Below are 138,976 nucleotides of genomic sequence, written 5' to 3'. Positions count from 1 at the left end.
TTGCCAAAGCAACACAATATACAAATAAATATATATATACATATATATATGCTCATATATGCTCTCACACTCTCATCCTCACCCCCTGCCAAATTCAAATTCACATGTGCTTCACACCCATGACTGAGGACAGACACAGAACTGCCAAAGCAGTCATTTGCATACAACACCAATCTACCACAGCAACAATATTAACTTTATAAGAAATTCTCATGGTACTCTCATTTACAGTAATTACAGTAAGGCCAAAACCCCTCATTTTTCCAAGCAAGGGTCCTTAAACATGGTGATTATCAGAGCACTCCCAAAAGGAAGATAAGCCCAGTAACATCCGCTCAGACCCCAACGAGCAAGAGCCATACTTCAAACTCTCACACACATCTCGAACATGCATGCACACACACACACACACACACCTCAAACACACCCAATTCTCACTCACACACACCTCAAACTCTCACACGCAGGTAGACAAAGAGCCAGGACAGCTATTATTATGATTCTAATACCTTAATGGTCTACTCCACCTCACACACACACGCCAGTACTCAACTGCTCCCCAAAGCACAGAGACTGCATCCACTGCACAGTTCACTGACAGGACCTGGACTGACAGGGTTGGACGGGGAGCTCCAATTGGCTGACCCTGGCAGGGGTCTGGTGATTGACAGGAGGAGGAGGCGGGGCTCTGGCCAGCAGAGGCTCAGGGCCTCTGCACACAGACCATAATGAGCAGTCCCACCCACTGCTGCTGCCATGGAAACCGTCTCCGAGTTACTCTCACACAAGGAAGGGCCAGGTGCATGAACAGCAGTGAGTATGCTAAATAAACATCTACACAGTTAAAGTCAAGACATTCTCACACACTCACAGACACACACACACCCAGACACAGACACACACACAGTCACTCACTCACTCACACACACACACACATCCAGACACCCAGACACAGACAATCACTCATTCATTCATTCACCCACACAGACACACACACACACACAGACACTCACTCTCACACACACACACACACACACACAGCGGCCTGAGCCTCCTGAAAGGGCCCATTACGCAGGTGGACGGGGCGGGGCGTGTCCCATCATGCCCTGCTCCCCCGTGGGGGGGGGGGGGGTTATAAGGCATTCCTCGGGCATTAGTGGCTGAATGAGGGGCGGATGGCGGCTGAATCATGGGGCTGCCTCAGAGCTAATCCCTCCTGTGAAGACCTGCCACTCAGACCAGCGCATCCTGAAAGGGGCGGGGCTGCCAGGAGGGGGCGGGGCCACAAACCTCTCTCAGCCGCAACGCAGCTCACAGCAAATCACTGCAGCTCGCTGAACTGCGTCACCACAGGTTAGCTGTGCAGTGGCATGTGCTACTGTTTACGATGCTAACAGTTGGACTGCTAGGCCAACTTTACGCTCACTGCTTATAAACAGCCCTTCTTGTGCCTTCTCTGTGATACGGCGCTGTCGTACGGCGAGAAAGAAAGTCTACGAGCTGAGAGGTTTTAGAAAGTTTTACTGTGAACCGGTGACCCCATTTATCAGGGCCCCCGGTCCACAGACACTGCTGTGCTTCGGCAGACAGGAGAACGCAGGGCGCGACCTCCACGGCAAAGACTCCACACTTCTGAGACGCACAAAGAGAAGAAATACGATCTGGAAGAGCACTGTACCACGGCACTGTCAGCTGAGCTATCAGAACACAAGAGCTCTCAGAGAGGTGTGTGTGTGTGTGTGTGTGTGTGTGTGTGTGCGTGTGAGTATGTGCACTGGCCTCTTTGCAAGTGGACTGCCTGGTGTTTTTGGCAAATAATCTGCAGGTCTGACATTGGCATAAAATGCTTAACCAGTTAAGTGAGTTTTACCCATTTCTTCTTCCACATGTTTTCAGGAGTTGTTTTTTGGAGGATAAAGTTTTAACAATGCTGATCCTAGGTCCCAGAGATCATGGTTATGTCCTCCAGGAACACCTTCCTGGTCAGTTTTAAAACAGCTGAAGCAGGGCAGCTCAGGAATGGGGAGCTTTCAAAAGAGAAACATCAGAAGGAAGAGAGGGAGGGGGCTGTCAGCGTCTGTGAAGTGACACCGCCCTGAGCAGCACCTTTACTACGGAGTTACCTGAGCCGCGGGGTAACCGGAGACCACAGAGGGGGGTGGAACCCAAGCCTGGGGGGGGGGGGGGGTGTATCGAGGCTTCAGGGTTGCCAGGGGCTTTGTGACAGAGCATACCTGCTCATGAGGAAGCAAAAATGGGAAACTAGACTTACATAATGAAGGGTGTGTGCCTGGTGTGTGTGTGTGTGTGTGTGTGTGTGTGTGTGCGCACGTGTGTGAGATCCTGTGCGATTTCAAGGCAGGACCATGTTGCAGTGCTGCTGTCAGTGTTGAGCTGTAGGGGGTAAGACCCGTACGGCAGCACTGACACACCTGTCCCGCAGCACGGACAGGCTGACACACACACACATGCACACACACTGTCTCACAGACAGCGCACACAGGGCATCGGGCGCAGTTCCTGAGACGGGCGACGAACTGAAACAGGAACACAACGGCACTCTGAAACCCGAAACGCCACGCTTTCACACCCCTGTCACATGATCAGGGACCTCTCCCCAGAAAACCTCACCCCCTGTCATCACAAACAGGGCGCAGTGATTCAGACAGGGCCTGTGCAGAGCGATCGGCGGGGTCACGATGAGCACATCCTCCTCCTCTGGGCTCGGCTAGCCCGGCTCCCAGCCCGATCAGAACCACACGAAAACGGGCCTTCGTTTGCATCTGCCTGCCTCACTTTACACACAACAGAGGACCGCGTTCCTCTGACAGCGATTTTACAAACACGAATTCAGCTGACTGCAGAGAGCAAGGCACAAACGCTTCTGCTCCCACACCAAACACATCCGTATCACAAGCAGTGTGCAGGGACTGTCTGTAGATTAGCAGTACACAGGGACTTCCTGGTTTCTCAGACATTACAAGCATTTAGCAGACACTCTTATCCAGAGCGACTTGCACAACTTTTACAGAGTATTTACATTGCATCCATTTATACAGCTGGATATATACTGAAGCAATGCAGGTTAAGTACCTTGCTCAAGGTGTACAACAGCAGTGTCCTACTCAGGAATTGAACCTGCGACCTTCAGGTTACAAAACCAACTCCTTGCCCATTATACTACACTGCCGCCCCTCAGCCCTGTATCAGTCTGAGTTCAGACAGACATATTGGAGGGACAGATGGGCTCCCCGAACCCAAACCTCGGTGGCCAGATCTAGCAGCCGGACCACCAATCAGGCAGGAGGATCTGACTGTAATCTAACGAGGCAACCGTGAAATAGCAGGCAAGCGAGCCAAGGATCCATCGTACCCAGCATGCCGTTCTCACAAATCTCCCTTTGTTATTCGCACACGTCAACGCTCAATGCCAATCAATGTCAGAATGCAAAAAGAAAATTTAACATTGATAATAGGAGATAATGTGTGGGGGGAGAGGGGATGTAAATGGAACCCAGCCAAGCCTAGTTAGATTACAGGGGCTTATTACTGCATGTGATGGAGTGTAATGGACCAATCAGACGTGGAGGAAGCGGAATTCCCTGGACACCGCAGCCTATAGGATGCGGAGCTGCGGTAATGGGGATAATGGACTCTGAGAGTCCGCAGAGACCTACTGAGGAAGAGGAGGAGGCTGAAGATGCATTACTGTCCTAATGAGCCCGTCTGACGTGGACCCACATCCACAGAGAGGCAGGCTGATGCCCTTCAGACCAACCGACCTGGAGGATCGGGGCAATCTAACCCAGCTGGGGGCTGGAGGCCGCTCAGGGTCAGGCTCAGGCTCAGGCTCATTGGACCTGATGGAGGAAGAACTCAATCGACCGCATCACGGAAACATCCCAACGTTTTAACCCCCAATCATTAAACCTCAAGCAGATAATATGGCTCCCTAATGCCACACGAACAGAGCAGTATAGGGTTGCTAGTGTATCCTTGAGTGGAAATTTCCATATTGAGGGAGGGTGTGTCTTCCTGTGACAAGCAGTAGAGGGGTGGAGCTGCACTATGGGGCATCTGATTGGCCGCTGAGAAGGGGGCGGAGATTAGGGCATGGCTAGTGAAAGCGGATGGGAGGCAACAGATAGACCATAGAGTTGAATTAGAGCTCTGCAGGAGAAGAGCTGCCCCATGGGGCATGTGATTGGCCGATGAGAAGGTGGGCGGAGACTAGGGCAGGGGTAGTGAGAGTGGTTGGGAGGCAACAGATGGACCATAGAGTTTAATTATAGCTCTGCAGGAGGAGGGGCAGAGGGTGGAGCAGAATGCACCGTACCCTGCTAATCCATTTAAGCAGAGAATTCACCGCTCCACCCTGATTCTCATACAGAAAGCTTCCTTTTACTTCGATTTAAAACCTACAAAAAGAAAAGACTGCATGTCAAACACATAACATTTCTATTGAACGTATATGAAGGGTGTCACCCAGCTCTGTGATGTCACACAGGAAGAGGGTGAAGGTTCCGTGTCAGGCTGTCAGCTCTGTGATGTCACACAGGAAGAGGGTGAAGGTTCCGTGTCAGGCCAGCTCTGTGATGTCACACAGGAAGAGGGTGAAGGTTCCGTGTCAGGCTGTCAGCTCTGTGATGTCACACAGGAAGAGGGTGAAAGTTCCTTGTCAGGTTCTCAGCTCTGTGATGTCACACAGGAAGAGGGTGATGGTTCCATGCTCAGCTCCGTGATGTCACGCAGGAAGAGGGAGGGCATGCATATGGCAGGCCATGAGGCCATTCTGAGGAGAAGCAGCAGGGTCTGGGTGCGATACGGCGCGTGGAACGCAGTGACTGGAGCAGCCCCGCAAACGTCTGTCAGCGAAAAAGAGAAAACCCTCACGTCCCAGCAAACGCACTTCTGCATTACACAAAAACCAGGACAGGCCTTCCCACACCATCAGTGATCTCTCATTTCCCTGTGAATGTAATGTCAGTTTTTCTCAGCAACTTCAGAACTTCACCCCGACACAGTAAGCAGTCTGCAGGCCTCTCACTGCTCCCAGCCAAACATGCGTACACAAACACAAGTGAGTGCCAGGTGAAGCGTTTTAGTGTAACTGTGCTGTCAAGCTTTTACATGCCGAAGCTTTCTCTCTCTCACACACACACACACAGACACACACACACACAGGAAGTGGAGCACAGCCCACATGAGGAGGGCGGGGCCAGCTCAGAAGTCCCAAGAGAAGCGTGAGGTATGCGCTGGCTGATGGAACAGAGGGGAGGGGCCAAGACCCGTTTCACACGAAGCCCCAAACGGCCTGCACACAGGACTCTGGGGGTGGGGGGGGTTCTGGTCTGTCCCGGTCTCGGGTCCAGTGGACTCCTGGGTCCGGGGGGGTAGGGGGGTGGGTTGGGGTTTGGGGTCTGGCCCAGTCCCGGTGCAGCCTTGGGTTCGGGGGGGGGGGGGGGTTGGGGTTTGGGGTCTGGCCCGGTCCTGGGTCCGGTGCAGCCTTGGGTTCGGGGGGGGGGGGGTGGAACTGAGGAGCAGTCTCACACACTGACAGGCCTTTCTCTGACAGACAGGAAGTTCCACTGCAGCGGCCTCTCCTCTCTGGCGCGCGGGAGGAAGCCACAGCTGGACCCCATTAGCGTCAGATAACTAGCATGCGTGTGTGAGATAACACGCGTGTGGGAGATAACACGCGTGTGGGAGATAACACGCGTGTGGGGCACCGCTCGCGTCGCCACAGACGCTCTCTGCAGCTCGCATGTTCACTGTCAGCACCGGGACGACTCACACTTTCACCGCATTTATACAAAACCAGACACCGCCGCAGGGCACACCGGCGTGTCACCCCCCCCCCCCACACTCTGTCCTATTACCCGCATCCTCACCCACAACCACGCCAATACGATAAATACAGTATCAGCTCCAGGCAGAGTCACTTCTGCACATCAGTAATAGCCAGTGTGACTGAGTAAACCTGAAAACAGGATGCAAGTACAGCTTCACTGAAGAATAGCGCAGCTTTTGTGCAATTCTGTAAGAGCTACAAGTTCTGTTACAGGCAAAATGTGTAGACCACTGGTAACCTTAACTCTACCACCCTGCAGGTTTTTAATCCAACCCCAACAAAGCGCACCTCACTCAACAGCTACAGACCTCGTTGAGCAGCCAATAGAGTCAGGTGTGTCAAATTAGGGTTGAAATGAAAACCTGCAGGACGGCAGATCTCCAGGAACAAGGCTGGTTAGCACAGGTGTAGACTGAAGGCCATTATATTATTTTAGAAGAAGCTTCAAAATCCCCCCCCCCCCCAACTAAAAAAAAAGCTCTCATCAGAATTCGGACTAATATTTGGACTCACACCCACACACACATCCTTCTGTTAAACCTGTACAGAAAACCACAGCACTGCATCTCCTGTACTGCAGGTGTAAAAGGCTCCTCTTAACCTCCTGGCCTTGGAGTGAGTCAGATCAATATCACCGCCCTGCAGACAGACAGACAGACAGGTGAAACGTGATATGAGCTCCGCGCCTCAAGGTCATGGGTTCAAACCCCCGTAAACACCTCAAGCAGGCTCCTTACCCCACACACAGCAGCCACAGGCCGAGGAATAGAACAGGGGAATAACTGACAGGAGCTCCTCCAATCATGGAGCATGCTGCTGAGACAAACAGAACAGCAGTGTTGCTGATTGGTGGATGCCTCCTGGTCACTCCCACAGGGACTGCTTAAGAGTGGCCAGAAAGTTTCAGTTCATTAGACAGTGCTGTTCTGTGGGTCATTACCAACATATTCCATGACTGGTGGAGCTCCTCCACTACTGATGATGATGATGATGGTGATGCTGATGATGGTGATTATTATTATTATTGCAGTACTTTAAGAGACAGCTGTATCGAATGCTCACATCACTGCATGGAGGGACAGATCCTAATTCCACAGAAACATCCATCCTCCCACACCCCCCCCCCCCCCCCCCCCCCCCCCCCCCCCCTACCCCCTACCCGACCCCCGCTACACATGCTAATGCCAGCCTAGCTCAGTCTGCCCAAAATCCCCCCAAAGGCACTCCTGAGGAGGAGGAGTTGGGCCCTGGGGGGGGGGGGGGCACAGGATGTTTGGGGGACAGAGAGATGTACACAGCTGTGACCCAGCTGAGTGACACTGCCTGGGCAAACAAGACAAAGGCTCTTTAATGTCTGAGAGAGAGAGGCGCTGTTCCCCCTCCCCCCCTCCCCCGAACCAGGACCGTCAGCACCATGCAACCCTAAAATCAGCTGCTCTTCTGAGCTGAAGTGACCCTAAAATCAGCTGCTCTTCAGAGCTGAAATGACCCTAAACTCACCAGCTCTTCAGGGCTGAAATGACCCTAAAAATCAGCTGCTCTTCAGGACTGAAATGACCCAAAAATCAGCTGCTCTTCAGGGCTGAAATGACCCTAAAATCAGCTGCTCTTCAGGACTGAAATGAACCTAAAATCAGCTGCTCTTCAGGGCTGAAATGACCCTAAAATCAGCTGCTCTTCAGGGCTGAAATGACCCTAAAATCAGCTGCTAGGTGATATGTGAGATGAAAGGCCCTTCACTGAACCCCCAGAGAACAGCGTACAGCGTTAGCCTAACGACTTAACACACGGTCAGGCGTCCCCTTTAAAGCATCGAGCTGCACACTCGCCACGCCCCACGCCCCCCCCTCCCCCCCCTCGGGACCCAGGTGCCGGGGATGAATATTTTATGAAGCCCGGGGCTTCAGATCCCCGGAACACAAAGGCCGGCTTCAGAGCGAGCGAGCGAGCGGTCCGGTTTCCGTGACGCCCCGAACAGAGGCCCGTCAGTTCCCCGCAGTACCGCAAACCATCTCAGCCCGCGGCTAACATTACACCAGAGGGGTGGGGGGTTGGGGGGGGGGGCCAGCGAATACCAGAGAGAGAGAGAAATTAAAGCTGACACCGCATAACTTCAGCCTCAGATCACGCTAAACGAGGGGGGGGGATGGGGGGGGGGGGAATCGAACAATACGGACAGTGTCGGGAGAGTTTCCTGTGAGTGAACCGGAGGAGAAGCCTCATCACGAACAGCCAGAGCGCCAACCAAACCTCAACACTCAACAGGACCGTCAACGCTCAACTGGGCCTCAACGGCCTCAACGTTCAACTGGGCCTCAACGTGGACCGACCGCCTGAACACAAGCACAGCAAGAACAGAAAAACACTTAACACAGCAGATCTGTCACACAGAGAGACACAGAGGACAGCCTGGCTTCAGAAGCCCAGAGCAGTAATCAGCTTCAGTAAGACCCCGAGGGCCACGGCAACAGGAACCAGGCCAAACTATTTAACCCTTTCAACGCCAAACAAAAAAATGCACAGCAGATTACTGACCCTTTGGAAAAGGAGCATTTAGTGACCAAGACATTGTGTTTAAGACATTCCGGTTAGCCAAAGTGACTTAGTGGGAAAATGGTCAGGGTTCTCAGCTTGTGCTCCAGCAAATCGGCAAAAGTTTTAAAATATTTAAAATATGATCGTATGCCAGGCCAGAACAGCAGCTTCATCCCCCCCCCCCCCCGAACACTGAGCTGATACTGGCTATAAATAAAGCTGCTATCAGAGCCTTTCCAAGAAGCTCTGGGGGAGGGGGGGGGGGGCACTGGGGGGGTTAATGGGTTTGGAATGCAGGCCGCCACAGCATTCTCTTCAGGGCTTTTAGAGGATAGCTGGGCTGGGAAAGAAACCCCAAATCGATGCCACCGTGGCCTACCTTCCCGGCCCAGCGGATACAGTGAGCGTGCCCAGGAAAGAGAGGAGCCAAGTTTACGGGAATCTTTTTACACAAGGAGGTCGCGATCCAAGGACACACTGACGCACAAGGTGTGTGTGTGTGTGTGTGTGTGTGAGAGAGAGAGCAATGCCATATAGAACTACAGTCAACAAGACTGCACTACAGGAGGACAAAGCTTTGCCTTAAAAAATAAAAAAAAAACAAGTCAAAAGTAGGTATGCTAAATCTCAATGTACAAGTCGGCCTACAACTCCCAGCATGCACTGCAAAGCTGGCTACATTGCTTCTTTTCTGTTAAAAACGTCAACATATTTATGTTCCACATGAACAGAAATAACCCGTACGAGCTTAACACACAGATACCGGACGATACCATCAGTCAAAGAAAGCATTTGGAATTTCAGTCCATGATAGGTCAATAATGCTACCGTAACCCAGCAACAACAGGATGTGCAAATTTGAGTCAGTATAATTCAGAGGGAGAAGGCAAAGCATTCCGGTCTTTGCATGAAGGGTTAGATGGCCAGACGAAGATGAGGGAAAAACTATGCATGAATCTCACAGGCAGCATTCAAAGCTCGTGTTCTTTGTTACTTAAGAATTATGAGCTTTTAAATATGGATGTTAAACTGGAGCCGAAGGATCACTCTGGCACATAAATCAAGCGGCTCTGAGCGCAGAGAGAAGCGAAGCGAATGACAGCACTCAGCAGTCAGACCCGTGAGGCAGGACACACTGCGCAGTCAGACCCGTAAGGCAGACACACTGCGCAGTCAGACCCGTGAGGCAGGACACACTCAGCAGTCAGACCCGTAAGGCAGGACACACTCAGCAGTCAGACCCGTGAGGCAGGACACACTCAGCAGTCAGACCCGTAAGGCAGGACACACTCTGCAGTCAGACCCGTGAGGCAGGACACACTGCGCAGTGAGACCCGTAAGGCAGGACACACTGCGCAGTCGGACCCGTAAGGCAGGACACACTCAGCAGTCAGACCCGTGAGGCAGACACACTGCGCAGTCAGACCCGTGAGGCAGGACACACTGCGCAGTCAGACCCGTAAGGCAGGACACACTGCGCAGTCAGACCCGTAAGGCAGGACACACCGCGCAGTCAGACCCGTAAGGCAGGACACACTCTGCAGTCAGACCCGTAAGGCAGGACACACTCAGCAGTCAGACCCGTGAGGCAGGACACACTGCGCAGTCAGACCCGTGAGGCAGACACACTGCGCAGTCAGACCCGTAAGGCAGGACACACTCAGCAGTCAGACCCGTGAGGCAGGACACACTGGCTGTCAGACCCGTAAGGCAGGACACACTGCGCAGTCAGACCCGTAAGGCAGGACACACTCAGCAGTCAGACCCGTGAGGCAGGACACACTCTGCAGTCAGACCCGTGAGGCAGGACACACTGCGCAGTCAGACCCGTAAGGCAGGACACACTGCGCAGTCAGACCCGTAAGGCAGGACACACTCCGCAGTCAGACCCGTGAGGCAGGACACACTCAGCAGTCAGACCCGTGAGGCAGGACACACTCCGCGGAGCAGAGAGGACTCACCGGAATGTTCCAGGAGCACTGCAGGCCGCTCATCATACAGTCCAGCACTCCCAAGCGGGACGTTCCCAAACGGGGCACTCCCAAGCGGGACGGTCCCGGCATCGCGCCTCCACAGCCTCGGGGCAGCGCCCCACTAGTGCCCCGGCGACCCCGAAACCCCAGAGGGGGACATTCCTCCCCGTCTGTCCGCTACCTCAGGGGGGCGCTGGGGCGGGGTGGGGGCTCGAACGGCCCGCAGCATCCCCAGCCGAATTTCCGATGCCCGGCTCCTCCGGCGGAGACCGCGTACGGGCGTGTCCGCGGGGAGCGGCGTTTCTGCGGCGTTGCCGGCGGGTGAACCGCGGTCCCTGGCGGCCGCGGTCAGGGAGGCAGAGACAGAGGACCCGGGAGAACCCCTGGGTTCTGGAGGTCTGGGTTCTGCGGGGAGGTCTGGGGTTCTGCGGGGAGGTCTGGGTTCTGCGGGGAGGTCTGGGGTTCTGCGGGGAGGTCTGTGGTTCTGCGGGGAGGTCTGGGGTTCTGCTGGGACAGCCAGGAGTTTGGGCTCTGTTCAGCGATGCGCAGGCAGCAGCAGTGGGGCTGAGCTCTGTGTCTGTGTCAGCAGCACCAGCAGGACCGGGACGGGACAGATCGGATCGCCTCGTTACTGCCGAGCCCAAAGGCCTCTAGTGGAGAAACGCTGGTACTGCAGCAGCAGCAGCAGCAGCTCCTGCCCCCAGCGAGTGAGCCAAGAGGCCGCTGTGGGTTCTGTGCCACTTCCTCCCCCCAAAGTGAGTGACCTGATGTGTGTGTGTGTGTGTGCGCGTGTGTGTGTGTGTGTGTGTGTGTGTGTGTGTGCGCGCGTGTATGTGTGCATGTGTATGTGAAAACAGTCAGTGTGAGTGACCTGACGTGTGCACGTGTGTGTGTGTGTGTGTGTGTGTGTGTGTGTGTGTGTGTGTGACCTGACACATTGACTTTCCTTTTTAAGTTTCCTGGCTGTTTATCCAGGCACATCTATGAAGATGGATGGGAGAGTTGTGTAGAATACCAGCCGACACACAAACTCAATACCAGCCGACACACAAACAGCGAGCGAATCACAACAGCCGAAGACCTGAGGAGACAAAGCCCTGCTGGGACACTGCTTAATCACAAACGGGGGTTTACCCCTACCCCCCTACCCCTACCCACGCCCTTAAATGCATCCGACACCCCTCCCCCCAACTCAAAACTCAGGCTGTGCCAGACCTGGGCCAGTGGCGCCTCCGCCAACCCGATTACAACCGGATCAATCACCGCTATAGATCAATCCCCCCCCCCCCCCCCCCCCCCCCCCCCCCCCCCCCCCCAGGTCCCCGGAGGGAACCAATGGGCTTTCAGCGTTAGCCTTTCGCTCCAGAAAAAGCAAGGGCGGGGCCTCATCCGTCTGTCACTCACACACAGGCTGAGCCCTGAGTGGGCCCTCCCAAATCGCCATGACGACACACTGACTGATTGACAGACAGAGGGACCCCCCCCACATCTGGTGTAAATAAAATGGGGGGGGGGGAGCTTATCGATGTAACTGACGACCAAACCAGCAGCAGCAGCTGGAACTCAAAGCCACTCAAATCTAGGCCATCAATGGGGGAGGGGTCCTACTCTGACAGCAGTTCAATAATTAACCAATCAGACGTTGCGTCATGCAGCGGCGGACGGGAGGGGCAGAAGTCACGCTTCGACCCGGCTTCCCATCAGCCCACACTACTGGCGGGAATCGGACCGGAGGGGAGGGGCGGGGTTTTCAGAAAGAAAGCGAGAGAAGAGCCTCGACTGCAGGGGAAGTCACACCGCAGCCCGCTCGCCCTCGAACCCTGACCTCAGGACTGCATAAGCATGCGCTGGACTGACTGGTCCCGTCTTTTTCCTGGCTAAGTGAGAACGGCTGATTTTGGCCTCTCTGGTATTTGGATTTTCAGTTGAACACCCTTCCATCAGTCTGTGTGTCTGTGCCTGTAACACTCCCCAGTGTTCAGGCTAAAAACTCACTCATTTCTGAGGAATCACGAGTGTGATTGTAGTGTCTGGCGCTGAGCCAGACACTACAAACAACATGCACCGCTTTCCCAGAGAGAGAAAAGGGGGGGGAGAGGGAGGGAGGGAGGGAGGGAGAGCAAGGGTGAAACACAGGGCGACAGGGAGACAGATAGAGATAGAGACAGAGTGGGGGAGAGAGAGAGATGGAGAGGAGAGACAGATAGAGAGCGATAGACAGAGCGAGAGAGACAGAGTGGGGGGGGAGAGACAGGCAGAGAGGGAGAGAGATAAAGAGAAAAAGAGATGGAGAGAGAGATATAGAAATATATGGCAAGAAACAGACAGAGAGAGAGAGAATGAGAGAGAGAGAAAGTGAGTGTGAGGGAGAGAGTGAGAGTGTGAGAGAGAGAGAGTGAGTGAGAGAGAGTGAGAGTATGAGAGAGAGTGAGAGTGTGAGACAGAGAGAGAGAGTGAGTGAGAGAGTGTGAGAGAGTGTGAGGGAGGGAGAGAGAGCGAGAGAGCGAGAGAGAGAGAGAGAGTGAGAGAGAGAGAGAGAGAGAGAGAGAGAGAGAGAGAGAGAGAGAGAGAGGGGGAGAGAGAGAGAGAGAGAGAGAGAGGGAGAGGAGGGAGAGAGAGAGAGAGAGAGGAGGGGGAGAGAGAGAGAGAGAGGGAGAGAGAGAGAGAGAGAGGGAGAGGGAGACAGAGAGAGAGAGAGAGAGAGAGAGAGAGAGAAAGCTTTTCCCCAGTGAGCCAGCATCGCTGAGCGGCCAGCACAGGGATCAGATTTAAAAATAAGACACCAGCCGGAAAATTTCAGCTTCCTAGTGTGCATCTGAGCGATTTACGAGCCCATTTCATCCAGTCTGGGCGGGAAAAGGGCAGTTTGGGCACTAATGAGTCCGAAAAGCCCAACAGGACGCAAAGTGAGATGTTATCAGAGGCCGCTTATTATGGGCTGGAGAGATGGGATTTCCGCTCCTGAAACAGCACATTGGGCTGGACAGGGCATCGCCAGGCATCTACACAGGGATGCGTACTGTAAGCAGACATCATGGGCTAAGCACCCAGCACCTGCCTCTCAGTGTGTGTGTGTGAGTGTGAGTGTGCGCGCGTGTATGTATTTGCATGGGGCGCGTGTGTGTGTGCGGGGGTGTAATTATCTGTGGGGGTACAGCTGGCACATGTCTGTTGGGAGTAATGAGATCATCACATCATTTCTGCCCGAAATGACAGGCAGAGGACCTGGCGGGCAGCAGTGGCGGGGGGGGAGGTTGTTTGTGCGCTTCACAGCAGCCCCAAGGGGGTAATGTACACCACAGTCTCTCCTCGCATCACTGAGAGGATCCCCACCCCCCCCCCCCGGCAATCCCACATCCTGGCACTTCTCATCCGGGAAAGGGGGGGGGGGGGATGGTTCGTGCTGGACCGTGACCTTAACCCTCAGTATGCACCCCCCCCCCCCACCCCACCCTACCCCAGTTAACCCCCCGTGTTCCTGAGTGTTCTTCCTCTCTCTCCCAGCTGATGGCTTATCGGAACGCACTCCTTCCTACTGAAGAGGGAACATCCTCCCAGTCAGCCGGTATTCCACAAAGGAAGGGGGGGGGGGGGGGGGGCGGAACGCTGGGACGGGCCCGCATATTAGATTAGGGTCCCTGCAGTGCACCCAAAGAGGCCACAATAATCAGCCCATCCTAAAAATAGGTGACCTTCAATCCGACACGATCCACAGGAAGAACAGGCACTTTCCGTATTAACGGACTTTGCTCACATCACATGACTGCCGCCAAAAGATGACTGCGTGGGGATGGGGGGGGGGGGGGCACACAGGCATAATTGGGTAATCTGAAGACAGACAGAGGCAATTTCACAAAATTCCCAGAGGGAAAGCTGGCCAATCGGGATGGTCCCTGGGTTGTGTGGGGGTCGAAGGTCGACTCTCGGCACGTCCAGGAGCATTAATGAAGCTTCAGATGATGCACACGCACACACACACACGCACAGAGGCAGTTTAGACTTTTATCAAACACTCAAGATGCCAGAAAGCGATCGAGACATCTAATCATAAGGTCTGCCTGATTCACAGACAGAGACCTAGGGGGAGACTAAGCGTGCACAACCCCCCCGACAGCCAGACGTGCATCGAAAGAGTCCCCAGGGCCTGTGTGGGCCTCACAGTTGAGCTTTCAGACTCACGCGTTATAAGGCATTATAATGCATTATAACCAGCCTGAACTGCTAACGCTCTCCCATGCATCGTCCTCCTCTCCTTGTGGCACAGTGACCCAAACACACACACAGGACCCAGACACAAAGGCCTGGGCTGCACACCACCGTCAGCTATAACCCAACAGTGCTGTTCTGACCCCGCCCAACGCCGAACAGCCCGTCTCCCAATCCCACCCAACCCCACACAGCCCCCCTCCCCCCAATCCCATCCAACACCACACAGCCCCCTCCCCCCAATCCCACCCAACACCACACAGCCCCCTCCCCCCAATCCCACCCAACCCCACACAGCCCCCTCCCCCCAAACCCACCCAACCCCACACAGCCCCCTCCCCCCAATCCCATCCAACACCACACAGCCCCCTCCCCCCAATCCCACCCAACCCCACACAGCCCCCTCCCCCCAAACCCACCCAACCCCACACAGCCCCCTCCCCCCAATCCCACCCAAACCCACACAGCCCCCTCCCCCCAATCCCACCCAACCCCACACAGCCCCCTCCCCCCAAACCCACCCAACCCCACACAGCCCCCTCCCCCCAATCCCACCCAAACCCACACAGCCCCCTCCCCCCAATCCCACCCAACCCCACACAGCCCCCTCCCCCCAATCCCACCCAAACCCACATAGCCCCCTCCCCCCAATCCCTATCCAAAGCCACAGGCCACTCTGTCACACAATTCCGATCCAACTCAGAGGCCATTCTAGAATCCTGCCGCTCAAAAGAAGCAGAACCCTCCGCGATGTCATTATGACATCATAACAAGGGCGGGTCACAAAGGAGCAGCATTGACCAGACAAAGGGCCACAAAAACACTGGCAAATGCTGACCAGCTCTGCAGCCTCATGACATGCTGGGATTCAGTGGCATGGCACACACATCTGGGGGGTCTTTGGGGGGGGGGGGGGGGGGGGGGGCGGGTGTTTGGGCTCCAGTTCAGAGCTCAGTATGTGTCACGGGCCTGGTGATGATGTCATAGGAGACACAGCTGCACACAGGCTCCCTGCTCCTGGGGGAGGGCTCCTCAAAATGGGGAGCACCCGGGTCTAACTCAGCGGGGTGGGGGTGGGGGGGGGGGGGGGCTATATCAGAGTTAAATCAGCTGGGGCGACTGGTTGTGAGGTCTATATCAGCGTGGGGGCCAAACACTGATGACTCACAAGCAGCAGAACAACCCAGAATGTGGCTGCAATCCATGACAGATAGTGCATACATACACACACACTCGAATGGACACACACACACACACACACGATAACTGCTCATTTCTTATGTCCAGGGCATCACCAAATATTCACAACACATTCCCAGAGCAGCAATCTCCTAATCCACCCACTCCCCCCCCCCGCACCCAACTCTTCTGACTCAGGGTCCATAAGTTCAGCTCACATCCGACTCTGGAGACCCATAAAAAGCACTACATAAAACCTCACTCCACCCGCCCACCCATTCACCCATTCATTCATTCAGTCATTCACCCATTCATTCATTCACCCATTCACTAATTCATTCATTCATTCATTCACCCATTCACCATTCACTAACTCATTCATTCATTCAGGACGGGCGCTGAATCACCGGCTGGTGTGAAGCCTGGTCTTTGTTCTCAGCCGCTAACCGGCAGTCAAAGCCCTGGCAGAGGCTGAGCGAGGGGGGGGGGGCATGGGGGGGTTTGGGGGGAGGGGGGGATCACGCCCACCCCGTGGCCCGCACCCCCCCCCAAAATCAGCATCCGAGGACCAGGTGCCTCAGGGTGCCACTGGGAAATGGGGTGTTTTGCGTTTTCCACACGGAAAGGGCAGATGCGTAGCTCACCGTCTTTCAAAGACAGGGACAGGAGCTGTGCTTTCGCAAGATTAAAACCATTTAGAACCACCACTGTTCTGCTCCATCACCTTCTCTTTGCCAAGAAGCACAAAATGTCTGAAGATGGCAGCCAGCCTACCAGTAGGAAATTCTGAAAGTTCAACACACATTCTTGTAAAAGTATCTCCCACTAGGTTTCATTTAAAAAGACAGTATTACATTACATTATGTTCATTTGGCAGACACTTTTATCCGAAGCGACGTACAATAAATGCATACAGAAGGCCATTGGAACAACTACAAAACACAGGTCCGATAAGGTACAATAGTCATTATGTAACAGTTATTCATAGCCATGAACACATTAAGTCCCATTCACACAGTGAGCATATGCTAGGTCAGAAAGTTATGGCAAGTCAAACTAGGAGGCGTGATGACGAGCCACAACATCAAGATAATGATACAAGTGCAATATAAGCGCTGGATGGAGACACAAGTGTAACATGAAAGTGCTACAGGATCAAATTAGATGGATCCAGGTTGTAAGGGCGATCCTAGTGTACTGATAGCCAGGTAGAGTCTGAAGAGATGCGTCTTCAGACCACGACGGACGATGGGCACTTTCAACATGAGATCAGCTAGCGTGACCACGCGCTCAAACTGGTCAGAATCGCACAGTAGCCGGCCGCTGGAACATTATCTGCGACAGTTGCTTCGCATGCAACGGTAAGGCCCGCCCACCTCCGGCTGAGTGACAGCGTGCCTCCAGCGCTAAGGCCCGCCCACCTCCTGCTGAGTGACAGCGTGCCTCGAGCGCTAAGGCCCGCCCACCTCCGGCTGAGTGACAGCGTGCCTCGAGCGCTAAGGCCCGCCCACCTCCTGCTGAGTGACAGCGTGCCTCGAGCGCTAAGGCCCGCCCACCTCCTGCTGAGTGACAGCGTGCCTCGAGCGCTAAGGCCCGCCCACCTCCGGCTGAGTGACAGCGTGCCTCCAGCGCTAAGGCCCGCCCACCTCCGGCTGAGTGACAGCGTGCCTCGAGCGCTAAGGCCCGCCCACCTCCGGCCGAGTGACAGCGTGCCTCGAGCGCTAAGGCCCGCCCACCTCCTGCTGAGTGACAGCGTGCCTCGAGCACTAAGGCCCGCCCACCTCCGGCTGAGTGACAGCGTGCCTCGAGCGATAAGGCCCGCCCACCTCCAGCTGAGTGACAGCGTGCCTCGAGCTGGTCCACGCAGAGCCCCGAATGGCTACACGCTGAGGCACAGCCACTGATGGTAGTAGCACTAAAGGGCCAGCCTCCAGCCCCTTAAAGCCACTCCTCACTATAACATCACATTACAGGCATTCAGCAGACGCTCTTATCCAGAGCGACTTACACAACATTCTACACTGCATTTACACTGCATTCATTTATACAGCTGGATATATCCTGGAGCAATGCAGGGTAAGGTACCTTGCTCAAGGATACAAGGATGTCCAACCCGACTTGAACCTGCGACCTTCAGGCCAGCTCCTTACGCATTACACTGCACTGCCTCCCCCCATGTAAAATACGCTGGCAATTACAGGACTAGGAGAAAGCAACACATATCAGAGGAAGGTGTTCCTCCGCTCAACACATTAACGGCCAAAACAACAAACCCAGTTACCATTTTCCCTCCGCATGACCCGGCCAGCACACAATTAATCCACAAGCTAGAGCCCTCTTTTTTTGCAACCACAAGCGTATCTCTGCTGAAGTCATTGGATGCAAATCCATAACACCGCAATGCCACTGAGATTCAATTTAAATATTTGAATGCCAAATAACAAAATTCTCACTGACAAACATAAGGAAGTGATGAAATGCGACAGCCAAAATAAACACGGTTGTGAAAAAGTATTCACATGGCAGTGTAAAACTAAACACAGGGCATGAACAACATCATTTTTAATGTTGTGGAAGCTTCTTTTTCCTTTCAAACACAACTCCTACGGTCTTCTATAACTGGTCCAGATGGGTCACATGGGTTCCACCCAATCAGATGCAAGCCTGACATACAGCAAGAGGAAAACAGTGGACCCCTATCCTTGTTCCACCACAAAACAGATGGGCAGAACTTTCACAAATATTTGAGGAAACGGGCAGTTTTATGGGTGTGCTGGGGGGGGGGGGGTGTCTGAGTCACACCTGCGATAAGTGGTGGTTCAAGTGTAACTTTATTTGGAGGGAGGGGGGCAGCAGCGTCATCAGACAGGAACGCCGCCGGAGACACCAGCCCGCGCGCTGGGGCTGTTTTCACAACCTCACGTTTGTCTGGCCAGGCGCGTGAGAGCCTGCCAAGCGATCCCTGCAACGAGTTCAACGCTCTTCTGAGAACAAAGGAGGAGCACTTCCTGTTTCCATTAAACAGCGGAGTCACAGTCAACTAAGGACTCCCACACAAAAAAAAGCGCTAAACAAAAAGACAAAACAAATTCGGCGAGTTGGAAAAGTGTAGAAAACATGTATGGCTTCTGCAGTTCAGCTACCACAGGCGAGAATGAATTAGCCTGCCGCTTCTCTTGTTCAATCGTCTATTTGAATAACAGTGATTTTAAGAGAGTATTTGCATTTGGGATTTACTCTGCGTTTGGTTATCGCTCCGATTTCTGACTAGCGCGCAGATAAGCTTTCCGGCAACTTCAACTTTCACGGCACAGTACACAGTCGCGTGTTAACACATTCTACTGTACATTTTAAGCTAACAGGGGTCCAGCTGTGTGGATGCGCTGCCATTTAAACGGGGTCTAAGACGCCTCCACCCCAGCGCCTTTTAAGAGGATTTCACAGCACAAGCTACATATCAAAACTAATGCGGGCGAGTTAATCCTGCAAGCAACGTAACAGACCATTTCAGTAATTCGTTTAATGGATTACTGAAAATAATTAAAGCTTCAACCATTACGTAATGCCAAAACACTTAGGGTTAAGGGACTGAGAAAGTTCACCCAAAGAGAATCACAACGCGCGCGACTACGATTTTGTTCCATTTTAACCGTTAAATTCCTGCTTGCGCGTGCTCCCTGTTGCCAGCAGACTTCCAACTACCTGTTTAGACAAGAAAAAAACATTACGCCACAGCGCGAGCAAAAACCAGCCTTAACTGGGTCTTGGTGACACGAAAAGCAGCCGTTCCACGGCACTGAACCCTCTGGAGGGACAAACGAACCTTGCTTGCACTGTGAAGTAGACATAAACTTAAAATTGCAAGTCTCTCGGCGTTAGGTTTATCAGCGTTTTCCCAAGACCGGTACAGTAAGTTTGACTACACGCGGTCTTGAAACACAGCCAAATAACAACCATATATGGTAAATGGAACAAAGTGTAGGCCTAATTACAGTATTCTACGCACACCTGAGTGACTGACAGGACCAGCACACAGGTGGAAGAGTTCAACAACGTCATTCACTGACTGCACTGCTTTTAAGGTGTCAATGAGTAAAGACGGCGCTTTCATGCAGTAACCTATTTAAATAAAGTCCTATTAAAAGCTGGCACCCTCGCCTGACGATTCATTCGTGCCTCATACTGAAAGCACAACATCACGAAAGGAACTTCACAGACAAAAGAAACTTTGTAATATGGTGGTTGCATAACATAAAAACGACTATTTAAGTCCCGCAGGGGATTAAACTGAACAGACGGAAATCAACTAGGTTATACATCTTGTCTTTTTTTCCATCCCGTGTGAACTCGCTGGTCATACATTCCATTTAAAGCCCCCACCTCAGACCGCAGTTTGTTCTCAGATCCGGCTACAATCGCACATTAATCAAGGTAACCAACACGAATCTGTAGGTGCATGTGTTTTGACAGCTCACTTGGTTATTTCGCTTTCAGCGTTGGTGCATAGACTTGAACTAGACTGTATTTCAGCAGGGACTTGCTGAGTTGAAGCGGACGTTAGAAATAACCCATGCCATCGCCTCACCTCGCAAGCAGTAGAAGCCGCTGGACATCTTCTCCCGTCATCTTCATCATTTGGTGGATCTGCCCAAAGTGTGGCCATCGTCTCACGTCAAATCGCAAAGACAAAGACCCTCTGTAGACCACATTGAGCGACGAATAGGGAAAATCCGAAAGTACTTAAGAGTTGGTCCAATGGTTGTTAAAAAAAAATTCAAAAAGAATAACAATTAAATAAAAAATAGAAAGATAAATCCACTCCGTCTTCTTTCTTCATTTCCTCGTCTATATGACTCTAAAACAAACAAAAAAAATCAGTTAGAATTTAAATACACTTTTTTCCCAAATAAATGTATAGCTACCTATGCGTAAACTATTCGGAAAATTTCCCGCAAACAAAAGCCAGTCATTTTTGGCAACCGTCGCTTGGAAGGCGACCACTACCCTTTTAAAATGATGTAGCCTACAGGATCTTGGGGATATTAATCACTCATAACCAAAAAAAAAAAGGCAGGGTACTATCAAAAGTATGTGCCCTATTCACTCACTAAAATAGAATGCGGTCTAACTTGACACGAGAATTAAAGCTTCATTGTCAAGGATTATTTAGTATATCTACTTAAAACTTGGCTAGCAAGCGAACAGCACGTGGACTAGTAGTGTGATGCCATTTGGGCAAAGCTTAACTTTTTTTTTTTTTTTATAGATTTGACAATCACGTAGACTAAACGAACATATCAAAATCAACAATATCATCCGTAACCCGTGAACAGTTTAATATTCTTTGCAAATTCCTTCCTTGTAAATCTTCTGTGCTAAAAGACAGCTATCGCCTATTTAATACAACAATTATCATAACCAAGAAAGGAAAAGGAAACTATTCACTCAGCTATCAGGACTGAAATTATCTTACACCAGCTATTTGGGATGATATGACTAGGCTCTTAACAACCCAGCAAGTACCACATGATTGCCAACTAAACCTTTACAAGAGAAGGCAGAAACTATGTAGCAAGTCACGTTTTAGGTATTTCGCTAGCATACTTAAAAAACCTGTGAAACTAAGCGTGCAGTAAAAACTGGAAGGGATACAATGTGTGCCCGCGCAAGGACGTAGCCGCCCGTCCCCGGTGAACGTGAGCTAACCAGGCAGCTGCTCCAAAGCAACTACGTGCGAGATACAAGATAAAAGTGTCCAAAGAAACCGACTGAATTGTCACAAGTAGGCTAGCTAGATCAGTTTTTTTTGTCCTGGGAAAAAAAAAACAAAGACACGCATCTCTCTTCCTCTCCTACCTTGTTTAAGGTAAATTCGGGAAATTCATGATTGTGGCTAGATAAGGTGGGCACGCGCTCGGATAAAAGTGTCCTGTTATTCCAGGAGATGGCTATAGCCATCGGGATAATAGTGCAGTGACCCTCGAAACACACAAAAATGTGGCTAGCGAACCAGTCATTTCTTTCCCTAACCCTAAATTATGGTAACGTCAAGTTGTTCCATTTTATTTCACCCGGAGGCATTTCGTCCTGCGAACAAGTTATAATTTGGCATCTAGTTGAACCACACACGTTTCGGCCACACGGACAAAAGTAACCACATCGTTAGCTCTTGTATTGTTAGGCTCCTCGCTTGTAGCCATACACGCACGTAGACTACAGTTAGCGAGCTAACTGGATAACTGGATACAAAACTTACCCGGACGAGTTTGATAGCCATGAATCCACCGTCAAAACAATAGGATAAACACAAAAAGTCATCGTCCCAAATCCAGAACAATTCGTTGGAAGATTTTAAAAACTCTGTAATCCAAAGGCTTTTTTTTACCATCCAGCAGCTCACGTGAAAAGAGCTAGCGTCAGCTAGCCAGTCCACTTCGGCGAGCGAACAACCTGTTTGCAAAACCATAGGCTACGGCAGCGGCGTGGTGAACGCCCATTAAAACACAAAAATATTTCCTTTCTCCGTGTGAACAGAACGTCCATTGTTAGAAAACTGTGTGCGGTCCATATTTACCCGCCCAAGTACGTCTGTAATAGGGTATCGATTAAAAAATTATTTGGCATGCCCTGCTCGTTTCCCCCCCCCCGCCGTTGAGCGGTGGACTGTAGAATTGAGGGAACACGGATCTCCCAACTCCCTGGAAACACCGCCCTCCGGTCGCCCTTGGCGCACCCACCCAATCACAGTGAACTTTTAAATTCTGTTTCAAACTCGGCCAACTGAACGCCGCTCGCACGTAGCTGGAGAGGTAGAACCCTCCACAGAAAGGTGTGCGCTCACTAGGCTATGTTGCGTTTACGTTTTAAAGGGAACATTAAAAATTTCCACGTCTAATTTATAAACGTAGTCTTTGTGCGTCTATGCAGAAGAGGGCTCCAACAGTGCTGGGTGACCTTATGCCAGCAATTATTTTTTCCCCCCATTTTTATTTTTCATTGGACATCAAGACTGAAACGTTTTAATGTCCAATAAAAAATAAACTACTTTTCTTTGATTAACTATGCACATTATTTTATATTACTTTTCAGTATGGAATAAAACACGCATTGTGGCGTTTTATGTGAGCGTGAGCGTGGAAAAAGTAATGAAAAAAATGAAAACTAGTAAGAAACCATGAAATAACTAATATTAGGCTACTCTTTGTTTTAATTACAGCTGTTTATATTCGTCAAATACACAATGTAGGTCACTCATTAGTTCCATATTTGATGGCGTAGACAGGATTTTTAATGAGAAATTAAATTCTGTTTTGGTGGTTCGCTGGACCTTGCATATTATTGCGCTGTGCTGATTTAATAACAGTCATAGACCAAAGAGAAATGAGAGTAGTCTGCTTGTTCCATGATACAATACGACCAGATAATGTAGCTGACCTATGATCCATTCATTAAAAAAAACACTTTCACATAAGAGAACAGACCTATCACCCATTAAAATAATTGGATATTCTATCATTTGGAACAATATATGCTCTCTTACTTGAATATCTTGCCAAAAGACATTCATTGTAATGCATTATCAATACTTTATTTTTTAATGTAAAATATTCTTGTATACCTCGGAGTAATACGCTTAGTAGCTGAAGAAAAATCCCATTATTTTGCTGAAACCCTTTTCAGTCAGCAGTGATTATATCAGTAATGATTTCATTCAACAAAACCTGGCTATTTTGTTCACAATTGACTTATGTGGTTATGTTGCAATGTGGCACTAAGTGGACGTAATTGTCATTTAGTCCAAGAGAAATGTGCTTCTTTAGAACTTGTGGGTTACAATAAACAAACAAAAAAGACAGTTATATTCTCTTGCCTGTTTTGTAATAACATTTGCTTATTTTAACTAATGTGTATTTAGAGCTTAAACAAATGTGCATCTTGCATAAATATCACATATTTTAAGAAGTGATTTTAGCAACCTACACCGAAACTGGGGATGACATTATTCATGAATTTGGCCTTTTGCCATGATTACACGATGGACGTCCTCCACACTGGCCAGACCTGGCTGCAATTAGTGCATGCATAAATATTTCAAGACTTGGAGGATGTGCATTTGAATATTCTATATGTCCCAAGTTTGAAGGTTCAAGAAGTCAAATCCCAGTTCTTCCTCCTGAAGCATTCTGTGAGTTCCCTTATAAATGTAAGTTGTTTGACAAAAAAAAAATCAATATCTACAAACACCATGCAAACAGGAAAATACGTGAAATTATTTAAATTATCAATTGATCGAATCCATTATTTACCATGTACTAATTATGCTGATTTATTTGACCCTCATTCATGAAGATTTCATAATCAAGAACCATGTAATAACAATTCAAACTTCCAAAAACTGAGGTATTTAATGGGTACATATTTGAATAGTAAGTCCCCCCGCACCCAATAATAAGTTAAATCCCTGTAGAATGCATACTTTCCTATTTATTTATTGTTACAGATCCTCAACCCACTCTCTCTCTCTTTCTCTCTCACTCCATCTCGCTATCTATCTCTCTCCCTTGCTCTATCTCTCTCTCCCTCTTTCTCATCCTTTGTTCTTTATGAGGATCGAGAGTGCACTGATAAAATTATCGGGTGCTATTTTGGGGACAGTGAGTCGGTGACCCAAGGGACAGTGAGTGACCACCCAGCCCATATAAACGTCTGCATATTTACTGATTTACTTCTGTTGCCAGTGTTGCTGTTATTGTCATTATTGTTATATATTATTACATTTATCATTATTATTATTATTTTACATATTTATTTAGATGTATGCTTTGGTGATGGTGATAACGGACGTCTGGGCCTGTCAGGTCAATCTGCGTAACAGTTACAATTGTTCAGGTGATTAAAGCATTTATCGGACACTAGTGCCGTTACCATGGTTACACAGATCAACCCGAAAGGCACAGAAGTCCGTTATCACCATCACCGTCACCGTGCGGCATCAAATAGTTTTTTGTGGGACACCAGGGGGCGTTAAAAGGTGTTACCGTCTCCTGTAGCCTGTTAGTGATAATATCAGAGATGCTGAGTGATGTTTAAAAGGACAGCGGGAACAAATCTCCAGACAGGATGTTTCGTCAACATAGCAACTAAAAACGTGTAAGGACCGACTGAGTGCACGGCATTGGTACACAATGTTATTTATTAAATTCCGGATCGGTTCGTTTATGAAAAAGAGCATTGAGGCGACTCTGCAGCATCTCTGTAGGTCTTCAGCGTTTTGCCCCCCAGGGAAGAGAGGCGAGCTCGCAGAACGTCAACACCCCCCGAGTGACGTCAGCCCAGCTTCTGCACACACAAGCGCTCGAAACCCCCCAGACACCTGAACAGGTGCCACCTGAATCACCTGAATACGCTCCCTCTGTGACTCTTCCAAGAAACGGGCCTCTCCCTCTCTCTCTCTCCCTCAATCGGCGACATAGCTCAGGAAGTAAGAGCGCTTGTCTGGCAGTCGGAGGGTTGCCGGTTCGATCCCCGCCCTGGGCGTGTCGAAGTGTCCTTGCAGGGGTTAGGAGCAAGACACCTAACCCCTAACTGCTCTGGTGAACGAGAGGCATCAGTTGTAAAGCGCTTTGGATAAAAGCGCTATATAAATGCAGTTCATTTACCATTCAATCTCTCTCTCTGATTTTCAAGTGGTATAACCACCTTAAACACACACACAGTGTGTTCATTGTATTTGCAACCACAGTTCAATAGTAAATAAGAAAACCTGCGAAACAACTGAATGTGTTTTTTTCTGTGGTAAATGGTTGTTGTTGTCTAGTAACCCAGAACATCTCATAAAACCACACATTGCAGCTTATGCATCACAAACACATGGCATGACATTATGTCATTTCCCATGTCTTTGATTCTATTTAATGCATTTTACACACAGACAAACACACACTCACACACACACACATGCACACATACACACACACATACAGATACAAACATGCACACACTCACACACACACACAGATACACACATGCACACACACACACATACAGACAAACACATGCACACACACACACACACACACACACACTCACACACATGCACACACACACACTTACAGATACACACATGCACACACAGCACAACCAGCACAACTGAAATAGCTGTAAAGTCTGATTAAGTACAAGTGAAAAATATCTTAAAACTTAAAAATAAATTCAGACTTGCTGGGCCAAATACAGACTTGGCTTTTCCTGCGTCTAGTTTTACCTCAGCGGCTGCCAAAGAAAAGAGCCATAAACGTAAAAACAAAATGGCTTACGTAACTAAACAGGAAACTCGTATTTGCTGGGACAAGCCGTGCTTCCTCCACAGTTTAAACTGAAAAGTCGCACGCTTGGCGTGAGTATGTTTGTCGGCCCAAAGACCTCTGCCGCCATTTTTTTCCCCTCCTCAGTACATTTACACCAGCCTACCGATACCCTAGTTTTCCAAGTGTGTTCACGTGTCCTCTTAACGCAGGTGTGTAAGTGTTCACGTGTCCTCTTAACGCAGGTGTGTAAGCGTTCACGTGTCCTCTTAACGCAGGTGTGTAAGCGTTCATGTGTCCTCTTAACGCAGGTGTGTAAGTGTTGACGTGTCCTCTTAACGCAGGTGTGTAAGTGTTGACGTGTCCTCTTAACGCAGGTGTGTAAGTGTTGACGTGTCCTCTTAACGCAGGTGTGTAAGTGTTGACATGTCCTCTTAACGCAGGTGTGTAAGTGTTCACGTGTCCTCTTAACGCAGGTGTGTAAGTGTTCACGCGTCCTCTTAACGCAGGTGTGTAAGTGTTGACGTGTCCTCTTAACGCAGGTGTGTAAGTGTTCACGTGTCCTCTTAACGCAGGTGTGTAAGTGTTCACGTGTCCTCTTAACGCAGGTGTGTAAGTGTTCACGCGTCCTCTTAACGCAGGTGTGTAAGTGTTCACGTGTCCTCTCTTAACGCAGGTGTGTAAGTGTTCACGTGTCCTCTTAACGCAGGTGTGTAAGTGTTGACGTGTCCTCTTAACGCAGGTGTGTAAGTGTTGACGTGTCCTCTTAACGCAGGTGTGTAAGTGTTGACGTGTCCTCTTAACGCAGGTGTGTAAGTGTTGACGTGTCCTCTTAACGCAGGTGTGTAAGTGTTGACGTGTCCTCTTAACGCAGGTGTGTAAGTGTTCACGTGTCCTCTTAACGCAGGTGTGTAAGTGTTCACGTGTCCTCTTAACGCAGGTGTGTAAGTGTTCACGTGTCCTCTTAACGCAGGTGTGTAAGTGTTGACGTGTCCTCTTAACGCAGGTGTGTCAGCGTTCACGTGTCCTCTTAACGCAGGTGTGTAAGCGTTCACGTGTCCTCTTAACGCAGGTGTGTAAGTGTTCACGTGTCCTCTTAACGCAGGTGTGTAAGTGTTCACGTGTCCTCTTAACGCAGGTGTGTAAGTGTTCACGTGTCCTCTTAACGCAGGTGTGTGAGCACTCCTGTATTCTGTATCGCTCGTCTTGCTTTCCCTTTCGCTTTGTCCATTGTTGTCGGGACACGGATTCCCAGGAGAAGCTCGCGGCCCTTGAAAAGAGGTACAAAGCGACGTCTGTGGCCCAACAAGACCGCGATCATTAAAGGACAACGAGACATCCTGTATTGTTTCCGCCACCGCACCACACAGATATAATACCCACACCCCCCCCCCCCCGATACGCTCAGCGAGGCCTTGATCCCGACACACCTGTTAAGTAGAACACACAGTGGGGACCCGGTGGATAAGGCTACGCTTCAGACAACCACAAAGAGGTGTACATTACAAACAGGAAATCGGCCTGACTTCAATACAGCACTGAAAGCAGAATGAAGAGCCGTCTCAGAAGGTTTTCGTCGTTGCCTGGATCACACACCAAGGGGAATTATCATACGAGCATCGATATCGTTAACAATTTCTGCAAAACCCCTACCCTCTCTCAGAAACTGTACAACTGCGGAACGTTGGCACCTGGGAATTCGTGGGAAAATATGGGAATACCAAGGTGTCCGTACTGGAAAAGGGAAGCAAAAAGGGGAAAAAAAACACTCCACTTGAAGTAGAAGAAGAGGAAGAAAAACAATAAACACTACGTTTCCTTCCTCTCATTAGAATTAAAAACAGGCGCGGGGGCCAAAATTTCCATCCAGCGTATTTTTCAAATTCAGTTTAATACTCAGATATATGCTTCTGTGCAGGATGTACAAATGGTATGCCAAAAGAGAACAAAAAACAAAAACAAAAGCAGTCATACGGTGGAATATTGTACACCTTTATTGGTCTCCAAAGAACACATTTGCACACAAACACATTTTCACAGCATTGGGCTCAGATATACGCACGCATTCAAGAGAATTAGTTTTTTTTTACAGGATTGTAAACAGTGTCAGGTGGAATGTAGTGGTTCTGTCCTGCACTGCTGCCAAATGCAGAGCCACACAGGGAACTTGGACAAGCTGTGCAAACAGCAGCTCTTATACCTGAACAGGTAAAAGTACTAAATAAGCAGAGACTGATCAAACAGACAGGTGGAAGCGTGGCAGGAGGAAGATTTATGACTAGAGGACTCTTTAAAAATGTTTCTAAGGCACTTTGAGCACCTGCAAGCAACGCAGGAACGATGATTAATAAAGTTATAACTCCAGGGCCTCCGACGTCAATCAGATTCTAACAAAGAACTGAAGAGATCAGTGTAGAGGGGTGGAGTTGAGGAGGAGGGGAGTGGGGGGATGGGTGGAGAAGGGGGGGGTGGAGCAGGGGAGGGGTGGAGTGGGGCGGGGGGAAAGCAGAGGAGTGGGGGGTGGGGTGGACCAGAGGAGTGGTGGAGGGGAAGGGTGGAGCAAGGGAGGGGAGGAGAAGGAAAATGGAGGAGTAGAGAAAGTGGTGGAGGAGGGGGGAAAGTGGAGCAGGAGGGAGGGGTAGAGGAGGAGCTGGTGTGGTGGAGCAGGTGCAGAGCAGGGTTTCGGTACAGGCCGAGACCAAGCTGAATCCCCCCCCCGCCCCCTGGCCGGATACCTGCAGTGTTTTAACACTCGTTTTTTTGGCCGCTTGCTTGCTTAGAGATGTAGGAGATTTATTTTGCTGTGTGACCAGCTGAGCGTATGAGTAAAATGATAAAACTGTAAAAACTGGAGCTTTTCTGATGGCTCTAATGTGTCGCGATTACTGCCCTTTTTTCTGTACCTCCCGGGGAGGAATAAAACACAGAATTTGGCAGTAAATTAAAAATGAGAGGCTTAAAAAATTTTAATGCGAGGCTTGAGCTCAAGATCAAAACCTAGAGGAAGTTTCTCCAAGTAACACATTGTTACTGTTCTTCCCGTATTCCAACTACTGTTGCATCATTAACAGCGGAATGCCAGTCACTTCCTCAGCTGAGCTATGTGAACATAGTTGAGGGGGATATTTGTTGATTATGACATCATAATACAAATCACCACACTCCCCATTGGTTGGCTTTAGTGGGACATCAAGCATTCTTTGTGCGCAACCAATCGGAAAAGACCACCGTGAACAGTAAAAATATATCATAAAATATATGACGTACCTCCTCAAAGCCTTGCTTACTAGCTGCACATCAAATGCATAAAATGTAATGTAATGTAATGCATTCTTAGTATCGGATTATCAGTCAATAAAGTACATTTTAAATGAAAATATTTTCATAGACTGTTAAAATACAACACAATTAAAATGTTGATGTAATTACACTAAATCTATCCTCAAAATAATATTATATAGAAATAGTGCAAATCCATATCTGGGGAAAAAAAAAATACCCACAATGAAATTTCTAGAGCAATACTGAATAAATGTAAAAACCTGTGACGATTCTGTTATTCTTTAGATACGTTAACATTAGATCCACATATGTAGTCATTTACATATTTGTCACCAATTTTCTATGAATTAAACATCACTGTCTCCAATGCAGCAAACTGTGTGATATCTTCCATTTAACAGCTATTATTTTATCAAGCCACACAGATCAAAGCATCAGTAAGTTATGAGTACATATTTCACAATGCAAACATGTCGATGACACGGTGTTAGCTGATCAGCTCCGGGACGCTAGAGACTTCCCAGGATTCTCAGTCCATCAGGTGAGTAAACGGTTTTCAAAAACATTTTTGTATAAATCCCTCCACACAAAACAAACAGTGCCAGGCAAAAAGTGAGTTGGGGAACCCCCCCCCCCCTTTAAAACTCACTGATCTAGATAGCTTCAGTAAACCGGATTCAGAAATGCTGGCAGGTTTCACAGTTTTTGTTTTTTGTAGTTTTCAGGACCAAAGCAAGCTTGTGGTGCGGGCTTGCGGATGTGGTGTGTGATTAGCCCACCTGGCAATGACAGAATAACAGAGAGAGAGAGAGAGCGAGGGAGAGAGGGAGAGAGAGGGAGAGACAGAGAGGGAGAGATAGAGATAGAGAGAAACAGTGAGGGAGAGATAGAGATCGAGAGAGGCAAGGGGGGGGAGGAGCCTGCTGATTGACAGGTGCTGGCGACAGACCGGCGCCACATGCGTCCATGGCAACGGGTCCAAACCTCCCGGTGCGGGACAGCCGGACGGCGTCCCCGGGCCCCCGTCTCAGATCTTGTACTTCATCTTCCCGCTCTCGCTGATCACACATATGTGCTGCAAGGGACGAGGAGACGGGCGGGACGGCTCGATCGGTCAAACGTTCAAACTGCAGCCATCCATCCATCCATCCATCCATTATCTATACCCGCTTATCCTGAGCAGGGTCCATCCATTATCTATACCCGCTTATCCTGAGCAGAGTCCATCCATTATCTATACCCGCTTATCCTGAGCAGGGTCCATCCATTATCTATACCCGCTTATCCTGAGCAGGGACCATCCATTATCTATACCCGCTTATCCTGAGCAGGGACCATCCATTATCTATACCCGCTTATCCTGAGCAGGGACCATCCATTATCTATACCCGCTTATCCTGAGCAGGGACCATCCATTATCTATACCCGCTTATCCTGAGCAGGGTCCATCCATTGTCTATACCCGCTTATCCTGAGCAGGGTCCATCCATTATCTATACCCGCTTATCCTGAGCAGGGACCATCCATTATCTATACCCGCTTATCCTGAGCAGGGACCATCCATTATCTATACCCGCTTATCCTGAGCAGGGACCACCCATTATCTATACCCGCTTATCCTGAGCAGGGACCATCCACTATCTATACCGCCTTATCCTGGGCAGGGACCATCCATTATCTATACCCGCTTATCCTGAGCAGGGACCATCCATTATCTATACCCGCTTATCCTGAGCAGGGACCATCCATTATCTATACCCGCTTATCCTGAGCAGGGTCCATCCATTATCTATACCCGCTTATCCTGAGCAGGGTCCATCCATTATCTATACCCGCTTATCCTGAGCAGGGTCCATCCATTATCTATACCCGCTTATCCTGAGCAGGGTCCATCCATTATCTATACCCGCTTATCCTGAGCAGGGTCCATCCATTATCTATACCCGCTTATCCTGGGCAGGGTCCATCCATTATCTATACCCGCTTATCCTGGGCAGGGTCCATCCATTATCTATACCCGCTTATCCTGAGCAGGGTCGCGGTCAACTGCAGCCACTTAGCAGACCTCACCCGGACGTGGAGAAGACCAGCGTCAGCCACAGGAATGCAACACAAGCAAGAGGACACAGAAGGCCCATTGATAATTGGGAAGTGTCGTTTTTTTTTTCCTTCTGTTCATTAAACGGCATCTTTTGCCCTGAGCTCAGTATTCTCCAGTGTTCCTTATTTTGGGCTATTCCCCCGGGACCTTGTCCCGTTAAGGAGTCCCTCTCTATAGTCTGACTCTCCTGGCTGTTGGGCACCATTTTAGTCCTCTTTAATTTAGCTGGCTGGCTTGAAGAGCGTTGGGCATCTTCCCCTTTTGATATCGTGAGCGTAGCTATTTGAACAATCGAACAGTTAGTATTATGAACCAAAATGGCACTTCAGAGCTGTCCTTGCTTTATGCAGCAATACCCCTGACATCAGGACGTCAAAAGGAACTTCCATAAGAGAAGAACTGAGGTTTAGGGACACAGAAGGAGTCAAGGCGCAGTCTGAAGATCGAGGCCGGCAGCAAACAAACATCACTTCACCCCCCACCCCCCCCACCCCCCCCCCCAAACCACAGACAGACAGACTGACGGCTCCACAGCCCTGTGGACTCAAATGACACCGCTTCGATGCAGCGTTCGTGTCTCATAAAAATTAAAAATAAAAATCAGCCGCTTTGTTTACTGTGACCCGCTGCACTGAAAAACAAGCGCTTCCGTAAAAACACATCACCCGCTGTTATCTACTGGCTGCTCACGAGGCAGCCAATCAGCAGCAAGGCCTCGCCGCTTCCATGTGATTGACAAAAACACATCACATGATCACATTGTCACACTGTCTGATCTTGCTGCTGATTGGCTGATTTGGCATGTTTTTCTTCCCAGAAGCATTTCACGACTGGGAAGTTTACCATAGAGTCAGGTATAATTAATTATTAAGTACAATTTTAAAAAGAGAAAGGCAATACACCACACGGTGGCGCTGACCGGTATTGCATTTGATAATTATTGTTATGGGACTACCCACCCATAGGTCACATCATTGCATCAGAAGCAATAAACTGCATATTTCATCAAATCCTCATAATGCCTGACAAACACAGGCACTTGTATGTGGTTTTCTTTTTTTCTTTTTTTTAACTTTACTGGCTCCTAAAGCTGTTGCCAATCCAAGTGGCAAATGCAAATGCAAATGCAAATGCAAATGCAAGTGTAACTGCATTTGTCTGCTGACTTTATGCTAATGTCCCTGAGAAGGGAAGGTGTTTCTGGTTATTTGCGCTTGAAAACGCTGACGCTGTGAGGACCTGTGACTCATCGTCCGTGAGTCACCCAGCCCACGTTTCCTCGCGCCTGATTGGCCGATCCCAGACGTAGCCCCAACATACCCTAGAACACGCTCCCAGACGCGACGGGAAGCGCAGAAACTCACGTTCAGGTCGCGGAAATACTCGTTGTAGTCCAGGGCGTAGCCGACGACGAATCGGTTCGGAATTTCAAACCCTACGTCTGTTTCAAATAAAACAAGGGAGAAAAAAAGATTAAGGCAAGGCTCGATTAAAAAAAACCAAAATAAAAAACCACGACACCACAAATTAAAATTAAAAAAATTTAAATAAATGTGGTGATTCATCCATCGAGACTTCAAGGCTGTCATCATTTTATATCCAGAATAAACACTACTTTGAAAGTACGTAATCACAGTTTTTTTCTATATTCTCTATAATGCATAAGGATGTGCTTTTACACCTGTGAAATCACGTTTAATTGGAGTGTCAAATAAGGTAAGACGATATGCCAAACTCTTGGTGCTGTACAGGTGTGGGGCATGCCCCGCCAAGGTGTAACTTGGCTGGATGGCATACCTGCCATTCCAATTTTACAGGTGAAGAAACTCAAAACCTGCTGGAGAAGAAAAAAAAAACTGTTGATGCGGAAAAACAACGTACAGTCCGGGGACCTCCCCACTGCGTTCTCCACCCTCTTCACCAGCAGCCTGAAACAGGAAACAGGAAACAGGAAACACTTCACACACGGCTCATCCCACTCGCTGACTCTGACACTGGCACATACATCAAGGACCTCGTTTAAAATTCCTGCCACCTGGACACAGAGAGAGCAGACAGACGGAGTGTAATAAAGACTTGAGTATTTGAGCTGCAGTGGGCTCTACTGATGAGTAAGTGTACTACAACCTTCACTGAGTGTTTGACACCATAGTAGGCTCTATTGATGAGTAAGCGTACTACAACCTTCAGTGAGCATTTAACTTGGAGTGGGTCCATTGATGAGTAAGTATGCTACAGTCTTCAGTGAGTGTTTGACCTGCAGTGGGCTCTATTGATGAGTAAGTATGCTACAGTCTTCAGTGAGTGTTTGACCTGTAGTGGGCTCTATTGATGAGTAAGTATGCTACAGTCTTCAGTGAGTGTTTGACCTGTAGTGGGCTCTATTGATGAGTAAGTATGCTACAGTCTTCAGTGAGTGTTTGACTTGTAGTGGGCTCTATTGATGAGTAAGTATGCTACAGTCTTCAGTGAGTGTCTGACACCACAGTGGGCTCTATTGATGAGTAAGTATGCTACAGTCTTCAGTGAGTGTTTGACCTGTAGTGGGCTCTATTTATGAGTAAGTATGCTACAGTCTTCAGTGAGTGTTTACCTGTAGTGGGCTCTATTGATGAGTAAGTATGCTACAGTCTTCAGTGAGTGTTTGACCTGTAGTGGGCTCTATTGATGAGTAAGTATGCTACAGTCTTCAGTGAGTGTTTGACCTGTAGTGGGCTCCATTGATGAGTAAGTATGCTACAGTCTTCAGTGAGTGTCTGACACCACAGTGGGCTCTATTGATGAGTAAAAGTATGCTACAGGCTTCAGCAAGCATTTAACCTGCAGAATACTGTAGAGTACTTACTCATAAATATTCTACAGTCTTCAGTGAGTGTTTGACCTGTAGTGGGCTCTATTGATGAGTAAGTATGCTACAGTCTTCAGTGAGTGTTTGACCTGTAGTGGGCTCTATTGATGAGTAAGTATGCTACAGTCTTCAGTGAGTGTTTGACCTGTAGTGGGCTCTATTGATGAGTAAGTATGCTACAGTCTTCAGTGAGTGTTTGACCTGTAGTGGGCTCTATTGATGAGTAAGTATGCTACAGTCTTCAGTGAGTGTTTGACTTGTAGTGGGCTCTATTGATGAGTAAGTATGCTACAGTCTTCAGTGAGTGTCTGACACCACAGTGGGCTCTATTGATGAGTAAGTATGCTACAGTCTTCAGTGAGTGTTTGACCTGTAGTGGGCTCTATTGATGAGTAAGTGTACTACAGGCTTCAGTGAGTGTTTGACCTGCAGTGGGCTCTATTGATTTCATTTTGAGCAGCGTTGGATTACCCGGCGACCTTGACCATCTTGGGCTTGAAGGTCTCCACGTGCTTCAGAAGAGCCTTCATGGTCTTGCCAGTGTCGACTATGGCCTGCAGCGAGATGGACGTTAAAGGACACGTGTAGGTTCCTCCACAAACGCGTTCCGCTATACACAACATTCATAAAACACGTGAATGTTTTTACATTTCTGAAAATAACTGCCCCCCCTCCCCCCCACCCCATAATATTTACATGGTATACACTGTATATACGTGCATATACAATTCAAATGTACTGGAAATATTATCACAATATAGTATTAGAAAAGCCATGCATTAGAAACAGAGTCTATCCAGCATGAAGGTAAATGGTCACCCTAGATAAGCTAAATGATGCATTATTTCGCTCTTGTTTGTGTGTGTGTGTGTGTGCGTGTGTGTGTATGTGTGCGCGTGCACGTGTGTGTTTTGGGAGGGATCAGCATCGATGGAAGGCCCCCCAAAAAAAAAGCGGGGAGACCCAGATGCGGGGTAACGATGTCACGGAATCCCGTCTGACTCAGTGTGGGGCCCCCAGGAGCCAGCGGGGGGGGGGCGGGGGGGCCGTGGGGGGGGGCAGGACCGTCTCTTTACGCTCTTTTGTCCTCCCAGCGCATGGCTGTCTGCGCAGCCTGTCGTGCATCTTCACCTTTCAAACGCAGCATCACGTAATTATCCTGCCTCACTGTCTCTCAATGTGCGTTTGGGGGGGGGGGGGGGGGGAAGGGGGGGGGGTTACCGCGCGGTCCCCTGCGTGTGTGTGTACACAGTCAGGCGTGAGGGTGTCCCACCCCCGTTTCCAGACAGTTACCCCAAACAAAAGCACATCCCCCCCCCCTCCCCCAAAGCCTTCCTCATCATTAACAAGCAAACAGAGATCACTAAGCTGTCTCCTCCCCCAAACTCCCACCCACCCCCAGCCCCCATGTGGTTGTTTACTGAGTTCTTATGTTAATTCTTTCCAAATATTTCTGAAAAATACTGACGTGCTTGACTCGTACTGTCTGTTCTGCGAGGGTGAGGACTGGAGCCAGACAGAGAAACTTCAGTTCTAGGATGAGCTATCAGGGGGCAATCTCTGTCCTCACCAAAAACTATTTAAGTAAGTTTTAAAAAGAAACATTCACAGGTGATTTTCTGACCCAGTAAAAAAAAAACTAGGTCTAGAAATAGGTCAAGCTCCACAAACATGAAAACTCATACGCAAATGGGAAACATGAACTAAGGCCGATTATTTAAAGGTCAAACAAAAATATGTCACAATTATTTCTAAAGGCTTCTGCTTCCACAGTACTTCAGCTGAACTTTGCCTTAATTGGTACATTTTGTGTAAACCATGTTTTGACTGCACAGAAAACCAATAACTCTAACAACATCCTGCGCAGAAACAAATGGCTGAAAGACGTTCGCTACAGGAATTGGAATTGATTTGGAGATGTTTTCCCCAGAGAATCGGCGAAATAAAGCCCTCGTTATTTCTCGCTGTAAACAACAGCAGTTGTTATTTTATTTAGTTTCGTTCTGTTATTCTCTGTGACAGACCACTGAGTACCTACTCAGAATTACACATGTTGTACTCTAAATGAGATGTCATTGTCGTAGGGATGCGTTTTGAGTACATGCAGAACTTGGAATAGAAATGATCTGAAAGTCCAGCATTCATACGAAGGAGAGATCGTTAGGCAGTCCAGTAAATTTGAATGGCATGAATAATTGCACACATTGGTAGCGCTGTGAATGATTTCCAGCTGAGTCCTAGCCCTCATTAAACTGGAAAAATACTGAAATATAATGTAAATATGTGTTACTTTCTGGAAAATGTAAAAATAAATGTAGCGGACGACAGTATAAAAAATATAATTCAATATCTTCAAAAGCAGAAATAATTAATTTCTTCCCCAATATATTGTGAAGCTGTGGATGATATTTGAAAATATATTGAAATAAATACACCATCAATATACTGCATCACAGAAAGGCTTGTTTCGACATCTGGGTTCAGTCCTCTTGTAACCAATTGGAATTTGACATTGTCGACTTACCTCTACAATCAAGACGTTCTTCATCGCATGCCAAAAAGAAAACACAGAAAAAAAGAAGACAATAAAAAACAATTATTAGGATTGCTCAATATCGCACGTAAAGCTGACACTAAGCATAAAATTGCACAACCATTCAAACCACAAAGATTTACGATGATAAACGACACCGTTTCCGACAGCCTGTGGTTAAGAGGGAGGAAGCAGCAGGTAGACAGACAGCCTCCTTCAGACGGGACGGTCTCTTATTTCGTTAACTACCCATTTGCCCCCCTAGACCGCTCTTCAGCCCCCTCACACACTTCTCATAAAATCCACCGATAAACGGCTTCCCTTTTTCTCATCGCGAAACCATCGAAAAGGCCACTTCTGCAAACGCTGGGTATGTGAATTTGGCGGCAATGCCGATGGAAAATCCCTCTGAGACCGTGCACCAATCATAAATACGACACCGCGTGCTAATTCGCACAGCATCCTGGGTCAGCGTGGAGTCTCACTAAAGGCAGTGTGGTTGTTGGATACAGGCCTTCGTAAAATTTAACTAGGCCTGTAGCCTATCTCCATAGAGGGACAGTCAGTGTTGAACGCATTAAAGTATGACATACTGTATCAATTAAACTAAAAAAATACAAGTCAACTAGGGAAATGTTCAGACTAATTGCTTCAAAAAGCATTCAAGTAACACTCTGATCAACATTTCAAGAACAATTTACAGGACAAGTTCAGCAGAACATTACGTACATATCAGCAGTGCAACAAATGTATGAAAAGAAATGTATACAAATCACCCAATCGGCTAGCGACTAAATGGGAGCTGGTCAGTCACCAAAACATATAAACAAGTAAAAAATACCCCTTGATTACATCATCGTTAACATGGTCACTCGTACCGGCTGTAAACAGCTGTACAGAACTACATCACATGAGGTCACTACAGTCATCAAGGATTACAGCACACCTACATGTTCTCACAAACATGTCAGCAGTCCATATATACACAAACAACATTGATAGTTTATGTTTTAGAAGCAGGTCTAAAGCGGCTGGGGCGTGAGATTATTTTTGGAACTTTCTGGAAAGAGTCGTCATCCGTTAAGCAACGTCAGGGACGACGTTCGGAGGCGTTAATTTATCGGAAGTTAATGGGCCTTACGTGGCCGACTTAATAAATACTCGGCCTGGTCCAAGCACATCATAACCCCGGCCTTTCAAACGTCCTGAAAGAAGCATCTTTGGACCCACTGCATTGCTGAAGTAACGTCTAGCGCTGAGTCATCCTTCCCAGTGAGCACCAGAGACCGTTAAACTCCTCCCCCCCCCAACGGCCAAAATAAATCCCCAGGAGAAGACCTCTCACACGGCACGGCGGTGACTGATGGATCTTCTGCGCACTTTTGCGGAACTCAATTTTTGGGCGTATCATCGAGCGTAGCAACAAACATCAAGGCTAAAGACTCCCCCCCCCCCCTCCCCCCCATCGCTCTCTTAGCCACCTTCAGGGCAAGCACCAGCCAGAGATTCTACAGAATAACCAGAGGGTCAACTCCAGCTTGCATTCTGACCTTTCTGTTTCCTAGCAACAGGAGATTCCGGTCGGTAACGGAAGCGTCTGACAATATATTACAGAACAGAACTTCAAACTGCCACCATACAGCCCTTGGCCCTGGCAACCTTTGAGACGCATCAGATGGGAATGTTTCGGTTAAACGGCTTCAGACAGAACATTCGACAGCAAGAATACAGAACTGAGTTTCTAGTGGGTATAAAGTATCTGTGCTGCAACAGACCCGATCAGAGCTTAGTATCTAGTGGGTATAAAGTATCTCTGGTGCAGGAGAACCGGTCAGAACTGAGTATCTAGTGGGCATAAAGTATCTGTGGTGCAGCAGACCAAGTTGGTTCAGTGACCTCTGACCTCTGAAGGGGGGTCACCAGCAGTGTCCTCCTGGGGAACTGAACCTGCGACCTTTAGGTTACAAAACCAACTCCTTACCCATTACACAACACTGCCACCCAAGAGCTGATGAGAAATCAACTTGTGCTGTACGTACCTTCCCATTCAGAACAGAGAGGTCCTCCGCTCCCACGATGTGTAGATCCTCTGTGGACTTGTCATTCTGCAAGCGAAAATGAATAATATTTTTAAAAAGTTAAATTACAAAAAATATTTTGCAGTTCAACTGTCAATTCATGAAATAGAAACCACACTGTGACGATATCACGCAAGTTCTCAACACAACCCAAATCCTACACTACGCTGATTAAATCGGACATGCTTAATTTGGAGCACCAGGACTCCCTGGAATTCTGACAGCCCTCAGATCCCAGGAAAAGGCTGGGATTGTGAGCCACATGCAGCAGAATCACGAGGGCAGAATATAGCGCCTTTCAGTCTGGGCTTACTCCACTGGGAGCTAAATGTGGCAGTCACACAGCTAGGTAGAACTCCACGCTAACAGCATGCGTGTGAGTATGCATGAGTGTGTGCGTGTGTGTGTGTGTGTGTGTGTGTGTGTGTGTCTGTGTGTGCAAGTGTAAGTGATATTTGCATACATGCATGTTTAAGTGTAAGTGTGCAATCACGGATGTGTGTGCGCGTGTGTGAGAGTGTGTGCGCGGGTGTGTGTGTATGTGAGTGTGTGTGTGCATGCATGCATGTGTGAGTCTGTGCTTTTGTGTGTGACAAACAAGCAAGATAAAGAATCTTCAGATTTCACCTCAGGCTATGCCAGTTCTGACACAGGTTCAGCACTGATACAAAGTGTCTGCAACCCACAGATTTTTATTTGTTCCCACGGCGACATTCACTCCATGTGATTACACGGTGGTTGCAACTTCCCTACTCAGTGCACGGCAACTCCTAAGTAAACAATCCGACAGGACTATTGCTCAATGCTTCGACCTCAGAGAACACCTTGAGAGAGAAAGAAAGCAAGAGAGGGAGAGAGACACAGATAGAGAGAGAGATACAGAGAGACAGAGAAACAGAGAGAGAAAGAGACACAGACATAGAGAAAGAGGGACAGAGAGAGAGGCACAGACCCAGACAGAGAGATATACAGAGAGACAGAGAGATGGAGAGAGAGTGAAAGAGAGAGGGGGAGAGAGAGAGACACACAGACATGGACAGAGAGAAAGAGACACAGAGAGAGACAGAGAGAGAGAGAGAGAGAGAGGTACGTTTCTCTGCTCTTGATTGATCTTTGTTGTAAGTCTGCAGGACACATTCCATGGCTGCAGGTCCAGGAAACGAAGACCAGGGACCTTCGCTCTTCTGCCTCAATCAATCAATGAAACAAACATATCGGCCAACCATCCATCTGCGTGTCCAATTCGCTATCTATAGCTTCTGTTCTCTATCTGTAGCTTTGTGAATGTCCTTTCAAACTCGTCTCCACTAAAAAAGCAAAGGAGCGGGCTACTGAATCTTCTGCACTCAGCATAGGTCAGAGTTAACCTGCGGAACCACATAATTCTAATATTTCACATACAACCAGTGAAGAGAAGTGAATTGCAAACTATTTCTGACCTTTTTTCCCCCCCAATTAAACTCTACGTGTTTTTAAAAAATTATTTTTAGGGGGGGTGTATTTGTCTTCGTTTTCTGCTTATAAAGTTTGTAAATTGGCTCCTGCTGTTGTTCATTTTATGTTGAGAATGGAAAAAAATGTGGTTCTATGTTATGAACTTCAGCACTTGAAATAACTTTTGTGAATTGAACTTCAAATAAAAAGATTTATAAAAAATAATAATTATTATTATTTTTAAGATGGCATGCAAGACAATCATTTATTGTAATAAGACGAATCAGATTTTAGGTTATTAAACTGCCCTATAGTGCATGGTGATTTACTGAGATACATATAAAGAGCATGGTGGAGAACGTTACTGCCCAAACGACCCAAAACCCGAGGGGGGAATCACAGGGACACCCCCTTTCTGAGAGAGGGGGGAAGAGGTACAGACCCTCCTGATCAGAGAAAGGGCAGGACGATATTCACCCTGAGACTAAAGCACCACACCGGTCAACAGCCATTAAACCACAACGAAAGGGAGAAATGAGAAGTGTGAGCCGCGGTACCCTCTGTGATACTCAGCGCTGTCAAGCGACATCAACACCTGCAGGAGATCAGCGCACTGGAAGGGCCTCCAACAACAACACTCAGACCCAGCACTTCACCACAGATTGGAAGGAGGGGAAAAAATGTTACATAACAGCACCCCCTGCTGGCTGTAAGGCCATTCAGATATTGCAGATTATTTCTTCAGAAATTGGAAAATTAAGTTTAACCCTGTTTAAAGAGTTAGGGTCTTTTCGGAATGTTTTATCTGAATTCTAAGCCAGTGTTCTAGAACTCCACTGCTTGGAAAGCAGTACAGTGGAAGTGTCTGACATGTGAAAGAGCGAATGAGAGAGGATTTTGAGTTCTGTGAAGGAGAAAGGTGGAGGGACTGGCTTCTGAGATCACAGTGAATCGTTCTAGAGATCTTAGAGCACATGATTATATAGTTCTTAGAGAGCAGCGATCATCAACCCTGATCCAGGACAGACTAATATATGGAATATATGATATTTGTTTTGTTTTTTTTGGTTTGTTCATTTTTGAATACAGGTGAAAAAAGGGATGCGCAAATAAATTTATTGCCGTGCTTTATTTATTAATTTTTTTGTCTATGTGTCTGTGAGAGTGGTGAAAGGAAGATGCGTTTAGACTCAGCGGCGTCCCTGTGGGGTGTACAGGTGTGGGTTACGCGCGCGATGGAGAATACAGCACGTTGCCATGGCGCCGAACCATCGTCTGGCTGGAGCGTTCCGTAAGGAGAGAGCGCGGAATCCCCCGGGGGGGGGGGGGGCTGAGGGAGGCAGCGGGCGAGACTCCCGCCGCAGCGCTACTCCAGAAGAGTCCGCACGTCCCTTTTTTAAAATTCACATCTAAAATGTTGTCTCTCCCCACCCCCCCCCCCCCCCCCCATCACGCCGATGCTGGTCAGAACAGAGCAGCTGTTTGGGGGGGGGGGGGGGGGGGGGGAAATGGCGCCGCCGTCCACAGCCATAAAAATATAAACATTCTGTCATTTCGTTTCGCTCCATAAAATCTGTTTTGTTTGGTGGAATTTCCCAATTAGGGCTTCGTGCATGAGTTATTCACGCGGTGCTTTATCGACAGGTTGTTGTTTTTTGTGGTTAACACCTTCCCCCTCAAAACGCGCTGGAAAGAGAGAAAGCATTCAGAATTCAGACTTGCCCTGTAAATTATTCATATTTTTAAAAATTTCTTATTTTGTCTTTGTCAACTTCATTTTTCGTCGATCAGATATCTCTCCCTAGTACACATCATGCTGGTAAGGACGTTGTCTTTCAACCCTTTCAGGCGTGGGATCACACACATGTGATTAGAACGTTCTTAACTGAAGGACAGTTAAGAATGATCAGTTTAGAATGTTTGGTTGAGAACATTCTTATTATGTATTTGTGACCTCATACCTGAAAGGGTTGAAAGTTAAGAATTAGAATGATGATTTTTTTTCATGGCAAGTAGTCCCAGCCATGACAATCATTTTAACAAATGCATGTAAGGGAGACACAGCACACAAGCAGTACTGCCTGAGTACACAGAGCCAAGCTGCAGAACTCTGAATGGAAATATGTTAAGTGTCTTTGAGCAAGCGAGGGGGGGGGGAGGACAAAGTTTTCTTGAAGCCTGAATAGAAAACCCCATTAAAGGCTGGAGTTCATTAGGAAACTCTGGGATCACAGAACCACACAGCCACCCCATCAAGGTGAAGCTAGGCCCCACAGCTCTCAGTGTTGGGCCAGGATCAGAGTTTAGCCAGCCTCTCCGCAAAAACAGGCGAAGGCCCCTTTGAAAGACAAACAAAGCCCGTCCGTGTACGCAGTTAAATCAGAGGTCTTCACAAGTCTAAAGAGAAACGGCACCCGATCTGAATTAAAGCAGCGGATCCAAGATCTTTACAGCGCTGAAGACCTGGGTCACCTCTGCTGGGAGGGGAACGAGCCAGACAGTGTAGGCCAGGGGTGCGAAACTCCCATCCGGGAGGGCCACAGCATCTGCTGCCATCTCAGCACAAGTGAATCATTCAAGTTATCGACTGGCTAAAGAGTCCACACACCTTGTTGCCACGGCCTTAAATTGGCTGCATATTGAACAGAAACCACAAATACCTATAGACACCGTGGCCCTGGAGTTTTACACCCTGGGTGTAGAGCAGGGATCAGCAACTCACGGTCCTCGAGGGCCGAGACCTGCTGGTTTTCCACCCTCCCTTTGCCTGGGAGTCAGGGGTGAAGACAGTCCGGCCAATCAGTAGCACTAATCACCCCGGGAGAAAAGAAACCCAGGGCTGGATTTGGATTCGAGGGCCAGAGTTGATGATCCCTGGTGCAGAGCAGAGAGAGAGTGACATCATCCTAATTCTCTGCAATGGGAGGGGCCTTAAAAGTGCCTGTCGGCCTATCACAGCAGGTATACCTGCAAGGGGGTGTGGTCACATTCATTCCTTGTGTGTAGCATAACAGTGTGAACGGCTCCTGGCAGCACACAGTACCTCCCATTTATGGGTCTCCCTCTTAATATTTCATATTTTTTGTTGCTTCCTTCAGACGGGTAGATAGCTGAGAGGATAACAGACAGAGACGACACCACAGCACAGAAGGTGTCATGAGCTCTAACTATTAAGCTACACCACTGCACTAAGAACAGCATGCAGAGGCTGCGAGTTCGATTCCAAGGTGAGGCACAGCTAGGGCACTCCTGAGCAACGTAATTAACCTGAACTGACTTCTGTAAATCTCCCCCGCTATGTGAGTGATTGCCTAACAAAAATAAACATAAAACTGCAGCTGCTAAATGAGTGCTTGTACAGGCCCGCTCTGATCCAGTTCACTGCATGAAAAGATGCGTTTACGAGCCGGACACAAGTCCGTGAAACGGAACATTTCCTGCCGTATGCGGCACGTGTCAATGTTGGAAACGGGACGTAATTTTTGTGCACGGCGGTGTTCTCGCTCAGACGCTTGGCCTAAATGACCAGACATGGCCGCCCACGTCTCAGGACACGCTGTGAAATTTCAGTGCGGGCAGAGTCCACAAATTCATCGGGAATATCAGAGTCCAGAAACCCTCGATCACAGACCCGGGAGTGTGCAGAGGTTTCTGGAAATACGCGGGGAAACTACCGCTCACCAGGTAGCTCAAGTTGGATGAAGGTACTCACCAGGTAGCTCTCCAGCCAGATGAAGGTACTCACCAGGTAGCTCAAGTTGGATGAAGGTACTCACCAGGTAGCTCTCCAGCCAGATGAAGGTACTCACCAGTGTACCTCTCCAGCCAGATGAAGGTACTCACCAGTGTACCTCTCCAGCCAGATGAAGGTACTCACCAGGTAGCAGTTGAGCCGGATGGATGAAGGTACTCACCAGGTAGCTCAAGTTGGATGCAGGTACTCACCAGGTAGCTCTTGAGCCGGATGCAGGTACTCACCAGGTAGCTCTTGAGCCGGATGCAGGTACTCACCAGGTAGCTCGAGTTGGATAAAGGTACTCACCAGGTAGCTCGAGTTGGATGAAGGTACTCACCAGGTAGCTCGAGTTGGATGAAGGTACTCACCAGGTAGCTCTCCAGCCGGATGCAGGTACTCACCAGGTAGCTCTTGAGCCGGATGAAGGTACTCACCAGGTAGATCAAGTTGGATGCAGGTACTCACCAGGTAGCTCTTGAGCCGGATGCAGGTACTCACCAGGTAGCTCTTGAGCCGGATGAAGGTACTCACCAGGTAGATCAAGTTGGATGCAGGTACTCACCAGGTAGCTCTTGAGCCGGATGCAGGTACTCACCAGGTAGCTCTTGAGCCGGATGAAGGTACTCACCAGGTAGATCAAGTTGGATGAAGGTACTCACCAGGTAGCTCGAGTTGGATGAAGGTACTCACCAGGTAGATCAAGTTGGATGAAGGTACTCACCAGGTAGCTCTCCAGCCGGATGAAGGTACTCACCAGGTAGCTCTTGAGCCGGATGAAGGTACTCACCAGGTAGATCAAGTTGGATGCAGGTACTCACCAGGTAGCTCTTGAGCCGGATGCAGGTACTCACCAGGTAGCTCTTGAGCCGGATGAAGGTACTCACCAGGTAGATCAAGTTGGATGCAGGTACTCACCAGGTAGCTCTTGAGCCGGATGCAGGTACTCACCAGGTAGCTCTTGAGCCGGATGAAGGTACTCACCAGGTAGATCAAGTTGGATGAAGGTACTCACCAGGTAGCTCGAGTTGGATGAAGGTACTCACCAGGTAGATCAAGTTGGATGAAGGTACTCACCAGGTAGCTCTCCAGCCGGATGAAGGTACTCACCAGGTAGCTCGAGTTGGATGCAGGTACTCACCAGGTAGCTCTTGAGCCGGATGAAGGTACTCACCAGGTAGCCGGATGAAGGTACTCACCAGGTAGCTCTCCAGCCGGATGCAGGTACTCACTAGGTAGCTCTTGAGCCGGATGAAGTCCACCCTCATGAGCAGGGACTTGTTGGAGTTGCGGCTCAGGGCCTTGATGTACTCCACCAGGTCGGCGCAGAACTGGTAGCCGCCCTTCAGCACGCACAGCACCACGATGTCGTGGTCCCCGAGGTCGTCCATGATGTCCCGGGCCAGACGCTCCGTCCTGCAAGCCACGGTCGCGTTTAAAATTTCGGCGTGTCACCTGATGACCTCATCCAAACGTTACTTTCCCTTTTCCCTCCTCATCCAGAGCGACTTACAAACATTACCTCAACACCCCCCCCCCGCCCCCGCCCCATGCCCCTCGCCCCAACACAAGAAATGCATGTTCAAGGGCGCAATGGCAATGCCCCCAACCTCAGATTTAAACCCGCAGTCCCCTGACCATTTCATTACACTGCAAATCAGGTCAGAGACTCTGGCTTTCGATCTACGGAGAAGCTGTTCTCTGAGATTCACAGAGACAGTCAGCTGAGGTACAGAACCCACATGAGATAACTTAACTGGTCTCAGTCAGATATACGTTAGTAAAAATTTCCCATTTTACTGGAATAGCTAAGCGAACCCACACATGTACACACACACACACACACACACACGCACACACAAACACACATATACATACACACGCAAACATGAACGCACAATATATAAATCTGTACCATGTTGTGCGCCATTTAAAGACACGCACACAATTAAACAAATGTATACATACAAACGATAAGGCGACAAATTAACTTTGCAGTCATTTCAAACTGGAACCTGTTCATTGTAATTCTCCGTATCATGCCCAGACCAATCGATCGACAGACGTCACAAAGGCTTTGGGGAGAGAACCGGCCATTATCGAAACTGCGTCTGCACACAGTGCTGCAATGCGTCCGCCCGCACCAGGAAGAGGCCTGTCCAGGCCTGTTCTTTCCATGTTCTCAAATTCTTACATTCTATTCTTGGCCAGTGACACCACTTCCTCTGGTAAAATATTTATGATGTAGATGAATGTAGATAACAGAAGAAAAAAATAAATAAATAAATACTGTGTTTTTCGGTCATGAGGCCACAGTGGCTTTGACTACACTTATCTGCGTAGCATTGCTTTATGACAAAATAAATACATTTAAAAAGTCAGTCAGTCAGAGTTAATTGTTCTGGTTAGGCTGGCATGGTGACAGAGAACATGACAAACTGCAGATTTCACCTGCAGAATGACAAGCCCACTGACCGCATCAAATGAACGGAAACGTTCTCCAACATAGTGCTTGCACTGTGCCACATCAGAGGGGGTATGACACAGCCCAAAACAGTGACTGAGATCTACACCACGGTCAACTGTCACTCTAGCACAGTACTAACCAGCCAATGACCAGCATATTAACAGTCACTTTAGCAGAGTACTAACCAGCCAATGACCAGCATATTAACAGTCACTTTAGCAGAGTACTAACCAGCCAATGACCAGCAGTTAAGTCACTAGCAGAGTACTAACCAGCCAATGACCAGCAGTTAACAGTCACTTTAGCAGAGTACTAACCAGCCAATGACCAGCAGTTAACAGTCACTTTAGCAGAGTACTAACCAGCCAATGACCAGCAGTTAACAGTCACTAGCAGAGTACTAACCAGCCAATGACCAGCAGTTAACAGTCACTAGCAGAGTACTAACCAGCCAATGACCAGCGGTTAACAGTCACGTTAGCAGGGTACTAACCTGTCCATGATGATTCCATGAGGCAGGTAGACACACTCTAGATCCCCAGAGTAATGCTCAGGAAAGGTAAAGAGGTCTAAATGGTAGCCTGGCCATTCGTCTTTGATCTAAGAAAACCACAGTGACACACATACATACATGCAGAAAAATGAACAAATTAATGGAACTGAAAGCCAAATAATTTTTTACTGAACGTGACTTCAGTGAGGTAATAATAACAACAACAACAACAACAATAATAATAATAGATATTATTCATTTGTCATTCTGTTGTCATTCTTTACACTGTCATATTTGTGCCATTTTTAAACAAACACCTTTTGTACACTACGTTACCCTTCTGCATAAAAAAGCTTCTGCATAACAGTCATCAGTGTGCAGCGCAGCAGGAACGCCACATAAGACACAATAGTCCACAGAAAAACAGACAGCGAGTCGCACATCACGCGCAGCACGAGGAGACGTGCGCTGAGAATCAATTCACATGCAATTCGTTTTCGTTCCTATAGCCTGTCTTCCCCTTATGCCACAGAAAAACTGTCCCCAAACTCTTGGTCACGTTCATATTTATTTTGATGTACAACGCAATCGTTGTGAAAATATGCGCACAAGCAAACCGAAAAAAGAACTACAAACTTAACTAGCCTAATGTGCAAACTTAACTAAGTTTGTTTTGCTGCGTCAAAGTTTTTAAACACAGTTACTACTTATGCACACGTAGTGTAGTACTTTTGCGGTCAAACATAGACCACTACAACTGCAATGTTTGCGTACTATAGCCTACTTTGGCTAACAATTCATTGTGCACAAATCCAAGCATCCTTCCGCATATAAATATTTACACTATGAAACTACTTTTGCCTCACAGCCAACTTCTGCAGTTAAACGCGAGTGCCCAGTTAACCATGTGCACAATTAACAAACGAGGACTCTACTCTGGATTTCTAAGTTTTAAAAAAACCACACACACAGACAGACAGTCGGGCAGCGCGCATTTTTTACGTTATGACTATTATTGTTCCACACATCGATCAGCCAAATCATTCGTTTGTAAAGTAACACAGTTTTCACAAACCAGAGAGAGAGAGAAAGAGAGAAAAAAAACGATTTACCACGATGCCTCCGCATTTTCCTTCCGCTTTAATTACAGGGAAATCTGCCATTTTGGTTTTCTTCGACCTGTCAGCCAGCAACTCAGGCACCCGTCTTGTCCTTAGACTTAAGTCAGATAAGCTTGTGCTTTGAACACGAAAAACGTGGAGGAGGGACGCGATTGTGCAGAACCAGGGTTGCCAGATATTTAAGCATTTCTTATCCGAATAAATTCTCAAAATTTCTAAATGGGAAAAAGCTAAAGTATGCTAGTCTACTACAAAGTATAAGGCCAAAAACTGTGTTTTCCGAATTATCTAACTATTCTAATGACAATCAATACCTGGGACCTAATTTCGAAGAGGGAAACTTTTTGTGTAAAGTTCTCCGACTCACCACAACTGTCTGGAGGTCTGTCCCTGGCTATGGTTCCCTCATGCAACCTAACTGTGGACGTATGGAGGTCTGTTCTCTGGCTACGTTTTTTCCAGAACAACAGTAGGCTACATTACGTAGGAATCCTCCTCTTGCAGTTCATGTGTCCTCATAAAAACTCAGCCATAAGTTATCGGGTTAGCACACATTTTATAACATTGTAGTAAGGTTGTGGTTAAATAAGAACGTTACAGCAATCTTTCGCAACGTTTTTCGTTTTACAACGTTCTGGCTCCCCGCAAATTTTACAAAGTTTCTAAATTAGTTCTTTGTTTTCGAAAGTAATGCTCATTCGAAGTGTTATTATAAAAGACGAATAAATTGTGTACAGAATCAAGCAGAAACTTTCACAGCCTACGCCACTTCGTTGTGATGAATGATTAATCCCGTCGTGAAATTCTCATAAACAACGACGCTTGTTCTAGTTCATACTACACGAGCCACATACAGCGTGCTGGCAATCGGCTCCCGTACAATATCTCAGTGTCACCCATTTCAATTTGTTTTCGTCCTCTGTTTGGGTCACCACAAAATGGGCCGCGTTCCCGTAAATGCAAATGAAACCCAACATCGTTAAAACGGATTAAATCGATAAACAGTCTTAATTGTTGCAATATAATTCCATTTTGACCACAAGGTTATCAGAACACTTTCACTTGACTTCTCATTATTATTTAGTAGTTAATACATTCTTTTAATCACCATCTGACTTATAATTATTTTAACTCCCTGCCTCAAATTGAGGACATTAACAACCACTTTATTTTACAATTTTGCAGCCATGGTCCTCACTGTAAACTATGCGCTCCCTCCCTGTAGCTATAACCCAGCGGTAACCCAACCCTGTAGAAGATTTACCGTCTTGTAGTTTTTCCATTTAAACCCTCATTTTGAACCCCAGACTCTAGGCTACTAATTAACTCAACAAGATATCTAGTTATTGAATGAGCTGAGCTTTGTTAGGGTTGGAGTGGAAACCTACTGGACGGCAGATCTCCAGGAACAGGTTTGGGCAGCCCTGCTCTAGCTGTCGAATGAGTTGTGCTTTGTTATTAGTGGAGTGAAAACTGTCATTTCAGAGGAGAGTAAAGAAAAGGTTACCTTTTCATAAAACATAAAACTATTCTTGAACAGACTTATTTATATGTAGGAAACACATTTAAAACTCTCAAAAGTGTGACTTAAAATATATAGTTTAGAGTGATCTCTCTGTGTCTCTCACTCACTCTCTCTCTCTTTCTTGCTCTGTCTCTCTCGCTCTCTCACATTCCTCCTCTTGCCCCCCCCCCCCCCTTTTTTCAGTGGTGTCATTGCCAGCTCCTTCTTCCACTTGCATGAATACCTTCTTGGGGGTGGTTTCCGTGACAACAGACTGGCCCTCGCATTGGTTCTAACCCCCCCCCCCACACACACACACCTCCTGCTCTCCCTTGGCCTGCACAATCCCCCCCCCCCCACACACACCTCCTGCTCTCCCTTGGCCTGCACAGTCCCCCCCCCCACACACACCTCCTGCTCTCCCTTGGCCTGCACAATCCCCCCCCCCCCACACACACCTCCTGCTCTCCCTTGGCCTGCACAGTCCCCCCCCCCACACACACCTCCTGCTCTCCCTTGGCCTGCACAATCCCCCCCCCCCCACACACACCTCCTGCTCTCCCTTGGCCTGCACAATCCCCCCCCCCCCACACACACCTCCTGCTCTCCCTTGGCCTGCACAATCCCCCCCCCCCCCACACACACCTCCTGCTCTCCCTTGGCCTGCACAGTCCCCCCCCCCACACACACCTCCTGCTCTCCCTTGGCCTGCACAATCCCCCCCCCCCCACACACACCTCCTGCTCTCCCTTGGCCTGCACAGTCCCCCCCCCCCCCACACACACACCTCCTGCTCTCCCTTGGCCTGCACAGTCCCCCCCCCCCCACACACACACCTCCTGCTCTCCCTGGGCCTGCACAGTCCCCCCCCCCCCCACACACACACCTCCTGCTCTCCCTTGGCCTGCACAGTCCCCCCCCCCACACACACCTCCTGCTCTCCCTTGGCCTGCACAGTCCCCCCCCCCACACACACCTCCTGCTCTCCCTTGGCCTGCACAATCCCACCCCACCCCTGCTAAACCGTGAGTAAAGCACACAGAAATGACTGCACTTATTTCAACCAATCAGTGAGCAGCCGCACGGGTCAAAGCGACAGGGGGCTTTGGTTCATCTCCCATAAATAAATATTTTAATTTAATTCGACTGATGTGGACTCGTTTATTAATTATGAGCATTCATCATCACTCAAAAAAACTTGCATATCTTAGCCGCGACAGGCCATTCTGGAATATCGCCCAGCGACATCTATTTGGCATCTAAACGGGAAGCTACATGATTTTAAATTGCCCTTGGAAACAATCACCAGTAAACGAATAATCTTCTGGCTTCGTAAATAACACAGGACAGCACAACTGGCTACTGCCTAAAGCAGTGATCTCTAATAGTCAGATCCTGGAGGACCAGTATTTCCTGGTTTTCTATGGATTTCAGCACTTACGCACTTCAGCACTTTTAAGTCATTGGGTACTTGAGAGTCCACTCACCTTGTTTCCAAGGCCAGCACCAGCTGCCGACTGAAAGAGAACATTTAAAAAAAAAAAAACCTGCCTCTGCTGCAGTGGAATATGACTGGGTTGTGTGAAAACCCCTGGAATAAAGAAATAAAACACGCCTGAAGTGTTCTTTTGAAACCCTGTTGAGTTCCCGGTAGTTCATCTCTGCAGTGCGTGTACTTGGGCTTCTCAGTGCCCGGAATCGCTTCGTAGCTTTTGACTTTGTGAAGCTGAGCGTGTCGGGCAAAGCAGACGGTTAAATCTGAAACGCGGTTTGAAAGACGGCATCGCGGAGATCCACCCGGCGACGTCCCCGGGGTCGGTCATTTTGCAGCGCTTCAGAGTTTTTGCAGTCACTGTATCATTTCTGGACATGTACTCACAGGTAATCATCAGCAGACTGTCCGGTCCAGGTTTCTGCATCAAAATTATTCACGGTGCCATCTGTTGGACGTGAGTAAATTAAAAAAAACAATAAATGAACTAATAAATCATTTGCATATTTATTAACTGTGGAGGCACCATTTGTTGAAAATAAATTACAAATGCACATATATTGTCTTGACTCACAAAGTACACATTTAAAGGCATATTTGTCTGAACTCCACAATTTTAGGTTTGTAATAAAACATTTCACATGTGGTTAAAGTGCAGATTCTCAGCTTCTGTTCAGTGATATTTATATTCACTGTGTACAAATGGCAGAAGTGCTTTGATAAGTAAAGAACAAAAAGCCGGCCAACCCTACAACACTCCAGGACCCGGGATGCAGACCCATGACACAGACATCGTTATGTCAAATAATTTTGCTTTGCTGCAACATGAGTCAAGATCACATTACAGTATAATTGATAATACCTTCAACAGGCTCAGACAGAAATGGTCACCGACAAGTGCTAAAATGATTTAGCTTCACGAATGAGCCCTGTCACCACTGATGTACTTGATAGCAAAAGGGCAATAAATTGTTAATTTTTCTGTCTCTGTCCTTTTCACGCTTCACTAATGTGTCAAAGGCACTCATTTGCACAAGCACTTGATTACCCAGAGGCTGATTGGCGGTTCCCTCAAACTGAGATCCTGCAAGGAGTGATGGGAGAATGGGGCGGAGTTAATAATCACTGTATATGTGTGAGCCAATCAGAAGGCTTTGCGCTTCACGACGCAAGGCTGTGATTGGTCTGAATCAGCATGGGACCGGCAACATTCGGCAGTGCGGACTAATTTTCCCATCACCACCTGGGAGAAACGCTGTGTCATGCACTTAAGTGCCGGGCAAATCAAATCAATTTTGGTCGTGTAGTTCCTGTTACAGAAAGCTGCCTCAAAGATGCTTTGCAGAGCAAAAATCAGGCCTGAACTTCCCTAAACAGCAAGCACATGAGGTTAAAAAAATATATATTCCCCAGTGGGGAGAAAAACCCTCAAACAGAGGCGGGAAAAAACTCCGAAATCTCACGAGGAACCTGACTATAGAGGGATGGCCCATCCTCCACAGGCCAGCCCTGTGTAAAATAGCGGTAGAGTGGAATGTAACAGGATAAGGGAAAGATAATAAGGGATCCATCACAGAAAACAAGATGGGCTGAGACAGTAAACTAGCTGGAACAGCAGAAGTCCAAATGAAGGGAAGTGTATCGCAGTTTAGACGGGCAGGGTGACTCACCAGTAAGCCCACAGGCTCGCTCACACGGAACGAGCGACCTTTCGGCAGACACCTCTTTTATCCTGGGACGTCCCGACTGTCACCCTTTAAAAAGCTGTGATATGTTCCCTTAGGCCCGGTTGCCATTTTAAGGGGTGAGGGAATACATTTTCCAGTTTCCTCCCATAATGACTCAGACAGGTGCTGAAGTGACAGTGTGTTTGTGGACGGAGTGATATGAAAATAAACTCCGTGTCATATGATAAAGGTGGATTGGCTGAATAACCCTGCCTCAGGCACAATGCTGTGATGTACCAGTACAAATAGAAGGCCACAGGGTTTACTGGTTTCGGTTTGTCTCAAATCTCAAGTCCACAACCTTATTCTAAAAGGGACTTCGTTTAGGTCCGGTACAGCAGACAGCTTCCAGCATGCAGAACATATACCAAAATTTAAAAAAAAAAACACCAGAGGGAACAACTAAGAGAAACAAGTGACCTTACAAAATATATATTCCTGTGTCGTACTGAATCTCCAGTTTATTTAATTAAATTTCCTTTGAAGAAGAAGAAAAATTATATATATCTAGAAATTATCTACAAAAATATTCATTAGGCTCTGTTCCAGGTTTATGTTCTCCTTGTCCTTGCTTTAGTATTATGTCGATTAACCGTCACTGCGCTATTACTACATGGAAACTGAAATCATGGGCCATCTCGTCTCCCAGTGACTTCATATGACCTCGGTGCAAAGCCGGGATTTTCATATTCGTTTACGGCCTTGCAAAAGCGTGACAGCCACGAAAATCTTACCATCTCTCACAGAAACTAGATACCTCCGAGGCTAGACGTATTGTGTAACACATTCTTTTACCTGAGACCTTTAATGAATTCGGTCCATTTTAAAAGGAGATGGAAAACAGACTGAAAGTCAAAAACTGAGTGAGGCTTTTTAGCTTTTATGGGGGTGTGGGTGGGGGGGGGGGGAGAGAGAAATGGTGCCACCTTTTTGCAGGAATGATGGAGAGGCGTGCTATTAACATAATTAATTCATTGGCGGGAACAACTTGTTTCAGATTTGAAGGTCTGAAGTGAATGCCAGTGCAGCTATTAAAGATCTTCCATGTGACATTAAAGTCATGCCTAATTAGCCAGTCACAGTGCAGCCTCCTGCTCTGGCAATCAGTGCACAGAGCTGCAGAGTGTGCAGTGTGTGTGTGTGTGTAGAGTGTGTGTAGAGTGTGCAGTGTGTGTGTAGAGTGTGCAGTGTGTGTGTAGAGTGTGCAGTGTGTGTGTAGAGTGTGTAGTGTGTGTGTAGAGTGTGCAGTGTGTGTGAAGAGTGTACAGTGTGTGTGTAGAGTGTGCAGTGTGTGTGTAGAGTGTGTAGTGTGTGTGTAGAGTGTGCAGTGTGTGTGAAGAGTGTGCAGTGTGTGTGAAGAGTGTGCAGTATGTGTGTAGAGTGTGCAGTGTGTGTGTAGAGTGTGTAGTGTGTGTGTGTAGAGTGTGTAGTGTGTGTGCAGAGTGTGTAGTGTGTGTGTGTAGAGTGTGCAGTGTGTGTGTAGAGTGTGTAGTGTGTGTGTGTAGAGTGTGTAGTGTGTGTGTAGAGTGTGCAGTGTGTGTGTAGAGTGTGCAGTGTGTGTGTAGAGTGTGCAGTGTGTGTGTAGAGTGTGTAGTGTGTGTGCAGAGTGTGCAGTGTGCAGTGTGTGTGTAGAGTGTGTAGTGTGTGTGTGCAGAGTGTGTAGTCTTTGAGCACGGTGTTTGAGCAGAGTATGCAGTGTTATGCAGTGTGGAGTCTTTGAGCACGGTGTTTGAGCAGAGTATGCAGTGTTATGCAGTGTGGAGTCTTTGAGCACGGTGTTTGAGCAGAGTATGCAGTGTTCGGACTGTTATAGCCCTGTGAAATATGGTAACTGCTGAGGGAGCAGTCGTATACTGAGTGCTGCTCTTCCCTCTCTTTTTGCCTAGTGGTGCATGTTTACTAAAAGCTTCCCTGCATGCATTTGAAATCCTTTTCTCCCAAATCTGAAATGTCCAAACGCATCTTATCAGCTCTCACTGCCGCCGCCACAATCGATTAGCGAGAGAGCGCACACACAGGCACATGCGCAAGCTGTCCTGCTGAAGCACCCCCCATCACCCACCACTACCCACCACTACCCACCGTCACCCACCACTACCCACCACTACCCACTGTCACCCGCCACCACCCTCCATCCCTGCCACCACCCTCCATCACCCGCCACCACCCGCCACCACCCTCCATCCCCGCCACCACCCGCCATCACCCACCATCCCCCACCACTACCCACCATCACCCGCCTCCACCTGCCACCACCCTCCATCCCTGCCACCACCCACCATCACCCTCCATCGCCCTCCATCCCCCCATCTCCCCCGTCACCCCCCATCACCCCATCACCCTCCATCACCCGCCATCACCCCCATCACCCCGTCACCCTCCATCACCCACCATCACCCACCACTACTCACCATCACCCTCCATCACCCCCGTCACCCCCATCACCCCCATCACCCTCCATCACCCGCCATCACCCCCATCACCCCGTCACCCTCCATCACCCACCATCACCCACCACTACCCACCATCACCCGCCACCACCCGCCACCACCCTCCATCCCCGCCACCACCCACCATCACCCTCCATCACCCTCCATCCCCCCATCACCCCATCACTCTCCATCACCCATCGCCACCCACCGCCTGTTCTCACCAGCTTTACCGCCAAGTCACGCGTCACACCGCCACCATCGGGAGGCAGTCATGTGCTGCTGCAAGCGCTCCCCTGCTTGGCCAGCAGGGGGCGCTTGTGTGTGCTGAACCGCCATCGTCCCGGCTGGCGGAGAAACCTCCCATCCTTGTTGCCATGGCGCATCGCCCTGTCACTCACGCTTCAATCAAGTATATTTGAATGAGTTTCACACAAAGAGAATAAACTGCGATTCTCTGAGAACTGTAGCAATGGTGGATGCCATATTTACTTTGTGCTGTACATCATAAATGGTCCCTCAGTTAGCAGGGACAAGAAGTACTTCTTGGCATTACACAGTCAGATTCTGCCATAAAGTGTGCGTTCGCACATTTTCACTGAAAGTACGAGAACTCTCCCAAATCTGGAACCTGGGGTTTACTCAGCGCAGTTATCCAGCTAACTCAGTAATCCAGGGCCTTGTTTCACAAAGCAGCATTACTGAGTCAGCTGGACACCTGCACTGAGTAAAACCCGGAACCCTCCCAAATCTGGAACATGGATTGAAGTGAAAAGAGCTCTTCCGGCAAACTCAGTAATCCATTCTGTTATCTTTGCACATGGCATATTGCCAGTGAATAAGGAAGCTAAACATGTAATAAGCATGTTATAAGCATGTTAAAACACATCTGGACCAGCAAATACACCAATGTAAAGGCTCAAAGTATTAAAGCTCCTATGTGGCTCTTACTGAACATTGTCGATTATGGGGTTCCTTACATCTTTGCTAAATTTCCAGCCAGATTCTCTCAATCTGCTGTCCAGTCATTACAACGCTTTACTGCCTTAATAATTCATTCCTACTGACTTTGCTGATGTTTGGTGAATATAATGGTTCCCAAATAGCTCATATGAACCACCCAGGGTGGGCTCTCCCAATGGCAGTAAGTACCCCATCGGTAGTAACTGCCCCATTGGTAGTAACTACCCCATCGGTAGTAACTGCCCCATTGGTAGTAACTCCCCCAATGGTAGTAACGCCCTTGATTGGTGAGTTAATTCCCTTCAATGAAAAACACTTTGAGATCATGAACTTACATAACACTACAGTCCATTACTATATAAATGCAATCTATAATAACAATAGCAATATAATAATAATAATATTAATAATAATAATAATAATAATAATAATAATAACTGCATAGTGCTCCGCGCGTGCTCCCCTGATCCCATCACGCGCGTTAAACAGCAAATTGAAATGGAACCTCGAGCGCGTGACTCACTTCAGCGATTCCCCCACCGCGCATCTCGGATGTTGTCAGGGTGATGTTCACAATCGCGATTTCCCAGGCGCTACATCGGAGCTGCGATTCTCGCGCGCGCCTCTTCACACCCACAACGCGTGGCTGCAGTCCACACGCATTCCTGCTGCTGTTTTTCTCTAGTTTTTCCGCACACGTCCTGGGAGGTATAAGGACATAAACCGTTATCTCAAGGAGACAGATTGTTCGCAATCTGGACCTGCAACGGTAGACCTACTGTACGTTTTTAAAAACAGCCATAGCCTATGTGCAGTGGTTTTTTTCTTCTTCACACCTTGCTTTTAAATGTATGTTTTTACATCTATTAAACTCTAATTTATAGAACATTAACGTTGATTAATAGAATTTGAAATACAGGACTGTCAGTCCTGCAGCATAATTTAATGAACGCAATCAATGACCAGTTATATTTATCCACCCTGCATCCTCCTTCCCCTATCCACCCTCATACCACGTGTAAGCCTACTTAGTGAAATGCTCAACTCTTACCGAGTACATATGGTCCCTGTTGGATTCGTGTGCTTTCTTAGAGGTGATTTAGCAACTCTACCATTTTACTGTGTACGGTGAACGAATACCTATAGCGAGTGAAACTCATTCGCGCGCATAGATAGGCTTTCCGGTTGCCATCTACGCAAACGGAAACTTAAGGAGTAATTGCGGGGAGATTGTGATTCCGGCTGTTCCGCCCGCCGCAGCTCAGAGAGACGGATTGAGTCATTCTACGGCGGTCTGATAGAATCAGTGAGACCTTGCTGGGCGTTGGGATAGCTCCCTATAATGACGGTTTCCTCGGCGCAGCTCCCTTTCCTGTCTGTGTGATATTCAGCGAACGTTCTGTGACGCCTGCCCTAGTAACGACATTCCACGTCGGTCCCACGCGACCACTCTACGGCGGCCTTGAAACAAATCTATCTCCTTGGACATTCGATTAGGCGATTCAAGTCCACAGGCAGTTTCAAGACTAGTCCTAGGTAGAAAAAAACGTGTTTCATCGATTCACGCGATTACTCACTCACGACTCTTGAATGTACGCGAGACGCACACAGAGAACCTTTGAGTTCTGTGAACCCGAAAAGACGACCCGCAGTCACTTTGTTTCCTATTGACATTTTTATACGGCAAACATCGTCATCGCGGCTTTTAAACTCCGTTAATTAAATCATTACTGCTGGTCCACTAGTGAGAGGTGACATTTAACAATTTAGCTACGCGGCTGTAAAATTGATCGCGGCTGGGGGCTTCCCGCGCTTTCCGCGTTCAGATTGCAACTAATTAAAGTGTCAGGATTTCGCTTAATATGGACCCTGCGTCCCCGCCGCTACTAGGGAGTTATTTATAGCCATGTTTTTGAGCCGTGGCTGTACCTCGGCCATGGTGAAGAGGTTAGATTTCCCTCTTCATTATTCTGTTCGTATTGCCAGAATTTCCCCGGCACCTGTTTCTGTCTGGATAGCAACAGCGGGCCCGCCCTACAAACGCGAATGTCTGTGACTGAGTGACTGACTGACTGTGTGACTGAGTGATGAAGTTACACCATTGGTCGGCCAGATCACGTGTGTTAGGTCCAGCCATAAACTAGGTTTTAACATGGTCTTGTTAAATTAGGCCTGCATTATCTGTCTGTCTATCCATCCATCTATCCATCCATCCTTCCATCTATCCAGCAGTTTCTCTGACTCTAAAGTTCAGACTAGGGAACTTGAAGACCGGTTGTTTGATCTGTCAAATTCTGCTTAATCTTTTGTGAGGTCAGCCTGCTTTTTCACAGCTGGCAAAACTGCCCATGCAGAAATGAATACTCAGTATTCTGTGATTGATATTTTAAAATGTGGGCTATTACCCTTTTTTTTTTTTTTTACCCTGCAGGGCAAGCGAGTGTTCAGTTAGTTAATTCAGTGGTAACCAAGCCCTGTTCCTGGCGATTTACCGTCTCATAGGTTTTCATTTCAACCCTAATTTGGCTCAACCGGACTCTACTGATTTAGCAGCTCAACGAGGAGGTCTCTAGCTGTGGCTTTGTTAGGGCTGGAGTGAACACCTACAGGACGGTAGATCTCCAGGAACAGGGTTGGTTACCACTCTGTTAGTTCGTGACAATCAGAAAGGATGTAAACTGATTTGCCGCGGGTGTGTGTGCTTGTTTTTGCGCGCATTTGTTTGTGTGTGTGTGTGTGTGTGTGTTTGTGCGTTTTCTCTGCACACACATCACACACACGCTCGCTCGTGCCTTTACGTGCATGGAGGTCGGTTGAGGACGCCGTGCTCGGGATGCGAGTGCCGGTGCGAGATTGGTGCCGTCCGGCGTGCCCCCCCCCCCCCCCCCGCATACAGATTTCCGCTCCCCGCGATTGTGTGGAGACGGTCGATTGACTCGCGGGTCGGTGGGGGACCCATTCCAGCCTCGCCGACCGAAGCGGCCCTGGAAAATGAGAAATGTCACCTCCGCGGAAACGAGCTGTCCGTCTGTGCGTGCGCTCCCCGCTGCGCATGCAAACGAGCTCAGCCCCCGCTGCCGCCGGAGCCCCGCCCCCCCCCCCTTCCAAACTCGAGTAAACAGAGTCGACTTTGATACGGCGCTGGATGGATACCGTCTGGTTTGTAAATAACCCGAGCGCTAGGCATGCTTCAGACGGGGGGAAATGGCGACGCGTCGTTGGGGCTGAACGACCTGTTCTCATCGTTTTGTTATTGTTATATTATATGTTATATGTTATGTTACTGTATGCTATGCTGTGTGTTATGTTATATGTTACTTCATGTTATACGTTATGTTATAAGTAAATACTCTCATGGGGGAGTAACAGAAACAGGGGTGTGGCACAAAATTCTGGGCCTTGTGTAAATGCTGTCTCTGTGGGGCCCCCTTCCCAAAAGAAAGTGTTTAGTCCAGGCCTTTTGTCCTTATTATGCTTTCCAGAAACTGGTGAGAACTGCTTGCTCTAATGTGTTGTCAGCTTCCTGCGCCACCCCCCCCCCCCCCCCCACCCCTCACTCTGTCTTATCAATTAAACAGTGTGTTATCTTCCTAATTAAACAGGGAGACTTTGACAGTCAGGAGTGTCACAGCGAGGCCAGAAGCCTCGAGTCCGGATGAGTCATCAGAGCCTTGAGGGGAGACTTTTACTGAGGGGGGGGGGGCACAGGGGGTGGGGGAGTGGGAAGGGGCACGGGTGGTGGGGGAGGGGTGAGGGGGAGGGGGCCCTCGCCCTGTAAAAGATTTCCCCTGAGGGCTCCAGTTGTGTAGATCGCAAAAAGGTGGGCCATGATATATCACATCAGGTGGCCCCGGCCCTGGCCCTGGACAGTGTGCCAGGCTACATTGCTGACCATTGCATTGCAGGCATTTAGCAGACACTCTTGTCCTGAGCGATCGACACAACTTTTTACACATCATTTACATTGCCTCCATTTATACAGCTGGATACGTACTGAAGCATTGCAGGCTTACCTTGCTCAAGGGTACGACGGCAGCGTCCAACCTGGGACTCAAACCCGTGACCTTCAGGTTACCTGACCAGCTCCTAACCCATTACGCTACACTGCCACCCAGGTCTTCAGTGTTACCGAGCACGCAACGGACTAATTAGCCGCTGATTACCCCCCCTGACTCCCCTCCCTGTGTTTCCCGTGTTCTACACGGTGGGACAGATTTACCTGTGTAATCAGAGGCTTTAATTTGCTCTCCTAAGTGCTGAGTAACGATGAACGCCACCGGACCATGTGACCAAACTGCTCTGCCGCTGCCTTGGGTGAGAGTCAGCTTCCCTTTCTTTCAAATCCTCGCGGAAAAAGTGGAGAAAAACTTCCAGGTACACTTGGAGTTGAACGGAACAAGGCCTACAGGATGCTGGACTATATAGCCAAAAGTATTGAGTATAAATCCAAGGAAGGTATACCTATCTTATACAATATATTCATTAGACCACACTTGGAGTATTGTGTGCAGTTCTGGGGACTGTACTATAAGAAAGATGTAGAGGCCCTGGAAAAGGTTCAAATACTTTTTTTATGCAGGGAGTAATCAATGTGTGGAATAGCCTGCCAGGTCATGTAGTAGAGGCAGAAACTCTGAAGATTTTCAAGGCTAGGCTTGATACAGTGTTAGATACTATCTAGCCTGTAGGTAATCAGAGCACCAGGTACAATTTAGTCAGGAAAACGGCGAGCATTGTTGGACTGAAGGGCCTGTTCTTGCCATCATGTAATGTTAAGAAAGTGTTCATTTAGTGGTAAAGCCGGCACGTTTTGGGCATGCAGATGAAACCTGATCATGGCCATATGCCAAAACGCATTGACGTTTACGATAAATGATTACTTTCATCCATTCAACTCCAAGCATACCTGGAATGAGTTTTCTCATATTGTCATGTAACCTCTTTTTTAACCACTGTTGGTGTTGCCTGTTCCATGAAAACTTTGTAATCTAACAAAGTGATGCCTGCCAGAGTGCTATGTTTTCTCAAATGCCAACGCCTACACAGTGTCACGTTTCAGAGTTAAGTAAACTCTGTTTAGTTAACTCTGAAAGAGTTTAGATAGAATCCGAATGAGACAGAATGAAAATCTCACCGGTGTTGATTTCAGACCAAATATTTTTCTGAACTTTCACCCATTTTTTTGCTCCTGGAAATGTAGAAGCGCTGCATGACGCTTGCTAGTGTGCAAACGATTCACAACGTGTTAGACGGCAGTGCTGCATCAAATATAAAAAGACCATGTAAACACTAACATAGTGACAATGGGCCTCAATCACATTTGATCGTAAACTGTGGAGGAACATTTTTAAGAACAAAAGTAAGTAAAAAGTTTTGTGATTCAGGCCCAATGTTCGTGTGAATCAGTATCCTTGTGTGAAACAAATCACTCTTGAAACCATGGCATTTTTAACTATTGTGTGTGTGTGTGTGTGCGTGTGTGTGTGAGTGTGTGAGTGTGTTTGTGTGCATTTTTGGACTCTGTTAAATGGTTGAATGTTTTAACGTTTTTCTGGGCATTAAGAAGTGTTTTGCGGTGTTAAAGAATGTTCTGTGCCTGGCCTTTATCTGTGCCTGAGCGACACACGGGCTCAGAGAGAGAGAGAGAGAGAGAGAGAGAGAGAGAGAGAGAGAGAGAGAGGGAGAGAGAGAGAGAGAGAGAGAGAGAGAGAGAGAGAGAGAGAGAGAGAGAGAGAGAGAGAGAGAGAGAGAGAGAGAGAGAGAGAGAGAGAGAGAGAGAGAGAGAGGGGGGGAGAGAGAGAGAGAGAGAGAGAGAGAGAGAGAGAGAGAGAGAGAGAGAGAGAGAGAGAGAGGGGGGGAGAGAGAGAGAGAGAGAGAGAGAGAGAGAGAGAGAGAGAGAGAGGGAGAGAGAGAGAGAGAGAGAGAGAGAGAGAGAGAGAGAGAGAGAGAGAGAGAGAGAGAGAGAGAGAGAGAGAGAGAGAGAGAGAGAGAGGGAGAGAGAGAGAGAGAGAGAGAGAGAGAGAGAGAGAGAGAGAGAGAGAGCAAGGCCTGGCCAAACGCCAGCCGAGTGATGGGGACAGATGTTCAGATGAAGGGATGCCAGATGTTTACGGCAAAAAAAAATCTCAGCCGCCCCCGCCCCCCCACTCCCCCCCACCGCGGCTTTAAAACTAGCCGGAATGGAGATAAGGGTGTGAATATTTATGACGGTGATGGGAAGGCGAACGGGACGGGTTAGACTGAGGCGGGGTGGGGGCGGCAGGGGTGGGGGGGGGGGCAAGGGTGTCGGAATCCAGTCCCAGAGTGCTGGCGAGCGAGCTGGTTTGTTGTTCAAACCGATTTATTCAGGCTTAATTATTTAAAGGGCCGCACTCACCAAAGCTGGTTCACTCCCACATGTTGGTTCAGCACAGTAAGCATGTTTCTTTTTTTGCCAGGGATACCAAGGATAAATGTGCAGCCTGCAGTTGTAGCCCCCACAGAAACAGTTTGCCGAGTTCATTTTGGTCGTTACCATACTCGCTAAACTGTACGTTTCGTGTCTTTGGAACGAACAACAACCACTTGCATTTATGTAACTGATACAGACCAACCAAAGACTTTGGCAGGGATTTGATCAACATTTGTTAACTTTGAAAATTAAACGAAAGCATTATTTTATTTTCCTCACAAAGAGTTCAGCAGTCAGTAGCATTAACACGCCAAACTGTGTGAGGACAAAAAACACAACACGATTTTTACACCATACTTTTCTGCACGATAAAAAGTATTGATCGTGCGAATCAAAGCTGAGGCCGCAGGAAGCAGGCTGTGCTCGCACTGGTGCGGACGCGAACATCACTGGACCGCACAGTCGCATGTCCCACCTGTCTTCGCTCTGGTTTCCCTGGAGACGGGACGCCTGGCACCGAGTCCTCACCCCCTGGGTGCTCCGGAAGAGGCCCGTCCATCACTCCGCCAAACGGCCCGATCTGCACACGTCCCTCCGCCAGGCCGTCGCCAAACACAGAGTTCCCCGGCTCCACGGTCACATGCCTGCTGGCTTTACTCTCGCCCAAGCGGAAATTAAATTCAGTAAGACGCTTTCCAGTCTCAAACCACGGGGCAGTGCATCTAGTCACCAAAGCGTTTCAGTTTCACAATCATAGTGCATACCCATATTAGTGCAATTTCACAAATACAGAGCATACTCATATTTACAATTACATACATTCCCATATTTAGTGCTGTTTCACAATCAGAGTGCATACCCATAGTAGTGCAATTTCACTAATACAGAGTATACTCATATTTACAATTACATACATTCCCATATTTAGTGCTGTTTCACAATCAGAGTGCATACCCATAGTAGTGCAATTTCACGAATACAGTGCATACCCATATTAGTGCAATTTCACGAATACAGAGCATACTCATATTTACAATTACATACATACCCATATTTAGTGCTGTTTCACAATCCCAGTACATACCCATATTAGAGCAGTATGTTTTCAGAATCCTGGCACATTAAGTCAGGGGTAAAGACCAGCCAATGGGAATCCTTCATCTGCTTGAGTCAGGGATTGTATTAAAGCCAGCCAATGAGAATTCTCCACAGCCTTTTATTTTTTTTGCTGCAGAAGCAGCTGCAGAGCCTTGGTTCCACAGAGTGTTGGTGAAGTGCCAGATGCTGTTTAAATATTCATGAGCCCGTGAAAGGTTGAGGGGGTTAAAATATAACCGCAGAGTGCAGGCTACAGTGGCCGAGGAGATAAAGATTGGGGGGGGGGGGTGTCTTCGGCTAAAGCAGGTTAAGAGAGAGCCAGGTTGGGAGTTTAGCCAGGACACCAAGGAGCCCCCTACTCTTCGCAGATGAGTGTCATGGGGTCTTTAATGACCACAGTGAATCAGGACCCTGGTTTAACATCTCATCCAAGTGATGGCATCGCCTACTGCACAGTGTCCCCCATCAGTGCACTGGGGTTTATTCGACCAGAGGGAAGATCGCCCCCTACAGGCCCACCCATGTTAAAACACAGTTTCCCCAGGTAGCCTCCCATTTAAGTACTAACCAAGCCCACACCTGTTTAGCTTGAGTGTCCAGCAGTGTCAAACTCAGGTATTGAACCTGTGACCTTCAGGTTACAAAACTAGCCCCTTACCCATTACACTACATGGCCGCTCCCATTTAGCAAGAGCAAGGTGCATGGGGAGTGGCTGCTGATGTTAACAGAGAGCATTGCCAGTCTATTAACTTGTATTTCGCAATTTATATGGCAACTGAGTTTAAAAAAAAAATCTTGTTCAGTGTTAGCTCTGATAACACAAAGAAATTGAGCATGATCGACAGAGACAGCACCCATAAATTAAATTTTCAAAATAGATACTTGCAGAAATCAGCATTACCTTTTATAGAAAAAAATGAAATACACGCACATTTGAAAGGGTACCAGGTGCAAGGTAGAATGGAAAAAAAAAGAAACTAAAACAATGCTACAATGCTACCCGCACACTGAAGTCGCTCTCAAATATCAGCAAATATTTATTCTGCAGAACAACAAACAGGAAACGCTTCTGTTCCCTCTGCCAAACTGCGCTGAAATGTCAGATGCAGACCAAAATTTAATTAAAAGACAAATTTGGGACGGGGGCGAGGTGGGGGGTGGGGAGCAATCAATCCTAAACCAATAGTTACAGAAGCCAGCAGCTAGTGCAGGGGTCTCCAGGTTCCGGATTGGGAAATATATATTACATGTGTTCTAATCCAGGCGTGTCCAATCCTATCCGAAAAGGGATACTGGTGTCGGTGCAGGTGCATATTTCAGCCCAACATTATGACACCTGATTAAACTAATTAACTGATCATGGTCTTCAATCAAGACCTTGAGGAGTAGAATCAGGTGTCTTAGTGCTCGGCAAGAACAGAAAACCTGCACCCAGACCAGCCCTTTTTGGATAAGATTGGAAGCCCCCCCCCCCCCCCCCCCCCCCCCCCCCACCCACCGTTCTAATCTAATCCAGGCTTATATAACAAATCAGTGATCAATTCGACTGCTGACCAGGGATCAGCATTCCCCTGTCCGTGTACGATACGATACGATACAATACAATACAGTACAATACAATATATTACAGTACAGTACAATACAGTACAGTACAATACAATATAGTACAGTACAGTACAATACAATACAGTACAATACAATATAGTACAGTACAGTACAATACAATACATTACAATACAATATAGTACAGTACAGTACAATACAATACAGTACAATACAATATAGTACAGTACAGTACAATACAATACAGTACAATACAATATAGTACCGCACAATACAATACAATACAATACAATACAATATACTTTATTGTCCCCGTGGGGAAATCTGTCTTGGACTCAAATGCTGCACACATATAGCTGCCTCCATAGAAGTAATAATAAAAAAACAACATAAGCAAATCACAACCACAAATTGCACGTTACACATATTGCACGTTACACAACCAGTGATAAGAACACCATGAAGCTAGTACACAACCCCTGCAGCCTCAAGCAACCTTAATTAAAAATGTAATAGCCTTCTCCATTATGAGCGAAAAGATAAAAACTGATCCTAGATCAGTACTCTGGCTCAGAGATGCCTTATGAATACTGGTCCTGATATTTATGAATAAACAGAAGAAAAGCAAAATTGGGAGCATTCTCTCTCTGTCGGTTCGGTTTCACATAAATGTTTGAAAACAAAGTGCATCAGGCACAAGGAGGAAAATGTCTCATTTTATAACTAACATTTACTCATTCACATTAACATTTAGAATTGTTATAAACCAGCTGTCTGTCACCAAGAAGAAGCGGAATATTCACACAAAAATGAATGATTCAATGACACTTTCGACAGAGTTTACCCAGGGGGGTGTAATAAAATTTAATTCATGCTGGTAACACATGCAGCAATCATAACAAATCAACAGGATATCATCAGTGTATGAAATAGGATGTTTTGATAAAGTGGGTTGCTGGTTGGCAAATTGGGAACAAGAAACTATTCTTGCAATACAAGGCTGTGTATTCACGCAAAATGTTGTATTAATAAATAGGCCTATATGCTGGTGGCACATTAATACCTAATAAAAAAATTCCAAAAGACCTTTTGTATTTATGTTGTAAAAACATTTTTTCATCTTGTTTGCGACTTGTTTATCATGCTTTGTTGAGTACACATAGGTGAGGTCAAAGAAAATGTCGACGGACAGACATTCTTGTCATCTTGCTCGCGCGCGGCCTGCACACTTCGCGTCGTGTAGACCAGCCAGCGGGGGATCGCAACAGCCAAAGCAAACGCAGCGGGAAGACATAAACCGGAAATAATATTTACACAGATAACCGCAAAATGCTGAGTAAACACCATGGGTAAGAGAAGATTATACGGAGGCCATCAGTTGCAAGTGTAGAGTACACAGAGCAGTCTTGAAACGAACTAGGCCTATTTAAGTGGCACGTGCTTAGTCAATTAAAAGGCCTACATAATCCACCAAGCGGCCGCGACTTTTCTTCACGCGTCCCACGACGTGGACATGCGGGCATCTTTGATTAAATATTAGAAAAATTGTTTAAATAATTGATCAGTTTACCATAAATATCCCCCCCCCCCCCCTCCACACAAACCGCCAGGGGAAAACGTTTTACCGAAAAAAACAACAACAAAAAACGCTGTTCCTTCTTTAACCGCCAGTCCTTTCCCTCGCGCTTCTCTTTCAGCACTGGACAGCTCCGTCGCTCCTTCCAATCCACCCCCGTCAGCCTCAAAGACATGATTGGCAGAATAAATGCCCATACGCGAGTCAAGGACACTTTAGGAACCCTATAAGATAATGAAGGAGACGGGATTTAAGAGCAGTTGGTTCCAGCTGTCCCCCTGGTGTTGTTAGTGCTTGTTATGGACAGAGGAGGGCGGAGTGTGCGCTACACAGGAGCGCGTGAGGAGCGGCTCCGTGTGTCTAAGCTACAGTAGGGCTCTCTTCTCACTTTCGGCTCGAGCCTGTTTGTACACATGCGTGTCACTGTAAAGGGAGAGGCGAGAAAACAACAAGGCTTTTGCTGTTCACGAAACGACCAAATGTTTTCATGAAACCTCAAGATACGCCGATACAGACACGAGCAAGCTATTCATAGCATCTCACTTGAGCCAGGAGGATGTGAGACTCGCCCGCCTTCGCCAGTTCAGCATCTTAGCTCGAGACAGTAGCCTAACGAACTTTTCTACAGGTGAATACAAATAGATTTCTCTGTTGAAGATCGTATTGACGTCCGTGCGGGCGGTTTTTCGCACTTGATTGCTTGGAATAATAACGAACACTGGGCGCTCTCGGGCAACAGCGAAATGGCTGTTTTTCTGATTTCCTTACTCTTGCAACTGGGATTTGCAGCGGGATCAAATTACGGGTATGTGGAGTGGTCGGAGCAAGACAAAGACCTGGACGTCAAAGGACAACACACAGTTCCTAACACACACGTCAACAAGGAATCACAGCACAACCCGACGTATTTCACAAAACCCTGGACCGAGCGTAACGTGGTAGCGCACAGAATCGAAGAGGACTTGCCGAGGGTCGTAACGGCTTTTCTTCATACGGGAGATTCAGCCACGTTAAAACATGTCAACTGCTCGCGGAGGTATGAGCTGAGCAGCCTTCGGGGGAGATCCTACATCGCCCCTCATTATCCTCTGCACAGCGTGCTTGAAACGGTGGCGCACGCGACCAACTTCTTAAACACGATCTTGCAAGCCAACAGTTCGAGGGAGCACACCCTCCGGCGAGACGTTATGTGGTACCACGCGTTAGTTCGCAGCATTCTAGAGGGAGACCCCAAAATCCACCGGGCTGTGCTCACGTTCAACACCGAGTCGCCAACTCCTGGTCCTCACATCTTCCTCCAGGCAACCAGGACGGACAGCGACATAGTTCTCCAAGATCTCTCGGACACGGCCCACCGTCGCCTGAAAAACAAGACGCCGGAAACGGAGTGGTTCAACGAGTTCAGGGACAAAAAACAAACCCACGTGCGAAGGAGAGTGCCGAGCCAGGACGTTAAAGCAACCGACGCCTCGGTTAGACGGGGAGACCGTTACGTTCTCGATAAAACTCAGATTAAGTGGTCCGCGCCCTACCTCGAGTGTGAAAATGGAAATTTCATCCCGCATTGGCTTCTCACTTTATCAGCTGGATTCTACAGTTTGAAGCCAAATTTGGTCCCAGAGCTCAGGTACGTAGCCTACGCTTCTAATTGCAGGGTAACTCAACGAATCTTTGCTTTAACATTAATAAAAACTACGGTCATCCTGCGCGTAACGAAATCATGGCAATATAACATTATAGGGACGTTTCAAACATTTATACAGCTGGCAACTAAACATGAACGGAAAGCTTGCTTTTCATTATTAATTTACGACGGACGGAACACCGTATATGGAACACTGCACTTCGCCTGCTCGCGCGAATGGATTGCTTTGCACCCAAAATAAAACCCCCGTATGCACTTAGATGAATTCTGCGAACGACAGCGTGGAAAAAGAGTGGGCCACACAAATGACAATTTATAGCGACACTCATCGGGTTAATAATGAGAGCCACGCTCGTGGTTTCCTTCGCGCGCTTTCCCCAGAAAGGAAGCACGCGCTTCCTTCCCATGCCCCCGTGCTCCCGTAGAGTCGACTGATGTGCACGTTTTGCAGCTGCGCTGACAGCTTACTTGCCGCGCTTGACTGGAAGTGTGGAGGATGATGCTAAATTTAGCCGCCGACGTTCTCTCCTCAATCCTCGAACCGGCTAATTAGTTTCCTTTTTTTGCCCGCATCCCACCTCCACAGGAACCCGATGACATTTTTCCCCTGGTAGCAGTTGGTTACCTGACTGAAAACCGGCATATTTTAATGGACGCACTCGACAGCAAGCCGGTCGAATTAAATTGTCAACGTGGCACTGAGGTGCATGCATCACTGAGACGAATGTGTCGTACAGGAGAAGTTACCGGCACTGATGTGTTGTTTACGTGTGCTCAGAGTGCATTATTAATACAGGTATTCTCTGGCGTACACATCCTTTTAGCTAGACCTAAATAGACAAGAGTGTCGGCTTGGCTAACATTAATTATTGGGGCATTTTCGATTCCAAACAAATTAACAGCGTTCAAATAGTTATTTAGAACACTGGGCGCGCATACCGTTCTGTAAACGGGGAGAGACAAGCTGGGTTTTATTTTCCTACATACAGTATATCTAGATTCCGCTTGAATCAGACAGCTGTGTTCATTGTAAAATTACTGTTTAATCAATACACCACCCGGGCCTCGGGCCAGGGGAAGCCTAGAACATGATCTTAGATCAAACTATTAGTGTCGTTTCTTTTGGAAAGAATCCACTTTTTTTTAGCGATCTGGCAATGGCCGTGCGGTTTAACAAAATTTCTGATGTATTGTACCCCGAGTTACAGTATTTTTCTATTGCTTATAAGCAATTTTGAAAGAGTAGTCACTTTCCCAGAACGGTTAACACAACCTTCTGAACAGAATCGCTCTTTGCGACATGAAACATTTCACTTGCAGAATTCTCTAATGCTCTCAAAATATCAAACCCATACGCACAAAACCAAATAAGTGCATCAAAGCAGAATCAAGTGTCACCACAGCAGTTCATCATACAGAAATACTGAAGGAATTCTGCTGTAAATAAATAATAAAGTCTTTATAAATAAAACAATATACAAAATGTGTAAACTCAATGTTATATAAAAATGTATAAACTCAAAGTGACTGCTCATTGTAGGAAATCAGTTCTGTTCTCAAATCAGTTGTCATCAATTCTGCCCCCTCTGTCAGGCCAGATGTTGTCATCGACATCACATATATTAACATTTCCTCTTGCAATGCAGCATGGGAAAAAAATGTTCTTGTGTGTCAGAGAGTCATCCTTGGCAAGTCTTTGCTGCTGTGATTGGCTGACAGCCTGCATTCATTGTACCAATGAGGCACACTTGCTCATGGGGGGTGGAGATCATGGACTGGACTATCCACCTCCATGCTGGGAAGAGGTCTTCTTTTGGGTTTAGAGATGGAGAGTAGGGTGGGCGTAGCCCGTGTTTACAATGGGAGTGGCGTGGTGGTGCTGTGGCTCTAGCGCTGCCGCCACACAGCAAGCAGGTCCTGGGTTCGAATCTAGCCTGCAAGTTCTGCCCGTGTTCGCGTGGGTTTCCTCCCACAGTTCAAAGGCATGCAGGTAGGGTGAACTGGAGGCTCTTAATTGCCCATGAAGTGTGTGAGTGGATAGTGGGCGTGCCCTTCGATAGATTACCGGCCTAAAAAAAAAGGATTACAAACCATTTTATGTAATACAGTAATACAGTCAAGAACATGGTCACTTACTGTACGTATTATTATTTCTGTATATTCTAGTTATTGATGCAGCTGTTTATCAGCTCAAATTGGACTGCTCCCTCTGGCCAGCTTCTCTCATTGTAAGACCATGATTTATTACATCGGGTACAACTGTGGCTCTAATTTAACGTAAATACGTCCACTCTTCGCGTTCCTCTGGCTGCTGTACCACCATGCATATGGACCTTCGCCCTTCCTCTCTGTGGTCCAGGCTGTGCTGCTCCTCTTCCCCTCTGTGGTCTTCCTCTTCTGTCTGCCTCCATTTCCCAACAGCACAACTCACTGCTGCTCTCTTTCATAGCTGATTAGGGGCTGAGTGCTGATTGGTCAATTGTGCACTTTAGCATTTGCACACGTGCAGTGGAGTTTTACTATTCCGTCGTTGTCATTGCCTGCTGTGAAGTTCAGGTGGGTGGGATTTAACCGATCTTTGTATCGTGTGTTGAGACTTGTGTTTACCTTTGAGCGAAAACGTGTTCGTCATTTGTATTTCGTTCGACGGCAACCATAAATAACTAACTTGTGTTGCAAAAATAGAAAATAAATAATGTTTTGTCGGTGTAAGTTTGTGTCTGCCTTTCGCCCAATGCATGCTGGGATCGGCTCCAGCCCACCCCCCCCCCCTTACACCCTACCCCCCATGACCCTGCCCTGGAGAAGCGGGTATAGATAATGGACGGATGGTTTAAGTTCGTGTGTTGACATTGTGGACTGCAGTTTCATTCGCATGTGAGCGGTAGAATAACGCTGTAAGATGTGTTCTGTTCGATGTGTCGGTATTCGCTGCAGACCCCAACCAAAGCTACCTTTGAACGCAGCCGCGCCTTGCCAATCACAGACGCTACAGTTGAAAATCTTAATTAATCTCGGGGGAATCGAAGCTCTCACTTTATTATAGGGCTCAACTGGAAGTACCGGTGCAGCACAATCATTTTAATTAATGTTGACGTGTACGCGGTGCCACGCTTAGTTTCACTACGGAAATCAGACGTGTTTTTTTCCCTGCAGTTTTACGTTTGCAGACGGTGACTAGCTTGTGCGATGTCCTCAGTGATGCGGTCAGTCTGCAATGCTGAGTAACTTGCAGTCCCTGTTGGACAGAAGCTTCAGTTTGGGCGTATTTGGCTTTTCCTGTGAAACAGGTGGATGCGTTGCGGTTTATACTGCGCACATTTGCATATTTTAGTTGGGCTTTTATTTTGGAAAATTGCCCACTTCCTGACTCAGGTGCCTTCTTTCTGGCTCCGGCTTGCGTTCCTGTTTGCTGTCTCAGCTTTGTCCCCCCCCGGGTTTCTCGGCTCTTTTGAACAACCTTTGACCTTCTGACCTTTGACATCTTGACCTGTCATCATGCTTCCTCCAATGGAAAGACGCGAAGCAAATTTACAGCGTCAATATCACCGTCTGTTAGGCATCCTGCCAGTTAAATGACCCAGTCAATAATGCTATGAGTAATTAATTAAATATGCATTAAACAAGCAGAATTTAAGTTAATTTTACATTGTATATGTACTTCAATAGCTTTTGTGGACAACTATATGGATTAAGATGTATGGGTACATTCATATTTAACAACAACCACATAATAGTTTGTATAATGCATTCATGTAAAATCATCTGGCACTGCAAAACTATACAGTGAAAGTTAGTATGAAGCTAATTTGAGCTAACCGTCATCACATGAATTTTTGTTTTTGATGGAATTTTTTTTTCTTCAGGAGCTCGCAGTGCAGCTGAATGTTTGCCTGATCAGTCCAAATGAATTCCTGTGCCCGGGGATGGCACAGGTATTTGAGTTGTCATTCAAACCTCAATCCATTGATGTGGGACAGCCCATTGGCCATTTTCCACCCGGGGGGGGGGGGGGGGGTGTTCAGTAACGGTGTGTCATTGTGCGAACGAGACCGGCTTTGTCTTTAGGTCACGTGCACAGAGAGAGGCCTCCTCTGACTGAATTGGACAGTTTACAATGGAACAATCTAGTCAAGTTATACAGAATCAGAATAAGATTGTTACAGGGTGGTGGTGTACTATAAAGTGTAAGAAGCTGGTCTAGCAGCCCGGAGGTCACAGGTTTGAGTCCTTGGTAGGGTATGGTAAAAAGTTGTGTGCGATAACAGGCCTCAATGCCTGCAATGTAATTAAAATGCTTATGACTTCTAAATTTTATGCAGTTATGTAACTACTGTTGTAATATATGCTGAGCATATATTGACTTTTGGATTTTGGACTTCATAACCTTCATCAGCTCCATGTAGAGCTTATACAAAAACAAGATGCAGGAAGTGCTGTGGTCTGGCCCGCGTCAGCCCAGGAGAATATCCCTTTCAACTGCGGTGACGTCGCTGTCGGGCGGGTGACAGACCCGCCGAATTTCAACCTTTTTCGTCGCTACGGAGACGAACCGTCTGCCGCCCCGCCGCCGCCGCCGCCGCCGCTGAAGGACAGGCATCCGGCCGGCGCGCCCGCGTCCGCTTCGACATTTTTTATTATTATTATTGTTCTCCTGACTTTTAAAGTTCACGTTTCGTTCGGAGCTGGGGGAGTCAGTGCGTCAGCGCTAACGGGCTCGCCGCTAAGGCCATCAAAGCCGTAATGACCTTTAATTACCACACTTTCATTTAGTCGGTTGACAGCTGGCTGGTGGGGGTGGGGGTGGGGGGGGGGGCGGTGGAAATAGGTGCCCATTATCACGTTTTGGCAGGTGACCTGGAGTTACGGAGCTCGTCAGTACCTGATGGTGTTGAGACTGAAGGGGCATAAGGCCCTGTAGAGATGTCCTGGGAGAGGCCCAGGGTAATTGGTTGGGCCAACGGTCCTTAGGAAAATCTTCAGAGCGCAAAAATGTAGACTTAGATCATTTTAATTGGCTGCCTCGGTTCTGTGAGCGCTGATGATTGGCTGCCTGTGTTCTGTGAGCGCTGATGATTGGCTGCCTCTGTTCTGTGAGCGCTGATGATTGGCTGCCTCTGTTCTGTGAGCTCTGCTGATTGGCTGCTCTTTTCTGTGAGTGCTGATGATTGGCTGCCTCTGTTCTGTGAGCGCTGATGATTGGCTGCCTCTGTTCTGTGAGCGCTTATGATTGGCTGCCTCTGTTCTGTGAGCGCTGATGATTGGCTGCCTCTGTTCTGTGAGCGCTGATGATTGGCTGCCTCTGTTCTGTGAGCGTTGATGATTGGCTGCCTCTGTTCTGTGAGCTCTGCTGATTGGCTGCTCTTTTCTGTGAGTGCTGATGATTGGCTGCCTCTGTTCTGTGAGCGCTGATGATTGGCTGCCTCTGTTCTGTGAGCGCTTATGATTGGCTGCCTCTGTTCTGTGAGCGCTGATGATTGGCTGTCTCTGTTCTGTGAGCACTCACGATTGGCTGCCTCTGTTCTGTAACGCTGACATATAGAGCTGGTCTGTTAGTATGTGGTGCTGTTGTGCAGTGAGTGTATTTCAGTTGTGTTCTCACTCACTGATTAATGTCTTGCAAGGCTGAAGTGAACTCCTTTTGACATGCCAGTCAAACACATAATCTTCATGCATATCTTTCTCTCCACTGCAAAGCCTAAACTGGCCCTCTTCTACAGAGCAGCAGTTGGGCATTATGTATGAGGGGTATTTTGTGCGATGAAGCATGAGATGGTATAATTATCAACGTTTCCTTTTCTACAGTGCAGGTCAGGCATCATTAATTTCAAGAGTCAAGAAGTTTTTCGAGATATTTTTGTCCAAGTAAGATTAACCAGATGGACAAATTGAATTAAAAGAACAGATGGCATTTCGATTATATTATTTTATTATTTGAATATTATCCAAATCAACAAAATCACCCCAACTTGTAACTTCATTGTCTTTTATCTAATAGACTGCTACTAACTTCAGCCTGAGCAAATGAAAATAACATCTGAAGTGTGTGAGTGTGTGTGCTTGCGTGTGCATGCGTGTGTGTGTATGAGTGCGTGTGTGTGTGTGTGTGTGTGTGTGTGTGTGTGAATGTGTGTGTGTGTGAATGTGCATGTGTGAGTGTGTGTGTGTTTTATAGAATACCTGCTGTGATGTGACACGTTGCCTGTGACATGCACCATTACACTCTTCTAATGAGGGCTTCCCTTTGCTGGTGGTTTCTCTTGGTTTGAATGTTACTTTGTGAGGACCGGACTGCAGTGTGATGAGGACTCTGCAGCAGCAGTGGCGTTGGCTTTGTGTGCGTGGGGGATGGACTGCGTCATCCGCTGCATGCGGCTTAGCCGTGATCAAGAGGCTTCCAGTCCGAACTTTAGTCTCCTATTGCATTCAGCCAGGGGAGGCACGTAAACAAGAATGGGGAATGCGAGCCTCCCTGATCTGAGCTGTGCTCTTCTCTCTCGCGCCCTGCTGTGGGTCCCCTGCTGCGTTCCTGGATAAAGATGGCGGCCGCCTCGCATCTCCAGTCTGATTCGTACCGGCAACGCCAGACCCGTTGTGTCACGTTGCATTGCATTTATTTGGTGGGCACTTTTATCCAGAGGTGTACAACAAGTGCATACCAAAGGTCGTTGGAGCAAGTGCAGGACGCAGGCCCGCTGAAGTACAATTCTCATACGGTATCAGTTATCCATAGTCATCAAGTCATAACATCAAGTCTAGTTCACGCTGTAAGCAAAGCCTCAATAAAGTCGATAAAGTTTTGGCAAGTCAAACTATAAGTGAGGCATGATTACTTGAGATGTGATAAAAAGCGCTACAGCGTCAAGATGATAAGGACCCGTGTCCTCATCTCACCACGGGAGCCGGGAGAGTTCCCTCTAACCGATTCTTCTCCGGGTAACGGGCCGTGTCCGCGAAGTCTGGCCGAATCACCTGTGACTCGTCTGCCTGTGGCCTCCGACTTGCCCGAGACTCGGATGTTGAGCGGACATCTTGTTTCTCACCCTCGTTAACATCGACGTGCAGGCGTTCATCAGCAGGGTGACAAAAACGTAGTTTTACACCGTGTCCGTTTATACAGCCGATATACTACACGGCCAAAAGTCTGTGGACACCTCAGATCCAACATCTCATCCAAAATTATGGGCATTAACATTTGTTATAGTTGGTCCGCTCTTTGCTGTTGTAACAACCTCCACTCTTTTGGGAAGGCTTTATACTAGATAGCTGGAGCATTGCTGGAGCCAGAAGAGCATTAGTGAGGTCGGGCGCTGATTGGGCGATTAGGCCTGGCTCGTAGTTAGCTTTACCAATTGATCCCAAAGGTGATGGATGGGGTTGAGGTCAGGGCTCTGTGCAGGCCGGTCAAGTTTTTCAAAACCTTTTCTGTATGGACCTCGCTGTGTGGCCAGGGGACATTCTCATGCTGCAACAAGAAAGGGCCTTCCCCAAACTGTTGGGGAAGCACAGAATCATCTAGAATGTAATTGTATGCTGCAGCATTAAGATTTGCTGTGTAGTTGCTGCGGGTAAGTTTCCCCCCCCCCCTTTTCCCCACAGTAGAACTTCTTAGTTGTCATAGCAAAGGACGTTTTTAAATGCCTACATGGTTAAAGATTTATATCCTCAAAGGGACCAGAAACAGCATTCTAAAACAAAGCAACTTATGTAAGATGGTTGTATAATAGCAAGTAATGATTCTACCAGGATCCATACATTTATATTGAACCCTTTCATCTTTTATTCCTTAGTCTTTAGATTTATCACCCGTTCTGTTTTCCCTGACAAAAGGAAAGATACACGAGCACCTCCTCAGTACCATGCAAACCAGCAGACCTGACATCTTCTCTATATTTCAGTCGTATTAAATCTCAAGTTTTAATTATGATTTTAATTTTTGACATCAATTTTGATGGCAATTTTAAACTGAGCCAATATGTTCAGGCGAGGCCAGGAGGCTGGCTGAGTTTAGCTGGCAGGCACGGCTGGTTCTTGGTTCATAAATAACAGTGAGATTTTGGAGATGCCATCTTCTTTAAAAAAATTAAAAAAAGATTGATTTGGCACCCACCATGGGGCTGAACTTCTCCAGTTCCCTCCCAAATTTTGGAATGGCTAATCGTCTGCAACCGCAGCTGTCAAGTCAAGTCAAGTCAAGTCATCATTTATTTAAAGTGCATTTCACAGATGTCTCTCTGTGAACACTCTGTACACTTAAAAACCTAAAAGATGGTAAAAGTTAATACGTACATAGTGACTGGGCAACAGTATAACGACAATAACAAAACAACAACAACATCACCAAAAACAGCAAAACAACAAAACATCAAGTCAAGGGGGGGTCATACTGTGAACCCGACTGCTGATTCGGGAGAGTGTACCTTCGACATCCACGGTTTGTCTCTGAAACACGTGATGTCACCGGCTGCTTCATTTCACCCCTAGGACTACCGCTAAGCCAGTGGTCTCCAACCCTGGTCCTGGAGAGCTACAGGGTCTGCTGGTTTTTGTTTTCACCTTAAAATCAGCATCCAATTGAGACCCAAGACACCAGGTGAGTTGAGTTAACTGTGTAATCAGCTGCTCTAATTGATTCATGAAGTGCAGGGTGACTATGAAAACCTGCAGGCCCTGTAGCTCTCCAGGACCAGGGTTGGAGACCATTGCACTAAGCTAAGCTATTGGATGCTATGTTGTCTTTGCTACTTGCAGTAGGAGCAGTGGGCAGCCTCAGTGCACTGCCCCGGGACCAACGTCAGTTTAGAGGCCAGTGGTTTGGCTAGTGTTCCTAGTAAATGGTAAAATGGCAAATGGACTGCATTTATGTAGCGCTTTTATCCAAATCGCTTTACAATGGATGCCTCTCATTCATCCATTCACACACACACTCACAGTGAAAGGCTGCCATGCAAGTTACCAGTCAACTCGTTGGGAGCAATTAGGGGTCAGGTGTCTTGCTCCAACCGGCAACCCACCGACTGCCAGACAAACGCTCTTACCTCCTGAGCTATGTCGCTCCCAGATATTCCATGCGTGTCTTTCAGTGTGGGAGGAAACCGGAAATACCCGGAAAAACATCCCTGGCCGGGACTCGAATCTCCTTCTTGCGAGGCGGCAGTGCCAACCGCTGCGCCATGCCACCGCGCTACTGGAGAGGCGTTTCATTTTAAGGTGTGCGTTAGTACGTTTGTGTTCACGAGGGGGGGGGGGGCAAGATTGTTGTGAATTTAGGCGGACCTTGTTTTGACATTTGATCATCCTCCTCGTATCGCTGTTAAGTGAGTAAGCGCCGTGCTCTGATGACACTAAACACGACGGAGAGCAAAATGTCAGCCGCGGATGCCATCTGTAAACATGTCTAAATGTGGAACTAACTGCCTACGCGAGAACCCACACCACCTCGCTCCTGTCATCACTCAGAGAAAAAAGATCATAACCATAATGAACCTTCACAATAAATAATACGGTTTTTTCATTTAAAAATATCCAGTATTTTTTGTTGTTGTCATCTTTACTACTTGCTGGTTAGATATGAGGACTAACAATATTTCGATATATTAATTTAGTAGTTGAGCTGAGGGGTTTGGTCAATTGTGTATATTGGTGGTGTGATGCCAGAAAGGGGAATAGGGGTGCTGACCACCAGGGGGCAGCACCGGCCCTGTAGACAGGTATGGCTGCAGCTGTGGTTCATTGCAATCACATCAGCTGTGGACCATTACCTAATTATGGGATCTATAAGAGGCCTAGCTTCCAGGCCTAGGGGAGGGTGCTTTTAGATTGTGTTTAGTTGCTGGGCTATAGACAGTATGATGGTTAGGTTCTTGTTTTTGGATAGTTCCTGTTATTCCTTTTTCTTTGAAGGGCTTGGTTGCCAGATTGGCCTTTTTGTGTATTCCTAAGGGTCTTTATAACTTTGGTGTTTTGGACCAATAAAAGGCGGTAAGCCAAACTTTCTGTTTTGTTCCTGTCTGTCTGCCTTGTGAGCAGTGGCTGCATCACAATAGTTATTCTGTTTTTTTAGTGTCTGCCTGAATTATTGTCTGCCTCTGTTTTAAAAAGGTTTCTTTCGAATATCTTTTCTGATTTGAATTATAGTTATAACCAACTGTCAAGGTTAAGCTTTGGCACTATAGCTCTTATAAAGTTAAAATGAGTATCTTTATTCAAAATCCCCTCCTGCTCTAAGTTTTTTTTTTTTTTTTTTTTTTTTTTTTTTTTTTTTTTTTTTTTTTTGTTGCTGATATGAATGAGGTCTTTAAAAGAGAACATCAACACAAAAAAAATGTGTATTGATAGGCAAGGAGGAGAAATCTCTCATTTTACTTCTACAAATGTATTCCTGCTTTGTCACGGGTGAGTGGCGTTGCCAGCTTCGATCCAGTTCATCACTGATAAACAGGCTCTTCAGCTGAAACTTTCTGAAAGTTTTGGTTTTTTTTCTTTCCTCATTACGAGTCTTCAAAGGATGCCCTGGGGGCTCGGCTGAAACCTTTAAAGCCTTTTTATTCTTTCATTGAAATCTTGATTTTTTTTTTTTCTCTCCTCATTTAAAAAAAAATTGAAAACCGAGAACCGACTGAAGTGCCTCTCATTGTATTCCGGCCTCCCTGATTACCCCAGAACACAGACGGCAGGTTTGAACCACGATGCGGCCCGCTAGCTCTGGGGTAATGGACTATACACAATTCCACGCATTGAAATACACGTTGAAACCTATGGAGAAGACTCTGGGCGCTTCACGTTGTTCTAATATAACATAATATAACGACAACAACAGACAATTCAGCCCAATGATGCTCGCTATCTTCCTGACTAAATTAGTGCTCTGATTACCTACAGACTAGATAGATACTATAAAGCCGCGTTTCCACCGCAGGAACTATACCCCGGAACTAGGAACCTTTTGAGGAACTCAGTGCGTTTCCACCGCAGGAACTAGGGTCTAAATTTAGTTCTGGGGGCTTTGTTTTACCCCCCAAAACGTTCCTGCTCGGGGGGTAGTACTTTCCGAAAGTACAGGAACCTTTTGGGTGGAGCTTGCAGCGCTGAACATTTCTGATTGGTCGAGTACTCGTAGCATTTGTGTTGTATTTATTTTCCGCCATTACCCGCCATGTTTGAAAATATGCAGCGGCAAACCAATTTATTTTCATAATAACTTCAAATCAAACTTGTATGTTATGCGGCGCAGTAGCCTACTTTTGGTTATAGCCTGTCAACGTCTTGGAATTATAACGTGTGCTCTTCTGTTCTTTTCTTGCTTTAGTATTCGTTTTATAAAATGCTAAGCATTCTTGCTGGGACAGCATATTACGTAAGCTACCAAAACATTCAAACGGATTAATTCGGTTGCTGAATATTTTCTTCCGGATTTTCTTTGTTAGCCCGTTGTAATTGACTCAAAACGTTTGATACAGTTATGTGAGGTATGCGGTAGTTCTGCATAATTAACATTGGTGATACAGTACAAGCAAACTGGAAATCACCTTCCGCACTTTTTATCCGGGTAAAATAACAGGTTAATTCTAGTAATCTTCCCTTTAGCTTTTTCAGACTGCCGTAATTTTACTCAATTTACTGCCATTTTTCAATTCCACGAAAAGACCAGGAAGACTATGGACTAATTTATGGTGCATGGTTCGCATCTGGACGGCACACTTCGCTGCTCGGCTAGCAGTAACTTCGAAGGAAAGCAAACGGTGGCTGTACCACTACTAATTTACATTTTCACGCAAGTCCGAGTTTTCGTTCTATTCTTGTCATTTTGCGATTAGCCTATATGGAATTGACGACGAGAAAGTAATAAAACAGCAAATTGTTTACAACGTGTGCATGTTTTCTGCTGTTAATGAATGTGTTTGAGAGGATATATGAAAATCAATAAATACAAAAGTAACCATATATAGTCATTGTTGGTAACCCGTTGTATATAAGTGGAATAAACCCCTCCGGGCTGTCCCGGTTATTAGAAAATAATGTAGGCTACTTCGGTGGTAGTATGGGGTTACAGAAGAAATCATATGACAGATGGACCGACGACAACGTCAGTGGGCTAATTTGCCTAATCTTCGCGGTACTTTAGACCCCGGTGGAAACGCAGACAACCATTGGCTGAAGGAACCTTTTAGTTCCTGGTAAAGTCGTTCCTGGGACTGAAAGTTCCGGGTAATTTTGGTGGAAACGCGGCTTAAGAGTGTTTTTGTTAAACCATGAAATGCACTTTTTTGTACGTCGCTTTGGATAAAAGCGTCTGCCAAATGAACGTAATGTAATGTTAATATGAAAATATTGGGCACTTTCACAGTGAGATTGGTTTATTCAAATGTGCACTAATGGTGAACAGCAAGCAGACAGCGCGTGATTAAAACCTCATGAAACCAAAACGCATGGTCTGCATATGGCCGCAAGGGCACTGTCCACACAACTGTAAATTAGTTTACTCATGGATAATTCAAGTTATTTATTTATTCTCTTGCATCAGGTGCGAAGAATACCATCATAAATGGACCCTAAATCTTGGTCGAGCACGTGATCTGGATTAGTTTCAAAGAACAGCCCGGTGATTAGCGAATGGGCTTCGCCTATTTTTCACAGGAGAATAGAAAGAGAGAGGGAGGAGGGGAGAAAACATCCTGAGGAAGGTCATGGAAACGAGGCAAAGTCACGGTTAATGATATTCATCGTTAAAACAAACAGATATTAAAAGATGAGAGAACTGCAGGATGAAACGGAAGGAACGGCGTATTTATCGGGAAAGTGTGTGGTGAAGATCAGCCGTGAAGTATATGAGGCGGTTCTGATAGTTTTTTATTTATGCGATACTGCGTTCAAACTAATGTCATTTTACAGCCTGTCCCCTTACAAAAAGAAGGTTGTGGGTTCAAATCTCGACTTTTCTGCGTGGAGTTTGCATGTTCTCCCCGTGTCCGTGTGGGTTTCCTCCGGGTACTCCGGTTTCTTCCCGCAGTCCAAAGACGTGCAGGTTAGGCTAATTGGAGACTCTAAATTGCCCACAGGTATGAGTGTGTGAGTGAATGGTGTGTGTGTGTCCTGCGATAGATTGAACAGAACAGACGGGCCTGTCCAATCTATCGCTGGGATAGGGTCCAGCACCCCCCGTGTCCCTGCCCAGGATAAGCGGGTATAGATGATGGATGGATGGATGATAATGGTGATATTTTTGATCCCTCTGTCTCTCTCCAGGGGTGTGGTTCGGGTGGACGTGAACCTGCAGGACCTGGACATTGACCAGTGCTCTGCCAACGGCTGGTTTGCAGGGACACACAGGTGCAATTTAACCACTATGGAGGTGAGCCTGTCCTCTCAATGCTGGTGTTTTGAGGTAAACTGTTCTACTTTGTTTCTGAATATTTTACAATGATTGGAGTTCTGAGCTGTCTCATATTTGTTTGACCTCTAGATCTTCTCTTTGAAAATAGCTGCAGATGGCCAATCAATTTTCTTTGAGCGACTGCCTATCAAAAAATACTCCCTGACACACATGCAATTACTTTATGTTTAGGCAATATGAAATTGTGTGTGTGTGTGTGTGTGTGTGTGTGTGTGTGTGAGAGAGAGAGAGTGCATGTGTTGGTGTCAGATGTTGGGGTGTAAAAACTCAGGAGCCCTAAGCTCAGATGTTGGGGTGTAAGAACTTGGGGGAGCCCTAAGCTCAGATGTTGGGGTGTAAGAACTTGGGGGAGCCCTAAGCTCAGATGTTGGGGTGTAAGAACGCGGGGGAGCCCTAAGCTCAGATGTTGGGGTGTAAGAGCTCGGGAGCCCTAAGCTGAGATGTTGGGGTGTAAGAACTCGGGAGCCCTAAGCTCAGATGTTTGGGTGTAAGAACTTGGGGGCCCTAAGGTCAGATGTTGGGGTGTAAAAACTTGGGGGCCCTAAGCTCAGATGTTTGGGTGTAAGAACTTGGGGGCCCTAAGCTCAGATGTTGGGGTGTAAGAACTTGGGGGAGCCCTAAGCTCAGATGTTGGGGTGTAAGAACTTGGGGGCCCTAAGCTCAGATGTTGGGGTGTAAGAACTTGGGGGAGCCCTAAGCTCAGATGTTGGGGTGTAAGAACTTGGGGGCCCTAAGGTCAGATGTTGGGGTGTAAGAACTTGGGGGCCCTAAGCTCAGATGTTTGGGTGTAAGAACTTGGGGGCCCTAAGCTCAGATGTTTGGGTGTAAGAACTTGGGGGAGCCCTAAGCTCAGATGTTGGGGTGTAAGAACTTGGGGGAGCCCTAAGCTCAGATGTTGGGGTGTAAGAACTTGGGGGAGCCCTAAGCTCAGATGTTGGGGTGTAAGAACTCAGGAGCCCTAAGGTCAGATGTTGGGGTGTAAGAACTCAGGAGCCCTAAGGTCAGATGTTGGGGTGTAAGAGCTCGGGGGGGCCCTAAGGTCAGATGTTGGGGTGTAAGAGCTCTCTGCTCCGAGCGTTCCCGTTTCAGGCTGCGTCTCTGGCGTGTTTTTCCCGACGCTCCCGGTAACAGGAAGTGTGGAGGCTGCGGCGGGATCTTACGCGCTTTCATCGTCAGCGCCCCAGCGCATCGAACACGCTTCTATTTCTGGGTTTCTTTCGCGGGAGAACACGCGTTCCGCGCGCGGCACACCCCCGTTTAAGACGATCCCGCAGGACCACAGGCCAGAAGTGACAGATCTCCACCGCTGGAGCGATCTCCGCCTGTTTGCCGAACAGGATTTGAATACTTACCTCGAGGGTTTAGCGTCCCCGTGCTAAAAAGAAAAAAACTACAGATCCCAGGTTCGAGCGCTGGTCCAGCAGGCCGTAGATTCTGCAAGCTCATCCATGCGAAATGTGAGCGCTTGTGCTGCAGCGGGTTTTCCCCTGAACTCTGTGCTCCAGTTGGCCTACTTTACGTTTTGCGCTCACTGTACACTTTCCTGTTTTTTCGTCTGTACGTGTCTCTATTAATAGTCAGAGCTTGGTTAGCACACGGGAGTTTGTGTTTCCTCATCAACTGACTTGTAGACCATTCTAGAAGTTATGTCTCCCATTCACAAAGATCTGCCAAGTGTGATCTTCACACTTATGCACATGAGCACGCACACACGCGGACACACAGACATACACGCATGCACACGCACGCACACACACACACACACACACACACACGCACACACACACACACTGACACACACACAGACATACACGCATGCACACGCACGCACACACACATACACACACACACACACACGCACATACGCACACACAGCAGTGGAGTGTGGTGATGCCACCCCAGTGCTACTCTAGTGTGGGGAAGGGAGGGATTTTAGTCAGGAGGAACCTTCCTGTGTCCTTCCACACCAGTGACTCATCATTAGGGCTTCCACAGTGTGCCAGTGTGGGCTACACCCTGTAGGCTGAGGCCATGTCCAGCGCTGTGAGCCTGGCTGCTCTACAGTGCAGTGAAAAAGAGCAGCGGCTTGATATCGCACTGGTCTGTGATTACAGGAGAGCTCGGGCTGGTCTGTGATTACAGGAGAGCTTACACTGGTCTGTGATTATGGGAGAGATCGCACTGGTCTGTGATTACAGGAGAGATCGCACTGGTCTGTGATTACGGGAGAGCTCGGGCTGGTCTGTGATTATGGGGGAGAGATCGCACTGGTCTGTGATTACAGGAGAGAGCTCGGGCTGGTCTGTGATTATGAGGAGAGCTCGGGCTGGTCTGTGATTACAGGAGAGCTCAGGCTGGTCTGTGATTACAGGAGAGCTCGGGCTGGTCTGTGATTATGGGGAGAGCTCGGGCTGGTCTGTGATTACAGGAGAGCTTGGGCTGGTCTGTGATTACACGAAGAGCTTGGGCTGGTCTGTGATTACAGGGGAGAGCTCAGGCTGGTCTGTGATTACAGGGTCTGTGATTACGGGGGAGAGCCTGTGCTGGTCTGTGATTAAAAGGGGAGAGCTCGGGCTGGTCTGTGATTATGGGAAGAGCTAGCGCTGGTCTGTGATTATGGGGAGAGCTAGCGCTGGTCTGTTATTAAAAGGGAGCTCATGCTGGTCTGTGATTACAGGGGAGAGCCTGTGCTGGTCTGTGATTGGTTGGTTGCAGCCATTCTAAATATAGAAATAAACCATGAAACGGCATAAAAAATGCACAAGCGTCTCAATCTAAAATACATTCTGTATGTTATATAATATTGTGTATTTATATTATAAAGTATATCGATTGTGTTACCAGGTCTAGTCCATCTTCCAGAAACAATTCAATATATGTTCAGGGTTTATGGTTTGAATAAAATGTCTTTGGGTTATGATTTCATAAGAATTTTCTTATAGCTGGCGTGGAGTGGACCTGGCTGTAATCTATAATAAATGTCATGTAATGGATTGTAGCTAGAGTTTTAAATAATTAAGCGCTCTTTCTCTTTCTGTCTCTGCATTCCCCCCCCCCCCCCCCCCCCCCACCTCCCCTGCTGGGGGACGGGAGGCTGCAGGGCTCCGCCCATTTTTACGGGTTTGGTTTATTTTCTGTGTTTACTGTTTAATTTTCTTTTGTGATGTGATCTGTGTGTATAAGTGTGTAAGTGTGTGTGTGTATGTGTGTGTGTGTACGTGTGTGCATGTGTGAGTGTGTGTATGTGTGTGTATGCGTGCAGGTGTGTGTGTGTGTGTCTGTTAGTGTGTATGTGTATGTGTGCATCCGGGTGTGCATGTGTGTGTGTGTATGCGTGCAGGGGTGTGCGTTGCGTGCCTGTGTGTGTGTGTGTGTGTGTTTGTGTGTTCATGCCTGTGTGCGTGCAGATGTGTGAGTGTGTGTATGTGTGTGTATGCGTGCAGGGGCGTGCGTGCCTGTGTGTGTGTGTGTGTGTGTGTGTGTGTGTTCATGCCTGTGTGCGTGCAGGTATGTGTGTGTTGTCGTGTGCTGGGTCTGCAGACAGCAGTGTGACAGCAGGGGGTTCGTTTTTCAAAAATATCCCAGGATCCTTTGCGCTTTACCTTCTTTTTGTTATTGGAGTGAAAAACCCAGAATGCCTTTGGCCTGGATTCAGTCACGGATTCGCACTCTCCCTCTCCGATTCTCTAACTGGAGGAGGTGTTTCTGGTAGTTTGGGACATAGAGGTGGGGAGTGGAGGGGGGGGGGGGTAGGAGTTAGGGAGGGGGGCGGGGGGGTTCGCCCACTGAGTGCTTCCTATAAATAGAACCCAGTCCTGCGCAATTTCATCCCTGAAATTGAACAGAGCAGCAAGGCGGGGAGGTAAAAGAAAGAGAAAAAAAAACAACACAAAAAAAAGCATGTCACATTAAATCCCCTTTTTTCTGCGGGTAAAACTCTGTCATCCTGTTTCAGGACACAGACACACGCTGCAGGGGCAGCGGCTCCTGCCTTCTCTTCAAAGGCTCGGCTTCGACGGGACTCACGTCACACCTCCCGGCTAATTAATTTAATTTTACATCGAATTTACCACCACCACCAACGGGCCCGATTTCACTTTGGCCTGACTCCCACCGTCCCCCCCCCCCCCCTTCCCCACCCACCACCCGCCCCCCCCGGCTCCGCAGTCTCGCCGGCAGTTGGCAACGTTCGGGGGGGTGGGGGGTGGGGGCGGTAAGGCGCGTAATCAAATCTTGCGCAGGTGCCAGCCGCTTCGTTTGGTCCGTGACGTGAATCTTAATGGGCCGGCCCCCCGGAGAGAGTCTGAGCGGACTGAGCAGCACGTGGGAGGGAGGCGGGGGGGGGGGGGGGGGAGGGTTCAATTAGCGCGGAGACCCGCCAGGAGCACTCACAGAATAATAACGCACGGCGACGGCGCGGCGGCGACAGGAAGTGCCGAGCGGTTGCTAAGCGTGGCGGCGGCGTTCGGAAACCAGCGGGCGGATTACGGCAACGGGCTCCAGCGGGTTCAGCTCTCCCAGTGCATTATGGGACGCACCGTGTGGGGGGGGAAATCAATGAGTCATCGCACATGTTCATTGTGCTATTTTATACAGTTCCCCCCCCCCCCCCCTTGGATTCATTCAGTTTTTTATCTCCCTGCAGGGTTTCAATGGAAAAGCTCTGCAGTGTTTGTGTCCTTAATTACTCTGTTTGAGTTGGTTTAACTGGATGGGAACTGAGAGATGCCATTGGTCTGGTCTGGTGTCCTATCCAGAATGCCCAGCATGCTCCACAGGATAGTGGGATGTTCTCTGGTCATGTGATCACCGCTTTTGTGACGCATTGCTAATGCGGCTGCCTCTTAAGCCAGGCCGGGTCTTCTGTGATGAAGAGATTTCGGTCTCAGTGGGACTCGCCTGGATAAATAAGGGATGAATATTAAAATTAAATATGTTATCGTTGACTGAAATTCCCCCAACAAAATCTTGAAAATTATAAGATACCTTTCTTGGGGGCTGTGGCAGGGGAAGATGGCTGTGCCTGAAAAAAGAGAAGAAGGAAAACTTAAGTGTATTAAGACCTGGTGTGCAGACAATTTAGATCCATGCTTTAATTTAGTGTGTCCCAGGACTGACCCATGGGGTACGCCACACGCGGCAGGTTTCATTCTGGCCCGGCTCTCAGATAATTGGCTGTTAGAATGCCGGTGTTCATTTGACATAATTTATTAAGTGAAGCAGTGAAGCAGCGGCTACGGCTGTGCTAATGCTAATAACAAAGATACAGCAATGTTGTTTTATTGAAGCATTTTAAAATTATATTTGCTTGCCCCGTAGACACGTTTGGGAAGTGATCTCAATTAAGTCTAATTAGTCATTCGGTTATTTACTTCTGGCATCAGTGAACAGTGGGACTACTGATAGCAGTGAAGTTGAATCTCTCTGTAGTACTAATTATCTGGTCTCATTCCAAACTCCTTACGTGTTTACGTTTGGTCAGAAGCTTTTGGGCTCACTACACAACGCAGGAGGAGTCCTTTGGCATCACTTCCAGATGCCCTCGGTATCTCATAGATTTCAATGGAAACCCTCAGCATCTTTATGCTGTAAACATTTCATATTGACATGAGGGGTAAACAGGTACAGTGCATCTTACCAGATCTTTACATAACCAAAAATTACAATCTAATATACATGCTATGATTTCATAATATTAAACATCGCTCTTTTTTGCATTTCACAATTCAGGAAATAAAAAGATATCGCTTTCCACCATCTTGTTTACCCTTGGCGTCACCATAAAGAGGCTGGGGGGGGGGGGGGGGGCGCCGAAAGGGATGCCAGGGATTCAGTGTATGACGAGTTGGGAATGAGAACACGTTGGCAGAAAAGCACCTGAGGCGGCCTGTGGGAAATTAGGGAATTAAAACTGACTGTAATGGAATGTGACTGTATTTTTTAAGCTCAGCTAAAAAAACCAATGATGAGGGTGAGGTGTGGGCCCCTGGGGAGGTGTGGGCCCCAGAGTGAGGTGTGGGCCCCTGGAGGAGGTGTGAGCCCCAGAGTGAGGTGTGGACCCCTGGAGGAGGTATGGGCCCCAGAGTGAGGTGTGGGCCCCTGGGGGTGGTGTGGGCCCCTGGGGTGAGGTGTGGGCCCCTGGGGTGAGGTGTGGGTCCCTGGGGGAGGTGTGACCCCAGAGTGAGGTGTGGGGCCCTGAGGAGAGGTGTGACCCCAGAGTGAGGTGTGGGGCCCTGAGGAGAGGTGTGGGTCCCTGGGGGAGGTGTGACCCCAGAGTGAGGTGTGGGGCCCTGAGGAGAGGTGTGGGTCCCTGGGGGAGGTGTGACCCCAGAGTGAGGTGTGGGGCCCTGAGGAGAGGTGTGGGTCCCTGGGGGAGGTGTGACCCCAGAGTGAGGTGTGGTCCCCTGGGGGAGGTGTGACCCCAGAGTGAGGTGTGGGGCCCTGGGGGAGGTGTGACCCCAGAGTGAGGTGTGGGCCCCTGGGGTGAGGTGTGGGGCCCTGGGGGAGGTGTGACCCCAGAGTGAGGTGTGGGCCCCTGAGGAGAGGTGTGGGTCCCTGGGGGAGGTGTGACCCCAGAGTGAGGTGTGGTCCCCTGGGGGAGGTGTGACCCCAGAGTGAGGTGTGGGGCCCTGGGGGAGGTGTGACCCCAGAGTGAGGTGTGGGCCCCTGAGGAGAGGTGTGGGTCCCTGGGGGAGGTGTGACCCCAGAGTGAGGTGTGGGGCCCTGGGGAGAGGTGTGGCCCCAGGGTGAGGTGTGGGCCCCAGAGTGAGGTGTGGGGCCCTGAGGAGAGGTGTGGCCTGCATGTTCTTGGCCTCAGGATCAGTGACCAGTGAGATGCTCGCTTGAGGTCTTTGTGAAATCGTTAAAATGAAAGCTAAAAAAATAATGCAGGCGGCGTGTGAGGTTTATCCGTCTTAATTTCTTTTTGAAGATGAACGATTTATCGTCTGACTGGGTTCAGGGTGCAGGCACTGATGTGTTAATGGGAGCTGCTGATTGGCTCCCTAAATGTTTTACTCGCACCATTAACTTTTACGACTCGATCGAAAGAGACAGCGGCGCCGCATTTCTGCTGATATCGTTCTGAAGCCAAAGAAAATAATTATTTTTCGATTAAATAAAATAAAGCATTTCTCTTGCTCTACAGGTGGCCTTTTGTCTCTCTTCAAGATGCACGGTGCGTCGGTTTAGCTCTCTGTTCACCTCTCCGAAATCAAATGCCGTGAATTACTCGGGTATAGAAAGCAGTCTCATCTGTGCAGGACCTGAACCTATATATGCATATATTTTGTGAAAATGTAAAAAAAAAATATATAATAATAATAAAATAATAGAAGGTAATCCTTCAGCCAGATAATTGCCTCTATTCAAAGCAGCAGCCCACCGTTAGTTTCCAATACCCAGACAAACGCGAGTGACTTGCTCTAATGGCTCTGTGCCGGGGCCAGGTGGCGTATAATTAGGTCTGTAGTGCCTTGCACCCGTGTTTGTCTTTGCCCCCCCCCCCCAGTTTCGATCTGCTGTCGACAGGATTGTGATCCTGGTGGGGGGGGGGCAGTGTTGCGGGAGCGTAAGGAGTTAAGGGGTTAAAAGCTAATGTCGATTGGTGGGTTGACACTGGCCTGGTCGCCCAATCACAATATCCCGTTTCCTTTATCTGTAAAAGTGTTGTGGGCTAGATTGTCGTCGTACAGAAATCGACTCATCTTTGTGATATTCCATCAATATTAATCTAGTGTCAGATCATAATCCTTTGGAAAAGAATATTTGAAATGAAGGTTGTTTTCAGCCACAAACTTGTGCACACCTGGTGCTACTTTTTTTTCCCCGAAGAACCCTTTGTGGAAATTGCTATTCATCTTTTTATGCCAAAGTACTTCTTTCTTTTTTTTTTTTTTTTTTTGTGAAGTTCAGAAAATGTCTGTGGACTAACCTGCATGGCTATCCTGTACCACATTGCTGCAGAATAAATGTGGATCAGGATCAGTAGAATGATATATGCCGGTAATCACGTTTTATTAATTGAATTCTGTCATAATGAAAGTGATGTTTAACAGGGATTATTATCTCAAATGCCAGTCTGGGTTGTGATGACTTTTAATAATGTTGGTGAAATAATTACAGGACACCCCGGTGTTTAGCCTTTGCCTCTGGCTACATTCGTAAAGGGCATTACCGATTTCTCTCTTATTGATGGTCGCTGTACCTGAAATGCTTAATTAAAGCGCCTGATTTAAGTGCCTGTGGGCATGCTTTCGGATTCCAGCTCATACATTTATGATGCGTGTAGCCATTAAGTGCACGGAGTTTAGTGGGTTATGCCTGGACTGGTAACTTGACTTGACAGTTGGAGCTCAGGTCATACATGTTAAAGTGCAGTTCCCACACTGGAGCAGGGCCAGAATGATACACTAACTTCAGTGGAGGATACCTCTCTAACGTTCCCAGATTTAATATACTCTTCAGTGAGGTGCGTGTGTAAAGTGCATAGAGAAGTTTTTACCTGGATGCTTGCTTAGCTCTCAGTCATAAACGTACAGATCAAACCAAAAACAACAACAACAACAACAAAAAACCATTCTTGAGAAAATAAAATTGTGGACTGATGTGGACTGATGCTTCCACTCACATTTGAAATACTGACGTTTCAGGAATGATAATAATCAAACGACTTAAGTTATTGATTGAGGGGGTGTCTCGTGGCGTAGCCTGTAGAGCACTGTCCACATGCTCATTACGAGCCGCGACGTCGGCGGTTCGAGTCCCGACCGTGCGACCCTTTGTCACACGTCTCTCCTTCTCTCTTCCCCTGCTCTTCCTGTCTCTCTACTCTGTTCTGTCCAATAAAGCTGAAAAAAGCCCCCAAAAAAATGCAGAGGAATATGGGACACAAAGACAATATTGGAAAATACTGTGCGTGTTTTCGCTACGTGACTGCAGTGACTGACTATTCATTTTGTCATTGTTTGGGCTACGAACGGCCTTCACCTGAGGGTCTGATGCCTCAAACTGGAGATTAAAATGACTGTGCAAAGGAAGGACATGATGCAGCGGATTGAAAATGCCCCTCCGCTCCTCGTCCGCTCGCTAATTGCTCGGTGCGATAAAAGGACGTTGCTAAAAAAAATTTTAAAAACGGGCACAGTATTATCACTGTGAATCTAACGCCCGTCCCAGTCTGATGACAAACTGTCCGTGTGCTCTGCAGCGAGAGAACGTCTGGCTCTCTGGCACGTCCAAATATGGCACGTCTTTTACCAGGACAGACTGCACAGTACCTCTTGCATCATCTGCCCCCCCCAAAAAAAACAAAAAACAAACAAAAAAAACGTTTTGGGCCTACTCAAGACATTGCTAGTCGAGCACAGAGCATCAACTTTTCAAGGTCACAGGAGCCCAGAGCGTGGCTGGACACTACCATCGCTGTTGCCTAATTTTATGGTCCACAGTGCAATTTGCACACTCAATTTGATTGGGTGGACTACTGAGATCACATTCCCATGGCACGAGTCACTGTTGCCGGGGGCAACACCGAGCATGTATTATTTTTTTTTTTTGGATTGGTCGTTATTGATGATCCTCTGGTGAAGTTCTGGGGGTTCAAGGAATTAACTTTAAGATAAGATTTTTTTCGAGCTGTGAGATGCCAGCCCAGTACTGTGTTCAATTTTCAGTATCTTCATCTCATACTATAGACTAATGCTCTGCTGCAGTTGTTTACTGCTATCATACAGATATCTAACAAATGGAGTTTATAGTACCTTTGCTGTAACAAACACCATTTCCCGTGTGCGTGAGTTACGGGGGCCATGTTGAAATGCGAGGGAACAGGCGCAGAGACGACGGTTGAAAAAACGAAAGCGGACGAGGACTCAGAGTCGCTGTGGTTACGCGTTCCGTGGTGACCTGTACGATCACCGGAACTGGCCATCCATCTTATCTTTCATTAATAATGAATATTGATCTCTCCCCCCACCACCCCCCCACCACACCATTCTCCAGGGTCTGCTATGGTGAGCGAGCGTGGGGGGGGGGGGTTCTTCACTGTGCCCACCCCCCTCAAGTTTCAGTGTCCGCAAAATATAATTTAACGCGTCTCTCCGGTGATACCTCGGCCTAGCCCGGTTAAAAGCCCTGCTCTAATAGGCCACATAAATCCACCAATAAGAAGGTGGATATACTGTAAACGCGCCAGGAAGTTTTATTTAGACACAACGGAGGCCAGTTCATATTTTTTTAAAAGCAACTGACTTTTTGTCATCTTTAACCTAATGAAGGTTTAATAACTGAACTTTTGCTGCCCCCCAACATATTTCAATGGTTAATTCAGTTTAAATTCTGTCACCGACCCTTCCCCCACAACACTCCCCCCCCCCCCACACACACACACACACACACGCCCTACCCCCTAACAAACACACACCCTACCAATGGCAAAACTAAGAAACGTGCGATCTGTGAGTCTGAGAAACACAGACAGGAGAGCTAGCGGGCTAGAGGTATCAGTATCTCAGATGATTTATTTGAAAGCCAGACTCAATAGCTGGACTCAGTACTCAAGTTTCTCGCAGGAAATGAAATCAATCTCTCAAAGGAAATGACATTCTGACATTACGACATCCCACAAATCAGCCCCCCGTGCCAAGAGCTGGAATTAGACGCAAGGTTATTGACCTTACGCGTTGCTATGCGTTGCTATGCGTTGCTATGCAGAGGAGCGCTGGTGGGGCAGTACGCTAGCCTCTCGTTAAGTCATAATTTTAAGGATGCACCGTTGCTTTTTGCTGCTCTGCATTCCGATGTTGAGGTCGGGTGGTTTTTTTTTTAAGAGGGTGCTCTCCGGGCGTCGACGGCGACGCACTAAAAAAGATGTACGTTCCCCTCGTACGAGGGGCACAGACGGCGTCTGACAGGTTTCGTGTGACGGGAATATCAAGCGCCCCCCCATTCCGACCCCCCCCTCCCCCCCTCACATTCGGGGAGCCGAGGCCTGGCTCTGATCCCGCCTCCTTTTTTTTATTTCGATGATCTGACTCACGCCCCGCCAGATGGAAGGCACTCCGTTAAAAAAATAAAAAATTTAAAAAACGCATCCGCATCGGGACGTGCGTGGTCAAAGAGTGCCCTTCTGCCGGTGCGCTTTTAAAACCTTCCCCCTCCCCGAGCAGCCCTGGCCTTACTCATAGGTACCCTTCTGCCGGTGCGCTTTTAAAACCTTCCCCCTCCCCGAGCAGCCCTGGCCTTACTCATAGGTACCCTTCTGCCGGTGCGCTTTTAAAACCTTCCCCCTCCCCGAGCAGCCCTGGCCTTACTCATAGGTACCCTTCTGCCGGTGCGCTTTTAAAACCTTCCCCCTCTCTGAGCAGCCCTGGCCTTACTCATAGGTACCCTTCTGCCGGTGCGCTTTTAAAACCTTCCCCCTCTCCGAGCAGCCCTGGCCTTACTCATAGGTACCCTTCTGCCGGCGCGCTTTTAAACCCTTCCCCTCTCCGAGCAACCCTGGCCTTACTCATAGGTACCCTTCTGCCGGTGCGCTTTTAAAACCTTCCCCCTCTCCGAGCAGCCCTGGCCTTACTCATAGGTACCCTTCTGCCGGTGCGCATTTAAAACCTTCCCCCTCTCCGAGCAGCCCTGGCCTTACTCATAGGTACCCTTCTGCCGGTGCGCTTTTAAAACCTTCCCCCTCTCCGAGCAGCCCTGGCCTTACTCATAGGTACCCTTCTGCCGGTGCGCTTTTAAAACCTTCCCCCTCTCCGAGCAGCCCTGGCCTTACTCATAGGTACCCTTCTGCCGGCGCGCTTTTAAACCCTTCCCCTCTCCGAGCAGCCCTGGCCTTACTCATAGGTACCCTTCTGCCGGTGCGCTTTTAAAACCTTCCCCCTCTCCGAGCAGCCCTGGCCTTACTCATAGGTGCCCTTCTGCCGGTGCGCATTTAAAACCTTCCCCCTCTCCGAGCAGCCCTGGCCTTACTCATAGGTACCCTTCTGCCGGTGCGCTTTTAAAACCTTCCCCCTCTCCGAGCAGCCCTGGCCTTACTCATAGGTGCCCTTCTGCCGGTGCGCTTTTAAAACCTTCCCCCTCTCCGAGCAGCCCTGGCCTTACTCATAGGTACCCTTCTGCCGGTGCGCTTTTAAAACCTTCCCCCTCTCCGAGCAGCCCTGGCCTTACTCATAGGTGCCCTTCTGCCGGTGCGCTTTTAAACCCTTCCCCCTCTCCGAGCAGCCCTGGCCTTACTCATAGGTACCCTTCTGCCGGTGCGCTTTTAAAACCTTCCCCCTCTCCGAGCAGCCCTGTACTTACTCATAGGTACCCTTCTGCCGGTGCGCATTTAAACCCTTCCCCCTCTCCGAGCAGCCCTGGCCTTACTCATAGGTACCCTTCTGCCGGTGCGCTTTTAAAACCTTCCCCTCTCCGAGCAGCCCTGTGCTTACTCATAGGTACCCTTCTGCCGGTGCGCTTTTAAAACCTTCCCCCTCTCCGAGCAGCCCTGTGCTTACTCATAGGTACCCTTCAGAAGGAGGTTTTTTAAAGAGGAGGGCAATAAGCAGATAAGCACCTTTTAATAGCTCTTTCATGCTACACCTGTACCTCCTGTGCCACGTTCATGTCATGTACCTCCATCCAGCACTTATTGTACTGTGTATCATTATCTTGATGTTGTAGCTCATCATCATGCCTCCTAGTTTGACTTGGCATAGGTTAGGTCAGAGAGTAATGTTCACTGTGTGAACTGGACTTAATGTGTTCATGGCTATGAATAACTGTTACATAATGAGTATTGCACCTTATCGTCTCTGTGTTTTGCAGTTGTTCCAGTGACCTTCGGTATGCACTTATTGTACGTCGCTTTGGCTAAAAGCGTCTGCCAAGTAAATGTAATGGAATGTAATGAGTTACGGCTGGTGACCTCAGTCTTATCCAGAAAGGGCCGGTGTGGGTGCAGGCTTCTGTTCCAAACGAGCAGTTACACACCTGATTCCGCTCATCAAGGTTGCTTAGCAAAGGCTGTAGTGATTGGTTGGTGGAATCAGGTGTGTAACCGCTTGGTTGCAACAGAAGCCACACCAGCCCTCTCTGGATTAAGATGGAGGACCCCTGGTTTATAGGGACAGGACAGGACAGGACAGTTTTGTGATGGATTTGCGTGAACGGGAGGGAAACTGAACTGTGTTTCACGCTGAGGATGGAGGCGCTTTGGAGTGTTTATCGCATTCCCGTGGTGAAAAAAAAGAAGTTTTTTGTTTTTTTTGTTTTTGTAATAAACCAATTAAATTGAAAAAATATCCTCATTTGTATTCGCGCTTTCCCTCCGACTTGTATTTATGTCCCCTGTGTCTGTCGGTGATTTAAATGAGCTATTAAATAGTCTTTTTTTTTGTTTTTGTTTTCCAAAGAATTAACCACAGGATACAGCGTTGTTACTGGAGGCTGGATGATTTATTTCTGTTCGATGAGTCGGGCCCTAGTGGTGCACACACACCAGTTTGCTTTCTTATATTTCCACAGTTCCTTGCTTCAGATTTTTTATACATCTGCCATTTCTACTGTTCCAGGGCGACGACATGCCGATCAACGTTCTCTTATGACGTCATCGCTACTCTGATTGTGACATGATCATAATAACATTGGTGATGTTAAATATGAGATCATCGCCACATTAAAATCATATTCTTACCACTGATAAACTTAATTCTGACATTTTAAATTTATTTTCTCAAAAGGCCTCTAATGTCTGTTTTTGACAAAACCCCAATTTTAACCAGATTCCAATCATCAGTGAAATTATAGCCATTTCCTACAGTCAGTCTCGTTAAATTTCTAATCACCATTTCAGACAAATGGCATCTCATTCAAACCACAAAACGATTGTTCCTATTCGTTGTTGATGCTTTGGTTCCTAATAAAAAGCAACACATCTGGAACAGTGATTGTAATCGTTTTTTTTTTTTTTTTGTTTCGTTTTTTTAAAATCCCTAAATAGCTTCGGATCGCCAGTTTTTAATCTGCGCTTGCAGCTGTTTCCATTTCATCTCGTGTCCAAGTACTGCCTCCCACCAAGACGGAAAAATGTTGTTGTGGAGGCAGGAGAACCTCTTCGTAATTTATTTTTTCCTTTACATCTTTTTTTTCTCATTTATTTATTTTACATTTTTCCTCCCGTTGACTTTATTTCGCGCGCTGAGTCATGGTTAAGTAACGTCTCCCGTTTGACAGTTCGGAAATCACAACACATTTCCCGGCTGTAACATCCGATGCCTATACCAGATGGGGGAAATTGTCAAATGCAAAATGTGCTGTCAAACCAATAGGCCTACGCGTAATTTGTTATGCCTTATCAACTACGAGCAAACTGTAATATAATCTTATTTACAGTGCTTAGCGCGTGGCCTTTTGGCTATTCTGTTTCCTGACAGACTTAAGTTTTTTTTAAGCAGAACAAATTTCATTGCGTTGGTGATGGAGCAGTACTCTACGGTTCTCTAAATCCAACCTTCTGATGTCTTCATCCAACATTTTTGGGAGTTGTGTGTGTGTTCCCTCTACTGTGGAACACAAACCCAAATGGCAATGGCCCCTAAAATCACACTGAAGCACCATTAAGAATGGCCTATTACGAAAATACTTGACCCAATCTTAACATTGTATCTCGACTCCCATACTTAGTGATGTACTTCCCATTGCAAACAAAATGGAAGGGTAGATTAAGAAATTGGATAAACTCAGCCCCATGTTGGGTGACACATTTTTTAATAATGTTCAGTGTTATATCACCTCTTACCCTATTTGACTCATTTGTAATCTGTTAGAGTCGACATAACAGTGGGCATTTTGTTGTGTATAAGCATAGAAGGGAGGAGTATAAATATGCAGGTCTATTTGAAATTAATGGGGTTTTTTCAACCCAACAGCAGCAATTTTTTTTTATTGGAGCACGTCCACCATTTCCATCCCCGCTTGTGAATCCTGTCACTCTGCGTCGCAGACAAATCGGGACTTCCTCATCCCCGCTCCCGAAATTCGATTTATCTCAACGGCTGTTGCCTGGCGCTTTTCATCCCCGTCTTCCGAACCGTCAGCGTTTTCATTATTTCACAGCACGGGAGCAGCCTGTAGTGTGCGTACCGCGCCACGGCGCCGAGCAGCGCGCGGTGCTGCACTCGCGCTTTCAGCACGAGGTACAAACGGAAAGCCGCGCCACAGGCAACTTCACACGAGAAGCCGAATAGAGCGGGGCAAAGGGAATGACGAAACTGTTACTGTTTTTTTGTGACGTTACCCGTCCGTGACTCCGTTATGTTTCTCAAATATATTTGGAGTGTTTCGAGTCCAAAACGACATTATTCCAAAAGACCCCTTTTGAAAGCCAAAATAGAAATGGCATAATTTAGAATGACACGGCTAAATTTGGAAATAAAATCGGCAGAAACCACACCCCTCTGCTTCATCCCACTTTCCTGGGAAAGTAAGATTAGCATCCCTAAAATAATCCTGCTTCCGGGATATCCTTTAAACATTGTTTTTAATGTTAAAACGTCTTGCCATGCAGTTGCATTCCTAAAGGGATTGAACATTTTTTAAGGGAGAGTTCTCTTTCTCACGTTTTTATATTATTTCAGTTTTGGTTTATGTTTTTAATTGGCCCAGAGAGTTTTTATGTGCAGTCAACGATATTTTAGATTTTTACAGAGCTTTCTTATGACATGCTGGCTTTACAATGGCTGGTATTGGGACAATGGCGGGTTTGTGATTTAAGCCAAAAAATAAATAAATAAATAATACACAGACTTCCAGAGGCGATGTATGAGAGCGGGTTGAATTTATAGTGTTTATTTACAATTACAAACATAAAAATAAGTTTTTTTTATAGCGTGCTGGTACTTCTTTCCTTCTCACTTCCAAAAGCAGGGCCAGCTCGTCATTCTCAGGCCCGGAGAACCCTGGTTAGATTGGGCCAGCCTGTCCAACGGGCAGCCTAGTACACTTCCGGTGCTGTTGCGTTTATTAGCATCAGCCTAGCCGCTTTCAAACTGTTGATGTTGATGTTCCAGTAATATCCGGCTACGTACCAGAAGTGAGTTCCATCCACATAAACAGCTTAAAGTTCTTTATTCGAGCCCCTAAATATACGGACAAGGAGTTGAAACAGAGAGAGGTTGGAAAGGGACGGTAAATTGGGTGGGCTGACATCTTGTTTCTGCAGACATCTTGTTTGGCCACATTTTCAGTAGACCTGGGTTGTAGTTGGTTGAAAGTGACACGATGGCTAATTTGTCACTTTTTTCCCCTCGCAAAGTGGAATTGAACGAGCGACAAGCCATTTTCCTGTCTTCTGCGTTTGTTCTTGCTGCGATGTCTCGCAGTAATTTACTGCTCTCTCCACGTGTGGTGCTGCTGATGTAGGAAGCTGTGGCATTTCTTTTAGCTGGTCACAGCTCTCTCGGTTTGCTTGCATCATAGTTCCACATCATCCAAAAATAAGATTAAATGTCTTTTTTTTTTTTAAAGAATCGGGTAATATACACACACATAATGCCTGGAGTGATATCTTCGCAGCACTAGTGATGTGAGGTGGTTTCTCCTGATTCCAGATATTTGTGAAGCTCATCATTAAATATCCTTTACCACACACAAAACTGCCTGGGCCAATTGAAGACATACACCAAAAACTGAAATAAATATATATTTTTAAAACCATTAAAGCAACCCATTTAAAACATCTTACTGATATGCATCCTCCATGATGTTGTTCTTTTCATGACTTAGTGATATGCCACCTGCAAGGTTACAGAAAGTTTTTATGAAACATGCCTGGAACGTTTTTTTTTTTTTTTGTAATGATGTTGACAGAGCCCAATTGGAACAATAAAATTCATCCTGAGACCTGGGGGGACATAACGGATTATCTCACGGCCAAATTCGAGTCGCAGCGGAATGTTCATCATCATCAACATTCTAGAACCGTCCTGCGTTAGCCTTGCCTGAGCCTCGCTAAGGGGGATTTCGTGGAGCGTGTTTCCGATATTTACTCTTCATTCGCGACGTGGATGATTGGAAAACCGAACCGCATTACCCTTGAAATGGAATTAGCGCGCCCCCTTTCATTTGTACAAATAGATGGCGTTTAATTTGTGTACGAATTGGATCTGATATAACCGCCCGCTTACCGCCGGACACCCTGGTGGAGGGTTAATTAACGGGGTCTGTGCGTCGCCTCAAATGAAATGCAGACAGATAATTGAATTTTGTGGATACAGCATATCAAATCAAATCTCGGTGAATAACAAGAGGAGAATTGCGAGCAGAGATTGCTTTTTTATCCCTTAAGACGCACGACACTTCTTTGCTCTGCATTCTGGTCTTTGATGGGATGTGCGCATCGTTACTATTGATACCCGTGATTTATAATGTCTACTTGACCGTATCAAGAGCTGACTGATTATGTTCGTATATATATATATATATATATATATATGTGTGTGTGTGTGTGTGTGTGTGTGTGTATGGAACTCGGAATGAAGTCTGGAGTACATTTTCTCTTAATACAAAAGTCAGTCATTTGAGAGAAATAACTCCAAGGTCATGAATGGGTACAAGAAATGTAAATTTGGAGGGAAGTATAAGTATTCGGGATGCAGTAGTAGCTTTTTCGTGAAGTATAAGTAGTCCAGATGCACTAGTAGCTTTTTTGTACATGCATATTGGTGCTCGCTGCATGGAAAGATTCAGGGAGTGAATTCCTGTATAGTTTCTGTTAGTCTTACCCAGCTCCTGTCTCATACACAGAAGTGATGAAAATTGAACAGATTGTTTTCTGAACCCAACCCAGATCTGTCAGTGTGATGCCTTCAGTTTTGTCTCATTCAGTGTTTCTTTAGGAACAACAATAAAAAAAAGTTGTGTAAGTCGTAAGTATAATGGTCAAGGAACTGGTCTTGTAACCTAAAAGCCACAGGTTCGATTCCTGGGTAGGACACTGCCGTTGTAATCTTAATACAGGTACTTAACCTGCATTGCTTCAATATATATCCAGCTGTATAAATGGATGCAATGTAAATCCTATTGTAAGAGTTGTGTAAGTTGCTCTGGGTAAGAGCGTCTGCTAAATGCCTGTAATGTAATGCTAAGGATGTTTCTCAGCTGTTGTCTGAATGCTGTTCACCTGCTTGTGTTCTGTCTTTGCCAGTGCCAGCCTGTTCTGGGCCACGGGTTCGTGTTGGACAAATACAAGTGTCAATGCAAGCAAGGATTCTACCATCCCAGCAGGGTGGCTGTCAACGGCTTCAAAAGTAAGTTTCACCAAAAACCTTTCCCCCCCCCCTCACACGACTGACCCGTCGCTATGGCTTATAGGGCTGGACCTGTCGCTGTGGGCAGGGTTTATAGGGCTGGACCTGTCGCTGTGGGCGGGGCTTATAGGGCTGGACCTGTCGATGTGGGCGGGGCATATATGGCTTTACCTGTCACTATGGGCGGGGCTTATACGGCTGGACTCGTTGCTATGGGCGGGGCTTATAGGGTAGGAAGGGACCCGCCTACTAAGAATTCTGTTCCTCCCCAGAAATATATCTGATCATTTTCATATAAAACTTAATTATTGTATTTTTCTGATATGAAATAAAAATGTACTAACTTTATACATCGGGGGATATTATTTCCGAGACCAATTATTACATTACATTACATTACAGGCATTTGGCAGATGCTCTTATCCAGAGCGACGTACAATAAAGTGTATAACCATAACCAGGAACAAGCGTGTTGAAAACCCTAGAGGGAAGTACAGTTCCAAGTGCAGGGAACGACTGCATAGTTTAACTTGGACCCTGTAGGTAAATCTGATTTAGCACAACAAAAACAGCACAAAACAATTTGGTTAGTATCCGACCGCATCAGTGCTGCAGCATGAATACAGTATCGGATTTTGCAGAATATACAAATAGCTTCCGTGACCACCCGTGACAGTGCATTTGTCTCCTCCAAGCCTGAGCCCGGGCGACCGGTCTGCTCAAACCCCCGAGCTATTTTTCAAACGCTGCGTCAAATAAGAATGTGTCGGCTTCGTCGATAAAACTTTAAACGTTGGGAACACGGAGAGCTGAGTTATCTTAACGAGAGTCCGTAGAATCTGCGGGGCGGCGCTTTATCTTTCGTTGCTCAATTAACGCGGCACGTAAAAAGGAAATGCCATGGCAACGGAGAAGAGGTATCCCGTTTAGCGGCCGCTGAGGAGTCTGGGGCGTCTCGGTCCGGCGGGTTTAAAGCGGGTAATTAACTATAACGGGGGCCCCGTCTCTCTCCCGTCTCTCCACCAATCGCACATCTGCGCTAACGAGGTTAACGAAGTTAACGAACGCGAAGGCTGAAGAGCCGTCTCCACGGAGACACAGACCGAGCTAATTATCCTTTTTCGGCCGGACGGGGAGCCGCGTGTCGCACCCCCCGCCCCGCCCCGTGTCGTTACCGACGCATGATTTTTTTTGTGATTTATTCCTCCTGATTGTCCCGTTAGTTTTAGTCGGGCGTTTGGGAGTGATGCAGCGATGTCACTCGGAGTTCTCCGCGCGTTCCGCCTGGGTTTGCCAGTCCGGTCAAAAGCGGTCTTTTGCGATGGCGGTACTTGGCACATTCGCTAGGACTCTCTGGGGTCATTTAAGGAGGTAAAACTGATAAACTTGTACATTTTTACAAGTGAATAACTTGGTGCCCTTTGATGCCATCTTTCATTTGCTTTGAAATAATGTTTGTAATAATGAAAATAATTCCACCCGCTACCCAGAATTAGGATGAACTCCTGTCCAGTATTTAGACTTGTGAACATTTGTAGACATGGGTTTGGATTTGTAGCAGCGTGTGTAGGCTTTTTAGCAGTGTATTTGCATTTGTACCATGCATTTGGGTTTGTAGCCATCTGTTTAGATTTGTAGGATACATTTGTACCAGTGAATTAAAATGTGTAGTGGCATGTTTAGATTTGTGTGGCAGTGCATTTAAACGTTTTAACGGTGCATTTTGATTTTTAGAAGTGCATTTAGAGTTTGAGAAGTTCTGTCCCCTCTTGGCTGGGTTTTTTTTTGTTCCTTGGGAGGCTAGCCCCCTCACCCGACCCCTCCCCTGCCTGCCCCCACCCCCACCCCCACCCCTACCCTGGCCTACGAAAAGCAGGTGACACCTTTGTGCACACTGAAGAGAACACGCTCTCTTACACGGTGAGGAGAGTGATGTGATTACAGACAGGAGAGAGAGAGAGAGGGAGAGAGAGGGAGAGAGAGAGAGAGAGATAGAAGGAGAGATAGAGATGGAGAGAGACGGAGACAGAGAGGGAGACGGAGAGAGAGGGAGAGAGAGAGAAAGAGAGAGATTCAGAAATATTCTGTTTCTGCTCTCCGGTGGGGAACCGCAGACCACTGAATCCCGGAGGGTGTTGCTTCAGTGCATCCTCACGGGAAACGGGACATTTTAGGAGTTTTTCTGCTTTTTTTCTGTCATTTTTTATTTTTGAATCTCCTGTATGGAACTGAGAGGAAGGCTGCCTGGCCTGTAAGTCGAAGCATTGAGACATCTGGAGCGAATGTGTAATCATAATCATTGCACATAATCATTTTATTAATTTCATGACATCATATTTCTATTTATAGCAGTATATAAAATATATCATTTTTCTATATGGCCATATCATTAATCCGCACACACGCCACCCTAATGGACAGATTACCCTCAATACATTATGAATATGCAGGCTTATTCAAAAATATAATTCTTTATACGTTTCACAGCAGTGTGTAACTGTTCACAATATATGGAGTAGAATATATTGTAATATATTTCCAGTGCCTTTGTAATATGTTTTATGTGAATATGTGTTTATTATGTTCAGTGCCTGTAAGGACAGGCTGTTCCCTGTGTCTTTTGGATGTCTGGTCCAGTTATCTCCGGGCGTCTGTGACTCTGGAGAGGTTCTGGGGAGCCACAGGGTGCTGCTGGGTTTTTGTTTCCGCCTTGAAAACAACAACAGATCCAAAAAAAAAAACAATCCAAACATATGTGAGGTGATGCGAGTTAACTTGTGTAATAAACTGCTTTAATTGGTCAATTAAATGCTAGGTTACAGCAGGACACCGGCGGACCCTGTAAGCCTCCAGAAGCAGGTTTGCCAGACCCCTTGAGTTTATCTCGTGTTTGCAGAAGCGTTTCCACTCCGGGCATTGTGGGTAACGGAGTGTGCTAACTGGAGCGGACACAACGCTTGTTTTTTTTTATCCAATCCAGCGCTGGCTGAGCGGAGCGGCGACTGGGGAGAGCTTTCCTCCGGCCATTTCTCACACTTTAATGCCGTTTATTTAGCACGTTGGCTAAATCGGCTGTTTATAATACCATTTTTTTTTTTTTTTTTGGCTGGTATTGCAGGACAGTCCCGGCTAATTGGACACGATGGCTTTCTGCTTCCTGTCCCGAAGCAGCGTTGCTCCTGGATCAGCGCCGGCCACTTCCTTCTGTGGTCAGCTTTCAGTATCGGGAGAGTCTAGGCTGATCCCAGATCAGTGGTTTGGGACACAGATTATTTACCAGAGCCCATCGTTGCACTAAATCCCCTCTAATTCCTCCTCCTCTGCCACAAAAACTTTTTCAGATTTTTTTTTTTGAACACTACCCCCTCCCATGTATTCTACCCTGGTTTGGAATCTCCGTGCTGCCTCCAGGGTGACACCGCTCCCTTTCCGAAATGTAACGACCTGCAAGTCGTAGCCCGAGGAAGAGCGGCTTGCCGAGCTGTTTTCTCCTAAATTCCCAAGTCTTTCACAGATTACGGTTCTTCCCTCAAACGAGACTGTGCTGTTTAGGGGCGGAACTGTGTGATTGGTCCCGTGACGTTGACGTGGATAACCTGACGCGTGGAACATCACATTTCGGTTCTCCCCAGAGCTTGTCAGGAGCGGTGTTATTTTTAACCCCTCCCCCCCACCACCCACCACCACCACCCCTCCACCCCACCACCACCGCCCCTTCGTTTAACTTGAGATGTGATTGAGACTGGAGTCATCAGACCCCAAAAAAAAAAAAAAACTCACCTTTCACAGAGAAATGGTCTTTATTATTATTTTTCTCTGAGCAGTCCCAGGGGCCTTAACGCACTGTGCCAGGGGCTTTAACGCACTGTGCCAGGGGCTTTAACGCACTGTGCCAGGGGCTTTAACGCACTGTGCCGTGTTGTACATGCTTTGTCCTTCTGGCCCGCAGTCTCGCCCGTATCCACATTAAAGACGGAGAGAGAATGCCCTCCTCGCCCGTATCCACATTAAAGACGGAGAGAGAATGCCCTCCTCGCCCGTATCCACATTAAAGACGGAGAGAGAATGCCCTCCTCGCCCGTATCCACATTAAAGACGGAGAGAGAATGCCCTCCTGGAATAGGCTGCGAGTCGCACGTTTGCTCCTCTCTGTTTCTTAATGAAGCAGTTGTTGGGGAGACGCGCGATTTGCATAAAAGCGCTATTAGAATTCGCATTAAAATGTGCGCATCAATCCTCGCCCTCTCGCCTCTGCTAATAGGGTGCGGGAGGCATTATTCGCTCGCTCGGCGCGATGCATCATTTCTGCATTATAAGTGCACGTTTAAGCACAAAAAAGTTCAGAGATTAACGCCGAGCCAAAACAGCCTCCGCCCCGTTTCTGATTCCGTCTCTGTGCCCGCAGCGAGGCAGGGATTGCAAACAAACTTTGTTCTCCCTGCTGGCAATTTAAAAAAAAAAAAAAAAAAAAAAAAAGTTTTAAATCCCGACTAGAAGTAGTTCTCTTTGGCAAGATTGAAAAGGAGAGTTTTGCAATTAAAGCTTGATCTCTCGCAGTGAATCTTGCGTGCTTATTGCTGGCTGCTGGTTGTACGTCAATCAAAATGAGTGACAAGAGTTGCTCTGTGATGTCATAATGTAAAACACTGAGAGTTCTGAGATTAGTCATTTGAGAGCTTTGGGCAGGTTTGGGCGATATTCTCTCATTCAGCACAATGGGACAAGCAGCAGATTTGTCATAATTTGATCTCACTTTTTCCACTTTCCATTTTAGTGTAGAATATTTAACGTAAGATAATAGCGGAGCATCAATTTCCCAAATCGTTGTTCCGGATTGAGTCCTAAACCGTGTAGGATTGAGCCTGTGCACTGTGGTAAATGTAGTCAATTGTTCTCAGAATCACATGACATTGCTTTTAAAAGTTGCCTGCAGAGAGTTAGTAAGCGTGTAATAAGTGGATAATATGTTATGAAATAAGCATGTAATAAATTGATAATATGCTCTGAAATAAGCTTGTAATAAGTGGATAATGTGCTATGCAATAAGCTTGTGATAAATGGATAATATGCTATGAAACAAAGTGTTGATGCCTTTTATGGGGAAGTGTGGCCAAACGTACTTAATTTCCCTCTGTTTCAGTGTTATGTGAAATGTAGGCCATGTTTCTCTGGTTCTGTTTTTTTTGCAGGCGTCTGTTGTTACAGACCCCCCTGTACAGAACACAACGATCACTGACTGTCCTTTCACAATGGGGATGGATGGGTCTGGTTCTTAAGAATGCCTAATATCATTAAATAACGAAGTTACTGTAATAGCTGTAAATTTAATTACGTATTGAAGATTGTTCACTACATCAGCCATAAGGGGGAAAAATTTATCTCGAGCTCCAGCTTTCATTTCAATAAAGAAAAAAAAAAACCATAATTTAATCAGCTGTGAAATGCCAGGGAAATCAGCGGAGATCGCTGCGCGTTGTGGAATTATTCAGTACGAGAACGCGTGCAGTTGTCAAGGAAAGCAGACAGAGGCCTAACCTGACCAGAGTAAAAGAACCAGGCACCGTCAGGGTGACCGCATTGCAAGGAAGCGCTGTACAAATGCCCCAAATAAAATAAAAGCAGACACCAAGCACAGCTGATAACAGCCCGGTGGCTCCTGAAAACTGTGCACTGGGACCCATTAGCGAGCGGAGGGAGAGTCTGAGGTGATTTACGACATCACTTCCTGTCTGTTTCACGCACCCCGTTGCCGTACGGCGGCAGACTCCAGGAAGATTGCGCAGGCTGAGCCGGTCCGTTTAAGGAGGGGCGGCCCACAAACGGGCCCGCTCGTTAAGTGGGTCCTGGGCCGGCAGCAGAATTTGGGGAAGTGCTGCAGTAGACAAGAAAACTTTCTGTCCCCCCGCCCATAGCCCTCCCCTCCCCTCCCCTCCCCCCCCCGCAGCTGTGGAGCTTAGCACAGGAAAAGCTGAACCCAAAGTCCCGTAGCCCAGAGCTCCCATTTAAAACTCTGAGTTCCTGTCTGTGTTTTGCCCCCCTCCCCCCCCCCCCCGTCCACAGGGACGGAGAAGAACGGGGCTCGCCATCGCGGGGGGGTGACGGAGGGGCCGGCCAAGTGCCTGCCCTGCCGGGAGGGGTGCGCCTACTGCCGCGACGACACGCCCTGCCACGCCCAGCCCGACGACTCGCTGCGATTGGCCGTCATCTCCTTCCAGGCCCTGTGCATGCTGGGAGACCTGGTCAGCATGCTGGTGGCCTACCACTTCCGCAGAAACAAGGTGAGCGGTCCTGTAGTTTCCTTCTTTATTTCTTTTTGGCTGGACCGCAACAGCGGGGCCAGCCCTACAAACGCGAATGTCTGTGACTGAGTGACTGAGTGATGAAGTTACACCATTGGTCGGCCGAGTTATGAAGTTACACCATTGGTCGGCCGAGTTATGAAGTCACACCATTGGTCGCCCGAGTTATGAAGTTACACCATTGGTCGGCCGAGTTATGAAGTTACATCATTGGTCGCCCGGATCACATGCGTTAAGTCCAGCCCATATACTAGGTTTTGACCTGGTTTCTTTTTCAAGAGCAGTCGTCCATTTATAGGCCGGGGAAACAGGGTTTTTGCGGAAGCTTTAACCCGACCGAAGGACTTAAATGGAGAACTTAAGTGCTGAGATACACAGGAAACCAGCAGAGGCTTGTGGGCCCTTCAGGGTTGCAGTTTGAGATCACTGCTCCCGGTGAGCTGGAGATCAGTATTAGTGCTGGGATGATGGCCTTTGCTGTTGAAGCGTCACACAGTGCTGCTGCAGCAGTGCTTGCTTGTTAGAACCCTCACATTCAAGGCAGCTGGTCGAATCTCACGTCCAATGCAGCTGTCAGTCAACCTCAGGATTCAGACAGAAAATGCCACAGGGCGAAATTCTGGGGTCAGAATTTCAGGGACAGCCGCCTCACAACAAGACGTGTCCTGGGTTTGAATCTCGGCCTGGGCCTGTCTGTGTGGAGTTTGCATGTTCTCCTCGTGTCTGCATGGGTTTCCTCCGGGTACTCCGGTTTCCTCCCACAGTCCAAAGGCATGCAGGTAGGCTAACTGGAGACTCTAAATTGCCCATAGGTATGAGTGTGTGAGTGTGTGGGTGTGTGTGCCCTGTGATAGATTTGTGCCTGTCCAGGGTGTAATCCTGCCTCTTGCCCAATGCATGCTGGGATAGGCTCCAGCACTCCCTGCATCCCTGCCCAGGATAAGCGGATATAGATAGTGGATAACAATAACAATAATAATAAAAATTGTGAATGAGAAATTAAAATGGATATTGGGGCCATGGTATGGTCAAATTGACAGCAAAAAACCTGGGCTCCTGTTTCTTCAGTGAATACGATGAGTACAGAGTATAGAGCATCACTGTTCCTGGAGACCTGCATGGTCTGCTGGTTTTCTGTGTTACTGAGGCTGTGGAGTTTATGGAGGGAAAAAAACGCTCAGCTGTTTAATCATACCCTCCCTCTGAGGTGTAGTTCTAAGCTGTGCCTTGTCTGAGGCGACCGGGGATGAACCAGAGTCGATGGACTCATCCACGAGCAGACGTTATGCGATTATACACCTCAAACTGCTATGATCATAAATGTCTTCATTGCACTGTGTGCAGAACTTTTTAAAATCTCGATTGCAAGATTTGACTGCGAGTGTCTTGATTGGTTCTTATTTAATCACGCAGAGAATCCAAGCATCTTGATTGGTTCTTATTTCATTTTGCAGAGAATCCGAGCGTCTGGATTGATTCTCATGGAAGCCATTTTGTTCGGAGCACTGCTGATGTACTTCCCTGTAAGTACACATTATCCCTCTCAGCTGCACTGTACTTTACTGTGTGTGTAATGCACTGATATACCCAACCGTAACACACTAGAACTGTACTTTACTGTTTGTGTAATGCACTGATATACCCAACCGTAACACACTAGAAATGTACTTTACTGTGCGTGTAATGCACTGATATACCCAACCGTAACACACTAGAACTGTACTTTACTGTGCGTGTAATGCACTGATATACCCAACCGTAACACACTAGAACTGTACTTTACTGTGTGTGTAATGCACTGATATACCCAACCGTAACACACTAGAACTGTACTTTACTGTGTGTGTAATGCACTGATATACCCAACCGTAACACACTAGAACTGTACTTTACTGTGTGTGTAATGCACTGATATACCCAACCGTAACACACTAGAACTGTACTTTACTGTGTGTGTAATGCACTGATATACCCAACCGTAACACACTAGAACTGTACTTTACTGTGTGTGTAATGCACTGATATACCCAACCGTAACACACTAGAACTGTACTTTACTGTGTGTGTAATGCCCAGAGGTGGGTAACCCGGTTTCAAAGGGTTAAAAGACTGACCATGTATTTGCTCCACCACCATGCACTAAACCAGCTGATTCTAATTAGCATAACTCTTCAGCATGATAGGAGAACTAATTATTGTAATCAGCTGGTTTAGTGCATGTTGGTGGAGCAAATACATGGTCAGTCTTTTAACTCTTTGATGCCGGGTTGCCCACCTCTGGTAATGCCCCAATAACACCCCCAGCATAACCATAACACACTTGAACTCTTATGACTGGTGAGCGTTCTGAAACAAAATGGCCGCCTTGCTTCATCCGCTGGCTGTGGTTACCATAAAGTTCTCTTCCCCTTGAACCAGTGAAAGCTGCTGTATAAACATCTCATTATACGAACATGATCATGACGATTATTATTGTCATTATTACCATTACTATTATTAATTAGGAGTGCAGTAGCGATAGCAGCCATCATCATAATTATCCTAATGATTATGATTTTTCTTAATACAGTAATAAAAAATAATCACAATGAACCGGAATTACTACTTTTCATTATTATTTTCATAATGAGAGCGTACGCCAGCATGCTGTACCCATGGTGGCTCACGCTGTGATTGGCTGACAGGGTGGGAGAGACACACCAGAGTTGTTTTCCACAAGTGGAGTGTCCAGCCCCGCTCTGCTTCCAGCCGAATCTCTGTTTAAGGCGTCATCCAGAGCTCTGTGACAAACGGCCGCCATTTTCCTGTAGACTATGAGCTAATGGGGGGGGGAAATAGTGCTTTGTGAGGCTGTCGATTTGCGTCATAAACGGAACTAAAAGAAATAAGAGAGGAAATAAAGGAAATCGGCACCATTTCTCTGACTTTTACAGAAGGTGGGCTTTCAGCTGCAGAGAGTAGTCTCTGTGTGGAATTTGTTGTTGAATTATTAAACGGCCCTGAGGTTTCATTGTAATTTTTTGGGGGGAATTGTGGGTACGACGAAGCTTTGACTGGAGTGTTTTGGTTTTGTTCAGCTCTGAACCTGGGTTTGTTTGCTGGGTCCTGTTCGCCAGCATTGCGGATGCAGGCAGCCAGTGCTCTTGCTTATAGCTGGGTCTGGCAGGGGCTGCTCTGTGCCTGAGTCTTGAGTCTTAGTCTAAATAATTTCTTTTCCTGGAGCCTGGACTATTTTTACCCATCCGAGCCGAGCTGAGGTGAGAGCGGGGGCGGGGGGTGGTATGGGATGGGGGGGGGTTTGGGGGGGGGGGGCGCAGCTTGAGCGTGGGTGTGGCCTACCCCCCCCCACCCCCCCAGCCCCCCCCACCCCCGAGTTCCACCAGCCTTCCGCTTGGCGGAGTTATGCATTTTTTATTTTTATTTTCTATTTTTTATTTTTGAGCATGTCACATGCAGAAACGTGGCTCCCCGTTGGGGGGTGGGGGGGTGGTGGTGGGAGGGGGTTGTGTTGCCACTTCGGTCGACCCACTGCTCTCTGGCACAGAGAGGGGGCAAGTTAGCGTTTGGGCACGGGGATTAGCGCTCCCCCCCCCCCCCCCCCACAACGTACTCCCCCCCCTTACCCACCTACTGACCCCCCCCCCCCCCCCCCGCCTCCTCTCCTGCTTCTGCTGCAAGAATAACACACTCCGCTCTCCTTTAAAAAGATCATCCACCAGCATTTGCTATTTGTTGGATAGAGACGGATAAAGAGAGACATTGATACATTGTAAAAACAAATGTACAAAACATGTATAAATCATTTAAATCATCGGGTGTATTGAGCCGTAAATATTTATAGCTCATGCTAATTTCTGTTACATGTGCAGAAGATGTTTATTTGTTGTTTGTCTGATACAAATTGACATAAATTGAATTGTTAAACTATAAACGTTGGATTATGCTGTAATATTTATAGTTTATGCTAATTTCCAATGCTTGTACGCTACTGTTGAAAAATGTTTAATATTTCATTTTTGTTTGTTGGGTAGAGACAGATAAAAATTGACATTGATGCATTATTATAAAAAAATAATAAAGCAATGATTCACAATATTTTACTATAACATTTTATAGCTTATGCTAATTTGCTACGCCTGTATAGACGAAGATGTTTACTATTTAATTGTTATTTGTTTGATGAGAACAGATCTGAAATAGATAAATTACAAAAAAATAAAATAAAATAACACTAAAGCATTGTACTGTAACATTCATAGCTTGCGCTAATTTTAGAAGCATGGAAATAATGTAAAGGCAGGATTTCTGCTGAAGGTGCGGTGTGAACATTGGATTATAGTCCTTTTTAAATAGTGCAACTGGAAGAAGTAAGTTTGTCTTGTCTGTCATTCCGTTTAAATCTTTCCTCCTCCATTTCAAATATAATTTAAATTGCCAACAAAGTGCAAACTACTGGGCCAGATCCGGTCCGACCGCAGTACCCTTTGCCCACTCCGAACAGTGACGGGGAGGGAGTCACTGCCCTTATTTCCTTATATAACATCATTAGCTCGGCTTTCTTGTGGGAGACGCACCATAGACGTCGTGTCGGATAGCAGTCACACATGACCGGTTTCCATGGCGTCCACGTGTGCACAGTGCTAACCTTGCTGAAACGCTGATCATTTTTATTTGCCTCTATGGTATGTCTGCCAAAGGAGTTTCAGCCTGCTACTTTAATCACGTTGTGCTTTCGTTCAGTGAAACGCATCTCACTTTGAGTCAAGCAAGTAGACAGTGATGCTGTATATCAAATAATAAGTAGCTTAAAAAAATATAGTATCTACTGCTTCATTTTAAAGGTTGGGCATCATTTATTTTATAGCAAAATGTGTATTTATTGCTGGTGTTTTTTCCGTGTGTTTGCAGTTCTTTTTTAAAAAGTGTGTTGCCAGACGTTTTCAGCAAATTTCATAACCATAAAGAATTAGAGGGGAAATTGTCACAAACTGCAGGAAGATTCACCCCAGACCTCAGAGAGACCGGTCGATGAATGGAGAAGCAGTTAGTAAAATGGCCGGTGAAATTGGAATGAAGAAATTGAAAAAAAGGAACTGTAGAAATGTAACTGAAATCCTTCAGAAAAGCTGAATCTGGGTCATACACTAGCCTCAGTCCTATTGCCATAGAGGAACCAATAATAGTGACAGAAACTCAGTGTTTGTTGTATTAGAGAAAAAACATGCACACACACACACACACACACACACAAACACACACTCACCTCACACACACACACTCACCAAATCACACACACACAAACACAGACACACGCACACACACCTAAACACACACTCACCTCACACACACACAAACACACTCACCTCACACACACACACAAACACACACACACTCACTCATACACACACACACACAGACACACACACACACCTAAACACACACTCACCTCACACACACACAAACACACACACACACACACACACTCATACACACACAAACACACCCACACACACACGCACAGACACACACACACACACACACACACACAGAGGTGTGCTTTGTTACAGTTGGACTGAAAACCTACAGGTTGGCAGACCTCCAGGGGCAGGGTTGGTTACTGCTGCCCTACAGAATAGGGAAGGCATTAGATCTCTATGGCGGCTATCAAACACGGGCCATTCATGAGACCCCCTGTGGCCAGTCAGGCCTGTGTGTTCAGCCTCCTTCCCGCTGAAATCCCGCCAAGCCTGGCTGTGCTTTATGCCCTCACCGTTCTGCAGTCCTGTTTCTTACCGCTAAACTCTGCGCTACGGGGATCAAAATTTACCCCAGCAGGAAGGCTCTGGGTTCGAATCCTGGCCAGGGCTTCTCTGGGTGGCGTTTGTGTGTGCTCCCCGTGTCCGTGTGGGTTTCCCCCGGGTGCTCCAGTTTCCTCCCGCAGTCCCAAAAGATGTGCAGCTAAGGTTAATTGGAGTCTCTAATGGTGTGAATGCTGTGTGTGCCCTGCGATGGACTGGCGGCCTGTCCGGGGTGTATTTCTGCCTCTTTCCCAATGCATTCTGGGATAGGCTCCAGCAGGAGTAAGCGGGTTTAGATGGTTGGATGGAATTTGATGTAAAGGGGGGGGGAAACAAAAACAGAGATCAGTCTTTTTTTCGGGAGCAGAGGACGTTTGGCTACGGGGGGAAGCAGCACATTTGTTTTACGCTGTATTTCAGCTGAAAATCAGGGTCTTCCAGCGCAGACATTAATTAATCAGCAGATTTATTTTTATCGCATCACGCCGGGTCTTGATGGAGGCTTTAAAGATGCATGGGGCTGAGCACCAGACCAGATGCACACAGCAGTTTTAATCGGGGGGTTGGGGGGGTGGGGGGGGGGGAAGGGGGGATCATATATTTTTGGCACCATCACGCACTGTGATGCCCAGAGAAAAGGCAATAAGGGGGTGGAATGCTGTTACATTAAAATGATAAAAATATTTAAAAGATACTAAGTATAACTGTAAGAAGTATAACAGCCCTCCAGAGTCTGAAAAAAAAAAAAAAAAAAAACTTTATTCTAATAGAGAGAAAGCAGACAAGCTTGCGGATAGAGAAAGGACCGCAGCTCAGAGAATATCAATGCGGGAGGGGGCTCTTATATGGACAAAAAATTGGCCAACCTGCACGCAGTGTCTGCAGGTTTAACTCCTGTCCTGGAGGGGGCACTGTGTGTGCAGTTTTAACTCCAGTCCTGGAGGGGGCGCTGTGTGTGCAGGTTTAACTCCAGTCCTGGAGGGGGCGCTGTGTCTGCAGGTTTAACTCCAGTCCTGGAGGGGGCGCTGTGTGTGCAGGTTTAACTCCAGTCCTGGAGGGGGCGCTGTGTCTGCAGGTTTAACTCCAGTCCTGGAGGGGGCGCTGTGTCTGCAGGTTTCTGTGTTTTCCTTTCAATCAGCAGCCAAGTTAGGCCTTGGAAACAACCCCATGCACTCTTTACCCAATCAGCTGCTTAAAGTGAGTTTTTAATGTGAAAAAACTACAGCAGATACAGTGCGACCCTCCCGGATTAAATTGGGAGACCCCTGCTGTAAACCCAAACACAGCCTTTCAGCACAGCTTTTCTCTCGGCCCGTTCCCATGCCGACGGCGGCGGCGGGGGCCCGTTACCGGGCGGATTTTGCCGCGTCAGGGATCTGGCTGTTTAGCGGCTCTGCGCAGATTGGGGGTGACGGCGCTGAGCGCACGGGGGACTGCTCCGCACCGCCGGCGGGTCACCGAGCGGCGACCCCCGTCCGCCTAGCGGCCGCTCGTTAGCCTCTCCAGCAGCCTGTCAGCCCCCCCCCACCCCCCCTCCCCCTCACCCTCCCTCCCCCTCACCATGGTGCAGAGACTGGGAGGGTAGAGAAAAAAAAGGCTGTGGGCCCTGGAATATACTGGTCTCCACAGCACAAAAAAAGTATGTTTAGCAGTAAGCTGCAGCAGCGTAGAGTTGGCGGGATTTTATTGGGAGGGGGGGCTGCACACACAGACCTCACTGGCCACAGGGGGTCTCCTAAAAAACCAGCAGGCATCGGTGCTACCCACTGCACCTCCACGCTGCCCATTGACGTCAACTTATAGGTTTATTTTAGGTTTGTTGTCACATGAGGTTTGTGCTCTTAAATTCCTAGCGTTGTTACTGATGTTCTCTGGCTGGTAACCAGCTCCTTCGGTTTCTGAATCGCATGGCAGCTGAGGGAATTAACGGTGTTGGTATGGGTTTACGAGAAACTTTTGGTAAATCTTTTCTCTGAAATGACCTTCATAAGAGCAGTGCAAGTTTTTCCATTGGCCGTTTATGACTGCTTATGCCAATGGCAGCAAATAGGCATAAAGTGTGAACCACTTGTCCTGGTAATGTCAGTTTTTTCATCAGTGGAGATATGATTATGTGCCTATTTGTGCTTGTTGACTTAAGCATTCATTAACGTTTATGTAGTGCTTATGAAGGGGTTATACATTCCTGTGAAGCACCATTCATAGACGGTTTTACCGTGTTCTCATTTCACAAACTGCATTGTGGGTAACGGCTATGTTCTCACTGGATGATGTAATCCAGGGGTCTTCATAGGGCCCCAGATTATTAAAAAATCATGCAGGGGGTTGGTAAGCCATGCATGAATAAGATGTAAGATGCACATGTGTGTGTAAACACAGGAGACGCATCGTTAATGTGTTTACTTGCTATTCTCCCGCTATTGGGAGATGTGCTGACTCTGGGCAGATAGCGACAATTTTCCATACATCTGAAAGTTTTTGTTTTTCTCACTGACAAAAGGTAGTCTGTAGCGAGCCAATGACAGGCTACGTCTGGCCTTTGTGCTGCCAGTTCAAGTCCTGGTGACAAAGCTTGTCAATGCTTTGCCTCACAGAGAAATTTTTAAAAAAAGGCTTTTGGAATATGGAGAAGTAAGAAATAAAGGTGTTCGGTGAAGATGAGTTTGAATTTTCACACCTTCTCTGGGGAAACAATGCAGGTTATATATGGAAAAGGACAAGGTGTGCTGTCGGGGGAGGTGTTGATTTAATCAAATTCCGATGAGCACTATGTTTTCAGTATTATTTATTTATTTTTTATTTTTAAACTGTTCCCAGTGCCTGTAATGTAATACTTGAGCCCATTGTGTAAAGATGCTGTGTGTTATTGGATGATGTTGGAGGGGATGCAGGGAGTTGGCTGAACTGAAAGTGGGGTTTTGACTGATGATGGGAGCAAATTTTTTGGTTTCATGTCCGTTGGACGTGGGCTCAAAGACGTACTTTAAGTGATGTGCCATTGTTGAGGCAGCTCATGACACAGCGATGCCCTCTTTCCTGTGCACAGTGGGAAGCATGGTGTTCTTCAATTGGCTATTTTTCATGGGAGTCTGCTGGAATGAAACGCTAGCAAAATGACCTCTTTAAGTCCTGAGCTCCCATTGGCCGAGGTGCTTGGGTGGTGGGGGGGGGGGGGGGGTGATAGGAGAGGTTGAGTCGCCATACTGTGTAATCATCAATTCAGAAATGATTTATGCGGCCTTACCTTTCATTTCATACCTCCTGTATGTCCTGTTTGCAGGTATAAGCTGTTTTACTTTGGGGTACTGCCAAGGCGAAAATTGAAAAATTGATGAAATGTTAAAATGGGTTTCAGATTACTGTCAAACGCGGAAAGTCATGAGAGGTAGGGGGGACTGGAATGAGGCAGTTGGCTTTTTTTTGCGGCGTGCTTTCCGAACGTCTCTTTTCAGGGGTCAGTTAAAGTCAGTGCGGGACATGAACTGAAATGAAATGAATGGATTCCCGCTAAATGCTAATTGCATGTAAATGTATTCCCTGAACTGATGGTATATAATGGAGTTGACCCTGTCTGTGGTGGAAGCACAAGATAATGCCACATATATTTCAGTGTGAATTTCAGGGATTCCTGAGATTACAGTGCCATGAAAAAGTATTTGCCCCCTTCCTGACGTCCTGTATTACTGCATATTTGTCACGCCGAATGGTCTCCCATCTTTAGACAATGCTGAAACTGCGTAAACACAAAACGCATTTTAAAAAATCATTAAAGACCCCATGACACTCATCGCAAAGATTAAGGGGTTCCCCGGTGTCCTGGCTAAACTCCCAACCTGGCTCTCTCTTAACCTGCCACGACCTAATCATCCACTGATTTAATTGGCTAAAAATGGCTCTCTCCCTCTCCACCTCTGCTGATGTGTGGTGAGCGTTCTGGCACAAAATGGCTGCCGTGCATTCCCTACACACTGGTGGTGGGTGAGGTGAGTCGTCGTCCCCCCAACTTCACTGTAAAGCACTTGGAGCTTCTGGGAAAGTGCAATATAAACGCAACGTGTCGTTCATTGATTCGTTCAGTAGCGGGAGATTTTTCCGGGCCTTTTCTCAGTAAGTGGACACGCTGCGGGGCTCAGTCTGGTGACAGGGGGGAGATTAGCTGAGTTACAGCACCAGGGGGTCTTTAACTTCTCCAACAAATTTCGGATCATGACCTCAGCTCGAATTCAGAAAAGTTTTATAGCTGCAGTTTGAGAATGGTGACAGGGTGGGGCCTGGAACTAGAGTGTGGTTCTAATAGAACCTGGGATTGAACCTGTATTTGTCATTTATGTTGACTGATATGTAATAGCAAGAGTTTCTCTTTTTTTTCCCTTCACCAACACAGTTTGGCAAGTTCAGCCATCACGAAAATTAATTTAAAAAACTTTTGTGAAGAAAAAGTGCTACACTTGTCTTTGAACTCAAAAATTAAGGACACGCATTGATTGAATACAGGTCTAAACCTAGATGTAATATTTAGAGTAGGATATTGCTGTCTGCGAGAGCGTAGCATGAAGTGCGAACAGGATGAGAATTAAACATTGATCCGAATTACGCTTTCTCGCACATTTAGATTTTTAATATTTCATGTAATGCCTGGTTAAATGTGTGTGCCTTTGTGTGGAAGAGTGTATGCTCATTCTGTGTCCCTCAAATAGAACAATGCCTGTTCTGCAATATGCTGCAATTTCTGTCTGTCTCTTGCAGAGAGAGTGGGATCTGTGACCCAGTATGAAATCTGGTTGAATGTGGATGTCATTTAAAAAAACATCCTGTAACAGTCCTGTAAATAAGTATAGTAAATTATGTAAAAAACATTTAAAAAAAAAAAAACTTTTAAAAAACTAGTGTCACTAACTTCATATGACATATCTCTGAACGTACAAAAGTGCTGGTCTATTTGCTTGCTCTCTTTGACCATTTTTTCAGTGTTCAGTGGGTGTTTCATTTAAAAAAATTTTTTTAACTTTTACCGTGAGCCCTCACGTGTAAGGGCAGCTGTTAGAGACAGTAGGAGAGCGGCAGGAATGTTAATGCATTGCAGGAACACCGGGAATGTTGATGCATTGCGGGAGCGTCGGGAATGTTAACGCATCGCGGGAGCGTCGGGAATGTTGATGCATCGCGGGAGCGTCGGGAATGTTAACGCTTCGCGGGAGCGTCGGGAATGTTGACGCATCGCGGGAGCGTCGGGAATGTTAACGCTTTGCGGGAGCGTCGGGAATGTTAGCGGCGGGAGAGTGCTGGGAATGTTAACGCTTCACGGGGTTCAGGCTGGGCCAGGAGACCGGCTCCTCTGGGAGTTTTAAGAGCTTCTCCTCATACATTTTAAACATTCGGGAGCCTCTGCACAGGCCCTGTGACAGAGATATTTGAACACGGGTGCACAGGTGCACCCCTGCTCTCTGGAGAGAAGGTTCAGCTCTGAGATCAAAAGAGGTGACCTTACCTGGGGTGCTCCACGGGGGGAGGCGGGCGGGGGCATTGTGGGTAACCTCACTGAGAGAACGCTCTCATCCCCCAGAGGTAACACTGACATCAGGCCAGCTTCCAGGGAGGGGATCGTAGGGTCTGTAGGTGGGGGGGGGGGGGGGTGTATTTCATGAAGCAGGATTACTGAGTTAGCTGAATAACTGTGCTGAGTGGCAGTGTACTCATGCGGGGATATGAGCATTATCATAGTAAAACTTATGTATTTAGCATTTCCATATGCCCCCTTTGATGTGGCAGTCTGCTCGGTCCACGAGCATGTGACTGGGCATTTAAGGTATTATGTTTACACCTCTAGCCCCACCCCCTGAATTGGACTCTTCTATAATCACAAGCAGGGGTGGACACTTCACCCCCCCTCCCTCCCTAAGGCTCTAAAGGAATCCTCCACCATTTCCGTGTTAGACACTGTCGTCCTCTTTCCGCTTCACTTCCTCTCTGTTAAAGCGCTGTCAGGAACGCGAATCTCACGAAACACTTAGTCCGTCTTCCGGACGAGACGTTAAACCGAGGTCGTTACAACGCATTACGTTTCGTTCATTTGGCAGACGCTCTTATCCAAAGCGACGTGCAATAAAGAGTTCCTGACTCACTGTGGTCATTAAAGACCCCCGTGACAAAATTTGTGCCCCCCCCCCCCCCCCCCCCCCCCGGTGTCCTGGCTAAATTCCCAACCTGGCTCTCTCAACCTGCCACCTAATCATCCCCTGATTTAAATGGCTGCCGGGCATCACCCAGGTTGGTGCTACACACTGTTGGTGGCTGAGGCGACATTTCCCCTCATGAGTATAAATGCTCTGAATGTGAAATGAGCGCTATATAAAGGCAATGAATTATTAATTATTATTATTATTACTGTTGCTAGCAGGAATTGTGGAACACACTGTGTGGCTGCTTGCCACAGTCAACACAGCACGAACTGGACGGCAGACCAGTGGGGCCTGCCTGTGCGCTAGAGCGGTGGATTAACAGGACAAGCCACCCAGCAGCACCCGTATAAAACGCATTTAACGTCCCTTAAATGACGGAGTGCAGGCTCATCTCCAGGCTCACTGTTTCACGTCTTTGAAAGTATTTCAGAAGTAGAGAACAGAGAGGGAAGCTGAGTGGTTGACGCTGGATCGATGGGAGCAGGCCGAAAAGCCTGACCCTGAACGTGCGAGCGCTTCTTTAATCAATAAACTTTATTTATTTTTTTGCAGCTATTTATCCCGTCTGTTGTAACCCCTCGATTGGCCTGTCTGTGGGCGACAGCCGCCCTGGACACCCACATCAATATCAGGGTCGGCCTCTGTTATGGAAGCTTTTTGGATTGCAAGATTAATGGGATAGTTCACTTTCTGAGGTTTATTATTTTTTATTTTTTTCAGTTTTAGTGTCTTTTGAATTGGCTCAAAAGACGCTAAAATTGGCTTTGAATTGAGATGGGGTTTTGTGTGCGATGAAGGATGTCTTCTGATGACCGGGTGGCTTTACATTGGCTGCAGGGGAATTTTGGGGCTTCATGGTGAACAAAACCCCAGAACTTAAACTGTTGCTTTGTGGCCTGACAAACAATAACATCGAACATACCTGCACAAAAACGTCCATCTTAAACCAGCCTAAACCGGTCACGCTAGTTTTAGCTGTGTTTTGGACAGTTTTAGCTGGTCATCCGACTGTTCGCCAGCTGACCAGCCTATACAGTCCACCAGTTTGACCACCAGCTAACTTTGCCAGCTTAACCAGCTTTGACCCGCTAGAGACAAATTTTGACCCGCCGTGGACCAGCTATGACCAGCTGGAAGTTTCGTCCAGTTTATAATCCGAGCTGGTCTTAGCTGGACTTTTTGAGCAGGGGATGATTCTAACATCTAAGTTTTTTTTTTTTTAATTTTTTTTTTTTTTAACAAACATCTGAATTTTAAACAGTCTGAAATGGTGACAAAGAGAGTCACAGGGCGTGCTTCTTAAACCATAACACTTAAAGAATAGACTCCTGTGTGAACAAAGAAAAAGCTGAATAAAACATTTGAGGGAGTCCTTAACAAATCTTACACTGAAAAGAATGCAGTGTTGCCTGCTGCTGAATCAGGTCACAGCAACCTCCTCATGGTGAGAGCACTGCACCTATTATCACGTCACAACTCCACGTTCTGGGTTGTGAGAGAACTTTTTTCTCCCCAAGATATATATGCGTATGGATTAATGCATGCTACTGTGATCATTTTGCTTTGCACTTCTACCTTACACAGGGGATTTATGTACCTTATATTGCAAGTTATGACATTTCGTTTTTTTTTAAAGTAGAGACTACTCGATTCATTTAGTAAGTCTGGCTGTTTTACAATGTGCCCCCCCAACCCCCCCCCCCCCCCCACCCCCAAGCTGAACTCTCAGCTCATTTGTCACGAAACTTATGGTGCCCTGAAAAGGGGGAGAGCACTGTGTATAAAAGGTGCTGTAATTTCTACATACCCAAACCAAAATATATAAAACATAGACTTTAATCAGAGCTGAGGATCTGAACTTTAACCCCATGTGAATTGTTTGATTACAAATCTAAAATGGTGGAGTACAGAGCCAAATCAAAAAGAAAAAAAGTATTTGTCCCTAAGAATATGGCGCTCTACGTACGTATGTCTATGTATGTATGTATAGAGCAATATCATGTACCCCCCTGCCAACACCCCCTACCCCTGTCCCCTGGGCTGGCACAGCACGCCCCACACCCCCCCCCCCCCCTCCCCCCCCCCCCCCCCCCCCCCGCCTGTCTGGTTCAGTCAGTGCTCTCTGCTGCCCATCAGCCACAGATTCACAAGGCTGTGTTCACACGGAGAGGAGACATCTTTTCTGATATTGATGAATGTGTTATATTTTAGGGCGAGTGGTTATAGCCATGGAATATACTATACTGGACATGACGGCCTGGTAATTAGATTAACAAAAGTAAAATCAGCGTTTTCTGCCATGCATGGCTTACTTTTCATTTTGTTTTCTTTGTGTGTTGGCACTTATCCAGTGTCTGTTTGCTCCAAAGCCCAGCGGTTATTAGGGGTGACAGCAGCAATAATGAATTGTGTTTGCACTGCACCTTCTATCGATCTAAAATCACTTCACTGTGAAGTAGGACGTGAGTCTGAAAACACTTCACTGTGAAGGAGAGGGGACTCTAGAAGTGCTTACCTGTGAAGGAGAGGGGATTCTAGAAGTGCTTACCTGTGTAAGGTCGACCAGTGTTGTGTCTTTATGTGTTGCTCATAACTAATATGGATTGCATGTGTTTAGTGCCCTTCATTCCATAATCCCAACTCACTATAGACCAATGGGAGAAACACCTCAATCACCAGCACTGTGTAAAACCCACCCAGGCGATGAATGGCAGCCATTTTCACCAAAACTTTTTTTGTTTTGCTTTACTAATAAAATAATAATCAGTTGCTTCTGATGAATCGTGTTCTCGTGTGGTCCTCCAACTGCACCCTGCAATTCCAGCCAACTCGAACCACTGACCTGTAATACATATACTAATATAATACACTGTCATTGGCTGAATCTAGGCTGAACCAATCAAATTGAAGCTAACTAATCCGACAAACCGTGACTTCCCTCCCCCAGATACTGATGAAGACAGAGATCATCTGGGGTGAAAACCTGATGTGAATATCCCAGTAGAGAAATTTCATAAAGTATCTGGACCGCGGTGAAATTAATATACCGTATAACCGAACCCCATCTTAGATCGGGGAAAGAGAAACGAGCGAGCGAGCGGTAGCTCAGCGCTCCCCGGTATCAGGCTCGCGCGGAAGGAGCGCTCCCCTAATTTGCACGCTAACGAGCGCGCCGGAGAGGAGCGCCAGATGTTCGCCATGGCAACAGGAGGGCCCGGGCCGCAGATGTTCGGTGCGGTTTCTCGATCGCCGAGGACCGCTCCCCCCTAAGTTTTGTCGCTCGTCGTCAGAAGAAGAAAAACAAAACTCCGGATAAGAGAAATGGTTGGGAGCCTGTGTGGCGTGCTGCGTTTTATTTATTTATTTTTAATTTTTTCTGTTGGGCTTTTTTCAGCTTTATTGGACAGAACCGTGTAGAGAGACAGGAAGAGCAGGGGAAGAGAGAGGGAGAGATGTGCGACAAAGGGTCGTGCGGTCGGGACTCGAACCGCCGATGTCGCGGCTCCTAATGAGTGCGTGGACAGTGCCCTACAGGCTACGCCACGAGACAGCCCCCCCCCCCGTTCTGCCGCTTTTTTCAACGGGCTGGGATCACACCGCGGGCTCCGCAGACACGTTGGCCTTACAGAAACGGTGTACCTCACACCCCTGCTTTACCCCCCCCACCCCCCGACACAACACCATAACAAGTGCCTTTGATGCGTCGCCAGGGCAGCAGTGCAGGGACACCGCTCGCAGCGGTGCGGTGTGGTGCGGGGCGGGGCGGGGGGGGGGGTGGGGCGGGGTGCGGTGCGGGGTGCGGTGCAGGGCGGGGCGGTGTGGGGTGCGGTGCGGTGTGGGGTGGGGTGCGGTGTGCGGTGCGGTGTGGTGCGGTGTGGGGGGACGTTATCATACTGCAGCGTTATCGTTTGCTCAGTAACCGCTGCTAACGCAAGCAAGCGATGCGTCCCGCGTTATATTCACCGTAATTAATCCGCGAATAAATCCCTTTCGGCAAAGACGGCGACTCCGGGGAGCCGGTCCCAGGCCGCGCGCGAGGAGGGCGCTTCCTTTCGCGGAACTTTACCGCACACGATGGCGAACAAAGAAACTTTAATGCCTGGCTCAGCGGGTCTCCTCATGAATATGCATGTGTGCCGAGATGTTATCCACTCAGCTTTGGGGGAAAAAAAAAAAAAAGACTGAGGCTTGTGAACTTGTGAACTACAACACGATTTACATCACAAGCTTACTCAACACTTGTGCTGTGTCTTATTCTGAATGTGAAATTTTATAACCGTTTTTTGTAACTGCTCTTCCAACCCACTGCTTTTTTCAGCTGTTACAAAAATGTTTTTTTTTTTTACAGCGCATTAAGCTTGTGATGTGAATTGTACTGTAGTTCACTAGTGCAAAGCACCAGTCTTGAGTAAGTGTTCAGTCAGCTTGTGATGTGAATCGTATTGTAGAAAGCGCCAGTCTTGAGTAAGTGTTCAGTCAGCTTGTGATGTGAATCGTATTGTAGAAAGCGCCAGTCTTGAGTAAGTGCTGAGTGAGTTTGTGACGTTGTGAGCTGTGACTGTGTCCCTAATAGAGTCCCTGTGTGGTTCTCAGGTGGTTGTGCTCTGTGACTGTGTCCCTAACAGAGTCCCTGTGTGGTTCTCAGGTGGTTGTGCTCTGTGACTGTGTCCCTAACAGAGTCCCTGTGTGGTTCTCAGGTGGTTGTGCGCTGTGTCCCTAACAGAGTCCCTGTGTGGTTCTCAGGTGGTTGTGCGCTGTGACTGTGTTCCTAACACAGTCCCTGTGTGGTTCTCAGGTGGTTGTGCGCTGTGTCCCTAACAGAGTCCCTGTGTGGTTCTCAGGTGGTTGTGCGCTGTGTCCCTAACAGAGTCCCTGTGTGGTTCTCAGGTGGTTGTGCGCTGTGTCCCTAACAGAGTCCCTGTGTGGTTCTCAGGTGGTTGTGCGCTGTGTCCCTAACAGAGTCCCTGTGTGGTTCTCAGGTGGTGATCCTGTTCTTCGCCCCGAGCGTTTTTCGCTGCGTCCTCCTGCGATGGGTCCGGCTGCTGGGCTTCGCCGTCGTCTACGGGACGGTCATCCTCAAGCTGTACAGGTGCGTCACCTGTCCCCTGCGCCGCGTGCTAACCGGCCGTGTGCCTGTACAGGTGCGTCACCTGTCCCCTGCACCGCAGGCTAACAGAGCGTGTGCCTGTACAGGTGCGTCACCTGTCCCCTGCGCCGCAGGCTAACAGGGCGCCTGCCTGTACAGGTGCGTCACCTGTCCTCTGCACCGCAGGCTAACAGGCCGTGTGCCTGTACAGGTGCGTCACCTGTCCTCTGCGCCGCAGGCTAACAGGCCGTGTGCCTGTACAGGTGCGTCACCTGTCCCCTGCACCGCGGGCTAACAGGCCGTGTGCCTGTACAGGTGCGTCACCTGTCCCCTGCGCCGCTCTAACAGGCCGTGTGCCTGTACAGGTGCGTCACCTGTCCCCTGCGCCGCGCGCTAACCGGCCGTGTGCCTGTACAGGTGCATCACCTGTCCCCTGCACCGCGGGCTAACAGGCCGTGTGCCTGTACAGGTGCGTCACCTGTCCCCTGCGCCGCTCTAACAGGCCGTGTGCCTGTACAGGTGCGTCACCTGTCCCCTGCGCCGCGCGCTAACAGGGCGTGTGCCTGTACAGGTGCGTCACCTGTCCTCTGCGTCGCAGGCTAACAGAGCGTGTGCCTGTACAGGTGCGTCACCTGTCCCCTGCGCCGCAGGCTAACAGGCCGTGTGCCTGTACAGGTGCGTCACCTGTCCTCTGCGCCGCAGGCTAACAGGCCGTGTGCCTGTACAGGTGCGTCACCTGTCCTCTGCGCCGCAGGCTAACAGGCCGTGTGCCTGTACAGGTGCGTCACCTGTCCTCTGCGCCGCAGGCTAACAGGGCGTGTGCCTGTACAGGTGCGTCACCTGTCCCCTGCGCCTAACAGGCCGTGTGCCTGTACAGGTGCGTCACCTGTCCCCTGCACCGCGGGCTAACGGGCCGTGTGCCTGTACAGGTGCGTCACCTGTCCCCTGCACCGCAGGCTAACAGGCCGTGTGCCTGTACAGGTGCGTCACCTGTCCCCTGCCCCGCTCTAACAGGCCGTGTGCCTGTACAGGTGCGTCACCTGTCCCCTGCGCCTAACAGGCCGTGTGCCTGTACAGGTGCGTCACCTGTCCCCTGCGCCGCAGGCTAACAGGCCGTGTGCCTGTACAGGTGCGTCACCTGTCCCCTGCGCCTAACAGGCCGTGTGCCTGTACAGGTACGTCACCTGTCCCCTGCGCCGCAGGCTAACAGGGCGTGTGCCTGTACAGGTGCGTCACCTGTCCCCTGCGCCGCAGGCTAACAGGCCGTGTGCCTGTACAGGTGCGTCACCTGTCCCCTGCTCCGCAGGCTAACAGGGCGTGTGCCTGTCCAGACCCTGTGGAACCTGCGCTGGTGCAGGGTCGCCTCACAGCAAGAAGGTTCTGGATTCGAATCCCGATCCGGCCCTCTCTGTGTGGAGTTTGCGTGTTCTCCCCGAGTCCTCGTGGGTTTCCTCCAGGTACTACGGTTTCCATAAGAAAATAGGCTAATTGGAGACTCTAAATTGCCCATAGGTATGAGTGTGTGAGTGAATGCTGCGCGTGCCCTGCGATCGATTGGCAGCCTTTCGAGGGTGTATTCCTGCCTCTCACCCAATGCACGCTGGGATAGGCTCCAGTGACCCAGACCAGGATGAGCAGGTATACACCGACAATTATACCCATTTTACTAGGTAAGGAACTGAGCTTGTAACATAAAGGTTGCGGGTTTGATTCCACAGGTAGGACACTGCCGCTGTAGCCTTCAGCAAAGTACTTAACCTGCATTGCTTCAGTATATATCAGTTGTATAAATGGATGCAAATGCCATGAAAAAATGTTGTGTGTATCACTCTGGATATGTGCGTCTGCTAAATACATGTGATGTACAATGTGGCAGTGCTTATTCTGTGAAAGCTGAAACATGATATTGATAAAGTGATTTGACATTAAAACTAGGAGAACATCACTGTTAGGCACAACAGGATCCATCTGGGTTAGGAAAGCAAACCAAACAAAGGAATTAATCAAATCTCAGCTACAGAAAGACAACAGTGCGAGATTAACCAGTAAACACTGAAGGGAAATTGATTAGCAAAAGCTTGGATAAATAGAGGAGCATGTTCTAACACAAAGAGCTGAACGAATAAGTACCACACTTGCACTGCATGAAAAATGGAGTTTCTGGAAGATATCCAACCTGTTAAATTTGTGAAATTTGGGGTGTGGTCTGCGATCGGTGACTTATGTACTTGGATACTCCCTATGAATTAAAGGATTCTGCTGGTCCTTAAATTTTACGCCATGTCTGGTAACTTACGCAAAGTGTCTGAGTAAGAACACCTCTGCGCACAAAACTACGTCCCGTTTCTGACACAGACAGTTCGGTTTATGACGTTCACACGTGCCACATGCAGCGGATGTGGATGTTCGCACGCGTGACATTGCAGACCCCTTTCAGGAAAGACATGGGAACACAGTTTGGGTTTTAACTGCAGGCGGGAGGCAGGTCGGAACTCTGTCTTAGGCCCACGTGGCGATACGGTGATCGCGGTGACAGAAAATTTGGGGGGGGGGGTGGGGGGGGGGTGCAGCTAGGCGATGGATTAGATGGCAGTCGGAGAGGAGCGAGACCACCCCCCACCTCATAGATTGATCGCCCGAGTTAATTGCTCCTTTGCACCTGGCACCTCCTGGGAGATTCTCCGGGCCGTCTGCCCACCGAGTCAAACGCTCACAGGAAGTGAGGGGGAGCTGGGTAATGTAGTTCAGCGAGCTGGCCGTTTGGAGTCCTCTCCTCAGGGGACCAGCCAAAGACAGTGAAACCCAGGCAGCTTAGAGGGAGGGGCTTAGTGTGATTTTTAAGGGGGGGGCAATGTGGGGTAATTCCAGCCTGGACCAGAAAAGACTCCCTTATATCAGAATATGTGAGATATTACATTTTTTTTTAAAAAGCATTGTTAGGCCATTAGTCTAAGCTGTGACTCACACACACACATGCACCCACTTGCACAGACACTCATATAGACATTCACAGGTAGCAGTTCGTATGAGTACAATAAGGATCTAAAAAAGACATTTTCTTGTTGTCACACATTTATGTTCCCATCATAGAGCAACTTATTTTTTTGCTTACGCGCGCAGAACTGCTGTTATTACCTCTCTCTTTTGGAAGACTCGAGGGGGGGAATCCACAAAAGGACCGCTGTGCTCTTTGTGTCTGTTAAACCGTCGCAGCACCAGAAACGAATTGCAGATGATGCACTAAAGCACTGAATGGAATGTGCTTCCAGCTGCTACACCAGGGAAATCTGCAACGGTACTTCTTAAATAAAAGTGTGACGCATTATTGTACTTGTGAACTGTGGTCACTGCAAACTACTTGGTTATGCGATTTTGGATAAATACTTTAGTGAATCGGTCATTAATATGGCACGTTAATATGGTTTCAGGTTAAATGTCCTGTGTTAATTCAACTCTAGCAGATTTTATATGAGTCCACTCTGCCCATAGTATGTATAAACTCTCTATGAATTGATTTAACACTGAACATTTTACTCTGTAGTGTTCAGAGCTGTTGCATAATAACCAGCACAAACAGCATTTTATAAAGCTCTGGAATCCAAGTGCACTTTTGCCTCTAATTATCTGCTAGGTGTTTAAATAAGCATAGAAGCAATCTTTCTGGCACCTCCTCCACCCCCAGGAAACAGGGCTGACAGAGAGACTCATCACCTCATTAGGCAGATGAGTGAGTGGGGTCGAGTCGCACAAGAGATGCCTGAACCACCGGTGGGTTCGTAACCAGGGGCGATCCCACATTGATCCTAATACATAAAAAAATGGAGGACACATTACTTGAACTATAGTTGTAGATAACGCTTGTCCTGTTCTAGAATGTTCGGCAGGGTTTCACTGGGGCTGTTCTCATGAACAGGTACTCCAGTGAAAGTGTTCTGACTGGTGTGGTGTTCTGATCTGGAATGTTCCACAGGGTTCTGAAACATATTCTGCTCTGGAATGTTCCGCAGGGTTCTGAAGGTGTTCTGCTCTGGAATGTTCCGCATGGTTCTGAAGGTGTTCTGTTCTGGAATGTTCCACAAGGTTCTGAAGGTGTTCTGCTCTGGAATGTTCTGCAGTGTTCTGAAGGTGTTCTGCTTTGGAATGTTCTACAGGGTTCTGAAGGTGTTCTGCTCTGAAATGTTCTGCAGTGTTCTGAAACACGTTCTGCTCTGGAATGTTCCGCAGGGCTCTGAAACATGTTCTGCTCTGGAATGTTCTGCAGGGTTCTGAAGGTGTTCTGCTCTGGAATGTTCCGCAGGGCTCTGAAACACGTTCTGCTCTGGAATGTTCCGCAGGGTTCTGAAGGTGTTCTTGTCGCGCACGGCCCAGCGGATCCCCTACATGACCAGCTGCCGGGTGCTTCGCCTGCTGGTGGTCATCCTGCTGGTGGTGAGCTGGTTCCTGGTCGCCTGGACCCTGGCCGTGTGCCAGAACATGGGCCGGGACCTGTCCCCGATCACCGTGGGCGTCACCCAGGAGGGCCTGCAGTTCAGCCTCTGTCTGCTCGACCGCTGGGACTACATGATGGCCGTCGGTAAGCCACGCCCCCGCACACCTCCTCCAATCACAGACGCACCTGCACACCTCCTCCAATCGCACACTGTCGCCATGGACTCATCCTTTCTGCACACTTCCTTCAGTCACGGTGAAGCATTTGGGAGATCTTAATTTCACTTTTTTTTTTTTTTTTTCGTCTTCAAGGCAGAAGCAGTTATTGGTCCTGTGAGTTATTTTTTAAATCTCCCATAATTCTTGGCGCAGTTGTGAGTGAAGCAGATGGTGAAACAGAATGGGCTGTTCCTGTTGGACGTGGGGAGGGGGGGGGCTGTTTAAAGGGTTTGGGGGTGCTGGGGTGGGGGGCGCTTTTTAAATATAATAATGTAATAATAATGAAAACTGCCTGTCCATATTAGGACTGGAATACAGGACATATTCAGGATGTGGCATTCAGTGTGCCTCTAAAAGGGGGGGGGGGGGTTAGGGTTGGGGGGGGAGAGGGAGAGAGAGAGGGGACGTGCTGTAGAGTGAGAGAGGGAGTGAGAAAGAATGTGACAGAAAATGGGGTGTGAGAGGAAGAGAGAAAGAAAGAAGAGAGACAGAGAGGGAGAGAGAAGGAGCAAGGAGTTGGTGAGAAAGAGAGGAAGGGAGACTGTGAGTGAGAGAGAGGGAAGGAGTGAGAGATGGAGAGGCCGAAAGACAGGGAGTGGGAGAGAGAGGTGGAATGGGAGAGAAGGAGAGAGAAAGACAGTGTGTGGGAGAGAGAGGTGGAATGGGAGAGAAGGAGAGAGAAAGACGGAGTGGAAGAGAGGGTGTGGGAGAGAGAGGTGGAGTGGGAGAGGAGGAGAGAGGGAGGGAGGGAGTGAGAGAGAGGTGGAGTAGGAGATGAGGAGAGAGGGAGGGAGGGAGTGAGAGAGAGGTAGAGTAGGAGAGGAGGAGAGAGGGAGGGAGTGAGAGAGAAGTGGAGTGGGAGAGGAGGAGAGAGGGAGGGAGGTAGTGAGAGAGAGGTGGAGTGGGAGAGGAGGAGAGAGGGAGGGAGGTAGTGAGAGAGAGGTAGAGTGGGAGAGGAGGAGAGAGCATCTTCTCAGTTTGACAGGAGCAGTGATTCATTCTGACTAACACTCAGGGAGGGTGTGAGGGAGACTGCGGAGGGAAACTCAGCGGAAGTTCGCGGTGCTTTCCTGAGCAGAGTGTGACCTCAGGTGGGGGTGTGAGAGAGTCTCACACTGCACCCCCTCGCCTCCATTTTTAACCAGCCCTGGCAGCAGCCGTTTCTCCCAAAAATAGGCTTTGAGTTCAGCATTCCGTCGATAATTCTGTTGCGTTTGCTGCTCGTGTGACTTCACCTCGCTACATATTCCTGTTTCTGAAGTTTAGTGTGAAAATGAGGCATGATGGGAGATTGCCTTGACCCCCCAACACCCACCCCACCCCCCCCTACCCCCCCCCCCCCCCCCCCCCCCCCCCTCACCCCACCCTCTTATCATAGGTCCCCGTCCTCTATTGTACAGTTATAGAAGCATAACATAAAAATCACTACGATTCAGTCTCTTTCCCCTGGAGGCAGTACACACATTATTATGTGCACTATGTTTTGTGTATAATCCGTCATTTTGTGAATAATGTTGGCGTGAAACGGAGAGTTCCCCTTCCTGCTCTGGGGTGTGTTATCTCTGCTACGCTGTGAGGACTGTGTGTGTTTTTCTCCCTCACACAGCTGAGTTCCTCTTCCTGCTCTGGGGTGTGTTATCTCTGCTACGCTGTGAGGACTGTGTGTTTTTCCTCCCTCACACAGCTGAGTTCCTCTTCCTGCTCTGGGGTGTTATCTCTGCTACGTTGTGAGGACTGTGTGTGTTTTTCTCCCTCACACAGCTGAGTTCCCCTTCCTGCTCTGGGGTGTGTTATCTCTGCTACGTTGTGAGGACTGTGTGTGTTTTTCCCCCTCACACAGCTGAGTTCCTCTTCCTGCTCTGGGGTGTGTTATCTCTGCTACGTTGTGAGGACCCTGTTTTTCTCCCTCACACAGCTGAGTTCCTCTTCCTGCTCTGGGGCGTGTATCTCTGCTACGCTGTGAGGACCGTGCCGTCGGCGTTCCACGAGCCGCGCTACCTGGCCGTCGCCATCTACAACGAGCTGGTCATCTCCGCGGTATTCCACATCGTCAGGTGAGCAGGTCTGGGGGGGGGGGGGTATTAAATAACCAAGTTTTACTCAGCGCAGTTATCCAGCTAACTCAGTAATCCAGGGCCCTGTTTCACAAAGCTGGATTACTGAGTTAGCTGGATACCAACACCGAGCAAAACCCGGAGCAGCTCTTTTTACTACAGTCCATGTTCCAGATTTAGGAGGGTTCTGGGGTTTACAGTTGTCCAGTACTCCTGCTTCAAGAAATACCCCCCTGAAGTGGTTGATATGATGAAATGGTTGGTTTTCTCTGTACCAGTTACTCCAAACAGATAATCCACTCTTAGGTCTTTGGTGAAAGGTAGAGTTAGTCAGGAGGTAAGGGTTACCCCAGACCCAAACCCCCCCCCCCGAATAACAGGCCTAAGTGCTCTGTCCTTTCTCCAGTATAATACCAGCAATAACATGTCCCCCTTCCCTGCGTTAGTCAGCTAATGGTTAAAAAAATGCACTGCCCCCCCCCCCCACCCCTTCCCCCAGAAACAGCATAATTGGAATTTCTTCTGGTCGGAACAGTTGGGTAATGAGGCTTATCTCCCCCGCGCATATTTCCACACACACCTGAGACGTGTTCGGGGAGTTGGGGCGGTAGCGTTTGGTGTTTTAGCTGTGAATTCGTCTGTGGCTGTGTTCTTTAAATAGAGTCTGAGAGGCACCAAGGCTACAGATTCGGCGGCGATGCTCAAAAGCTCTTTTTTTTCTCTCTTTTCTTTTTTTTCCTTCTTTTTTGCGGCGGCAGAAGCATTTTATCATAGCCTACTTGCGACGTGACAGTATTCCCCACAGGAAGGATTTCTGTAGTCTCCTGCTCCTGCTTTTTTTTTTATTGTTGTGAAAATGTGAGCCTGTGAGTCTGCCTCTGGTTTTTTTTGAATGTCACAAAAGCAGAAGACCGCCTCTACAGGGCCATGGGCACGCCTCCTGGGACCGCTGCAGCTTAGTAACGTCACCGCCAACCGCTCCTCTCGGTACTAGATATTAGACCACCATGAACCGCTCCTTTTCATGGTACTAGATAGAAGACCACCATGAACCGCTCCTTTTCATGGTATTAAATATTAGACCACCATAAAGTGCTCCTTTTCATGGTACTAGATATTAGACCACCATGAACCGCTCCTTTTCATGGTACTAGATATTAGACCACCATGAACCGCTCCTTTTCATGGTACTAGACAGAAGACCCCACCATGAAGCACTCCTTTTCATGGTACTAGGTAGAAGACCACCATGACCCTCTCCTTCTCATGGTACTAGATAGAATACCTCCATGAACCACCATTGTTATGGTACTAGGTAGAAGACCACCATGAAGCACTCCTTTTAATGGTACTAGATAGAAGACCTCCATGGACTGTAGAGCCCTGGGGGAGGGAGGAAGAGGAACTGGAGGAGGGAAGAGAAATGAAGCAGGGGATCAAGAAGGAGAGAGAAAGCGAAAGTGAGAGTGATAGAAAGGGAGGTGAAGGAGAGAGGGAGTCAGAGCCCAAGAGAGAGAGAGGGGAAAAGAGGGGGAGACAGAAAAGGAAACATGTAAGGTTTTGATTGGAGCTGATTTGTTTTTCCTCATTAAAAAAAAACACTAAAGCATCTGGCCATTAATGTTCATTAAAAAGTAATTACAAGAGAAAAAAAAAAGATGATATTAAGTTTTTATATACTGTAGATACAGCAGTTACCACCTCTGGTGGTCAGAGAGCTGTTATGTTTAAAAAATAAAACCCCAATGACCTGCTCAATGCATGAGTGCAAAATAACTTATACTTCGTAGTGAAAGAATTGCAGGTGGGATGGTAGAAGGTAGACACCAGGTCTGTGTTGCTCCTTATGCACTCCAGGATACTGTATGACGTAATTCTCTACTGTACTGTCTTTGTTTACCACACTTCCTGTAGCTCCCTGTAGTGTTGGTCTAGTGTTTTTCCATCATTATTAAATGAAGACAAAATTTGAAGGAGCAGCAGGATCCAACTCCTTTACTCCTTGATTATTTTGTGTTATTTTAATTTACAATTTCTTGTTAAAGCCTTTGTGGAGTTTTTATTTTCAGCCTTTGCCCAGGCAGGGGTGGTGTGGAGTGGGGTGGGGGTAGAGTGGGGTGTGGGGGGAAGGGGCAGTTTTTCTTTTTGCCTGTAGGTAGTAAGATAGCGTCTCAGGTTGCTGAAATTGTCAGAAGTAATCTTGAGATCACAACATTATCTGGTCCTGGCTTCTTGCCAGACGCTCACTCTGGTTGGGCTCCATTGGTGGCGGTGATATACAGCAAACTAAAGTCCATTGTGTTCCGTCAGGTTTGATCTAATTGTGTTTTTCTTAAAAACGACTGCTTGCCACCGTTTTATTAAGTTTTTATTGACAATATTTTCACCCCTAATCCATCCATTTTCTGGCTGCTCTACCTACACTGATTGATGGCCTCAGCTCTACTGTGATTCATTTAATGTATCGTGAACATGTCAACCGCGTACGTTTTTCCGGACGAAAGCATCCATCAAACAAATAATTAAATAATGCGTATCCTCGCCATAAATTATAATTCTTCCAAATCTAAATTGATTTTTGTTGGATTAATGACGACACGTCTTCCCTCTCCATTAACCAAAAGGCTCAGCTTAATGTGAAACTCACTGAAAAATGAAAAGACGTGTAGTCCTGTCAGCCATTTTAATGACCCTGAGGTGGAGGGGCATCTCTTCAGTATCTATGGCAACCCAGGACTATGGGGGCATTTGTGAGAGTGCTATTCTGCTGCTCGTAACATCACCGCCTCACCGTCCGTCTCTGTTTGGACTTCTTGACATTTTCACTGAATTTACGGCATCAGCACTGTGTTAAATACGTCGCCTCTGTGGTGTGTGTACGCTGTGTTGTATCGTTGGCTATAATCGTATTTTATCGGCTGATACCAGCTATCTCGGCCAATTTAAGCTATTTAGACTATTATCGGCCATAATACGATACAACCTCTTTATTACTGTGCATTTAACATGGCGGTAAGGGTTGTTATTTGACTGCTCGCTGCTGATTGGCTGCTCGTAACGTGGTGATAAGGGTTGTGTTTGACTGCTCGCTGCTGATTGGCTGCTCTCCCACCCCAAGGTTCACTCTGGCTCCTGCCCTGCACCCTGATTGGATGCTCATGCTGATCTTCGGCCACACCCACCTGACGGTCACCGTCACTCTGGGGCTCCTGCTCATTCCCAAGGTAAATAATAACAAAAATACCAATAATAATAATAATAATAATAATACCACACAGCTCAAGTGCAGAAGATGGTGGTAATGGGGACAGCATACCTCCTGTGGAAAGTTTTGGAGTAAAACCGTTTTGTCCGTGGTTGGGACACAGTTAATCCAAATGCTGTATGAAAGTATATATATCATTATTATTATTATTATTATTATTATTAATAATAATAATAATAATAATAATTATTATTATTATAATTATAATAATAGTAATAAAAATAATAAGAAGAAGAAGAAGAAGAAGAATAGTAATAATAATAATAGTAATAGTAATAATAATAATGATAGTAATAGTAATAATAATAATAATGATTGTAATAATAATAATCATGTCCTCCTCAGTTCTTGTTCACGGCGACGCACACACGTGATGACCTCGCCACGGAGGCCTACGAAGAGGAGCTGGACATGGGCCGGTCCGGGTCCTACCTGAACAGCAGCATAACGTCCGCCTGGAGCGAGCACAGTCTGGACCCCGAGGACATCCGGGTGGGTGCTGGTCGCGTCCCGATCCCCCGTTTAGTGCAAGGCTCCTCAGCTCCGGGGCCAGGGGCCAGATGTGGCCTGCTGTGAACTTACTCCTGGCCACTTTAAATTGTCGAGAAGGACAAAAAAAGCATTTATATTTCAAATGCCATTTAGATACTGGTAATACATAGTCATGTACATGGGGAGACAGTGTAGTATAACAGGTAAAGAGCTGGTCTTGCAACCTAAAGGTCATAGATTTGATTCCCAGGTACAGCACTGCCGTTGTACCCTTGAGCAAGGTACTGGAGACATAACCAAAACATAACAAAAGACAAAACCAAAATGCACAGTCGTAGGAAAGAAGGAATTTTGCTGGAAGTATTGGTGACAATCATCAGTTCTTTAAAAATCTTTCAATTCAATAACCTTGGGTGTGCATTCCTTAATTTCACATGTAGCTGACAGGTTTTGCGCAGTCCTCGCTAAATAAACAGACAAATAAAATAAATGCTGTCAAAATGCTGATTTTATTCACCCCCTGTTTGGCCTGTTGTGTTTGTGCTTGTGTTCGCGACCCCCCCCCCCCCCCCAAAAGGAGGAGCTGAAGAAGCTGTACTCCCAGCTGGAGATCTACAAGCGGAAGAAGATGCTGGCCAACAACCCCCACCTGCAGAAGAAACGGAGCTCCAAGAAGGGCCTGGGGCGCTCGCTCATGCGCCGGATCACCGAGATCCCCGAAACGATGAGCCGCCAGTGCGGCCGGGACGACAAGGGGGACCACCACCACCACCAGGGGGAGCACGGGGGCACCCGAAACAGCATCTGCACCCTGCGCAGGAACCCCTTCGACCCGTCCCACGCCTCCAAGCACAAGGTCTTCTCCCTGCACAAGTCCCACAGCAGCTACGACCACCACGCGCTCGAGCAGGGCGAGGCCGAGGGCAAGATGGCCGCCGCCACCGACGGCAAGATGGCCGCCGATGGGAGGGCGGAGGGCTCCGACGCCGCCGCCGCCGCCGCCGCCGCCGCCGCCGCAAACTCTCTGCCGGACGCCCCGGCGGGGCAGAGGAAGGGGGGCGGCGGGGCCGAGGAGAAGGCCTCGGAGGGGGGGTCGGCGGAGTCCGTGCCCCTGGTGTGCAAGTCGGCCAGCGCCCACAACCTGACCGCCGATAAGAAGCCGGCGCACCTGCGCACCTCCGTGCTGCAGAAGTCCCTCAGCGTCATCGCCAGCGCCCGCGAGAGGACCCTGGGCCTCACGGGGCGCATCCACGGGGGCGGGGACGACGGCAAGAGGGGCCACCACCACCCCCGGGGGGCGAGGGACGGCGGCGGCGGCGGGAAGGGGCGCCCGGAGGCCGGCGGGAAGCCCGAGCAGGAGCAGGAGCGGGAGCGGGAGCCGGAGCAGCGCTACCCCAAAATGAGCGTGAGCCAGTCGGTGGAGTACAGGCGCACGGCGGCGAAGGCAGGCATCATGAGGCAGCAGGTGAGCGGCAGCCAGCCGTCCATCTGCTCCGAGCCGGGCCGCGCCAAGGACCTGTACGACCTGTCGGAGGTGTGCCCCTGGGAGGCCGAGGCCCCGCCCCCCACGCCGCCGCCGCCGCCGTCCGACGGGCGGGCGCAGAAGCACGTGTCCATCGCCCCCGCCGAGACCACCGTGGTCCACGGGACCGCCCTCAGGGGACGGGGGGCGCCGCCCAAACAGAGGGGTCCCGACCGCCAGCGTCCGGCGGGGGAGCGGCTCGCCGTCTGCCACTGGGAGGAGGAAGAGGAGGAGGAGGAGGGGGAGGAGGAGGGGGCCGGGCCTCAGGCGGCCCGTAACCGCGGCGACAGGACGCCGCAGAGGCCCGAGATGCGCCTTTGGGGCGCCGGGGGGGACCCCCCGTCGGCGGGGCGGGAGGCGGGGCTGTCCCCCGACCGGAGCAGGCGGAAGAAGAGCGTGACCCCCACCGAGGGGGGGGGCAAGGAGAAGGTCCTGCACTCGGACCACTCCCAGTCCACCGGCAGCCTGCTGCACCCCCCCGGCCTGCGCGCCGACATCTGCCCCTGGGACTACGACACCCCGCCCTCCTCCCCCAGCACCCCCCGCGCCAGGGACTCCGCCCGCTCCAAGAAGAAGGGCGGGGCTTCCGCCAAGACCTCCTCGGAGAAGGAGAGGGGGAAGGACGAGGGGAGGCGCAGGTCCAAGAGCAAGGAGAAGGGCTCCTCCGGCCGGTCCTCGGAGAAACGCCGCGTCAGCCAGTCCAAGATGGCCGACGGCTGCCCCTGCGACGGAGTGGGCGGAGCCGAGCGGCGGAAGAGCTCCGGGGGCGAGCCGGGGGCGGGCCACGGCAGGCTGGCCGAAATCTGCCCCAGGGGGGACCTACAGGGCGCGGCCGAGGGCAAGAGTGCCTCGGCGGCCAATCGCAGCTCGCCGGGGCTGAAGGCAGCGGCGGTGCCGGCCAACGCTAAAATGGCGGACGTTTGTCCGTGGGACTTCGATGACAAAATGTTGGGGGAAAACGCATGACACTTCATCAGATGATTCGGTTTTGACCACATACATTTTTATATAAACATGGTACGAAATCCCTAAAAATATGTATGGTAACTGATATTAAAACTTCAATGTTACTTGTTGGAAAAGAAAAGAAGACACACGTTTTGCACAAGTTGCCTTTTTTCTTTAATCTTTAATCTTTCCCCTGCGATCTGGAGAAAACCAAGAAGCTGAATCATCGTGAAAATAAGCATTCCAGATTCCTACTAAGGATTTAGCGAAATTGAGAAGGTCGGTCGTTATTTAAAAAAAACAATTATGCAACTCTTAGTCACTTTATCTACAGCGAGGGGATATATCAACAGATTTGTCGAGTGCAGTGCACACACATCTGGCACATTTTTAAAAAATCTAGTTTTGTTTTTAGACTCTACACTACATTGCCACACATAGGAGTCAGTCACACACACAGGGCAGACAGTGTGCGGTACTGTGTGCGGTGCCGGTGTGCGGTACTGTGTGCGGTTCTGTGTACGGTTCTGTGTGTGGTACTGTGTGTGGTGCCGGTGTGCGGTACTGTGTGCGGTGCCGGTGTGCGGTGCGGTGTGCGGTACTGTGTGCGGTTCTGTGTGCGGTGCCGGTGTGCGGTACTGTGTGCGGTGCGGTGTGCGGTACTGTGTGCGGTGCTGGTGTGCGGTACTGTGTGCGGTGCCGGTGTGCGGTTCTGTGTGCGGTGCCGGTGTGCAGTTCTGTGTGCGGTGCTGGTGTGCGGTACTGTGTGCGGTTCTGTGTGTGGTGCCGGTGTGCGGTGCTGTGTGCGGTATTGTGTGCGGTTCTGTGTGCGGTGCCGGTGTGCGGTACTGTGTGCGGTGCCGGTGTGCAGTACTGTGTGCGGTGCCGGTGTGCGGTACTGTGTGCGGTGCCGGTGTGTGCAGTGCCGGTCGTGCGCTAGCCGGATGGGAAAATTAGCGGACGCCTTAACGCGGTGGTCTCTATGGATACGAACACCGCGCGGAGGCCGAACGGGCGTCTTGCACGCCTCGAAATAAACAAAAAAAGAGACGGCACACCGGCGAGCGAACGCGGCGTTTCCTGTTCCTGTTCTAGAGCATGCGGGGAGGAGCAGGCGGAGTTCAGAATTCCCAAAAATAAAACAGCGACGACGACGACAGGAGAAAAATAAATAAATAAATAAATAAATGGAGGTGAAGAAAGCGGTTGGCTGCGCTGTGGCTCTCAGACGATGATAGCGAGGGTCGGCCGGATCCCGTCGCTCCGGGATTCCTCACCATTCCTCTCACGTTCTGCACATCTTTGCATGTTTCTGGAGTTTAAAAAAGAAAATCTTAGGGGGTGGGGGCGGGTAGGGAGGGGAGGGGAGGGGTGGGGTGGGGTGGGGGGGTCCTATCTTATCAATGCACTTTGATGGTTTCATCTGACAGGTGTGCGGTGTGAAATCGGTCGGTACTTTGCTGCAGCTTTGCTTTCCCCAGCCCTGGTCCTGGAGCATCCGCGTGCATGCTGAGGTTTCGAGATTATTAGGTTATTGAAATACGCTCGTTCCATAATTATGTGCTTAAACAGACCAGCGCATTAGTGTTCCTTTGGCTCATTACCGTTCTCTTTGTTCTAGAACCCTTCGTTTTTCCCACACAGGGTTTTAATTTCAGCGACCAGGTGTCCACTCTTATTAATTAAGCATTAAGGACTCGCGTCAGCTGTGGGGCCGTCGATGAGCTTGATCAATACGAGGTGCACCTGCTTCCAGGAGGAATGATCTGCCACCAGCACACTGCACACCACGAAGGCATCCATTGTCTGAGAAATCGATCCAGCCGAGTCCTCTTCGGGAGTATTCAGTCTTTGTTAAACGGGCATCTGTCTCTGGCATAACGTGCCATTAAGAGAGGTTCATCCTCCCTCGTTAGACATTAATCGCCTGTAATTAAAGGCAATTATTAGCTATTGATCATTGAGGGATTGCAATTAAGGCTTGGAGAGACACCAGCGTTCACAGGGGCGCTCTTGGACCAGGGCTGAGGGCCGCTGCTCTTTCACAAGCGAGAATGTTGCCAAAGGATTGGTCGCGCCTGTGGAGGTGAGACACCATTGCTGATCTCTTTCCTTCTTTCTTTCTTTCTTTCTTTCTTTCTTTCTTTCTACAGAAAGATGTGTTCTGCTGTTCAGTATCCAACAGTCAGAACTCGTTTTTAAAAAAATATGTTTACATGTTTACATTACATACACACGTATAAATATTTACATATAACATGAACAGACTCATGTCAGTACATTCATGTGTGTGTGCAAACACAGCCAGTCTTTGACAAGTAGGACGCATTTGACATTTTTACCGTTTGTTTTTCTCTGCATCCAAAACAAAAAAGCTATTTTCTGTGACGGCTTCTCTTTTTTTTTGAGGGACAAGGAATTAACAGTACAATCAAAATGCCAAATTTCCATTTGTCCTCTCAAAATTAATGTTCGCGTC

At 47.9% G+C, this 138,976-nt stretch overlaps 3 protein-coding genes and 1 long non-coding RNA gene across 4 annotated transcripts in view; 1 reads left to right on the top strand and 3 right to left on the bottom strand.

Annotated features, from left to right (window-relative positions):
- The window catches only part of LOC118233443 (rho GTPase-activating protein 21-like), a 38,528-nt gene extending 34,673 nt beyond the window's left edge, over positions 1-3,855 (bottom strand). The window contains 1 exon segment of the mRNA XM_035429230.1: positions 3,783-3,855. Coding sequence (XP_035285121.1) covers positions 3,783-3,855 — 73 coding nt within the window.
- A 24,773-nt stretch (positions 3,856-28,628) lies between these two features.
- Positions 28,629-48,991, bottom strand: prtfdc1b (phosphoribosyl transferase domain containing 1b). Its single transcript, XM_035428023.1, has 9 exons — positions 48,130-48,991; positions 47,018-47,124; positions 45,290-45,473; positions 38,852-38,917; positions 36,804-36,821; positions 34,751-34,833; positions 33,313-33,359; positions 32,796-32,872; positions 28,629-30,405 (listed from the first exon to the last, which is right to left on the bottom strand). Exons 1-9 carry the CDS (start codon positions 48,178-48,180, stop codon positions 30,358-30,360), a joined length of 681 nt encoding a protein of 226 aa, XP_035283914.1. The 5' UTR covers positions 48,181-48,991; the 3' UTR covers positions 28,629-30,357.
- On the bottom strand, positions 33,745-34,719 carry LOC118232853. The gene is made up of 2 exons (XR_004766412.1): positions 34,313-34,719; positions 33,745-34,136 (listed from the first exon to the last, which is right to left on the bottom strand). It is a non-coding gene; the product is annotated as an uncharacterized LOC118232853 (long non-coding RNA).
- A 17,994-nt stretch (positions 48,992-66,985) lies between the features above and the next one.
- LOC118233005 (probable G-protein coupled receptor 158) lies at positions 66,986-136,789 on the top strand. Its single transcript, XM_035428293.1, has 11 exons — positions 66,986-68,509; positions 81,773-81,878; positions 100,105-100,207; positions 106,268-106,485; positions 107,961-108,029; positions 123,463-123,572; positions 127,904-128,142; positions 130,132-130,270; positions 133,389-133,494; positions 133,881-134,027; positions 134,605-136,789. The coding sequence occupies exons 1-11, from the start codon at positions 67,626-67,628 to the stop codon at positions 136,513-136,515; spliced, it is 4,032 nt and encodes a 1,343-aa protein (XP_035284184.1). The 5' UTR covers positions 66,986-67,625; the 3' UTR covers positions 136,516-136,789.
- Positions 136,790-138,976: the final 2,187 nt, after the last annotated feature.

Source organism: Anguilla anguilla, chromosome 8 (genome assembly GCF_013347855.1).
Source record: "Anguilla anguilla isolate fAngAng1 chromosome 8, fAngAng1.pri, whole genome shotgun sequence".
Classification (NCBI taxonomy): domain Eukaryota; kingdom Metazoa; phylum Chordata; class Actinopteri; order Anguilliformes; family Anguillidae; genus Anguilla; species Anguilla anguilla.
Note: the sequence above shows the minus strand (reverse complement) of the source record. Positions and strands in the feature narration are given on the sequence as shown.

Coding starts and splice junctions, on each gene's coding strand:
- prtfdc1b (XM_035428023.1), bottom strand. CDS start 48,180: ATGGCAGATTTCCCTGTAATTAAAGCGGAAGGAAAATGCGGAGGCATC. Junction 45,474..47,017: donor CATGGAATCATCATGGACAG/GTTAGTACCCTG, acceptor CGTGGCTTGCAG/GACGGAGCGTCTGGCCCGGG. Junction 32,873..33,312: donor AGTGGGGAGGTCCCCGGACT/GTACGTTGTTTT, acceptor TATTTGAAACAG/ACGTAGGGTTTGAAATTCCG.
- LOC118233005 (XM_035428293.1), top strand. CDS start 67,626: ATGGCTGTTTTTCTGATTTCCTTACTCTTGCAACTGGGATTTGCAGCG. Junction 68,510..81,772: donor AATTTGGTCCCAGAGCTCAG/GTACGTAGCCTA, acceptor GTCTCTCTCCAG/GGGTGTGGTTCGGGTGGACG. Junction 108,030..123,462: donor CACTGCTGATGTACTTCCCT/GTAAGTACACAT, acceptor TGTGGTTCTCAG/GTGGTGATCCTGTTCTTCGC.